Here is a 144,179-nt window from a genome sequence, read left to right on the forward strand (position 1 = left end):
TTCTTCTTAAATTTGTAGTCATCCTTTATATTTTTTTCTATTTTAAGAAAATAAAAAATATAGAAGATAATTGTTTAAGTAATAAATAAAAAGTAATACAATGCATTGAAGGTGTAGTGCGTTATAATTATATATATATATATATATATTTATATTTATCAACTAATGAAATGTGTGGATTGTAGGAAATGTCAAAAGTTTATAATAAACTGTATGCAAATAAAAATTAAATACATAAATAGTTGACTTAATATTAACTAAAAAGTTCAATTGACTAAAGGCTAACTAAAAGATTAAAAAATATGTGGGATCTGTGCCACAAAGGTGAATGTGAATGCATAAGTGGATATTTGAAATTTAGCTATACAATACTTTGGTAAGCAATTAAATGACATAGACAAAAAAAGGTTTAAAATTTGATTTTTCATCTAATACAAAAGATGATCTTTTAGTCATTCAAGATTGATCAACTTGTCTCTCTATTCAAATTAAGTTAACCACGTTATTCGTGAAAATGTAGAAGACATTCATAAAAGGAATAGTATATTATTAAGTTATATAATCCAAAAAATTATACTAAGAGAAAAAAAATAGTAATCTTATTTAAAAAAACTATTCACCTAAATTATCAAACTCTTTTTAATCCTTGTATATTCACTACAAGAAAATCATGAAATAAAAACTAAATTTTAGAGACCAAAATAATTAGTTACAATAGTAACTAAATTAGATATCATTTTATAAAAAATTAGTTTATATTATTGTTAAATAGTTTCTAAATTGGTATCTAATTAGCAACCAAAGTTTTAATTACAAATTATTTAGTTTCTAAATTTGATAACAAAAACCTTGGTTGCTAATTAAATATCAATTTAGAAACTATTTAACAATAATATAAATTAATTTAGAAACCATTTTTTTTTTCTAAAATGGTCTATAGTTTAGTTATTATTGCAACTAATTATTTTAATTTTTAAAAATTAGTTTATATTTCATAATTTTATTGTAGTTATTATCAACAAAATTTAGACTATAAAAAATGTGTTCAATCACTCACTCACTCTCATGCTCTGATGGATTTGAATAATAACTAAATTTATTTCTTTTCACTCAAATTGAAAAACATTAATTTGTCCGAGTGATTAAAACAACATCGTACATAATATGCGGAAAAAAAAATATATATATTATTTTCACATAATTCATATTAAAAATTAGTGTTTAATTATTACTTATCAAGTTTTTAAGTTACTAATTACTTTATATTTTAAATTAGTATTTATTAATTTTTTAGAAATTAATTTTAAATTTAAAATATTAGTAATTAAAATTTTGGTAACTAATTTAAATACCAATTTGAAAACCATTTTATAAATTTTTATTAATAATAAAAACCATTTTAAATATCAATAATTTTATAATTTTTAAATTAATATCTACTTTAATAAATGTAATAATTAATTATTATTAATATCTAAATTTAATTTTTATTTAATAATTTTTTTATAATTATAATAAATTTTTCGCACAAATCTATTCTAATACATTTTAATTCAAATAACTTCATTTTAATTCAAATAACTTAACTTTAGTTACACTTTATCTTAAATTACTCAAATTTACTTCCTCAAATCAAATTCTTCATCATTCTCTTTTCAATCCAAAGAGAACGATGTAGTTTGAACATGAAAATATAAATACAGAACACATAGTAAGAGCAGTTATCAATTCTTTTTGGAAGGAATTATAAGTATTCTTTTTGGTGGCTACTTAATAATTACAGGATGCTGACTATAACTTTATTAAGCATTTTGTTTTTGCCATTTTCTACAACTTTATTAAGTTATGCAACAACTCCATATCATTATGGCAGATGATATCTGTTGGTGTAAATCTTATAAGATTTTATAATATTAGACTAATTAATAAAAAATAGACTAATTAATAAAATACAATTTTTAAAATATTTCAGTATAGTAAGATTTGTAAAACAAGAGATTATATATATATATATATATATAAAATTGTCTTGTTACTTGCTGGATGTTTATATAATTTTTATATATGATATATAATTATTTTTTATTATTGATAAGTAGATAATTAAGATATTTGAAGTAGAATATATACATTTCAATATCTGTGGTACAATTTGATTGAGGAGAAGAGTTGGATTAATATTGGTGAGTGAAGTGAAGTGTTGGAGCATTGTGGTTGGAGAGTGGAAGACAGTGGAAGAGATGGGCGCGTGGATAAGATTGGAAAGAGTTGATAGAGAGATGGTGAAGAGAAGAGGTTATATGTCGCGTTCTGAACCCGGCAATCCAAAATTAAAAGCCGCTTTCTTGTCCCCCAAAACATCATTTCACTTTATACTCTTTTTCTCTTTCTCTGTCTCCAAACACACTCTTTCTTTTTTTAATCTTCTATCCCTTCACCTCTCCACACGTTTCAATTCTCACCATCCAACACACTTCACTTTTCTTTCTCACTAATTTATGCATGCTCCACACCAATATTTTATTACACACACATGTAAATATCACTCAACTCATCCAATATCATAATTATATCTACTCATCATTTATGTTTTCATCATTTTTAATACTTTTCCTCTTATTTACTTAGGACTCAAAATAACTCAAATATCACATTTTTAATAAATTTCAATTTTTAATTAAAACAACACCTTTTGCAAAAGTTGTTTATATTAATAAGTAGAAAGTTATAAGTAATGAAATGAATTTGTCCCATTCTTGTAAAATCTCAGAAAACAACTCATATTTGTTTAGGAGAAAGTAGTATACCAAAAACAATCTCATGAGTGTGGGACATGATGTCAATAACATTAAAAGGTTATTCACCAACATAGAGTGAAATGATTTTTTAGTATATTAATCAGTACAAATAAGATGGGAGTTAAACACAATTCTAAGTATACTCTGTACAAACTTTAAAAAGATTTAATTCAATTAATTCAAATAAGATCTATCTTAATTCAATTTTAACTTTAAGTGTTCAATAAAATCATCCTAAATTACTGTTGATTTAATTGATATTATATTTTTATTTGTTGTTGTTATTAAATTCATATAATTGACAGTTTTAAAATATGAGACATTTTTATTGTTTCAAATGATGTGGTCTTCTGACCAATCCACTCTACATTTCTAAACGAGTTAAAAGCAAGTTCAATTATGTCACTTTATATTTAAGTAACTCATTCACATTTTACTTTATTAAAAATCTACTCCTATTCAATTATTTAACATATTTTTTTAATCTATTTTTAAGAGTATTTTATAGTGAATTAACAATTTCTTGTGCAAGCAAGTTGCCGAAGTTCTTCCTAAGTAAAGTTTTCTATATTTCATTGAAATTTTGTAAACCATAGACAAGACTCAGATAAAATTAAGATTTGATTTTTTATTTAAAAAGTGTTATTTAATATATTAATATCATTTATCTAGTTTTGAATGTTGATTGAAATTTATTAAGATTAAATATAAGATCTTCAAAAACTTGTTAATAAATATACTGAGATAAATACTTGACAAACTACATTGTTAACATCTTTGTTTTTTTCAATAGAAACAAGTATTTTGACTGGATAAAAAGCTACTAAAATGTAGTAGACAAATTTTGGTGTTGTATTTTATGTTTCCTATTTTGGATAAAATTGTGTTGGACCACAATGCATTGAAAATTTAATATGGTGGCCTACTGCATGTTTTCAGGTTTACTGTATTCCTAAAACACTCTGAAGAGGGCAACAGTTTGAACCATAAAGGAATGTAGAATTAACATATTTAATTCATTGTTTCCTTATTTGCCCTTTTGTGTCAATTGAAGAGCCTTACAACCATGACCCACAACATGGATGAGAGTAATGAGTGGAATCCATATAGTGGTCATGCTTGTGGCTTTGTGTGGGCATATTTGGCAATGCAATTAACTTACCATACTCTGTATAATACCTTAGAGAGTATCAAAACAAAATTTAATCAAATTAATACTTCTGCTCTCTTACTTCCGAATGTAGAAAACTTTTATGTGTTGAAATCGAAACGATAACTTAACTAGTTTAAACATTTTAGATGCATGGTTAGGAATGAAACAAATTCTAAGAAATTTAGAATGAAAAAATAATAAAGGGGTTCTTAAAATCATGTTTTGGCATGTAGCTCTTAATTTCAATAGATGAATTCATAGAAGAAGAATAAATCAACGGTGTGCGCTCTCAATCATCAGAAATGCAGGGCCACTGAGGACTGAAGGTGCGTTCCATCGTATATGTTCGGCGGAATATTATTAAAAAGGTGACAGAACCTTGCACAAATATAAATAAATTTTTAAAGTAGAAGGAAGTGATAGTGCAAACAAACTTTGTTTTGGACAAAAGAGAAAAATTAGAAATTATAGAAAGCGCAGTTTTTTTTTTTCACAAGAGGTTTTTCCTTTTATTAAAGTCATATATTTTAATGCATGGAGTTTCACATCAGACAGCAAAAGCTTTAGTTACTTTATGCCCAATGGAGGGTCCTTAGTTCTCTCTCTCTCTCTCTTCTCTCTTCATCTCAAAGTTTCAATCACTCTTGTTCTTGTTCTTCTTCTTCATCCTTTCTGATCTTCTGTGTTTTTTCAGGTAAAATGTTTTAATATTGCAGCTTGTGTGCTTTGCTTCCACGTTTTGTTTTCTTATGTTGGTTGAGCCAAGCAATTGGACCCTGAATTTCTGGAGCCTTTCTGCAACCAACCCTCTGTCTGTGTGTCTTTGTTTTTGCCCCTTTTGCTTTCATGCCTCTTACTTTGCCATGCGTCTTTGTCTTTCCCATTATTAATGGCTGAAGATAGTTTTCTATCTTTCTTAATACTTTCCCAAATTCCTTTCAGGGCATTCAGACAAGTATGATCTTTTCTTTCTTTCTCTTCTTTCTTGAGAGACTTTTTTTCTTCTCTTTTTTTACTGAATAGTTTGTGATTTTTCTCCCATTGATCTCTCCTCATGGTCTGCGCTTAAAGAACTGTTTTTTTTTGTGCTGAAATTTGCTTATAGAAGATGCTAAATGATTGATTGAAGAGTATGGTTCATAAATTCAGATTTCTCCCTTAGCCGTCAATTTCTCTATATTTTTATATTTTTTGTTGTCAAGATTTATCCCTTTTCAGTTATTTTGGGGAACTTTTTAACCTTTTTTTTCCACCGATAAAGTAATAATTACCCTGTGTGCACACCATAGCAGATTGTTATATTTTCTACGATTTTCTGTTTATTTAATTATTATTATTTTGTGTGTTTCCTCTAACACTCAAATCCTTAATGTCAAATTTGTAATTTGATTATTAAAACTTTAAAAAAGATATATAGTTTGATTATTGTTACTAATTTCATGCTTTTGGGGGACAAAGTAAAGAAATTTTGGAAAGATAGGTATACTTCAGTTGAATGCATTATGGATGTTCTGAGATGAATTGTTTGTTGGGCTTGTTTACAAATCAAGTGTAGCAAGCTGTTTTTCTGTGTAGCTTTTATGTTTGTTTGCTTGCTGATCTTGAAGGTTGTGCCATGTAAAGTTAGATAGTTGAGATTACTGAGTTTGCTTTATAACAATGTCAAATGGTGTTATTGCTTGATAGGGCATACAAAATTGGGTGCTTTGGGTTAAAGTGTGATGTCTCCACCATTACTGGGCATAGGGGAGGAGGGTAAAAGCAATGTCACTTTGTTGGTTTCCTCATCAACCACCATGGAAAGTGTGTGCCTCAAGACCTTAGAATTAAAAGAACGCAACTACATGGGCTTATCTGATTGTTCTTCTGTGGACAGCTCAGTTCCGTCCGTCTCAGAAGAGACTAAAAGTAATCTGAACCTGAAAGCCACTGAGCTCACGCTTGGGCTTCCGGGATCACAGTCCTCTGAAAGAGATTCCGATCTTTGCTTAAGAAGCTCAACTCAATTTGATGAAAAAGCCTTGTTTCCTTTGTGTCCTTTGGCTGATGATCACCATTCTTCAACCAAGACTGCTGTTTTGGGAAACAAGAGAGGATTTTCAGATGCCATGAATGGCTTCTCAGAGGTAAACACCAATTTACTCATAGGACATGTACTTTTCTAATGCTTGTCTGAGCAGACACTAAAAATCCCCAATCTATCATGCAGGGGAAGTTCCTAGTTGATTCGGAGGCCAATCCGATACTATCTCCCAGGCCGGCTTCGAACTTGGGACTAAATCCTGGTTCTACACTTGAGAAGGCTGGGGCTCTGCAAAACAAAATGAAAGAAACAGCAACAACAAAGATGGGGCTCGATAGGCCTCATTCTGCCAATGAAACTAGACCAAGTATTCATTGTTCTGCTAATAATAACAACAGTGCACCGGCTACCAAGTAAGTGGAAAATTAAAATCTACCACATTAAGTCTGGGAAGTTGGTTTTAACTGTGGGAATCATCTCTAACCATATCATTCTTGTGTGCCAGGGCTCAGGTTGTGGGGTGGCCTCCTATAAGATCATTCAGGAAGAATTCATTGGCAACTAATTCAAAGAACAATGAAGAAGTTGATGGAAAAGTGGGGGTTGGTGCACTGTTCATCAAAGTCAGTATGGATGGGGCTCCCTATTTAAGGAAAGTAGACTTGAATAATTACTCTACATATCCAGAATTATCTTCTGCTCTAGAGAAGATGTTCAGCTGTTTTACTATAAGTAAGACAAAATTAGTTTTTTGTGAAGAAACTTAGCCTTTCAATTATTTACGTGGACAGTCTACCTGGATCCAGTTACTGCTTGTTTTGGTACGATTTCAGGTCAATGTGGATCTCATGGAATTCTGGGCAGGGAAATGCTGAATGAAACCAAGCTGAAGGACCTTCTTCATGGATCAGAATATGTTCTTACATATGAGGACAAAGATGGCGATTGGATGCTTGTGGGTGATGTTCCCTGGGAGTAAGTTCTAAGTCATATATTCTTTCTTTTCCACTGCCTTTTGTTTAAAAGAATAAATTCCTCAATGATAGCAACTTTATATTCTTAAAATGTGTTTTCTCATGACAGTTTTTATTCATGTTAACTTGTCTTGGGAAGGAAGCTAGGAAGCACTAAAACATCAAAATGATTGCATACTTATATTAATATAGTATTTTACCGTGTCTACGTATTTGTTTCTTCATATTAATTTAGGATTTCTGCTTTAATGTTAATTATATTACCTTATATGTTGAATCTTAGCTGCATCGTGTTTTATAATTTTAAAATTTATCTTATCAATATATCAGTGTTTAGTTCTTCTTTTCCATGCCTTGAATCTCTGTGTTTGCTGGGAAGGAACTTTGATAAATTGTAGAAAAATGATCTGGCATGAAAGGTTGGTTCACGAACATATTTGAGTAACTTGTAGCTTATTTTCATAAGAAACTTCAACTAACTTATGGAACAAACTACTAGTTACAACCTATGGGTGTGGATGTGTGGAATGCATTTTCTGTTTTATAGCGGACATCGTGGATTACATTAGTTTCATTACTAGGAGTATTAGTCCCATCCAATATAGTTGGTAGATACTTCTTGGGATATTTTTAATTCAAAGTAAAAACATTTTAAAAAAATAGATAGAATAAGGTGAAACTAGGAAGTGATAGAGGAAAAAACAGTATGATTGTATCACCGATTAAAAAATCCATTCCTGGGAATAAATAATGTTGGGGAATGTTTTTGTATACTTTTTATCGAACATGGGAATGTTACTTTTCAAAACTGCAGTATATAGACTTAAAATAAGCACACATAACTGATTAAATAATGCTAGTTTGGTGAAAATGAAAAAGAAAAAGAATTAACGTGTGTATTCTTTAACATTGTTTAGTACTTAGAAAAGAAATTCTGCTGTTGTCCGTGCCATATGAACCTCCATATTCTTACATGCTCAGTAACTGTCCTCCCTGTGTTATTATCTGTTTATGAATTTCAAAGGAATTTTTTGAAAGCATAATAAGGTTAATCAATTTAATATCAAATTATTAATACTGGAGAATAAATTTCAGTCTTGATAAACATGACAGTATTTTTTTAGCATAGTGATAGAATTATATATTTTATGAGATCATGATTTACTTTTGACTGTGGTAATGGGATTTTGTAGCAATAGCAACTTGTTGGAGTAAAATTGATTTTTTCACTATTTTGATATGTAAAGTCATAATGTAATTTAGGTTTTCTTTTAAAGAACATTACATACTGTATTTTTTGGGCAACTAGGCTAGCTGTATTTATTTACATTTAAGTTTGGTTTAATGGCAATTTGCAAATTGTACTCTATCTATGAATTATATGGTGTAATGGTGCGATGGGTATAAAGACATTTAAAAACTTTTGCTGCAAGTGAAATATTGTGGTTATTCCAATAATGTGGTATCTCCTCCTTTCCTAATAAGAATAATGTATACTTTTCCATTGATAAAAACCACTTTCGTGTATATAGGTCTAGCTTTTTGCATGTCTAATTTAATCTTTCATGAAATGAAGTTGCATAATGTTTGTTTCTCTGCAAACGTCCTCAACTCTTCGCAGGATGTTTACTGAAACTTGCAAGAGGCTAAGGATCATGAAGAGTTCTGATGCCATTGGTCTAGGTATTTTTTTATGGAACCCATCTATCTTACAAGTCTAACTTTAAACATGTCAGAAAATCGTGTAAGGACGTAAGGAAAAGCAATGAAGGTACAAAGCCTTGAGTTCTTCAACTGAATGCACATAACATGGTTAAGTAGTTTAACAATCAATAGGCATACAAAAATTTCGAATTTCCTGGTAGTTATTTTAATTGTGCAGTGGTGGTGGCAAGAGGAACAAGTTATATCTATAATATTAATCAACAAATAGTCTTATGGCTACACCACAGTACTAAGAGTTCTAGTTCCCATTAAAGTTTGAAAATATATAGCTTCTGCCCACTGACTTTATTTTGCATTCTAAATATATGATGTAAAAATGCTAAAGACAATTTTGTTCAGAATCCAGATAATGATTAGAAGTGAACAATTTTTCAAATTTTACAAAAATGCTTTATAAATTATGAATGTGAACTAAAATTGTGGCAGAAATCAGAAGATAATCATATAAACCCAAGTTAAAATTATTTTACTCTTTGAAATCTACTTTCAACTTAGTTTAGTCTATTCATATCTTGTTTGAATTTAATTTTTTGTGTCTACTTGCAGCTCCTAGGACTGTTGAAAAAAGTAAGAGCAGGACCTAGTAAGTGTGTTCCTTTCTATCCATCAAACTGTCTACAAGCTTCTGGGCTATCGTGGCCAACAAATCATCAAGGACTGTCTTGGAAGCTAGAACTGAAGGCATTTTGAAGTGGATAGAATGTCATACTAAGCTGCATCAATCTTTGTATTGTTTATTATGTCTGCCTTATGTTATCACGCCGTTTATGCTTAATCAACTTCTTTAAAGATTGTTATGTTAAAACTTACAAAACCTCCAAAGATTTGACTGTGAGAGTACCTATATTTTATGTACGTGAGTTCATGATGTTCTTGAAGGATATGTGATGTGTAAATTTTGCAGCATACCTTCAACAGGTTTGTTTGAAGAAAAAACAAGTTGTATGTCAGTATGTCCATTGCCATGTACTACTGTTTACCACTTATCAAAGCCATACCAAAAAAACATACGGTTGTCAGGATCTAACAAAAAAACAGACACTAAAAGGCTAGAAGAACTCCCCAGCTAGATAGATGTTTCTGGTAATGATTTTTTTACCTATTTTCTGAAACAAATATTCAAATATTGTGCTTGGTGAAGCTGAGATTTGAGCCTCGACCATGAACTATTTAGATTTTGTCAAGACATTTCGGATATTGTTGTCGGGGAGGTGTACGAGCCAAGCATGTGAATCTCTGACCATTGGTTGCAGTGCATGGATCTTCCTGTTCAATCAAACCAACACACAACAGTGCCATGACATTATGGGGAATTTTTTAGCCATTTGTGGCTCTAATTCTATGTTAGCGTACAAAGTCGTGTCTTGCATGCCTCAACTAACAGGGTATTAAACTAAGTCAACTAACATGTGAATCTCCAACTTAATGCTCCATGAAGGGAAGAGGATTCTGATTTGACGTTTTCGGATTTAGTTGATAGTTACCATGATTTACTAAGTGCAAAAATGACACATGCAAGCACCTAAACAGAAGAGGGTTGTTTTAGAAACCCACTTTGATGCAAACATAATAAGGTTATGCAGTGTTTTATATCTTTTCTTCTGAAATATCTTGCAAAAAGTGTGGATTGAGTTCAGTAATGCATTCTTCCTATGCATGTGATTCTTTGTCCGCTGTGGTTATGGAAACACAGCTGAGAGAGCATGTGCCCTCTACTCTAATCGGTTTGGTTCATAGAAAATGCAGCAAATCTTATACCCAAGGTTTTCTCTGTGCAGTTTTAACTTGTGATGAAAATCCAAGAGGATAAGTACGAAAAGAATGTGAAGTAGGGATAAAAAACTAAAGTTTGAATAGGAAAAAAAGAATCTTGGTGAAGTGGTTGATTTGGCATAGGAAGATTTGTTTTCCGGCAAAATAATCTTAATCTATCTTATCTGGTATCTCATATCCACTAACAATAAGAATAATAAAGAATAAGAATATGCAGAGGTTTAATTTACAAATGTATCACTGCGAATATGTACTTTGTACGGACTTAAGAGGCTTTTATGGGAAGACAACGAAAAGAATGTAATTTTGAATTCCGGCAATCATAACGTTTTTAACTAGCCTATAATATTGTACGAGAATATTTTTAATGCATGTCAATATTTGTATATTTCTTTCTCTAATTTATATTTGAAAATTATTCATTTTAATAATCGCTTACATATTATTTACTTTTTTTTAACCTTACTGTAGTATGTTTTATTTTTTTCAAATATTTATAGACTAAAAAAAGAAAATAGTACAGATAAAAAATGATAATGATTTTTTTAGTATAAACTAAAATAAAAAACTTGTTGATTTGTAAATCCAAATACTTTTAAAATACTAAAAATATAGGGTTTAGAATAATAAAACACAAAATTAGATAAAATTATTATTTTGATGACATTTCACAAACTTATTTTGTAGTGCAAATTTTTTACAACCAAGCATGTTAATTGATTTTTAAAAACTAAAAATAGCATATTATTTTTCAAGTAAATTATAGTAATCCCTCAGTTGAAATATTATTTAATATGAAATTCTAAAAATAGCGCAATATTTTCTTTCATGTAAATTATAATAATCCATCTCTGAAATATTGATTTAATATAAATGAAATTTAATTTAATACTATTATAAATTAATAGCATAAGGTATATTATTATTATGTATCTATTTAAATTCACATTAGGGAATTAAATCTTGTCACGGGCTAAATTTTTCTGGGATTTTTCTCTCTTTAAAAAATAATTAAAGTAAACAAAATTTACGGAAAATCTAAAAAATAAATAAGCTCCTTAATTTTTTTATGAGGAAAAGGAAACAACCAATTCACAAAATCATGTAAAAAAGAACTTAATAAACAAAATTAACTCCTTTCCTTTTCCCTTTTCTCATGGGTCATCCACTTTTAGCAAAAGATTGAGAAATATATCATAACATTTTTAGTTTTAAAACTTTTATTTTAGTTTTTAATTTTAAAACTTATTCCTGCATTATATATTTTAATCTTCATCTTAAACAAGAATGTTCGTTTGAGCATTTATTTTAACAAGGGCATTTTAAATAATTTCATAACTTTTAAATAATTTAATCAATGAGTGATTTTAAAAATTATTATCACTACAATTTAAAATAATATTTTATCCTAATTTTCATCAAATTGTTTTACCAATAATAAAAATTAATCTTGTATCGTAATATAAGTTATTTATTAATATCAATTATATATTCACAAATACTTTTTATTAAACATTTTTCTTGTCCACCATTCAAACTAAAATACCAGTAACTTTTAAATGAACATAATTAAAATCCAGAGGAAATGGCCCACATTCTCGTACGGGTGGATTTTGGTCAATAAAGACGAAATGCAAAGTAGGTTTAGTTTGGGTTTGTTTGATTGGTTGCATTTGCACCTTTTGGGTCCATCATCTTTGTATTGATATTGGTGGGCCTGATGGCACTGGGCTCGATCTTCTGGGCCTACTACTACTGTCTAAATGTCAATAATTATTACTCAAACATACATAATACTTTGTAATGTCTTGATCGTGTATTAAATTGGTACAAGGGTTGCTATGAATCATGTATGGACTCTCGAATAATTTTCAAGTTCATCATAATAATTCGATTTTTTTAGGGTTAATTTTGTATAGTAGATATGATCTTAAAAGTCGTACTACTAAGTATGTTTTTTATTCGTTAATTTGGTACAAATTTTTTCACTAACCATATAAAACTATTAAAATCTTAGTTTTAATTATTAATTATCGTGGAGTGAAATCCTTCAAACGGATATATTATTATTAATTAATTAATTAATTACTTCTGGTTCAACAAAAATAGTCTTGAGAGTAATTATAATTATGATGAGAGTATAAGGTAAGTTTTTTTTTTTTGTGTAATAGGAGAAAGACAAAAATAATAGTAGTTTCTGAAAATTATAAAACTAAAAGATTCGCATTGAATCAAAGTAGAACATGATTTGTGACAGGTGCGATATGCACTTAGTATTATTAGGCAATTATCTAATTTTCTATCTTGTGGGAACCAATCAGATTATATTGTTTTGACAAACATCCCATGTGGTTTCAAGACAGATGCAAAATGTGGTCTTCCAGACTCACACAAGTCAACTTCCTAATGCATGCACCATCATTACATCCATTCACATTGCTCAATATATTACTAATTATATAAAAATATCACAATATTCACAACAAAACTATAGCTATATATAAATTAACTTAGTGTAGCAGATTTGTCTCATTCCATAGAAAAAGCAACCTAATCAGTTTTGGCCATATCCAACTGCTTTATTTTTTGCAGTTTTTACAAGCATCATAAATATTTCTAACATTTGTTGTGCTTATTTTATGTAAAAGTTAGAGGCTTTCAATGTGCAGGATCATTAACAGGGGTTCTAGCTGAACATCATTTCATCATTATTACTCATTTGGAACTATTTTGCTTTATTTGCTCACTCATTCATTGGGAAGGCATGTATACTTCTGTCTAGAGTTTAATTTTATTTTTTTGTCTATTTTTTCAGCTTTTCAAATATATATTTCTCTTCTCTTATAAACATTTTTTTGAATGACTTCAAACACTAAAAATGATACATTCTAAAGTCAAACAAAATTTTTAGAAACACCCAAATTATTACTCCAATTAAGTTCTATAACCTGAAATATTGGAATAATATAAATGTGTTTTTATTAATTGATAATTATGCTTCTTAAAATATATTACTAGTAAATTGATTTTCACCAACAAAATATATATACAAATTTTTATTTATTTCATCTACAAAAGTTTCACATGTTGAAAAGTTGGTACCAAAATATATGTTGTTGAAACACATTGATAATAACATTTCATGGTATGGATGAGTGCAAACCTTACCTTATAAGCCAATTTTACAAGGTTGAGTTAAATTTAAAGTTCACTTCTTAATATGATATTAGAGTAATTTAAATCTATCATAAGCAGAATGTATTGGATTTATATGACCACCCGTTATTGAATCGTTGTCAGACCAACCATAATATATAGTCTCACGCATAAGTTGATGTTGATAGGTTTCAGTGTGAGAAGGTGAAAAACCTACATCGACTAGAAATAAAACATTTTATAAATGAATGTAAATCTCACTTTATAAACCGATTTTATAATATTGAGATAAACTTAAAAAGTATATTTCTTAATATATACCAAAATCTGTAAAATAAAATCATAACGATATATTAAATTTAAAAGTAAACATCAAAATATGGTGGAACATATACTTATTACTTATGGTAGAGATTTTAGTATTAAAAAAAATCTATCACATTTGATATTCAATATTTGGCCATATAATTCATTTGGTGAATATCTCTTTTACAATTTATATGGTACAGCAATAGGCAAGATCTATGCCCATCCCTTCAATCATTCAGATGGAAGAGGTATTGTGATAGAATCTTGTAGGACAGTGCAATTCAGCAGCAGCAGGGGATGGCAAAGATTAACAAACACCCATACTTTGCTGGATTTGAAGTAGTACTGTTACCAGACCAAAGTAAATTATCTCCCAAAAGTTGGTGGTGTGAAAACTGCAGTCATAAACAAGTCCAGAGGGAGAGATATTTCATTCTGTTGATTACAAGGCCTATTCAAATCACATAAATAAATTAAATATATTTGGAAAGTAGTTTAGAATATCCTTGAATTTCAACACCAAAAGGGACCCCACCTCATCTCGATCTCTTTCTTTGAAAACTTAATTGAAACAGAAGCTTATTAAAAAATGAACAGGAGAAGGAATTATGTGAAAGGTGCAAAACATGGCCTAAGATGGTAGCCAACTATAGTTCTCTTGGACTTGCTCTACCTGCCTTGTACATTGCATGATTGAAGGAAGTTGGAGTGGTTAGAAATGGTTGTTGCAATTAAAAGTCATGAACCATTGAGATCACACAAATAATTAATTAAATCCCTACCCTCATCACTTCCACTACAATCTAAAAAGTGGTTACTTTTGACAAACTATGGCTACCCACAAGTGATCTTAATGTAAAAATTACTGCCAAAGGGTGTGTGCTTTTTTCTTGACAGCAAATAAAATGAAAAAAAAGCTATTTTTGTACCTACTAACAATATGATATGATATCACCCTAAAATCTCACAAAGTTTTTGTTAGAAAGAGACTCTAGTTGTGCACTTTACCAGACCTTGAAACTTCAAATCAGCGTTTCTAATCAGATAGTGATAGAGGAAACACAACCATGCTGGGTCATTGCTAATTTTGTGCAGTGTGTCTTGAAATCTAACCTGGTGGCAAAGCAATCCACATGACCGACCACTAATTGAAACATTGTAATGTCTTTGTGTAGTAGTGTCCTACTCCTAATGATTAGATTATGCAACACAACGTTTGAACCCCCGTTTTAAAGTTAAAGTTTAAGTGTGAAGAATGAATTAATGAAAGGGTTTGCATGAGTCTTAACAAACTTGAGTTGATAAAAGTGTGTCCTACTACGTGTGGCCTTGTCTTTGACCGAAACTTAAGAAAGGAGGAAGATAAAGTTGCATGTGTCTATCAGTGCCATGTTCATCACTCTTAAGCCAATACATATATATACTATTCTCTGAAATTAATGTCACTTTGAGAACTGCCCAAACTCTTGAGCGTGCGGCCTTCAAAACTCTTTTATCTGTGCAATTCACAAGGGACAACTTTCACATGAATTGACACATGATAACAGAGCACGTGGTATTACCATCACCAATGTAAACGCTTCTTCTTCTTCTTCTTCTTTTATTTTCTGGCTTCTTGCATCAAGCTACATGTCATTACAACAATCAACTTGGTTAGCGCAAAAAAGAAAAGCTTCTACAACGAAAATAAACTATACGTCAATGCTATAAATTGATAAAAACAAAAATAATATACACACTAATATTATATTTAATAACATTACATAATTATATTTTAGATTTCATCAGTCAATAGTCAATGTAATTGCGTATATAAAAAATAAACATATTTTAAGAAGAGAAAAAAGAATTTGTGTGAATTTAGATTACATCCACAAATAAATTTTAATGAAATATTGTCGATTTAACCGATGTATGAATTACTTAGGTGTTAGTCTCAGTTTGATTAAGGCTTATTGACATGATGTAAGAAATACTAAAAATGACTTATAATTTAATAAAAGGTTAATATTTTAGAATTTATTGCACTAAAAATACTATTTGTTAAGACACAATCTTATTAAATAAGTACTTGTTCTCAATTAATTTGGTTGGTTAAACATGATTTTCATCCGATATTACATAATGAATTTTGGACTTACAACTTACTAGTTTGAGAGGTTGTAATTGTTCGCTTTAAGTTCAATGTATCATTAATATTTTCCAAACATTTCATTTCCTTTTACAAGTTTTATATATTATAGTGAATTAGTACTTTATTTTCTAACAATTTGGCATTTCTATAATGGGATTAATGTGGGAATTTGCACTATACTATTTTCTTGGTTTTTAATTAGGTCATGTTTATATTTTGTTTTGTTTGAATATTTATTCTTCCTATATATTCTATTTTTACCTTTTTAATTAGGTCTTTTAATTTATTATATGATTTACATTAGTGTATAATGTGTCGTTTATGTTAAGTTAATAAAAAAAATAAAAAAATTAAAGATGTCTTTCATTATTGATATATATATATATATATTTATTTATTTTATTTATTTATTTATTTATTTTAGTTGGATAATGTCGGTTTAGTGTTGAGAGAGACTAATTTCATCTTAAATAATTATATAATCATATTATTTCTTTAGTGTGAGTCAAACATAACTATCATAATTAAATAATTTAATTTAAAGTTAAACACACTAGTTATCATTATTTATTTTTTAACACAAAAAGTATCACATTAATGTTGATTAGGACTACACTACTTGTTATAGCTAAAAAAAAATATGATCTCAATTAGAACATTGAGTTTAACTAAAAAAATATATGAATTTCTAATGGAACTTATGTTCTATTTTTTTAAGCATTCCTTTTATGTTTTTCTCTCCTTGTGATATTGTCTTCAGTTTTTTATTTTAATATTAAATATTTTGACTACCCATTCAAATTGAATCTCCAATATTTAAATTATTTTAGTATTAAAAAATAATAAATTTTTGTATTTAATATTTATTCTTAGTTATAAAAAAATTAACTTTTATTTCATCGTGTAATATTTCAAGTAATATGAGAAGATCTTACTCTATTTCAATATTATATTATTGAGGAATTATATTTTGACACCTCACTCTAATTTATATCTACACTAAAATATTAATATTTATAAAAAAAAATTTAAAAAATAAGAAAATGTCTTTTAGACAAAATATAAAATATTAAAATAATTTTTAAAATTAAAAAAATTAAAAGTAATTAAAATATTAATATTTAGTGGGATGTAAAGTGGAGCCATGAGTGGCAAACCATATTTACCTATATTTTTTTTCAACTTATTATTGCTTTAGCGTCTACTAGTTGCCTCTTCCTAAAAAAAATAAATGCTATGAATTTAGCTTCTAATTTGACGGTCTCCACCTTGTTTGACGCAAATATAACGGTAATGTATCTATAAGCTTTTATTATTTAGTATCAGCTTTTGGTCCACTCTAACATGCATTTTTCAAGTAAGTAGAGTGTGTGGATTTTTTTTGGTGGATTAAATTCTGGATAATGCTACTATTAATGCAAGCTAAATACAAAAGTGACGTGTAGCTAGTTTACGTATTCAAAATCTATCAGAATCACCCTATATGGTTACAAAAATTGAACTCTGATGCTCTTAAAAGGAGAAAAATACAAATGACGAATAATAGGAGTTGAATGGTTAAAAAAGATAGAAATGATTAGATATGAAGAAAAGGTTTTGAAAAGAAGAATTTGGTAATATAATTTGAATGTTATATGAAGTGGTGATGTAGCCTAATAAATAGGGGAGGGAGGCGAATATTTGAAACAGAAATGCATGTTGATGAGTTTGAAGCGGTTATTGTACTTAATGAGATGCATAATGTCACATTTTACAAACATCCTTAGATAATTTGATAGGTTGTGTTGTGTCAGTACGTGTGTTTGTATGAACCTTGCAAAATTGAGGACCCAATCCATCACATCCTCATCCATGAATATCCCACCATTCTTGTTCTTGTTCAGTGGGTAAAATACAAAAATCACTTTCATCTCCATGCTTCTGTACTACACAATCTCAACCGTTCATTTTAGGTCAATAGCTCCAATGCACTGTCTAATCATACATGTTGCTCCCATCTCTACCATCCTCATCAAAATATAAGGGGGCCCTTTGCTTCTTATTTAAACTACCAAACAAAATTTGTGAGAGAAGGAGCTATCAACAAACAAAGCTTCAATTACTACGCAAATTCGAATTTTAGCCATGAAACAAACTAACTATTGTTAGAGTTTTTCTACTTTCTATTTCTTTTATGGCTTGCAAAATTACTTTTCGAATCTTTTACTAAACTTTCCTTTTATCAAAAGTGTTTAGCAATCAAATAATTTATCTTTCAACACTTATATTAACTTTTTTTTTACTTAAAGAGAAGTTTAAAGGAAAAAGACTCCTCATTTTAAGAATAGGACAAATTACTATTTTTAAGGAAAAACTCCTCCATTCCATTCCGTCAACAAATTGGTTGAGAAATTAAGCTAAATTAAGATTTTTTTTTATAAAAATTATCACGTTAATTAATTTTCTAAAGAAATGTTATATTTATAATTTATTTCCTCGTTTACTTACTTGGTGTTTTTATACATTTGCATAAACACACAAAAATATCGACCATATAACAATAATATTGTATTGATTTCAATCTAAACACGAGAAAGTGTGTAAAAAAAAGTAACACCTAACACACTTTGTAATATGACTTGGTTTTTAAATTCTTTCAATTTGATTCATTTTAGCCCTCGATAAATCATAGCAAAACAATCGTATTCAAGAATTAATTCACACAATTTACTATCAATGACTAAATTAGGTACGTCTTCAAGGAGCATTATAGCATTTTAGTCGATGGATTTAATTCATTTAATTGATACATGTCTTTGTATTTTTTAAATAAAGATTCAAAATATTATTGTAAAATATCACCTTCCCCTTTTTGGGCAGATGGGCTTAATTAATTTTACTCTTTTTCTTTGTTCACACAAGAAAATGGGGGTGTAGAAGCATGATGTACAGACCCAACGATTAAGACATTTTTTTGACATGAAGTACTCTTTTTAGGCAAATGACAAGTTCACATAACCCAATAACATGCTGATTTAAAAAAAAAAATACTTCATGGTAAAATCATACTTTTATGTAACTTATTCTTAAATAAAAAAAAAAGTGATTTTAGACGAAGGACATTGATATTGAGTGTCTTCAAGATACTCAGACAAAAATTAAAAATAATAATTCTTTTAATAAAAATCATAGAAAAAAAATATTGATCACATATTTCTGTGCATCACAGTAAGAGATCTTCTTCTTTTTAACACCAAACATAAAATACTTAGTACAAGTATAGAAAGAGGTTATAGTCTATTTACATATAAAACAAATTAATAATAATATAGAGGTTCTTCACGAAAACAATTTTCTACATTTTGTGAATATGCTTCCTTCAATGGAGACCTCCAACATCTTCAACTGTTCCCATCCTATTGACTGAAAAGGCAATGATTTCGGGCTATAATCTGAATATCATAGAGTTGCAAGGATTCAACCTGTTATTTTAAGCCCAACAAAGAAACTTTACATACTGAATTTTTTGCCATATTTTTTATATTGAAACACACATTGATTCTGCTTATACTAAACACTCCAAATACTTGTGAAAAACAAATCTGATTTATGTTGCCAGAAGTGTTCCTTAGCATTGCAAACCAATGTTCAAGTAAAACATATAACCTTTGGTGGAGTTCTGCATATCAAACTTAGGTTTTGGATTTTTGTGTTGAGATGAAGGGAAATGGTACTGCAGAGCACATGGGTTGGCAGTGTGCATTTCACACGACCTTCATCTTATTCAACAAATATTCATCTAAATTTCTTTTTCAAGTTTTTTTTTTTTTTGTGATGAGTGTAAAAACCTATGACTTGTGTCACTTCGATATAGATATTCACGACATAAAAAAAATGATTTAGATTCATGGTATGATATATTTTCTTTCTTCCGTAGATATTTTGTACGATTGTTCAATAAATCAAGATATTGGATTGTAGGAGTTATAAATATTCCTTCCATGGGTGTATGCTTAACTTTTTCCATTTTGTATCTATCAAAACTCACAATCCTAGGCTTTTATTGGAAACAAATGTAGAGTTAGTTATTTGATCTCATAAGCTAAGCAAATTTTATTCCCTTTATTGATTTGTGGAAATAATTAAGTTCTTAAGATATACACAACAACATTTATGTACTATTCAATTTCAAAGTCTCCTTGCACATGACAGTTTGCGTAAAGCTTAATAAAATAATAACTAATTGTGCTACTTGATTGGTGGTTCTATTATACACTTACTTAATTCTTATACTTGCAACCTAAAACTTCGTGGTTGTTATGGATTCTGTGTAAATTAACAAGTTCATGGCATGTGACCCAATATTGACAACATCTCAACAACCACCCAGAAACAAATCTTTTCATTTCAAAACCCTTCATAACATAATATATATATTACCACTTTTTGGTTTTTATTATCAATATCTCTTTTCTCTCCAAAAACTTATTTTCCACTTCTTTGTTCTCAACTTATCATGAAGGCCACTCCACCAACCAATTAGCGTCATTGAAACCAAAGCCACTAATAATAGATATTAATACGTATCATCGGTTTTAGTACATCTTTGTCTTGGTTTTTTATTAATCGCCAATTTGACTATCTAGCTACCAAAGCTTAATAAATAAAAAGTTGGCAACAACAAAATTTGAACACAATTTAATGACAATGTTGAACGAAAATTCAATGATACTAATTAGTTTTCTTTTTTATGGTAGGGGCAAGCATTTCAGTGCTTATCGACTAATTAATTCGTAGGGGACAAACAAGCAAATCCAATTCATTTGCATTCACAAACAACCAAAATAAAGTTTTTTAAGCTTGTTTTTATTTTTAATAGATAGATATATACACAAATAAAAAAGAGGTAAGATTTTTTTGTTATCAGCAACAATAAGCAATATATACATAAGAATCACAACTCGTATAAAAAAAATGGATACATCCTTACATCACACACATTCCTACCAACAATTCAAAACTAGCTCTACCAAAAACTACAATCACACAACAACTAAAAGCGAAACAAGACAATTAAGAGGAATAAGACACCAATCAGGATAAAAAAGACAAACAGAGAGAAATTTAGAAGTAATCTAAGACAAAATCTTCAACTGAGTCAAAGAAAAGATCTCAGAATAGTTCAACACTCCACCTCAAAAGAGGTAAGATAGTACTCTATTTTATCATTCTTATACAAATTTTTAAAATATAAAATAAAAGTATAATTTAGCTTAATGTCCTGTTGAGCTTCCCATTCTTCTAAACTATGACAAGAGATTTTGAAAAAAATATTAAAAAATACACTTTAAACCTTTCTTAATCTTATTATTAAATAAACTTATAAAATAAAGTTTTACCTACTTATATATTATTATATATTACAAATTTTCAGTATGATAAATTTTAAATAATTCTTATCATATTAAAAAATATACTTTAAATCAAACTCAACTAACTTAAAAAAAATATTTACACTAATTTATATATTATAAAAAAATTATTATCTTTAATGGATATAACATCTTAAAAAAAATACAAAAATTTCCAGTGTCTTATAATTTTTACATTTATTCACATTGTAAAATGTAAGTTACTCTAACAATTCTTAGGTATTCTTTACTCTTTTAGTCCGTGTGTGTCAGAGGATTATTTTGTTTGAAAGATTCACACACTAGTCAAATCATTGATACGCGATGCATAGTGAATTTTATATTACAAAGGTGTGAAGTGGGTTTGATTAATGAAAGAATATAAGACATCTAAAGAAACAGTTTGAATCTGCAATTTGCAGGTAGATTATTCAATAACCAACTGTGGAAAAAATGTGACAAACTTGGAGTATGCAAAATGATGGGATCTCTTTCATAAGAGTTTGTCAAATTTGGGTCATGTGCATCAAGAACTCCAAATTCACTTCTTTAAAAAAACCTAAAACCTTTGACAAACTTGCATCATGTGCATCGAGAACTCTAAAAATTCAGTTCTTTAAGAGTACCATATCCTTCAACGATCTCATTAATTATATCCATTAATTCTCCAAGTAGAGACTATTAGATGCACCTTTCTTTTTTTCATGAACATCTGTAAGTGGGTCCAAATTTCACAATGCAACCTTAATATTATTTTCAAATTATTAGCATTAATTCATGTTTACCACTTAATTATAACTATTTTAAAAATTTTGATATCCCCATTTTGTTCGTATATTTATTTTACTATATTAAAATTTTGAGATTTTAAATATTTTATCAACTTGGTAAATTTCTTACTCATCCACTGTGAATAACGAGAATTTTTTAAAAACAACTTAGAACATATATATCATCATTTCGTTAATTAGACCTAATAAACTTCAATGCTTTTGAATGTTTAAAAGTAATTATAGAAGACTCCGTTAACGATAGTAATTAAGTTTTGTGTTTTTTAATGGGTTAAATATTTTTTTTTTCATATAATATGAAAATGATTTTTTTTTTCTAATCTAAAATCTAGACTTTTTGACTGTTTAGTAAGTTAAATTATTAAAATGAGTATTTATTAGTTTTTTTATTTTTTTATACGTACAAATCAAAACGAAAGTTGACTATATTATAATATTATAATATTCAAGTTAATAATGAATGAATATTAAATATTTTATATTTTATTCAATAATAAAAATTTGTTTAACATTAAAAGAAAATTGTCAATGAGTGATTCCAATAATTTTTTTAAGCATAAATATTAAGCAGGTTTACAATTTTAATTAGGAAAAAAAAATTATGATAAAAGTATAAGACGAAAAATATTTTTGATTTTTTCTTTAATTTAGTGTTTAATCTGCCAATCTTGACTAACGTGCCACATGTCAATCATTAGAACGAATAATGGGCTATTAATTACAGTTGCATCTCTTATTTATGATTTTTTTGGTTGAAATAAAAAAAGTGATAATACAGAAGGTGTGTTTAGGATCCTCTGATATACAAATTTTTTAAACAGCTTGCTATTAGTCAAAAAGGGTTCATGGAGTTTGGTCATGTTACTCTATCATTTAGTATTAGTTATTCTCGTTAAGATGATTAACAAATACCACAGAATTAAAATATTACATTAATCAATGATTGGGGATTATGGTATACGTAAATTAGTGCAAGACGAAATATTTGATATTTCAAAAGCATCGGTATTCACGTAACCATGTTCGTAAAAGATACGATACAATTTTAGTAAATAATGGGATATACTATTGATTTTAGAAGCAACAAACTAATAAACTTTAATAAAGTGAGTGCTTTTATTTTTCCATACTTTTCTCCTATTTTTTTTCTTCTAAATACTTAAATTCTACCGAGTAAGAAGCATTAATAACATTCAAAACTATTAAGTATTATAGTCATTAATAAGTTGTTTAAAAGGTATTAGTGACAATTCCTACAAAGTCATGAGGCTGAGGACGGGGTGTTAGAAAGGAGGTTAGGGAAGAGAATTTTGTGGTGAATTTCAAAGAGTAGGAAAAAGGAAATTCTCGAAGGACCAAGAGATCCCACGTATCAAGTTGAAATAAAGAGAATAGCCTCAACAAGATCCTAAGAATGTTAGAGAGATTATGAATACCATATTTGAAGCATTTGTTGAGGGAGACAGATCGAGTTTTATGAGAAAAAAAAATCTCTGAAGTATCAACTTGATAATTAGGCTCTCATATCGTTCTCTTACATTATGCTTATTAATGACTTCTACATCAAGAATCCTACATAAGATTATTAAGTTGTTATCACCACTACACTAGCTAATTGGTGGGTTAAGAAGATCCTTATTGACCAATTGTTTATATACGCTCAATACATTCACATTGCGTAAAAAAACAATTTAAATATGATGTCTTTTAAAGAAAAATTATGGAACTAGTATACTTTCTTATGATTTGTGTGTATATTATTAAAACTCGAAATTGAGGAACATAGAACTTTTTTCTTTTCTGCAAGATTTTATATGTGGTTAAATAAATGTGAACTCGTACTTATTAGAAGTGATTTTCTTTTTTTTTGGTGTGGATTTATTTACATGTGCCTCTTAATTATCGGTTCATGTGTTAGAAAAAATATTTCAAGTATATATAATAAAAATGAAATGGTAGATATCATGCTTTTCAGGGTATTATATTTATATATATTAAAGTCTATAGCTATAGCTATAGACATAGATAATAGCAGAAACAAACATGAAAGTGTGGGAGCATGAAGAATGTAGCATTTCTTCCCCCTAAAATTGGAGGTATCTCTAAGATTATTATGAAAGGAACAATGATAGAAGAACTAGCATACTAAGAGAAAGCTTAGACTACTAAGAGAAAGCTTAGACGTACATGAAGGGAACAAGAAGTCACAAGATTTGACATTAAAAGATGCAAATATGGACAATAAATCTCAATATCTCAAAGGATTCACCAAATTATTGAGTGAGAGATTTCCACCAACACAACAACCTCCTCTCAAGTTAATTATATTATTTTCACTTGTGTAAATAAAAATATGATTAAGTATTGTCAAGTCAGATTATATTTAATCTTCTTTAAATCATCGCAATGACATTTTCACTAGCAGTAGAGTAATTTCAGGAAAAAAAAAATCTTTTGAAATTATTCTATAAAACATCTTAAACTAATGTGATCAGAGAAAGTCTAATTCTTTTATATGGGAAGTCTTCAAATGAGATTAAAATATTTCAATTTTTTCAAACTTATCAATCTTCCATTGTGTAATAAGTTTTAGAATCTTTGACTTTTATTTTGAAAATATTATAAAACATCATGAAAAAAAGGCAGTAAAATTAACTAAGTACACAGTAGTATACATAACTTTTTATGAAGAAGTTATCTAATATTATTATTATAAAATATTTATTGTGATCTCCGCACATGTATTAAGTCAATTATAGTATTATAGTATAAATGCAACAAGTAGTGGTATCTAAGTGAATTTGAGATATTTTATAATTTTTATTACCTTTAATTAAAATTTTATAACAATAATTTAAAAATTATATTCAATTTTATTAAAATAGAAATTACAAGGTCAAATAATAATAAAATAAAATTGAATTGTAAGCAGTGATAATGAACACTAAAATTCAATTTCACCTATTTTCAGATTTAATAAGAACATAATCTCTTAATAATATCATTTTTATTTTAATAGTTAATTCCTTAATTATTAAATTATACTCTTTCTATTAAAAACGTCAACTTAACCAACTAATAATCTTAATTTTACTATAGCATATTAATTTTACTACACCATATACGATTTTAGGTAAGTTAATTCGAATTCGATTTATACCATATTTTCAAAAACATAAGATGAGTGATCAAGTCATATGAAATTAAGCCTAAATTCAATCTACTAGCTTGAATAGTAAAACACACAGAATATATATATATATATATATATATATATATATATATATAAAGAAATAGAAAGAAGTTTGATAAACTATATTCAATTATTTAGTTGTTTTTTTAAAATAATTTTATTTTATATTTCAAAATTCACTTAATTATAACTTTTTTTATTAGAAAAATAAATAAATAATTAGAAGAATTATGAGTACTCTTAACCTTGATAAAAAATTTGCTACAAGAAAAAGGCTATGTGAATGGAAAGTCTTTTAACTCTTAATAAGATATAAAATTTACATACTCTTAATAAAAGTGAAATGTCTATTAAAATTTCACTTCGTGCAAAATTTTGATAATTTTTTTTTTCAGTGTTCACAATTAAGAAAAGTTAATCTCTTCTAGGTTCTAAAAAAGAGGTTATGGATTGAGTTATAATTAACTACGATTCTAGTTTTTAAAAGAAGAAAAAAATCATTTAAGAACTTATTTGCTTATAAAAAAACATTTCAATTATGTTCATAAACTTAAGATTTGAATCTTATGACATGAATGATGATGTTCTAGAATTTTAGATAAGATTTTAAATAAAATTTTAGATCATAAAATTGAATTTTTTTTTTAAAATTACAGTATACATAACGATTCTACACTATTTTATGGTGTTAAAAAAAATAGAGACTCAAAGAAAACAAGAGTTGTTCTTCAATCTTTACCCATATGTAGTGATGGGAGCAGAAAAATTAAAGAGTATAAGATATGGTTTGGTGAAGATGCCTAATTATTTTATTTGGAACACTTGCTTGTTTAGACAGATAGTAGTATTGTCTCGGAATCCCGTTATCAGTAAAATTAATTATTTTTATACTGATTAAAAATAAGAGTTAAATTTATTTAATATTTTTCTAAATTATATTTATTGAAAAAAGGATAGTTAGGTTTAAAAGTAAGAATACTGGATAAAATAAAAAAATGGAAATTTATGTATATGAATTATTTATTATATGGTAGCAGCATTGATGTAGCATTAATTGGAAACAAAAGATATGCATATCATGAAAGATCCGGTGGTGGGCACTTACGCATGATATCATATGTTCAACAAATTTAATGCATGCACATCACTACATCATTGTGAGTACCGAGGTAGTTATGTGTTCTTTCACACCCATTTCTTCCTCTGTCATTTCCCCTTTCATATCAAAATATTACCTCCTTCCAAACACACCATTTCTAACCCTTATTCATACATAATCAATCAAAAAGTCAACAAAGTTAACCTAATTAACAATAATTAACTTTATTTGTTTAAAGATAAAAGTGAAAAACAATTTATATATACATTTTTAATCCATCAATAATTTGATTTCAAGTTTATTTTTTCTAATTAAGAACTAAAAAAAGTTTTATTTATTTATTTTTTCTCATTTCTCCAACCACATAACATACAATAAAAAGGAAAAACCCATAAATAAAGGTAGGTTTTAAATTTTTACAGAGGAGTTTGAGTGTTGTCTCCCAAGACATGGGCAAAGACCATACCAAAATATGGTTTAAACTAGAGCTATAACCTAGCAAACTTTATAGGTGCAGCCTCGTAGCCATCCATAAAAAGCCCATCACAACACAAACTCAAATTCTCATTCTCCACGGAATCCTTCATCACTTTTTTTAAAGCTTATCTTTATTCTTTCTATTTTTTATATTCATTTACCCTTTCTAGTGTATAGTCCTTATAACATTTCCATTTTTCATGACTTTATATATATAATTATGACTATAGTACGATGTGCCTCTGAAAAATCATTCACTTCAGAAGTCTTCGTAAACCCTTCATATTCAAATCCACTGCTAGTCTCTAATCATTATTTTGTTTTCCTCTTGATTACATTTCAATATCTCAAAAGAAATAGATCGATTACTTCCTTATTTAACAATGAAAGAAAACTGATAAAAATATAAAGTGAAAAAGATATAGTATATACTCAGTATTATTAGTGCTATAATTCAAATTCTCATCCTGTTTTAGTAATTTATGTACAATTATTGAACTGTAATATCGATTTAAACAGGCTGGAAGTAGTTTTTTTATGATCATGCATAGATTTTGAATTCATTTTCTTTGCAAATGCTATGTAATGGTTCCTTTAATTTATTTATTAAATTAAAAACTGAAAAACAAAATAATAGTTAACTTTCAGTACTGTAAGTAATATTAACATTTCCTGAAAATAAATGCAAAATAATAATAATAATAATAATAATAATAATAAAATATAAAAAAGCATAGTAGTAAATAGTTAATCTGTGGGATATATAGTTTGATTTCTGGAAAGTTGAGGATTGAGATTTGACGCACGCAGTTATAGGAGTGGATTTGTTTTGTTTTTGTTTGCTATGCATTGCACGAAGGAACACACGCAGGTACTGCTAGTAGTATACGAAAACGTCATCAGCTTAGGGTTTTAGATGCGAAACGGTGTTGAAAGTCGCACCGTAACCTAATCTTGCGACATGCGTGTCGAAATTATTGACTCTTTGATGATACTTGCAGTCAAATCTCTCTCTCTGTTATGTTCTTTTGGGAAGGCACCAACCTACCTCTGCGAGGCTGTGAATTCTCCGCCTAGGTTTCCTAGCCTTAAGAAATCTACCCCTACTGGTTCGTTTTGGTGGCTCTGCATTTGTCAACAACGACTCTACCTAGCTCTTTATTCTTCATTTCCATTACTTAATAAATAATCAACACCCTTTCCGAAGCCATTAACAAACCATTCTGCTCCATTTTCAACAACACTTTTAATACTGCTACTCTATAAACTGGTTTTTTTTCATTTCCTTTTATTTGTTTTCCTTTAGACACTTTTTTAAACAATTTTGAATTATAATAAGTGTAAGTAAAGTTAAAATGTGGTAGATAGGTGAATAATATATGATTGAAAAGGAGAAGAGTAGGGAAGTGAATTATTGAATGTGAAAATAATAGAGAAAAAGTAAGTGGGTAAATGTAAATGAGTGACATTGTAGGGCAAGCCCCATGCAGAGAGAAGGGGGAGGGTATGGCCTGATGAATGTAGGGTCTGTGTGGGAGGGGGGGGGGGGGGGGCTTTCTGCGTAGGTCTCCAAACTACTGACACACCAAGAAAGGACGGGTCATGTGGATGTCTGAAGAGTGAGGGTTTTATTATGTATTGTAGTAGTAATAGTAATTCTGACTTTTTCATGCCAATTAATGTTTTCACCTTTCTGTACTCTATTCTACGTTCCCCTACCTCCTGCATGGAGTAGAATTAGTAGCAGTAGTGGTGTACTTCAAAACTTAGGGTGACATCTAGGTTTTACTGTTTATCATAATTACCACACTGTAATCCGAGGTTAATGTCAGGGTAAATTTGGACTCCACCAATAATTCAAACCCACTGATATATATGCATATAGTGACAGTGTGTAGTAAAAATTGGAATTGAATCTTCCTCAGTGGTCCCACTTTGATGCCATTGCGTGTTGTTGACGGTGGATGGAGGAGGTGGTGATGCATCAAACGGCCAACGTTGTGTTTTTGAGTTGAAGGGTTGAGATGAATGTTAAGAGAGTTGAGGAGTGTGTGTGTGGCACGTGTTGGTATGCGTGGAGGTGTCACAGCACTACACAGCTAACAAGGTGGTGTGCATGGGAACTGCGTCATCTGTTCGCTTATTCACTTCCCCTCTCACCTATCTCAACAACACACTACTTAATCACAAATTATTCTTCATTTTCGTATTAATTATTTTCTTTAAAACTATTATTTCATAAAAACTCTTATTTATTTTCTATGATTATTATATATTGTAAAAGGAATATTCTAAATAATTAGCGCACCAGCAAACTTCACTTCAAACTCAAATCCCCTAGATTCAAACGTGATTTAAAAGTTACACTGACAAAACTGATTTTGAAGTCTTGTCGATAATTTATACTATCCAAAACTCCTGAAACGATTTCAAAATTGAAAATAATCAAATTTGGAGACTTTAGAAGGAGTGTGAAGCATACAAATCTTAGATTGGTGTTTATTTGATTTCAAAATAGGAAGAACCCAATTACTAGACAAAATTGTACACAGTTGAAATTAAGATAATGAAAAGTGCAAATAAGACGGAGATTTGAGTTAGTGAAAGATTTTTAGCATTGAAATGGAATAATTATTAAAAGTTTTGAAAGTGCAATATTTAATTCCCCGAAGTTGTGATGCAGGAATCACGTTTGTTCTTTAGTGGTTGATCTTTAGTAGGTTTGACAACAGTGTGGGGGATATGTTAAAGAAGAATAGAAATGATTAATGGTTAAAATATATGAAATGATTAATGATTAGTTAGATAGTTAGATAGTTAGGGAGAGGGGGGTGGTAAAAAGCTTATAGTTATGGTGAAGTAGTAAACGATGGGTTTAGGTTTGATTTGTTTAATTATTGGTTGTAGATGTAGATGTAGATGTAGACGGTAATTGGCGTCACTATTCTCCTTCCAAAAGCACTACACCATATATAAATATGCAGAGGAAGCAGGCCTTCCTTTTTTGTACAAATTACACATATACAGACACATAGAAAGAGAAAGAGGGACAGATCTCTCTCAAGGCGTTTAATTGCAGACATCTTTTGGGTTTCTCGATATAAGGGAGAGAGAGATACAGAGAAGAGAAGAGAAGATCCAAAGAACCATATCCCTCAACATCTCCTTTTACCTCAATCCATCCCTTGAGTTTCTTTGTCTCTTAGCCTTATTTTCGTTTCATCCCATGCCCCTCTACCAAAATTCGTTTGTCTTCTGTGCCACCTTCAGATTCATCAAAACAAACAAAACTTGTTTTTTCCCTATCTTTCTCTCCTTTTCACAAAACCGATAGAAAGGGATCGATTCTCTGTATATTCATTCATATATATTCCTCAGCTCAACCTCTCGCTGTAAACATGGGTACTGGTTGGAGGAGAGCCTTCTGCACCCGAGACCCCGCTTCTACCATATCGGATAAACACCCCGCAAGCCCAGGCCCAGGCCCCAGCCCAAGAAGCTGCGCTCGCTTGGGTTTTCTCTCCGGAGGAAGCAACCCTTCCACCCCACGCTTGCGGTGCACTACAATACCAGAATCTGCTTCTCAAACAGTTAGCGTAAACGAGAGCCCCAGGGTTGAAAGCAAGAACACCCCCAGAGCAACCAAGTCTCCGAAAACGGTGTCGCTCTCAAATCCATCTTCACCGCGTTCTCCTCTCAAGCTCTCCCTCTTCAAGAACAGTTTCAAATTCAGGGTATGTTACGTTGTATGTATATGCAGTAATAAATTATAAGAAATTGGTTGAGTGAATGGTTGTGATTTGTTGTGGTTGAACAGAGTAGCTGTGGAATTTGCTTGAACAGCGTGAAGACGGGACAGGGTACGGCTATTTACACTGCGGAATGCGGTCACGCGTTTCATTTCCCGTGTATTGCAGCGCATGTACGCAAACATGGTAGCCTGGTGTGCCCCGTCTGCAACGCCACGTGGAAAGACGTCCCACTCCTCGCGGCGCACAAGAACCTCGCTGCAATATCCGCCACGCAAAACGACGTCGCCCAGAGGATCACCCAAAACCCCAATGCCAACGTCAAAAAGACAACAGAACCCACATCCCCCGTTTTCAAGACCTACAACCACGTGGAGCCCCCACCCAAGCATTCAGATTCGATTCGGTCCTACGACGACGACGAGCCACTCCACTCTCCCACCTCAGGCGGAAGGATCATTCCTATTCCCGAAGCCGACGAGAATGCGGAAGAAGACGACGAAGAAGACGCCGGCGAGTTCCAAGGCTTTTTCGTCAATACCAAGAATTCCTCCTCAAAATCATACTCTGATTCCTTCCAAACAACTGAAGGAGATTCCAGAACTGTTCAGGTGAAACTCATGCCAGAGTGCGCCGTTATCTCGGCTTCCCGAACGCACGAGACCTACGCTTTGGTGTTGAAAATCAAGGCTCCACCGCCGCCGCCTGCACCACGGAGCAGTGCCGCGTTTTCTCAGCGTGCGCCGATAGATCTCGTCACCGTCCTGGACGTTGGTGGAAGCATGACCGGCGCGAAGCTGCATATGCTAAAGCGCGCGATGCGTTTGGTTATCTCATCGCTTGGCCCCTCTGACAGGCTCTCGATCGTTGCTTTCTCAGGAACATCGAAACGGCTCTTACCGCTGCGCATAATGACGGCCCAAGGTCAGCGCGTGGCTAGACGCATAGTTGACCGGCTCGTGGTCGGTCAAGGCTCGAGCGTAGGCGACGCATTGAGAAAAGCGACGAGAGTGTTAGAGGATCGCAGAGAGAGAAATCCGGTGGCGAGCGTTATGCTGTTATCGGACGGTCAAGAAGAGAGAGTTCAGAATCAAAGGGGTAACAGTAGTGGCAGTCAGAGGAAGTCGTCCACCCACATGTCGTCGACGCGGTTCGCGCATATCGAGATTCCGGTTCACGCTTTCGGGTTCGGGGCGAAAAGTGGTTACAGCCAGGAACCGGGGGAGGAGGCGTTTGCGAAGTGCGTGGGTGGGCTTCTGAGCGTGGTGGTGCAGGACTTGAGGATTCAAGTGGGGTTTGAATCAGAGGCAGTGGAGATGAGCGCGATTTACTCGTGCAGTGGAAGGCCCAGTCTGCTGAGCTCAGGGGCGGTGCGGCTGGGGGACTTGTACGCCGAGGAAGAGAGAGAGCTGTTGGTGGAATTGAGAGTTCCCGCGTCGTCAGGACCTGGGACCCACCACGTGATGGCTGTACGGTGCCTCTACAAGGACCCTGCTAGCCAGGAGATCGTATACGGTAGGGAGCAGGGTCTTCTGGTCCCGCCGCCTCAGAGCCTGCGTTGTTCCGGTACAAGGATCCAGAAGCTCAGGAATCTCTTCATAACCACCCGAGCCATTGCAGAGTCCAAGAGGCTTCTTGAGCACAACGCTGACTTCACCAGCGCGCATCATTTGCTTGCCTCCGCCCGTGCACTTCTCATGCACTCTAACGCCGCTTCGGCTGAAGACTACGTGCGCGCCTTGGAGACTGAGCTGGCAGAGCTTCACTGGAGAAGGCAGCACGAGCAAGTTCAGCAGCAGCAGCAGATTGTGCAACAGCAGCAGCGGAGAAGAGGGAGTGAGAGAGAGATGACTTTGGTGGACGAGAATGGCGAGCCGCTTACCCCCACGTCGGCTTGGAGAGCCGCCGAGAAGCTGGCTAAGATGGCGATGATGAAGAAGTCTTTGAACAGAGTCAGCGACTTGCACGGCTTCGAAAACGCTAGGTTTTAATTTTCATTTTTAAATTATGTTTTCTTTTTATTATTTTAAAATGTAGAGACATATGAGAGAGAGAGAGAGAGAAGGTAAGAAAAGGGGATGGGGCCCTTTCTGCATTGGAAGATGACCACAGAGAAAAGGATATGGCCCACTCTTAAAATGGCAGAAATTCATTGGATGCATCCTCCATCATGTCTTTCTGTCATGTGCCTTTTATATACACTCTTGTTTTCCCATTTTAATCATTTGCTTTTCAACCACACAACCCAGAACAAATCTAAACTCCGCTGCTGCCACCTTCATAAGGGTAGTAGACACTAGAAAGAAAGTTGTAAATGCCATTCTAGTAGTAATCTATAAAGTCTCTCTCTTTATGCTTGCCTTTTCCGAAGTCGATATTGTCATGTTTTAAGTTTTGTGTTGTCGTTTTAATGTAGTGGGTTTGTGCGGCTAATAATTAAGTAGCGGACTAGGAACGAGGCTAAAATCATCTTTTGGGTGAAAAACATGGCAGAAGACAGAACTTAATGATGAACAAATGATTACATTCCATGGCAACATGATGCTTTTTCAGTTTTTTTCATCTTTCATCCAACTACCCTTACCTTGGCAATTCAGAAATGAAATTCGAAGGGGCCCAAAGTTAAATGCAATCATAAGCGTTACACTGAGCTACGTGACAAAATAAAATAAACGGAGATAGGTCTGTGGGTTTCATTTCAAGGTGGTAAATAAGTAGTAGGTCCTTCTACAGTTGGAGATGAGATGTCCAAAGCAAACACACTAGGTACATGAGATAAACCTAATGAGCGAGTGACGGAGAATTTATGTATGCAATACATGCTATAATCTCCTGCGCTCATGGGTAGTGAATTTTATACCTGGAAAAAGTGATGGTCGGGGAGTCCAAAAATAAAGATGATAGATAGAGGTAAAGTGTTTGAATGGAGAAGAAATTTCCAGGTAGTTGGTGGGCTCAGAAGTAGATATTGAGATTATTTGATAGGTAGGGATGGATGAGTGATGATAAATGGAGAGATGAGGGGCCATTTTAGTTAGTTAGCATCAAAGGAGGATCTGGAACAGAGATGTCAGGTGTGGAGCCCAAATAGGAGTCTCAGTTGTCGAATCCATCACCATCTGGCCGTCTTGTTCTTGGTCCAGTGGTGTTATGGTTTATTCTTGGTAGTGTTACTGGGAGTATAGGAGGAGGAAGAGGAGGAGGTGCCTCACTCACCAAGCTACCACAAACAACAACAACAAGGCTAATGCTGTTTTAACTTTGATCTGGTCCAGGCCTACGCTACGGAGGAGCGTGCTTTTTATGTCAGTTTGTGTTGCGCTATAAATAACCCATGGGCTGCTACACCCTAGGGATCAAGACTTTATCTTATATATATCAACTAATCCAATTATACCACTACGTTTCTTTGCCGCTGTTTTTAGATCAGAGAGGAGACTGAAAATGAAAGAAAATAAAGGAGAAGAGACTGTCTTTAGATTACCAAGATTAGGGAGTGAAAAAAAAATAAGAAAATAAATATTAGTCGGTGGATCTGACTAGTCGAGAAGGAATGAAAAAAAAAACAATTAAGATAAAGTGAAAAGAATAGATAAAATGATATATCTAATAAAATGATCAAATTGTCTTTATTGTTATAAATTAATTTTAATTAAATATTAAAAAAATATTATTATTATTACTATTTTAAATATTTTTATTATTTTTATTTTTATTAGTATTTTTTATTTAATGTATAAAGCATTGTAAACATTATTATTTTTAATTATTTTTAATTTATTATTATTACTTTCTTAATACCTTATTAGTATTATTTTAATATTATTATTTATTATGTTATCTAATATAGTAAAAGTCATAACTGCAGTGCAGACACATCATTACAGTACCATTGTAACACCATCACCACCACACCACTATTATATACTATTACAACATATGAAACACAATAAATAACAAGGCATAATTGATTATATAATGCATAATCAATTATATAATTGATTATTCATATTCTTACACTTATAATTGATTGTATAGAGTCTAAATTTGATATTGTCTATTATCAAAGTATTTCTCAATATTTATATTTAAAGATATTAATATTGAATAAGTGAGAATAAAAAAATGTCAGAGAATCACTTTTTGAAAGGATATAATATTTATTAGTAAATTAGGTTAATAATAAGACCAGATATAGAAGAGATAGAGGAGAGATCTTAGTATATATCGGAAAATGTACAAAAGAAAAAGATAAATTATACACTAGTTAAGAGTTCACATATTTTTGGCTATATTGAATGTTTTAGGTCTGAGATCACCAAGACTTTTATATGGAACATTTTGGCGTCCATTTTGGAGCAGGTAAAATCAATCATGTACTGCATAATCTTAAAGTTTTGATCATCATGAGGGCAACACCATGAACTACACCGGAGGAGGAGGCAAACGGAGCACCACTACCTAATGCAACTCAGGTTGTAATAAAGATGGTGGAGACAATTAGAAAGCAAAACAAAGAACAAGAGGAATTCAAAAGGGTCCATGAGGACTTAAAAAGGAAAAGTGTAAAAGCAAGTGAAATGATGGAAGAATTAATAAGGGTATAAGAGCAACTTCAAAGAAGGAAGGAAGAACTTCAAAGGCAGATCAACAACTAGAACATGGATGGTCGGCCAGAGGAGGACGTAGAACTAGATTTTCAACCATTTTCAAAGCAAATTTTGAGTGAACCAATTCATCGGAACTATGTCTTTCTGAAAATCAGACTGTTTATTAGGAAGCAAGAACCGAATGCCCATATAAAAAATTTGAGGGCCCAAATATTGATTTGCGGAGGATCGGATGCGGTGCGATGTAAGACGTTGGTTGGGACAACATTGGATTGGTTCATTAATTTGCCAAGAGGATCCATCACATCTTTGGAAATATTTACCAAGTTGTTTGTTGCCCATTTGCGACAAACAAGGCGAAGCTTGTAGAAATAGTGGATTTGTTTGAAGTCAAGCAATCAAAGGAGGAAATAAAGCAGTTTTTATGTCGCTTTAATGAGGTTGTAGTGCAAATTCTCCAAGTGAATGAAGGCATGTTTGTAGAAGCCTTTATTCGAGGACTTCGGACGAGAACGTTCGGTGATACAAAGAAGACCACAAGACATGGTGGCTATCAACCTTAGGGCGACATCTCATATCAAAGCAGAAGAAATTACCATTAAGAAGAGGGAGGAAGAAAGCATGAGCGAAGGATAGAGAAGGAACTTTGAAGGGAAGGAGAGACGTCGATCCCTATGAGGTTTTAAGCCATTAAATGAAAGAAGAGGACGAAGGTTTGAATGATCCCCATTATCAGATTGTTTGTTAATACTTATATTTAAGGACATTATTATCAAATCAGCATAAATAAAAAATTTCCATATAATCAATCTTTAAAAAGGATACAACATTTATTAGTGAATTAGGTCAATAATAAGGCCAGATAAAAAAGAGATAGGGGAGAGATCTTAGTATATATCAAAGAATGTATAAGAGAAAATGACAAATTACACACTAGGTAAGAATTCACATATTCTTAACTATACTAAATGTTCTAGGTTTAAGATCGTCAAGACTTTTGTCTGAAACAGATTGTGATAGTTACAATGCTCGAATATAACAAATATTATTGTGTGCTTCTAAGAGTAAACATCTCAATTGCTAACATTTTATCTATATTTCTTCTTCTTTCTTCACACTTCACACCAAAATAAAACATTTTGTCTTTCTCTCTTTGCATTTCTCCTCATTTCACAAGAAACAAACACACAACATTGTCACATTTTCATCTATGTGAAGAGTGGATCACGGAAAACAAACACATCATAAATAAATGTTGCCCCTCTGCCAAATGGTCCTTAAATAAAATAATTACATCAATATTTCCTCAACTTTAACTTTTGATATTTGTTTCGGTCTTTAGATATTAATAGAATATATTAACTTAGGGATATTAATAAAATATATTAACTTAGGGATTAAATAGTTAAATATTCAATATTTGAAGGTTACATCAAGTAGTTTTATTATCTTAGAAACTACTCTGGAGATATATTGATATGGTTTATTCAATAATTTATTTCTTTTTACAACAATTTATTAATTTTCCTTTTAATTAGTGATAATCTAATGTAAAAAATAATAATTTGTGTAGTAAAAAAAATGGTGAAATGCAGCTATAGAAACCCTAAACAAGTAAGTGTTTTGTTGGCTCATATTCACGTGGGGGGAGACCACCGTTCTCTTTGTACAGGACTGGATGGAGATGGCATTGCTTTTCAATTATTCTTGTCAATTATTCTTGTGGGGATTTTAAGGCCACGTTTAACAATTCAAACTGTTTTTTTTTTTTCCAGCTATGGACCCAAAATGAAAACAACAATAGCAGTTACATTTCACAATCCTGCTGTGATGTCCGTGACCATCCTCCGAATATTTAATGATTTCATTTCAAATATCACTAAACATAAATGGGATCAAATTTAACATCGAATGTCATAATCTTTTACCAATATCAAATACTTATATAAAAGTGTAAGATTGCCATAAAACAATATATTAAGTCTAATCATGTTTGATAACGATCAAGTCACCGTAAATTTTTCCAACTACGGAGTTTTTCCAGTTCAGTAGCAGATACTCTAATATTATTTTTGTAAAATAAATTTCAATCTAAAAGCATTTAAGTGCATTAATTTATTAATTTTGTTGCATTTCTTCCATCTTAATGATAATTGATGTTAATGAGCATTACAAATGTTGTTGAGAGTACTACTATTCATTTTCCATTTTAGTTAGGATACAATGGTTTCAATTTTTCTCTACTTCAAAATCAACATGGGAAAATGTTACTTGATTATTTGGTCACAAGAATACAAACTAAACATGTTGAGAATCAAGTTCATTTAATAGATCTTTTACTTGTCCCTATTGTTGTGAGGCCAATTGCCAAGGCAACGTTCCTTTCTCTCACACTTGCATGTGGTGATCTAATAGTTGAGTTGAGTCACAAGAATTTAAGAAGATTGGGTCTGAAATGGTGTGGGATGTTAGGGTGGTAGTGACACGTCAAGGTTTCTGTCCAAAGCATTCTAACAACACTGCAATTTTAGTAGTTTTGAGCAAGTGTACTTTATATAACTTGTAATCTTATGTTCTCAACTGTAACTGTAGCTTTATTGTGTTGCTCTGTTTTGAGTAAAAGATCTTCTTTCAATGTATGTGTGTTGCCCTACCTTGTGGACTCATCAAGCTCCTTCCACCCAAACCACGGGAGGTGGGGTTGGGGAGATTTTGCTGTCACTTTTTAGATATTTGTCTCATTTTTAAAACTAATTTTTGCCTTATTTTATCTCTTATCTACTGTTTCAGAGGTAATAAATATGAATTGTTTTATTTTAAATTTATGAGTTACATTGTCTTTTTCACTCAATAAAATCAAAGTTTTAACAAACCAACAATACTTTAAATATTCAATAGGTAATTTAGTAAAAGGTGTAATTGAAGTTATATAATAAATTTATCAATTCTTATAAATTATTTCAAACAATAGACATTATACAACAGTAGAGCACCGTGTTGTTCTTTTTCTGCAGATTTCTAGGAAAATAACGCAAAACTAAAAAATAATCTCTTTTATTAATCTCTCTCTGATTAATTATAGCCTTTCCTCTTATTTCACTTTCATGCAAGATATGTGTATGTATAAAGTATTTAAAAAAATATACAATATTTGAGAATATGATAATATTAAGTATATACAAATAAAGTAAAAAAATGTCTCTTTCAAATAGGCAAACAAAAAGGAAAGGGATATTAGTAAAGAGGAAATATTACTGACATCTTTTAATATAGCTTTGCTATTCATCACAATTGGATTTCTGCAGTGAGCTACCTGATATGCTGAATTGCTGATGGACCGGTGGAGTAATTTGTTTTCCTAGCTTTTTTACTCGTGTTTCTGTTTTTAAACAGATCTCCTCTCCCTTTAATCAAGTTTCCTAATTTCACTGCTTTAACTGGCCAATGGACAGCCTTCAATGTAGAGGTAAAATAACCCCAGAGCTCAGTTTCATAATCCCTCGTCCTAGTCGAGATTGCTAGTCAAAGCCTGTTACAACACATATAAGAAACACTCCAATAACAATGCTTGTAGATCAACTAGTGATTGGTTGCTAATATATTGTTTACAAAATCTACAAAACTAACAAAAAGTGTGAATAAACCTGAACCAAGAAAGACAAGGGTAGTGCAAAACCAATCCTCTCTAGAATAGAAGCTCGACACTTACAATTAACATTCCCGATACTGGGACACATTTTAGAAAAATATTATTCGAGGTAAATACAAAGCTCAACAAAACACTTCATTTTGTATAATACAAAGCCAAATGGCCGCGGAAGAACAGGGTGAAAACACATGACTAAGAAACACAAAGGCTTTGATGTTAGGCCAAGCAGACGAAGGACCCCGTGGACACTTTAGGTGTTTCAGCTCTGCAACTAAATTCCTAACAGGTGAGGATGTTTCCTCTTATTCTAATGGAGAGAATAAATCATTATGATCAATGAAATTGGTGTTGGATTTCATTTCTGGTTTTGTTCTACCTTCGCTCGAATCTTTTGCTCCAAAACAGATATCTCAGTTTCAAGGTTGAACATTCTATTCAAAGCATGCATGTTCTCCAGTGTCTCACTAAGAGTCCGATTGTCATTCCCATCGCACCTTAAATGTTGCATTGGACCATGAAGCAACTTATTCACTATACCCCGACTAAGATCATCCACAGCCCTCCGAGTTTTTTTAGGTATATCATCACCCATCTTAGATAAGCATCTCTCAAGCTCAGCGAGCCGGATTCTTTCCGCATAAGCCCGCAATTTTTTAATAGTAGGGACAGTTTCCAGCGAGTCCCTCCAAGCTTCGAATTGCTTAGATTCTTCAGCAATGATTGTCTGTGCTTCCATTGCTTTTCTTAGGCGATCCTCTTTATTGGCAGCCACAACCTCTTTAAGGTCATCAACATTGTAAACTCGCACACACTCAAGGTCTGAGACACATGAACCCACATTCCGGGGAACAGAGATATCAATGAAAAAGCGATGGCCTCCAACATCTTGACTTGCAGGAGGAAGATCTTTGACATGACCTTTCAAGAATAATGGGGTTTCTGATGCAGTACTGGTGAAAACTACATCAGCTTCACCGGCACAGGTGAGCATTTCTGAAAGGGGCTTGTAGATGATTTCAATATCCTTCAGTTCTTCGCGTATTGCAGCAACTCTCTCCTCAGTTCTGTTGACAACAACCATCTTTTTGCAACCTTTTGCCACCAAATGTTTGATCACAAGCTTTCCCATCTTTCCAGCTCCAATAACCAACATCCTGGCATTATCAAGTGAGGCTTCAGGTAGTTTCATAAAGGCCAACTCAACAGCAGCTGAGCTCACAGAAACTGCCCCGGAAGCAATGTTAGTCTCAGTTCTAACCCTTTTACCAACAGTAATTGCATGCTTGAATAGCCCACTGATGTTTCTCCCAAAGCCGTTAACTCCTTGTCCAACTTTAACAACTTGCTTAACCTGAGCAAGGATTTGACCTTCTCCCAAAACAAGAGAATCAAGACCAGCTGATACTTCAAAAAGATGTTGTGTGACATCATTGTTGTAAAGTAAAAACTGGTGCTGGCTTAGCTCTGAAACAGGGACAGAACTTGTCTGCAAAAAAGAACAGGCATGTAAATATTTAATAATGCGCTACAGATAGCATCTGGGTAATAACTTGACACTTACTTTTGACATCCATTCCATGACTTCTTTGATACCACGATGTTGGGACACTGCAAGAACATATATCTCCATTCGGTTGCAGGTGCTCAGAACAGCTGCTTCTTCAATATGATTAAGACTACACAGCTCTGCAATAGCTCTAGGCCATTCTGCTTCTGGAATGGCAAGTTTTTCACGCATTTCCACAGGTGCAGTGTGCACACTGAGCCCAATGACAATAATGCTGTTCCTTTCCTTTGTATACCCTGTTAAAGTTAATTACAAATTATTTAGAAGCTGGAACTAGAAAACTTAAGATAATTAACCAGTACAAATCAACCAATAAAAGCCTTTGGTGTAAACATCCCTCTGGACCTTTACCTCAAGTCCCAATTCCCGAAAGCTACAAGTCTACATAGAATATAGTTTAGGCGTACAATTCCAGTCATGAAGCACAAAAGCCCAATCACTTGGAACATTCCAATTCCATTTCGTTTTTTCCCTTTTTAACATTAACAGAAAGAACCAGTAATCAAATTGAACACACCAATGAAAAAATAAAAAAAAAGGGAAAATGCTACGGTGCAAAACTCAATCCTTGAATACTAATCGAATAGCGAGGATATGGTTCCAGGTAACGCTGCAATTTTTGTAATATTTCAAACAGCACAATCGCCCAGCAAAGATAATTTCAGAGAAGAGTATGTGAAGAAATTCTCTGCAGTCCTACGACTAATGCCCGGGCTTAACATGACCTTAAATACAAGACCAAGTTTAAAAAACGCGAGAATGTTTTCATAAAACAAAGAAAAAAGACAAACTTGGGCGGAATTACGGGGAAAAGGATCGAAATGATGGGGAGAAAAGGGAATACCGAATTAACGAGATTACGGAGGCAATAAATAAAATGTAACGTTAACTGGACTTACTATCAGCAGCAGAAGTCTTGAGCTGCTCAAGAGGGGAGAGAGAGGTAGCATTATTGGGAGCAACCGATGCATCAGAGGGCTGAGCGTCGCAGCGAACAACCCCTCTCCGAAGGAAGGTTCTTCTGTTATGGGGAAGAAAAGCGGTGTGTAACGTCCTTGAAGGAAATTGCGAGGAAGAGGAAGAAGAGGATTTGAGGAAGATGGGCTCAAATTTTGCAGCGGAGAATGTGGATGGAAGTGCCATTGTGGCGTGAGAACCCTAACCCTAAAAAAGAACGGAAGGGGAATTGAGGTGGAAGATGTTGAAGGGGTAATTGTGAGAGAGGAGGGACACAGGGTGAAGGGAAATGGAAATCGGAAGAGGGCTGCAATGTTGACCCTCCTCTCTCTGTCTCTCTCTGTCTCTCTCTGTCTCTCTGATTTGGTCTTAGGCGTGTGGCTTTGATACGAAAAGAGAATGCGTTTGTGGGTTTGACTCATATAAGAGATTTCTCTGACTTCTCATTGGCGAGCGCTGCGCATGCTTTATCCACACTCCTTTCTCTTCTCACTTTTCTTCAACCAATTCTTTCATCAGATCAGATCAAAACACTCTTTCTTTCTTTTAATTACTGCAACACTTCAATTTATCAAACTCCTTTCTATACTTCATTAATTTGTTTTTTTTGTTTCATTTTCGTTAAGACAATGCAACCGTTTTAAACAGAGGATTCATTTCTTTTGGAGTAAAAAGAAAACTTCTTCCCTCAAATGCCTTCAATTTGGGCGGCAGAGTTTGTTTCTTTTTCTGTTTTTTTTTTACCTTTTTATATATTTTAAATACTTGCATAATGTAAATAATGACAACTATTATTGTACTACTCGAAGGTCTAATGTAATCTCGGAGGTCAAATACATGTAATTACAAATGGATCCATTTGTTAAAAATGGATCTTATTAACTTAATTACAAATGTGTCCAATTGAACTTCTCTTTTGGAAAGAAAACAAAAGAGAGAAAAATGAAAATAATAAATTGCAATGGAATACTTTTTTACATTATTTCGGTTATTATTAATAATTTTATTTATTAATAGGACTATTATTCTATTTATTTATTTATTGTTATTATTTAAAAAATAATTATAATTGATTATGCTGTTATCAGTGAAGTTTTTCTGTAAATTTCTTCAATCATTTGGGGACTTCTAAATTTTATCATATTTTGTAAAATATTTTTACATATTGCTATTATAAATAATTAATTTTTCTCAGTCTTTTTCTTACGTAGCAGCACGTCACTGAGAAATCGAGAAACATGATTCCTATAAACATAAAAGGGTCGAAGATGTACTTTGAAGACAAAATAGTAGATTTGTTCCTCAAAATTTTCTAAATACTCCTTTATAGAATAGTCACTTTTCTTGTTTCCTTTTACCACCTTCATTATTAGTGTCACCATCTTACTGTCATCACTAAACCTTTATAACTGACATCATCACTAATTCCACCATCATTTGCATGCCATTTGTTACTGTAAAAGAAATTCATTTTAATATTTGACATTATTGTTCTTCCATCTCTGCAAAGTTATACACTTTTTTATATAAGTAATTCTGAAAAAAAAAACATTTTAGCCCATGTTATTGTTTAGAAAAACATGTGGTTGGTCTTCCCTGTCAGTTCCATTATCACCAAATCGGGACAAACAAAATGAAGCCAAAAAATACATCGGGAAGGTAACAAAAGGAAAATAATCTCTTATATAAACTAAATTGTATAGAATTTTATGAAGACGGTGACCATATTAAATTATGACGTGAACCAAAAATTAGAGTAATAAAATATAGATTGGAGCAAATAAATAAAGTATTGAAATACATATTATTTAACAGATGTGTAAAATGTCCCATCCTTGAATTTATGATTTGAAGGCACCTAAAATGTTTGGTAAGAAGTAATTAAGAATATATTGGTTGGAGTGATGATGTTGAATTGAATCTGCAAGAACAGCAATGAGTTTCCATTTATAGGAAAAATAGGAGATAGATAGAAAATATTAAATGGGAAAATAGGGAAGATGAAGTAGCAGACCCCAGCAAGTTGATTCAGAAATATGAGTCCAACTACTACCCCAGGCTATGAAAACCCAACATCTGTATATGAACTAACTTTCTTTATGTCTTAAGCATTTTTCTCTGCCTTCATCAGATATGCTTCTACACATGTCTTTCTTAGCTCTGTTCTTCTCAACTTTGTGTCAAATTATGATTATGAGATGCTTTAGCTTGACATTACCTTCATTCCATTTATGTGCATACTCTGGGGTGCATCCCAAGATAAATTCTTCACCTTTCAGTTTACTTCTCTTGCTGTCTGCAACAGATCTTGCTCCTCTCCTCGCCACTTGCTTCCAACTATCAACTATGCACGACCTACACTTTCGTACGGGAATTCTATTATAATACTCACTTTCTTCGGATTAATATTCTCACTGTTGCCCTGTTCTATCCTTTCATTTCTCTTCTGCTACTATCTTAATTCAATTAATTATCGTTAATCATAACAATTCATTACTGTTAAATGTACAAAGGTGTTTAAGAGTTAGTGCCAAGGCTAGTCCAAACAAATACAAATTATTTTTTTGGTCATTTTTTTACTAGCTGATTTTCTTATTGCAACTTACAAAAAAATTACATTTGTATAATTACTAATAAATACAACCATTTTAAATTTAATTACTATATTTATTATTTTATCCTGTTTGGATAAGTTATATTAATTATAAAGCAGAATTAAATTGTGAGAATATGGGAAAGATCTTTAAATAGGAGAAGAAAAAAAAAGCAAAAGTGATTTTTGTGTCCAAAGATTTATGGAATATAATTGATGTTATTGTATAGAAATAAAAACATTTCATGATACAAATTTTATCTTATAAATTTATATAAAAAACTTTATTTTATAAATCAATTTTATAAAATTGAATTAAATTTAAAGTTATTTTTTAATACTTTATTATAAAATCAATCTTCGGATTAATACTTGCTAGTTTTCAGTTGTCCCAGCCTCTGCCAAAAATAAATCACTCTCATTTTAAGAATTGACCCTTCTACCTGTTATGAACTAATTGCGTTTTAAGGCAAACTTAAAATTGTTAAAACTAAAGCACAAGAGAACAGAAATAACACACACACAATCAATTAAGAAAAGGAAAGACAAAGATGGACAAAAGAATTCGACTTTCTTCTTATTACGGACGAATAATAAAATAAAATTTGAATAAATTGATTTACTACATTGAATTGGATTATTTAATTTTTTATATTTTTGTTGAACAATTCAAACCAAACTAATCATATTAAAATTTAGTTTCATTCGTTCGAATGAACTAAGTTCAATGTGATGCATTAACACAAAACTCTATTCCAAGAGAAAATGTGATTTTATTGTAATTAACTTACCTCATCTAAAAAATTAAAAAATTAAAAATATACATGTTAGCATATCATAAAATTCCAAAAAGTAATAACAAAAAGAGGAATATCATTATTTTGGTTCGAATTTATTAAATGTAATTTGTTTGCTTTGAGTTAAATATAATTAAACTAATTCAAACATTGGTTTGGATAATCCAAGTCAGTTTACATTCTTCTTCTAATTTATCAAAATTGTACTCTTTTAAGGGCTGAAATGATTAGAATATTAGATACCTGTTTCATCGGCAATGAAAACTACGTAGTAACTTGTCTGTTTCATATGCCATTCACCACAAAGGGAGAAAGTTAAAGTTTTCCTGGTTTTTTCATTCTACATCCAAAAACAAAATTATTTATAACAACTAAACCAACTCCAAAACCAACCAGTCACACGAGTATGGGTCTACAAGTTTCTAGTAAAACTAGTTGTAGAGTTGGTGAATGCAAAGGCAACACAGGTTTATGTATTATTCTCGTAAATGATTTTCCTAGGGAAAAGGGTTTGTTTACATATTAACAGCTCATGATGGATGTTCGGATCGCATACAATTTATCAGAACAATATGGAGTTTACCGATAAGCTGTGTCGCCGATATCAGAAAATGAGAACACTGGCATTGTAGTAATAATGGTGAACAAGGGATAGCTTGAATTGAAACCACAAAATAAGTCTTGTAACAAGGAATTGCAGTTATAACAAAGAATTAGAAGATACAAGGGAAGAGGGCTGCAAAAACAGGAATGAAGTCAAACGCGGCCGGTCTATATATTAATCAGGTAGCCAAGGCCAATCTCATGCTGTATCATATTTTTTGCCAACAAATCAGAAGAACACTGAGACACCTCTCTAGACTCTACATTGCAGAATAAAATATGGTTATAGAAAAAGGCAGCAATAAAGACAGAAAATTGCTGAATTATACAAATAACAAACTTAAGTGCGTTGAATATTTCTTGGTAAGCAATAGAGAGAGAGCGAGAGAATCAAACAAAGGCAGAAGCGAGAAGAGAAATCCAAGTGAATAAAATTTAGAAAGAATACTAGTCACAAAAGTGATCAACAAAAAACTTGGTCCAAGTTGACCCAAGCTTCATTTTCAGATAAGTTTCAAATATACCTTCATTTAGCCCATAAATTAATCATCAACACAAAGGAGAAACCCTTTTCAACCGAAAACTTGACTGAAAATCAAGTTCAGATAAAAAGCACTCATGTTGCATATGCAATATATTTTAATTTGCCAGACTACGTCAATATCTGCGGTTTACATAAGGAAAATCCTGTGGTCATACAGCTCTTCTTATTTCCCTTGACCAATCAGGCAAAAAAAAACCTGAGTTCTACTTTTACAGTTTCAGCAAGACATGTGATTAACTAAGATTCAGTTGATGTGGTTGCGTCATCTTTGTGCTTAACCATACCAGAATCCACAAGAATGGGAACCTCAGCTGCAAGCCACGGTGCAAGACCTAAGCAAAGTGCATGAGCAATACCAAATCTGGGGCTGTAAGGAAAACCAAGAGCATAAACATATCATTATGTAAATTCAGAAAACATTAAGAGGATGCTCACTAAAATCTCTTATAAAAAAATTAATCACTTAACCCCAAAAAGTAGGCTATTTATCTACAAAAAAGATTCTACAGCTTTAAATCATTGTTAGGTCACAATCATAACGAAAATATCATAAAACTAAATAATCTCAAATCACTATTGGAACACAAGTCCTGAAACAGAAACATTAAGCCCCACAACAATATTCTGCTAAAGTAAAATCAAGTGTCATATTAAGCTATCTTGATATACACTTGCATTAAAACTCAAGATGTTCAGTAACGTGAATGAAGCAGAACGAATACCTTATAGATGCCTTATCCAGCTTTAGATATTGATTAATCAACAAAAACATTTGACCAAGGATCCTGATTGATTATTGTTGGAATCTTAACAATCCTAATTATTGCAATCACAATAGTTCCTAGTCTTCAAATTTGGGTTAGACTCAAATTCAACCGCAAAGCTAGCTCGTATTGTGAGGGTTGCCTCTCACATGCATTATTTAGGCCATATCTTCACTCGACATGAAAATTAGGTTTTTTTTCAATACACTCCCTGCCACTTAACGCTATTGTGTTTGGTGCATGGATATCATACACAAAAATCAGGTGTTTTTCAATACACTCCCTCCCACTTAACACTATTGTGTCTGGTGCATGGATACAATGGAAGGTGGCGCAATAACAAATCTATAACAGACTTTAATATGGAATTTGAATGGGACCTTACTAAACCCCAAAAACCAACTCAGGATGAGAATTGTCCCCAACTAATATACACTATTCAGGTACTTCAGTCAATGTGAAACTTAGGTTTTCCCAATACTCAATTCTTGTTGGTTCATTCCACACAACTTCCACATTGAGAGCAGGTACTATTATCACTTTGTCAAATTCTAATAAAAACACTTAAATTATATATGTGAGAAATGGCACAACAATCCCTAATAAACTAACATCTAGTTTAGTGTAAAATCCCTTCGCCATTTTTCATTGGCAACTCTGTAGGTTAGTCACCACGAACATAATCATAATCACAATCACCAACAGGATGAGGTTAATTTCATATGGTTAGTTGAGAAGAAAAACGTACCAATTTTTGGCCCAGAGTGGCTTGAAGTGCACAGTCAAGCAAATCTTTCCACCCCTGTACATCTATAAAATAAAAAAGGAGGGAGCAATTAAAATTTTGTTGTCGGAGACAGAAAAAGGAGGAAAGGGAAAAGAAGGAACCTTTTGGGTTTTTCCATCCAATTGAGGGAGTTCGAGTTCGGGGGCGGTGGAAGGGTAAGTGACGGGGATATCGAATTGGAGGTCGAATTCGTACTTGAGGAGGTTGTAGACGTACCAGCATTTACCGGTCCAACGAGTGCCTTCGGGATTGGCGGCGGAGATGCGGAACCAATCGTTGTCGTTGGACTTGTTCATCTGCGTGTAGGCTATGAGAGACTTGTACTCCTCCTTCAACCTCTGCGTCCATGCCGCGCCGTCACGAGGACCCGCCTTTGTCGCTAGCAAGGGGATCTGTGTCAGAGTCGACTTCGTGTTCGGGTCCCAACCTTCCATCTTTCTCTCTCTCTCTGCTTCAAACGTACGCTGAATTGCCTTCAAATGACGATGCTGCTCCTTCGCTCTTTTGTTCAGGTAAACCAGGCTATAAATGTAATTTGATTTTAGTTTAATGTTTTTTTAACTTAATTTAAATTTGTCATTATATACAGTTGTTACAAATTATATTTAATAATATATATATATATATATTTACCATAAATAAACCAATAAAAATATTATTCCAAATTTATTATTTATTAAATTTGACTTTATACTTGTAAGCCAAGAGGCGTGTCTTTGTCAGATATACTTGTAATTTATGTAGCGTTGATACGAATATGAGCACCGACACGACACGGATACGGACACAGAGATACGTATCATAAATGTAGGATATGAGACACAAATCTATAAATTATATAATTTTTTAATTATATAAATTGAAAATAAATATATTTATGTGTTAAAGTATGTTTGAGATTCTTTCGGGAACATGAAGATATTTTTCATGATGGGTTCAAAAGAATTTTTTTTATTTTTTAATCATAATAAAAATTTATACAATAAATTTGAGTTTTTAGAAAATTATTGTATTTATACCTTTTAAAATTGTGTTAGAATCGTACTAAAATTTTCAAAAATCCAACAATTGAACACTTCAATGATAAGTGTCATATGAGTATCATACGAGTGTCGACACCGATACGTGTGTCCGACACGGATACGCCATTTAAGAGAAATGTCTGAGCCTCATAGCTTGTAATACATTCGTAAGACACCTACCCGTGAAGTGTCTAATTCAAAAATATTTGTTAGATTTGTGACAATGGTTTTAACACAATCTTAAAAGGGATAAATACATAATTTTCCAAAATCTCAAATTTATTGTATAAATTTTTATTATAATTATAAAAATAATAAACAAATAATTTTAAATTAGTCATGAAAAACATCTTTCTACTAAAAAAACTGAAACATAATTGTGTACATAAATCTTTATTAACAATTTATATAATTCATAATTAATATATATATATATACTCGTGTCCCCGTGTTCTACATTTAAAAATTATATGTATCTCCATATCTGTGTCGTATTAGTGTATGTGCTACATAGCTTGTGACTTTAGGAGTTATTATTTTTATTGTAAATTAAAATAATTCTTTTAAATAAAAATAAATTAAGATGTCATTTTTCTGTAGTAGTATTTTCTTATGATTGTTTTTAGATATCTTGTACATTAAATTGAATTTAAGATTTTTAAAATATTTATCAATAATTAAATATGAATGTATCATTATATAAATTGTTTATTGTAAAAAAATATAATTTATTATTTATTTATTGTTGATTATATTTATAACATAATTTACGAAATCAAAAACATGTATATTCCAAAAACATGCATAACATTTAATTACGCAAGCTGAACCGTTATTCCAAAAAGTTCAAATAAGATCTAAATTGTCATGCAGTCATAATTTTATGTATTTGTCTTGTGGGGGAATTTTTATTCTTGTGTTATTGGTTTCGATTGATAGCTTACTTTATGTCACTTTATTTTTAAAAAATTTCCCTGTTTTTATATTTAGGTTAAATTATCTTCATATTGTGATTATATTTAGGTTGTTTATCATTTATTTATTATTATTCATTCTCTTATCAATTGTTATTAAGTATATGTTTATTTTCTGTTTTTATTTCAAAAATCTTAAATATCACGATTAGTATCTACCAATAAATTTTAATGATTTTTTTATCAGAAATTTTTTTAATAAGGTAATAAGAACATGGGAAAACGGATTATAAAATTACTTGAGCATAATTAATTATACAATTTTTTTAGTATGATAAATCATGTGATTCTTTCAATATATATTCAATTATATGAATTACTTAATATATTATGATATATAAATTACTTAATATATTATGATAAGAACTTCAATTATCTTGTCAATGAGAGAAGATAACAAAAGGATGGAAACATACTATTAAGTCTCAAATAATCTAACTTCTCCAATTACATTGCATTATAATATCAAAATCAACCAAAGAACAAAAAATACCATAATTATCAATGAAAGAGTTTAAAAGTAATGCTTACTTGCAATGGATTTGGCAAGGTTATAAGGTTTGTTGTGTTCATGTTTCTTACCATTTGAACATTGGTGCAAGATGATAATGTCGAGTACTCAACTATATATATGGTATTGAGTTAAAGCTTTCATTGGTTATTCACAACTATAGTCACTGCTTAGCTTATTTTGTGTCATGGAAAAAACAAGACGACAAGTATGACATTGTTGAACTTCATGTTGCATGTGGACTTAACAAGGAAATTATGGGATTTAATCAATGTCAAATTAACTTCTACCTCAAATTTTCACATTTGATAACAAAAATAAACAAAACACTCTAACTCATGAACAACTTTTCATGCAAATCAATCATCATCTATTAAAGGAAGTAATGCACCTAAAATCCATTATTGTGTCTTTATATCTCCACCTATAGTAAATTGTGATACAAACAAAAGCTAAGAGATGCATCACAAGTTATGAAAGGGAATATGATCTATAATAAGTGTCTTACAAAACAAGTAAAATACGTGAAATACCGTTGAATTGTATTTTTAGAAACTTTGAATACTTTAAAAAAAAAAACATGTTTCAACATTTGTTGTTTTCATAATGAGAAGACAAATTATTAGACTAAGAGTTTCACAAACGATATGTTGAATGATGATGCTGAAAAAATATACATTTAAACACCACAAAACAATATTTACTTTAGATGTGTATGTATAAAAAAATCACAATGAAATGGATATAAACAAACAAATACATAATTTTTGTATTTTTTTCATCTCAACATGAATTTATGTGTAGTCTTTCACACATAATGAAGCTTTACTTACCACCATAAGTTTCAACACTCATGGTTTACACACTCGTATTCCTCAATTTCCCTTGGCTAGTATCGACACATGTATTCTTTTACAAGTTTTTCAAGCTTACAAAACATGTGTATTTAACAAATTATCACCCATGTGTTTACGTAGTAATTGTTTATAAAGATTTAGACATATAAGTCCACTATTAAGCGTGCTAGAGTGATGTACATTTCAAAGATAAGCTTGATTGTGTTGTTCTCCTTAAGTTTGGTTTAATTCTCACATATATGATATGGGAGAGCTTTTGCAAAAGGCTTTCAAGATTATACAAAAGTTGTACAGGAAGCAAACTTTAATGCAAAAAAATATATTACTTGAAAGTTTGCTTTAGTTTTTCTTTTATATGAGAAGAAACATACTAGCTTTAAAAGGAAGTTAAATAAATATTAAAAACACTTTAAAAAAAATCGCAAAATAATTGTCAATAGACAAGTTGTGGGTGATTGCCTACTAGTTGACAAATTCTTAAGACGATTTTTGTAAACGAGTTATGAAAAATAATAAAAGTTAGAACAATAGTAAAAGATAGAACAATATACACTTGAATTTTATATTGATTCACCTTAACACTAGATTATGTTTAACTTTCCTTTACAAATCACAAAGGATTCCAATCAGGTAACAATTATACTTATTTTTTATGTCAATTATGACTTTTAACTAATATACATGGACACTCTTCACCATCTCCTTTATTTTCCTCTAAGACAAACAACATACTATTTTTCATCAAGTCTCTTTTGACTTTCCTAATATTGTATTTGTCACTTTTGACTATAACAAATGAATTTATTTTAAATACAATAATAACTTTAAAAGATAAAATATGCAAATAAACACTCTTTATTAAGAGACAATTTCACAAAATGAATGTCTTACAAGGGTGGTGCACTCTTTATGTATTGTTTATAACATGATTTTTTGTTTAGTAGTAAATATCTAAAAGTAATGACACATGCATTATACGTTAATATTTTATAAGAATTTGTGAATTGGTTATGTATGATGACACTTTTATTTATATGTGTTTTGAATAACATGTATGCATATTTTTTATTATGTGCTCGAGTTGTTGCAAGAGAGAGATTAATATATTTTTAGCTAATATAATTTTTATTATACTCGTCTTATTATGTTTTAATGTAAATTTAATAATGGACATCATTTTATTATACTAACAACATTAACTTTAGAAATACAACTTCAAAAATTGGTTCGTTCCACTAAAGATTTGAACTAGATGTCTAAGTTAATATATTGAGTTTGTCGTGTTTTGTTATTATGTTTCATATAGAATTTTTCTTTTTTTTTTCACCAGTATTAATGAGCATAATTTAGAAATTCTACAAAGAAATATACTTAGAATGTTCTCTTTGAAATTCTAATCATATTTATTGAATTTCTTTTTAATAAACATACTAAAAATTAGTTTATTAAATTTAAATATTATTTATTATGATAAAAAGTTATAAATTTTCTAAATTATCTTTGTTTACTTATGTACTAAAGTGTTTTTATTTATAAAGTTTATGTTGTCTTTAATATATTAAATTATTGAGATAAATATATATATATATATATTAAATTGTCTCGATCTAATAAGATGATTTTTTCTCATCTAATCTACTAACTATTACTTGCTTTTATACTTAAAAAATTAATTGGTGCTTGTAAACTTCTTTAATTTTTTTACAATTATGTTTCCTTTACTCCACTGTGTCCACTTAAACATTGTCAATCATCACTTAGAAGCTATAATTAATATTTCATGTAAGACTAGTTTCACTTCAAGACCAAAAATGTTATTAAGGTTTTTAAATAAAAGGAGGTGCAACCAAAATTAGAGGAATGAGTTTTAAAGTTTATTTTTGGACACAAACACTCTTATAATTTTGTAGGCATAATTTGTTTAACCAAATATGTATTAAATTATCATCATGCCCAAACAATAAATAATAGGAATAATCAAGTTTTAAATAATTAAAGAATAAACTTTGATGGAAATGATATGTACAGTATTAATATTTAAATTAATCTTTATTTTTACCAAATGAATATATATATATATATAAATATATATATATATATATATATATATATATATATATATGGTTTGATTGGTTTAAACTTACATTTTTAAGGAAAATCCACTTAATTTACTCACAAGATTTATTAGGTATTTTTTATATGGATGCCTAAATGCTTATTTAATATATATTTTTAATTTGTAATAAAATATTAATGCTTATAAATATTTTAGGTGCCTTAAAGCACAATAATTTTAGTGTCTGTGTAGCTAGATGAAGATGAGTTTTAAAATAAGATGATGTATAGTATGAATAAAAAATAACTGTTATTTTCAGCTATAAATGTACTGTTTGTTAGATTGAAAAAGCAATTATGAGATATTTTATACTTAGTTAATTGATCTATTTATTTTGAACTTATCATAAGTTTTCATTATAGACAGATAAATCTTGTTTAAGTTAGAATCTTAGGAGTTCTAAACATATATTTTGAATGATATTTTTAAGTATGCATAAAAATATGTTTAGTTATTTATTTATTTTTGGTAAAAATTAACCTTGATCATTCTTTTAGAATATTTTTTAAATTTGAAAATAGTGAAAACAGAAAAAGTGAAAGTTATCCTAGAGTTAGAAAATAAGTTATTTCATTTATAAAATCAAGTTAAAGCCCACGTGCTTATAAGTATATTTTGCTTATGATAATAAAAAATAAAAATATAACTGATTTTCTTTTTAATTAACATATGTATACAAGATAGTTATAAAAAAAAAGTTATTTAAAATTTATAATTATAATTATATAATAAAAACACTTTCAATTTCTACTAGTAACGTTTTAGATATTGAAAAATAAAATATTTTTTAATAAATACAAGCATACAAAGGGTAGGCATGTACCCAATAAAGAATTACAAAATCCAATTTCGCTATTAATTGGAATATACTAATAAATATTTTTATGGCCTTTTAATAATGTAAGGATAATAATTTTTGTTTTTAGGATTTTGAAAAAAAAAAGATTATGCGAAAGAAAGTAATTCTACAAATTGATTCCTAATTTTTTTAAAGTAATATTAATTTAAACATCTTTAAACAATAAATTTGAGATATTTGATAACTATTTAATTAAATTGACCTTCATTAGGATCATTATTTTTTTATGATGTTATTACTATGAAGCACATGTTTTTTTTTATAAGTTTGAATTTCACTCAATTTTGGAGGAAGTTGATATTCTCTCAAGTTTGTTTTATCTGAAACACTCACTAAAATAATATTGATAGTGACTATCAATTATTTATGCAAATATTATATTTTTAAAATAAATAACAAATTAATCCTATGTCTCTAAAGGAAGAAAAAAAATATCTGCATGAGAAATAAAAAAAAATCTATTATTACTAACATCTATTTCTTAACACACAAATTATCAGTCACAATAATAGTATTTTCTTTAAAATTTGGGTGTCTTAAAGAAAATAATGTTTGAAGTATTGTTTTTTTTTTTTCAATTTCTTCCATTACTTAAGTTTTTTAAATAATAAATGTTATTTCTTATAATTTAATTTGTTTGTTTAATAACTTACTAAATGAAAAAAATAAAGGAAATGAGAGATGGCGAGATCATTTTCTATTTTTTATTTATTTAAGGAATGAATAAAATTAGAGTAAATAGATGACTTCACTTGGATTTTTTTAATTAAAACTTATATGTAAATAAATTAAAAAAAAAATCACGTATGTACATATATAAATTCAAATATTTTTTATATTTGATAAGTGACACAAATTTTTATTTATATTTCATACATAATATCTATATTCTAATACATAATTTTTTAATGATCTATTTAATATATATATATATATATATATTATATGAAAATTTAAGATGGAACCTATTAATCCTTATTCACATTTTCAAAAACTCAATAAAACTAACCAACAAGTCAACCAAACATAATTGGTAGACATTTTTGTATTAACCATGTTGTGACAAGTCTCTTCTCATGTATGAAATTTGTTGATTAATTTTTATGATTTTTTTTATTGGTTACACGGAAGAAAAATGTGAGAAAAAGATCAACAAAAGGAAGAGATATTGAATTGTTATAAAAAAGTGAAAAAATTAGTTGAGAGTTTTTTTCTTTTTATATATATTATTTATTTGGTTTATTTTTGTTCTAATTTAATATATTTTATTATTTACAGAAAAAAAGGCCAAATTTGAGTTGATAATAATATTCTGTATAGAACACAATGGGTGGATAAATTTGTTACTGAGCATCCCAATGAGCAATTCCTCATCGTTGCAATCAGGGAGTGACTGTGATTTAGATTCAGCCCGCCGAGTTTTTGCTTCAATCCAATTCGAATTCCAATCCTTTCAATTCTTCTTCATTCATAGTGTTGTTCTCAACATTACATAAACCTTCTTCGCCCATTTTTTCGCCTCTTCAAAACCCTAAAACACACAAACATCCATGGCCGCTCCTACCAGGGACCAAGCCCTCTCTCTTCTCGCTGCTGCCAACAACCACGGCGACCTCACCGTTAAAACCTCATCGCTCAAACAAGCAAAGGACCTTCTTCTCTCCATCGACCACTCTCTCGCCGCGGACCTCTTCCCTTACTTGCTTGAGCTTCAGTCTTCTCCCGAGAGCCTCGTTCGCAAATTGCTCATTCAGTTAGTTCCTCACTCTATTTTTATTTTTAATTTTGTTCTTCCTTTGTTTGATCTCTAACTTCGTGTTGTTGGGACTTTTTAGTTGTTTATGCCTTTTGGTGAATCGACAATTCGGTTTGTCGTGTTTTCTTGATGAATTTGGCGTTTTAGGGTAATGCAGCAGGACTAAATTTATGCTTTTTAACTAAACAAATTTCTCATGTGCATTTTTTAATTATTTATCTGAAGTGATATCCTCTGTTTATTGAATTATGATGCGAGAGTGTGTTGGTTTGGTGCAATTTCTCTATCTGGAGTTTAGTAGCTTGCTTGTTTCCATCCATCATTTGTGCTACCTTTGTCTTCCGCTCTCCACATGTAGCAGCTTCTTGCGTGTGTGTTTTTATGTGGGACTGATAGATATATATGTAGCACCTTCTTGTGTGTGTGTTTTTATGTGTGACTGATAGATATATATTTATTTTTAATTTGATTCCTTCACTGCATTTCAGGATAATCGAGGAGATTGGTTTTAAAGCAGTTGAACACTCTCCTACGCTGATATCTGTACTATTAACATTTCTACGTGACAGTGATATAACTGTTGTAAAGCAGTCTATTGTTAGTGGCACAAATATCTTTGGTAGTGTTTTTGAGGAGTTGATTTTGCAGGTACTTCTTTTGTCCCATTGCCTACTTAATAATGGTGGCTATCTCCCTTTTCAATCTTTAACTTTCTCTGGTCTTGTATGAATTAGCATGATACATGCACATTAACTCTCTAGATATAGTTATTTCCAGTGGTTCATCTAATTATTGGTCATTGTTAGATGGATTTTTCACCTCTTTTAATGCCTGCAGCCCATATGTTTATTAAATAAAAGAATGCATTTCTCTCCCATTTCATTAAGTGATCGTAGTAGATTTTATGTATTATGAGCAAATGGTAGTGATATAAATCTGGAAAACCAGTTTAGTTAAGATGAAGAGCTCAACCATTATTTTTAAGAATGAAATTCATTAATATGAAGAGCCTCTGTCCATTTCAACCTCTCTAGTTTACATACTTTGGTACATAGTATGATACTGACCAAGTGATAGTAAATTGGAAAACAAACAGTTTCAACAAAATGGTAAAGTTGAGAGGTGGCTAGAAGATACTTGGATGTCAATGCTTAAGTTCAAGGATGCTGTTTTTGGGATTGCTCTGGAGGTAATTTAGCTTCTAGTTTTTAATCCGTTGTTGTTGCCATAATTGCTTGGGGGACCATTGCAAATGTATGTTACTGTTAAATTTTACTATCTTCTGCTATTGTTACTTTCTTGAAGGTGGTATATTGCTGTGGAATATACTAATAAGCTATATTCAACATATTGAACCATGCAATCATTTAATATTTGAAATACAATTGAATTTTAGCAAAGAGGTCTCTGTTTTAAAAGCTTTGTTAGACTTTTGTCCAATCATAGGCAACCATCAAGGGGAATCACCATTCTTAGGGTTTTGATCACTGAAAGCATGTTGTCAGGTCTGTTTGGTTTATGATTTTGAGTATTCAGTTTTCTGTGGTGCTTTTTCTTATATGGGGCCTATAAATAGCTAACACTCCAGCAGACTGGCTTGTCCATCATGAAAACATTTCCGACTCTGACACCTCTCGGACATGCCTTGGACATGTGTCAGACACACCTTTGCAAGTGTCTATAGTAAAAAACGGGCTTAGATATATATAATTAGTCAAAGTAGTGAGTTTTGATTTTGTTCTGTATAAATTCGTTTTCTTTGTTTTTCATCCTGTAAAATTTGAAGTCTTCTGTTTTTAGTTCTTATAAGATGAACGAAATTTGGTTTTAGTCCCTTGTTTCAATAATTTTCATCCCTCTAAACTCTATTTTTGTTACCTAGCATTCATTTTAAGACAAATAATAAACATTTATTTTATGGATGATACTCTTGTTAAAGATGTCGTCACACTGGATCTCTCGTTCAGCTCATAAGCTATTAACAAGTTTCACATAATACTAGAGATCAAAAGCTATGATTTCAATTTTAGAGGGACTAAAATTTAAAGAATTCTTTTAATAGGAACCAATATCAAAACATGTAAACCTTGTTTGGAATCTTATGTCATTCTTTTAAACTTGAACTTGTGGTGACTACAACAGTGGGCTTTGTTTTATTTCTGATTTCTGACTGAGAAATTAATTTGCTTGGTATTGTAGCCTGGTTCTGTCGGAATAAAGTTGCTGGCACTGAAATTCCTTGAAATGTTTGTGTTACTATTTACATCTGACGTCAGTGATTCTGAGAAATTAGCCACAAAAGGTACCGCTGTTCATATTTTAACAAGTTTAATGTATGCATGAGTTTAATGGCTTGAGTTCTTAAAAAACACAATTTCTACTTAAGGTTCCAGTTTAGGATAGGGAATTGATACGTTGATAATCATTTAGTCATACATTATTGCTAAAACCAATCCAAATGCAGGAGTTAGACAAGCTGTTAATGTCTTGTGGTTGGTTGGTGGTCATCCTCACCCTGTTCTTGATCCAGTGGTGCTCATGTCAGAAGCAAATAGGACTCTTGGCATTCTATTAAATTTATTGCAGTCCGTTGGCAGTCCTCCTGGTTGCTTGACTATTACTGTTGTAAATTGGTGAGTTTTAATGTGGCAGCAGCCAATGGCCTGTGTTTAAATATCATTAACATTTTTGTGTATTCTTTTTTTCCTGGCAATAGATCCTATGGAAATTGTGTGATAGGTAACTCTTTGAATGTATAAGTGGTTGCATATTAAGGCTTTTATCCTTTGTTGGCTGATTAACATTTTTTTTCATTTATTTGCATGTTGATTTTTGTACCCCCATTAAATCATTTTCTTTTCTCTCTGTACTAAGATTGCTGTTCTAATGGCATACTCTTCTAATAAAGGCAACAGGAATGTGAGAAACATTCAATACTCACTTGTTTTTTAAACTAGCTAGGAGCATTTAACAATGTGTATTTAATGTTCCTTGACCGATACCCTCAACACACTAGTCACCAAGACCCTTTATTAAACATGTGGGAATGCGAGAAAGTTACAAAAACAGTAAGGGCGAGAGAGATTTGATCTGAAAACAGAAGCTAAATCTTGTATTGAATTGAATGAATGTCCAGAACACAATAACCAACCAAAACCGATGGCTAGTTTTTGTCAACTGAAACAGAATTCGAACAGACTAGTGGACTCAGTTGCATGTGCATGATAAAACGATATTAGTTATTATGAAATTTGGTTGTTTTCTGACGATTTTTTTTCATTGCCTTGTAAAAAAACAGAAATGCCTATCCTAGCTCCTACAAGGCCTGTTTTTAAAACTCTCTGCTTAGGAATTTAGTAGTCTAATAAATATTTGTTTCTATACTTTCTAATGGTACACACTTTGAATTTATGTGTTGTCTGCTTAACTTTTCATTACGTCACTGTGTTGAATTTCAATGACTGTAGATGAATTTTGAAATTTTTGTTATTCTTTTACTGCTTTTTATATATAAATAAATGAATCACACGCCATTAAGTTCATATGTCTATGTGAAATTATATTTCCAGTGATCATTGATCTTACAGATGGTATCACTGCAGTAAGTTTATAATTTTTGTCCTGAGCCATTTTTTCTTTTGTCTGGTAAAATTCCTTTTAGTAAATTATCTATTGTCCATGGCATGGTTTAAGTTTAGGAAAGTTTTCCTCTTCAAACTAGGAACTGATTTATGTGCATTCTGTTTGATGTCTACAATCTCCCATGGGAGTAATTCATATTTTTGTCTGTTCTGTTTGTCATTTTTTGCCCTTTGCTCAGCAAAGAAATCATTTGTAACACTCAGCGGTGCTACTTGCATGCTTTCAAAGCTCCAATTTTTGTGTGTAGAGTGCTTCTGATTCTGTTTGTTTCTTGAAACATGCAAGAAAGAGTTGATGGTATTGATTCTTTTATGAATTAAAGACCAGCTTTTCATTTCCTCACTGGTACTTATAGATTGCTTTCATACAATGCACGTGGAGGGGTTCATTTTTCATGTTTCGAGAAAGGGCTGTAAAAATAATACAAAATATGGATTATAAGTGGGGGTTCCCAAGAATAACAGTAAAAATGAAAATAAGATCAGAGGATGTTTGTTATTGCTTGTGCATTTTTTTAGGAGTAAAAGAATAAATTAAGACAAGATGGCTACATGGATAATACTACAGAGGTGCTAGGGACAGGAAAGTACATAAGGTCAAATCCAATTGGCACAAAGTATATGCCCATGCCTTTCTGGTCAACTATTTTTTCTCTCTTATCCCCCTTTTATTTGATTTATCTCTATTTATTTGTATTTACCGTGCATGTAAATGAGTTCGGCAACTTGTCAAATTGTAAGTAAGGATGCCTTGTTTCCAAACACGATGGTCCTAACGTTTAAAAGTTTAAAATTGTATGCACATTTCTTGGAAACCATTGTTGCAGTTGCAATATTATTCAATATAATATGTTTATTTTACAGAGTTCGAAGTATTGTAGTGTTTCTGTTCTGCCTTACTCATTTCTATGCAGGAAGGTGTCAAGTTTATTTCTTAAGACTATAGTCTATCTTTTGCATTGGGATTTCACGTCAATATTATTACATGATACACTCAGTCTTTAATCATTACTGATTTCATTCTTAAATCAATGAAATTCTTTAAAAAATGAGCATATTACTGCATTTTGCCCGTGGTTTTACTATGTTGAAAATGGAGTGATCACTGAAGCAGGGACTCATCGATCAAATAAGTTCAACTACTTGTTATTTTAGTAACATTGCAGCATGCTGACCAGTTCTTTATGGGAGTTGTTGGCCTTGGATACTTCTGCATTGGTGGTTCATAAGTTGGAAGTTACCTTGATAAGACTGTGTAAGATGGTTCATTATTTATACCATGGAGTGCCAGTTGGCTGGGTGGTAGAATTCGAAAGTGATGCATTATAATGGACATCTTGTGAACCGAGGGAACATGGTCATCAAGTGATGCAGTTTATTATTGTAAACTGTTTAAGAGACCATTTACTATTTAAAATTTCATGCTGTAACACAGTTAATGTATTTATTATTTTATAACAGCTGATACACAGTTAATGCTTCAATAATTCAATTTATATATTGGTGTTTTTGTGTTATATATTTGTTTTGGCATTTTTATGGATTTTGCACTCCATTTGTTAGCATATCAATAATGCTAGAACCATTACATAGTAAACCCATTAAACTTCTGTTCAGCTGATCCTTAGATTGTTCTGGCAAAACCAGGTTAAAGTGCAAGTGTTTTGTTTATCCCTTTTCATTTCTGCAGCTGGTTTGCAGTTTAAACCTGCTTTTGAAATTAATCTCACGACATGGACATTCAATTTAGAGTTTCATCCAAGCTAACAATTCCTCATCCCTTCAAAAATATCAGCAAGCAAGAAATGTGATAAATGGTGGAATGAATACTAACTATTTGTCAATGTTACATTATAAAAATTACACTACTTCTAGCCTTTTGTTTTGAAAACTAGATTCTTAAAAACTCCGCAATAAATATTAAATAATATAATTAATTTTCATTGAACTCTATCCAGTTTTTAAGCTGGCTGAGGGTGTTCATTTTCACATATGCCACCCTCTTTATGACAATGCACAGTGCTTCTAAGTGACTAGGATTAATGTATAAACATTAAAGGAGAATGACAATCGATATGAATAATTTCTCTTTGCTCTGTAGTTGCATGCATATTGTTATTTAAAAACTGTGACAACATAAGGCTGTACTTCTAAAGTTTTAAAAAATCTTTTAGCATTTCTACATGAGTTGGCTAGGTTTATTTGATTTTGTCTAGCAGTTGTCTTATTGAGGTTCTAGTGGTAGCAGCAATTTCAGAGGAGTATGTATGTGCTGTTCCCTTGTGATTGTTTCAATCATTTGTAAGCTATATAGGCTTATTTCATTATTTTACCTTCTTTCATTTAGTTATCCTGAAACTAGGGATGATTTTATTCTTCATAACAAGGCGGGACTCATGTTATGCCCTATGTTGAACTGTTTAGTTGCCTGTGGTGTGGCTGTTAGCCTATGTGTGAAAATAATATGAATCTTGCAGAAACAAGATGAGCACATGTTATTGGATTTTAGTTATGCTTGTTTTATTATTTTAATTTCTCCTGGCGATAGAAATGTATTTGTTATCTGCAGCTTGTTTATCTATAAAACACAATTACTTGTCACTGTATTTTCTTCTTGTTCTTTGTTTTGGGTTGTTGGTACCTGTTTGTCTGTTTTTTTGAAACCTTATGCCTCTAATATTAATATGAAAAATTACAATTCACTGCCTTGAAGAAAAGTACAGCTATTTGATTTAATTATACTTCCATATTTTACAAATATGCTTGAATGAAATGTCCAACTGAAACTGCTTTAGTAATCTTTATTTTTTCCATTATGTTCACCCGTTGTGTTTTTCTCTGCATAATGGCATGCCTCTGTTTGTTAACATGGAACAATATTCTAAAGATAATATGTTGTGTACTTATTTATTAGTTTGCATCTTATAAGAAGTTCATACTGGATTATTCTTCATCACTGCTTTAGTTTTGGTAGTATTGTGCTGTAGTGAAACACTGACAAAGGTTTGGCATATGTTTTTTTAATTTTGGACATTTCTTATGTTCTTAAAGTTTCTGCATGCAAACATTTTTTAAAGGATACACGAATTCGAGTATACAAACAATTGAGTTTTTGATTATGATTTTAAATTTTAAATCATAAGCCACTGGGGTTCTTTCCTTGTGCAATGCCATGTTTATCCGACTGTCCTTTCATATTAATTTATTCGTTGTCACCTGAGAACAATAATAAAGTTTCATTTTAAAAGTTGGCTACCAACTTTTGCCCCCAAAATTGACTAAAGAAATAGAAGAAAAATATAGTGTACTCAGATATCATTTCATGACATTGTGTATAATTTTATGGCAATGTATCTCTGATATCCATTTTATTTCTGTCTGCTTTTATTTTTAGTAATGGTTTTGTATTCTTATATTCTGACCTGCCACAGAAGCTTCTTAAAATCTTTAGTTCTTTCTCCTTTAGTTGTCTTGTTCATATTATTTTACTGAGGATACAAGTATGCATATTTTAACCCTGGTTTGAGATGAAAATGGAGGTTTGACAAACTGAGTTTTAAGTTTCTTAAATGACATTGGTTCAGTTTAGTATTGAAACCTACTTTTCTCGAGCTTCTTGCATTGTGTTTCAGTTTAGCTGTGTTACATGACCCATAACACTGTTCCTTTAGCTTGGTTTATATGGAATGAATAGAAGATGGAGTTGCAGTAAGCACTGGGTTGCCTTATTTTGAATGACTTTATCAGATGAGCAAATAAGATTGCTAGGGATTCCAAAAAGATTTAGTGTTGCTCTCAGTTTGTGGTTTTCTGGTGTATTTGGTCTGAAAGAAAAGATAGATTTTTATCTGTTCTGCAGGCTTCTTTCAAGCTAATTTGGGATCTAAGTAGTTTATCTAGGTCCTTTGTGAAGCTCTGCCAATGGTCATTTAGGGGATTTTGGTTTGATAAGAGAGATTGGCATGCTCTGTTGCATGGTTCTTGATTTTTATTTCCTTTTATTTTTTTTTGTTTTTTTTTCTCTTTGGGATATCTTGTACTCTATATTTGCATCTTTCTTTTCCTTGATAAATTCTTAGAAAAATCCTCAGATTTGGTAAAAGTTACGTATGGAATATATGAATAAAGCTGATAGTCCAGCACTCATACTATATTTTTTTCTTCAAAATACGTTGGTCTAAAAGTGCTCTGGCAATGTGGAAACAGGAAGAAAGGAATATCCCTGCATCACCTATCGCTTGAGTCTGATTCCAATTGCTACTACAATTTTTATGTTTTCCAACAAGTATTTGTTAAATAACTAATTTATTTTAAACAACAGTGATAACCAAAATTTTATTAGGAGCTTTTGAACACCTGGCAGGCAGTTCAGTCAGGTTGCTTCTAACATTCTTTGAAAGTAGTTGTCCGTCACTTAAGCAGGCAAACATCCGCTAGGTTGTTAAATATGAATTTGAAATAAAATGTTCGTTAAAATCAATTAAATGGAATTCTTTAACTATTGTGCATAGGATGCTGTTTGTTATATGCACTAAAAAAATACCCTGTTAATGGTTGGTTTGCTTGTTTGTAGCTCGAATTATGAATGAATAAGCCTACAGTGACATGTTTTTTCCCTAAGTTCTTGGTTTTAAATTTTCTTGGTTTTTGCTTAAACTATTTTATTGCTCCATAGCATTATTTGTAGTTGCTGTTGTTTAGATAATGTTTCGCTTCTCTTGCCTCCATTGATTGTCATGTCAAACCTAACTGTTTGAAGTATTTGTTTTGACAGTTTAGCAGCCATTGCAAGAAAAAGGCCACAACACTATGATACTATTCTTTTAGCACTGCTTGAATTTGATCCAAATGCTCTAACAGCTAAGGGATGTCATGTTGCTAGTATTCAGTACTCCTTAAGAACAGCTTTGTTGGGATTTCTTAGGTGCACTTATTCACCAATACTAGAGGTAAATGTGCTTTTGTATTTTATATTTGAGCCTCTAACTTAAACTATCTGGCATACTTTTAGGATAAATGCACTGTAAGAATTATTTGGCCTAGTATTTTGTATCCATGAAATGTTGGTCAAAAGGAATCATGATATATTGTATATTTTTATTATTAATTACTTTTTCATATTTATCATTACACACCAAATTACATATATCTGTACTAAGCATGGAATCTGTGCTCCTTTTCTCAGATATTTCTCAATCTCTCATTTTACTTTTGAGAAACTATACCTCGATAATGGTTAGTGCTTTATTTTCATGTTCACTTGCTGATGGCCTAGAATGTTTCATGTAGAAATTGGCTATAATTTTTCTTGCATGCCGTTACTGTTTTCCTATGTTTCAAGAATTGTGCCATTTGCTTCACAAATTTTTGGAATTAAGCATTTTATGATTAAGAACAAATTGCTACTGACAAGGGCAGGTAGAAAGAATATTCTGATGAAATTTTTTGTTAGGATCTCTTGCTTTTTGGTTTAAAAGACATGGACTGGCATTCTGTGGCTAACCATGATTAGACTCATTGTTTTAAATAAATATTTTATTCACATTTTGCAGTCAAGAGAAAGACTAATAAGGAGCCTACGAGCTATGAATGCAGGGGATGCTGCAGATCAAGTGATTCGGCAAGTCGACAAAATGGTTAAAAATGGTGATCGTTCTACTCGTGATGCACGAATTAGCAAGGTATGTAGCAACTTGCTATCTTTTGCTGTCAAAGTAAGCTGCTGATATTGAGCATAAGTTTTTATTTTTCCCTTCATTTATATCACATTAAATTTGATTTTTAACTTTCAGGATGATCAACCATCAACTCAGTCATCTGTTTCAGGGGAATTATCTAGAAAAAGACCTGTTCCTCTAGATAATGAACAAATGACCAATGGTCACGAAACCATCTCTAAACGGATTCGTTCTGGTCCTGACTCTCACTCTACTTTACCAGCTAAAATAAATGATTCTGGGCAAGATCCTAACTCTGTTAATGGAGTATCACCTAATGTTCCTTTGCTGGATAGCGAAATGACTGCTGTAGAGCAAATGATTGCTGTGATTGGTGCTTTACTTGCTGAAGGAGAGAGAGGTGCCGAATCTCTTGAAATCCTGATTTCAAAGATTCATCCTGATCTATTGGCTGATATTGTCATAACTAATATGAAGCACTTGCCTAAGACTCCCCCACCACTAGCGAGGATTGGGAATTTACCAGTAACACGTCAATTAAGCTCCCAAGTCAGTCAATCACAGGTTATAGCAACTTCCGTTCCAACAAATTCTGTCCAATCATTGTCTGGTACTGGCCAAGCTTTGTTGCCTTCAACTACAGCTGCTGTTATTGGCGCTAGTTCATTGCTGTCTGACACGTCTAACTTCAGTAACCTGCCTGCTGATTCTAAACGTGATCCACGGAGGGTAAATCTTCTTTTTTTTTGTAGAAATTGGAATTTGGTAGTCTATATTTCCATATAGATAATTTTTTAGAATACAACATGTGTTACCTTGAACCATCTGGTTCAAATTTTCAGGATCCCCGTCGCCTCGATCCCCGGCGTGTTGTGGTAGCTCCTGGAGGAGCAACTGTATCAATTACAGATGATACTGGGGCCACAAAATTAGAGTTTGATGAACCTGTTTCCTCCATTAAGCCTGTTTCACTTCCTGTCGTTACTGCTGATGACAACACTCCATCAGATTTAACAGTCAAACTAAAAAATGATGATATGATCTCTGAAGGTACCTCAGTTTCAGGACCTGATCAGGTAATCCCTAAAACAGAGATTCAGGAAAGGCCTGGAGATATTCATCGGATTGCTGAAGCAGATACTTCCTTTGGTCCCTCAGTCTCATCAAGAGAGGAGGATCCGAGTATGGTGAATCTGTCAGATGACATTGAAACAATTGGTACAGATTCATCATCTATTTCAGAGTTTGATCAGTTTTCTCTTGATGTTCAAGTTGAATCCACATTAGAAGATACCTGTCTGGAGTTACCACAGCTTCCACCTTATGTTGAACTATCCAAAGAACAGCAAAGTATGGTGAAAAACATGGCTGTTAGGCATATAATCAATTCTTACAAACATTTACATGGGACATATTGTCAGCAGTTTTGGATGCCACTACTTGCTCGACTAGTTGCTCAGGTAGAAAACTGTTTCTTTTACTGTTTCAAGGTTTTATTTTTATATCAACGTACCGTCTTTTATTTTTTTATATCTTTCACATCATATTTCAACGATTCTTTTTTTAGTATTTAGTTAATAATCATTTATACACCACTATAGAAATCCAATAACCAACCTTCACCATTAGAAATTCAAAAGTACAACTAATAAATTTATATTGTAAGTTTGTAGAAGAAGAAAGATTTATATAAATGTGTTTGTTTATTTCTTAAACTTCTTTTGCAAAAGTTTTCAAAAGAAAAACATACACAGTTTCATTTTTGTGTTTTGATAAGGAAAAACGGGAGGAATGTATGATGTATTTACTTATATGAAAAACTAAACTTTGGCTGTATTCCAACCCCTATGAGCAAATTGCATTCAACATAAGGAAGAACGGAGCATTTATTCACTTTAATTATTTCTTGCCTGTCAATTGCAGATTGATGATGACGATGAGTTTATTATGATGCTTCAAAAACACATCCTGGAAGACCACTGGCTAAAGGTGTGTCTACATTTTAAAATCTGTTGTAAATTGTTAACTAAATTTATTTCTAACTTTTTTACCTGTGTCATGGATGGAGTAACAGAAATTTATTGAATATTTTTCAATTACTGTTGTTGCTGCCATTTGTCTGATGGGTTGTTTTTCATTTTAGTTTCTTAAAATGGTACTTTGCAATTGCAAACATTCATCATCATTCTTGCATCAGGAGTCAGGATTGCATATTGTTTTCCATTATGAAATGAACTAGACATACACACATTCATAGTAGGAGGTGTAAAATGCATATGATGGTATTTTACAAGTAATGAATGATATTATATTAGTGTACCGATTTATGTGTAGGAAATCATTAAGGTGCTGGTAATTTCCACTACATATGTGAAGTAGGTTGCCTTGTCAAGTTTGACTTTTGTGAATCTTGACATTAGTAAGATATATCAGATTGTAAAGTAAACATGGGTGACCCACAGTGCACAAGGCTCCCACCTAGTTGGGTTTAGGGAGAGTAGATGTCTGCATTAACCCTGTGAGTGGAGAGACTGTTTATTTGAAAGTATTAACCATACAATTCTGTGAAGGCTCAACCTCATACCTTAGATTAACCATGAAATAATTGTTAGTACTTGTGCCAGTGCCACTCAAGGTTTATACTGCCAAGCAAAATTATATGATACTGTTGTATTTGATTATCATGAATAGGTTTTATTTGGTGTAAAGTGAGCTGTAAAGTAGGTTTGGGAACATGATAAACAGATATAGGACCATCTGGATGATAAGGGCGTGGTAAAATAATTTTAGCTTGAAGGATTAAATAAGGGTGTGGAATTCTAATATTGTTCCAAAAATTGAGGAATTTAAAAAGGGAAATTAGTTGGTAAAGTAGTGTCCTGTTTTATCACCTCGAATGTTTTTATAAGTATTGCTTAGATACAAAACTTGTCTTAATTCTTGACTCTCTTTTTTGTAAGTACTTTTCTTAACAATTTTACAGATGTGTCTCTAAAATATATGTTTCTCTTTATTAATTTCTTTTATAGGTTAACTGATCACTTACTGGTGGATTTTCAGGGACATGAACTCGTACTGCATGTTTTGTACCATCTGCACTCCCTTATGATATTGGATTCAGTTGAAAATGCTTCATCTTCTGCTGTTTTATATGAAAAATTTCTCTTGGGAGTGGTATGCTCAAAATTAGTTGTTTGATCTTAATGAACAACACTTTTCTATCTTTTTCTTATAAATGTGGGACATACTACTTCTTTGTAGGCCAAAACTTTGTTAGACTCTTTTCCAGCTTCAGACAAGTCTTTTAGTAGACTTCTTGGTGAAGTTCCACTTTTGCCTGAATCGTCCTTGAAGATTTTAAATGATCTCTGCTATTCTGATGTTATTGGTCATGATGGAAAAGTTATCCGTGACATTGAACGTGTGACTCAAGGCCTTGGTGCTATCTGGAGTTTAATTTTGGGGCGTCCACAAAATCGCCAAGCCTGCTTGGGAATAGCATTGAAGGTAAGCTGTCATTCCTGAGACTCTAAATGCAGAATATGTATCATTTGGACAGTGTATATTATCTTAGCTATTTATTTATATGCATCTGTGGCATATTGGATGCTGGCACTTTGTCTCATGGACTTCAATAGTAATATTTGGAAATGAAAAGGCTTGAAGGACTAAATAATTTGGAATGAAAACAATCTGCCAAACGTATGATAATAGTTTTAGTGGTTAAAGAATTTAAAGTGGTAGTATTCACTATACTGCTTCCATGCAACCATCTAAGACAACATTTCAGGTAGCTTCATTAATTTTGCGTACCATGTGTACACTGTATATATGTTACTAGGAAAAAGAAACATTGAGTTGACACAATAGGTTAAACAAATCTCGTTCAAATAGGTTTTGATACCATATTAAGAAGGGAACTTTAAGTCTAACTTAACCTCAGAAAACCGACTTGTAACGTTAGGATTGCCTCGACTTATATACTGTAAATTGACCTTATTTCTAGTCGATGTGTGATCTCCAATGATTTATGTAGGATCAATTCCTTGTTTCTATAATTAATAACACTCTCACAAGTTGCAGCATATAAGTCATATGTGCCCATCTTTTTTCAGTATAATATAATTAATCCTTGGTCCTTGTATAGACTTGGTGAATATGTCAATCTACTGTTCATTACAGTTTATAGATGTAGTGATGATATCGCCTGACTCTAGCTTTTCTTGTGAAATGACAATCCATCTCATGGTAGGGTTTATTGATAATCCCAAAAGTTTGATCAAGGCATGGGTATGAAAATTAAGTTTGAGTGAGGTGTGCATAGTGGATTTAATAACACTACGAAGTTGAGCATCAATCTTTATCCATTGTTCTTGATTTTCTGTATGAATGAATTCACTAGTGGTAGTGAAGTGGATTTGTAGCACAACCCACGTAACCATAACCCAATATCGGAAGTCGAAGTGGATTAGTTAAACCTGTCTATTGTCTCAATACTAACAATATGGTTAGGAAATATAGAAAATCTGTTCTAGAGGTTGATGTGGTGCTGGAAGACATTATAAATAAAGTAATAAAATAACCTAAGGAGAGTGAATGCGAACGTGGGGGGAAAAGTCTTTTGGAAATAGTGGCTCTCTATACCATGTAAATTGTCATGAAAGAGAGAAACATTAAATAACATTAAGTTGAAATTGTATGTTTCTGAGCAGCACGAGTGCTTTATTTATATTAAGAAAAATGAATCAATATTAAAAGTAGAGGGGATTTGATATCATCTAATAAGAAACATATGATACATGAATAAATAAATTTGTGTGTAATAATACATATATAATTGGGATATTTTTTATTATATATGATTGGTTTTTTATTTCTGTAATTTTAACAATATCTAGCTTAGAAATGATTGAGATATATATTGTAAAATCACTGTTGAACAAAGTCTCTAACAGTGAAGGTTTGGGTCTTAGTAATTATTCCTTGTATTCTTGCATCACCACTGTTAATTTGCTCTTTGTTTATTCCATGGGCATGCCGATAGTTTGGAGTGGGTCCTTCAACGCATGTTTCTCACAATGCACATAGTTCTTAGCATATTTCTACCTGTTATTCCAATCCTTGGCATTTCATATAAGGTAGAAAAGTAAGTTAAATGTATGGAATCTTCTTGGAATGTTCTTTGGGCGTACTTTACTACTCATTAAGATTCCTATTTGTATGTCAGTACCTGTTAGCGGCAGTGTTACATTTTAGTTTACTACTCCGAGAAAGAACACAAACTGTAATAGTCTTATTTCACACCTACTGGGTACTCTTCAAACAGGTGCTTCAAGTGGTCTCCTTTGTGTGTCCAGATCCCATTTACTAATTTTCTTATTTCTTTATCAATTAGTGATATACCAATATCTCATCAATTTTGACCCAAGAAAACAAAAAGCAACAATAATCCAAACGCATTCAGTACGTTTTTGGTTTGACAATTTAAATTTTGATCCACATTCTGGGTGTACAAAAATGGATCATGGATGGCTTGACTTGATCTGGTGAGAAACCAACATGCACTCAATCCAAAGTCCAGAAATTGTCACAGTTGTTTCACTGGTGCAATTGCTGCATTGTAGCCTTTTAAAGATAGTCTAGTGAAAGTTGAGGTTGCTAGTTACTTGTTAGCTTGGTGAGAACCTCTCGAGGATTGTTTTAGTAATTAATGATTAATTCTCTTGTAGCCATCAAATATTTTTTTTCTTTTTTAGTTTGCATGTTTTGTGAGCTTGGTTTAACATTTCCCGTTAATATTCCCAATAAAATGGGTGATTGTGCGTGAGAATTCCACCAGGTGGGGTATGAAGAAGAAGAAGACATGCAGTCTTCTGCTTGCAAGTAGAAGCAGTTTCCAGGTTGAGACCTGGTGAAAAGGAACCAGCTTTACTGTTATGTCAAGGCTTGCTCAGCACTCACCATTACTTTTTTTTTTTCAATACATTTTTTAAAGTTTATTGCTCTCAATGTATTTGAGTACCAAGTCCCCCTATGTCTCGTAAAATGGCCAATATTTCAAGCTGCTATTTGTTTGCCTGTTTTCTTAACCTTGACTTTCCTTTTCCTCTGATTTAATCTTTTTATGGTATCATTTTTCCAATGTCTAATTTACTGTTTCACTATGGCAGTGTGCTCTCCACCCACAGGATGAGATTCGAGCTAAAGCTATTCGGCTGGTATATGTTGTGAAAGATTTCATGGAGTCTGCCGGACTGTTAATTGATAATGTAACTGAATGCTCTTGCTTATGTTGGACAGGTTACAAACAAGCTCTTTCAGCTTAGTTACATATCAGGAGATGTTGAAAAATTTGCAACAAACATGCTGCTTTCTGCTGTAGAACATGAAGTTTCAGATACAGGTCTTTTGCAATCTGGACCTGGAGCTACTGAACATAGAGCCGAGGCAGAGGTGCTTTGATATTTTCCTTGTGATGAAACTGATGATGCTTTGAAGAATTCTATAATATATCTGTTTATATTTTAATTCTGATTTTGTTGCTACCTTGTCATAAAACAATCTTGTTTATTATATATATTTTGCTTGGCCTTTGTCAGATTCATTATTATACATAAAACATTTGGAAATTAATTTTTTATTTTTTCTGCGTACATGAGTAATGGAACTTCATGTAATATTGCTTCAAATCAGGCTTAAGTATCCTTTTTCCTAATTATTTATCTTTTCTTTTGTGTTTTTTTCTGTGCATAAATTGCTTTCCCACATAATGGCTCGAGGCTTGGTCATTTTTGTTCCTGATAAACTGATTATTGGTTGTGTATACTTAATTTTTAAGGTTGAAGGCCAGGAAATAAGTACTTCCCAGGTTTCAGAGTCTACAATTTCTGAAGATGACTCTACTAGGGTGGCTAAACCATTGATTCAAAATGTTCCATCTATATCATTTTCTGAAGCTCAACGCCTCATTTCTCTGTTTTTTGCTTTGTGTACAAAGGTTAGTTTATGAATACTTCTTTCAATCTTGACAATGACTACAATGGCAATTACTCTTCATCTGGTTTTGTAACATTGATATAGTTGTTTTATATCTTTGCAGAAACCCAGTCTTCTTCAGATTGTATTTAATGTGTATGGGCAAGCCCCGAAAACTGTTAAACAGGTCTTATTTTGTTCATTATCTTAGTTTACTAGTTTTATTTTTGTAGTATTCAGTGAGTTAGGGTAACCCACCAGTTTCTTTGGTCTATATGCATGTAACTCTCAGTGTAGTTGATAAAAGATGTGATTGATAGAGTTTGCTCCCATTTCATCTTTGTAGCTTAGTAAATAGACTTTTATAAAAAAAGTTGTGGTATCGGATTGAGAGTACGTGCCTGAATTGACATTTCTCTGAATCAATTGCTCATGTGATTGTGGAACAGTATACACTTGTAACTATTTTCTTTATAATGAAAACATGAATTTTCCACATAAGGTTGACTACGAATCATGTATCGGTGCTGCCAAGAAGTTCACCATTTTATCTTTGGCATTCTGATTTTTCCTTTAGCTATTATTGGCAATAGCAGTTCTCTGTTTAACATTTCTGACTTTTTCTACTCATGCTTTTGCAGGCTTTTCACCGCCACATTCCTATTGTTGTGAGGGCACTGGGGCAATCTTATTCTGAATTGCTCCGCATCATATCTGATCCACCCCAAGGAAGTGAAAATCTTCTGACACTGGTAGCCTACTGTTCTCATTGCTTACTATGGCTTATTTTGTTCCATCATTGAAGGATTATCACTTGAATATGAAAAAAGACATTAATGTTGATCTTGTATTCTTGAAGGTACTGCAAATATTGACTCAGGACTCTACACCATCTTCTGATTTAATATCTACTGTTAAACGTTTATATGAAACAAAATTTAGGGTATGTATAGCAGTAAAAATAATTGTAAACTTTTCACCAATGATTAGATTATTTGTTTCTTTTTCTTATTTGTGTTGGTTCTCCATTGCAGGATGTTACAATTCTTGTTCCATTATTGTCTTCGCTTTCCAAACAGGAGGTTATAATGATATCTTTGTTTTATTACCTTTCAATTTATATTCTTGCTTAGTTTCCTTTAAAATGAAATTGTTTTGTCATTTGTATGTGGTCTATTGTTCAGGCTTATAAAATATATTTGAGGAAATTTTATACTTGACCCCAGACCATTCTAAGTGCAAGGAGCGCAAAACCCATTTATATTTATTAAGAATAAAGGAAATAAATATAGGATTAATACCCCTTGTATAAAATACACACATAGGGTTGTTTATTTATAAATGGAAATAATAACAGAATAATAGAAACTATCGGCAAGCCCAAACATTCAACAATATTATTGTTTAGGGTGTTCTGTTTTGCATCTTGTTTTGGTTATTTCTCAGTATAGACAATATTCCACTCCCTTTTATCGTAGATCTGTGAATTTTGGATCGGTAAATTTAATAATGCTGGTAATCACCATCACAAAGTAGGTGTTGCTGAAAAAATTAGAAAGAAATATGTAATGATTCAGGATCTTATCCAGAGCATTTGTTGTTAATTATCAGATGAAATATATTTGGTGTTCTTATCCATAATACTTGCCAGATGATAAGATTGTCATCAATATGCTTCCTTTCATTTGTTGTTTAATTTATTTAAAGTATCTTTCCATAGTTAAATCTAGATTCAGTTGTAAATATTATTCTAGAACCAGAATTTAAATCAGTATCTTTGTGACTAGGAAATTAAGTTGATTTTGGCTTTGTTTAAAGATGCCATTTCCATCTGTTTCCGCAATTTTGCCATAAATAGTATCAATAATTTTTAGCACTTGATGCTCTTGTCGTATTAGTAGTAGATATTTTTCTTAATCAGCTTGATTTCAAATTTTGATGGTAACAGGTTTTACCAATATTCCCAAGGCTTGTTGATCTTCCATTGGAAAAGTTTCAAAGAGCACTTGCTCACATACTACAGGTACATGTGAATTCTCATTCTGGATTTCATAATTTTTTGTCTCTTGTGCTTTTTATTCTTGGATGCCTTGGGCTTGGCATATTGACTGCGCTTTCATTCACTCCATGTTTCCATATTCCTGTTCCTTTTGGGTAGATGGGGAATTATGTTTAAGTTGGCCTCAATATTTCTAACTTAAAGTTATTTCTTTATCTTTTTCTTCCTTTCTAGATAGGCTAAGCATTTAATGCTGTTCATGGCAGGGTTCAGCTCATACAGGTCCAGCTTTAACTCCTGTAGAAGTGTTGGTTGCAATGCATGGAATTGTTCCAGAGAAGGATGGCCTTGCACTTAAGAAGGCATGTCTTCTATACTCTTTCTAATTTAATGTTATTTGTGAAAGTTTTTCTTTATGGTTGATTATTGATGATCTATGGACATTTGATGTATTAATGTTAGTGGAACTAGTCATATTGTGTTGTATCAACTATAGAAAAACCTAAAAAACTTCAGTGGGGAATTCTGAATTATTGTTTTGCACCATCAGATAACAGATGCTTGCTCGGCTTGTTTTGAGCAACGTACTGTGTTCACACAACAGGTTCTGGCGAAGGCATTGAACCAGATGGTAAGGAGATTCAGTGTATTGGCCAATTATACTGGAATTACTTCAAATCTTCATGGCTCTATTATTTAAATTTTCAGGTTGATCAAACTCCGTTGCCTCTACTTTTCATGAGAACAGTTATTCAGGCAATTGATGCTTTTCCTGCACTGGTAATTTTCTTTTCAGCTTTTGTTCATGCATAGCTATTTTTTCTAATGCATTTTTGTTTGTTATGATATTATGTTGATGTGGAATTCTTTAGATGATATGTGGTATACTGGTATTATTGGTAATGGGATTATGAATATGTCTCTTTAAGAAATTTTGGTGACAGAACTGTATATTCAATTTCTGCTTTTTTTATTTTGAAAAAATTGGTTTAACCGAAGTTTCAAACATATTGGTCAGATCAATTTCTTAAAATTGGCTTAATTCCTTTTCAAGTAATTCATGTAATAAAAAAGTCTGAAGTAGATAATATATCAGTAATAACAATGGCATATGTGTGGTGCTTCAATGTGTTGTTATAAGGATTCTGCTCAATTTCAATCTTTATTTTCAAAGGAAATCCTGCCATGTAGAAAACGTAAACTTATACTTTTAATGTCAATATTCTGTTTTTAGGTTGATTTTGTTATGGAGATACTCTCAAAACTCGTGACAAGACAGGTATGCTTCTCTGGAACGCAGATTATTCTGGTATGTGGACTTTGGACTGCTGATGTTTAACTTTAAATTACTAAGTGCAGGTGTGGCGTATGCCTAAACTTTGGGTTGGTTTCTTAAAATGTGTATATCAGACACAGCCACGTTCTTTTCACGTGCTATTGCAGGTACTGCATCCTCAACTTGCCTTAAATCATAACTGTTGTGGAGAAATGAGGAAATCTGTGCTTCTAAACTAGACAGCAAAGCTGAATTATAGACAAATCACAGTTATCCTAATTACTGTAGTTGTTATGATTTGATTAGCCTATACAATGTACTTAGACACTATTTTACATACTTTCTAATAAACACTATCAAACTGGGGCATATAAGTCGTAAGGACCAGGCTTTATTATGTATCTAAATACTTATGGGAAAAGGAACCTGAGATTTGTGAAATTCATGTCTAAACTACATAACAGTGATAAACAATATGGACCAAAAGTAATAAATGCACATGAAATCTGTCCCATTTTCCGCAGTGATCTGATGAAATTGTTAGCTTTTATATTTGTTTCTAATAGTTTCTAACATTAACTTTTTTTGCGTCCTCCTCGCAGTTGCCACCTCAACAACTTGAAAGTGCACTCAACAGGCATTCTAATCTCAGAGGTCCCCTTGCTTCATATGCCAGTCAACCAACTATAAAATCAACACTTAGTAGGTATGTTTTTCTAGATATGAGTATTTGAAAGGCTCTATTGCATATTTTATTCTGTCTCTGTGATGTTGGTCTCTGAATACTCCTTTGCTCTAATAATGGCCCCCTTACTTTTCTAATTAAAGAAATTCTGGCCTGCTGTCAATCTGCCATCCAATTACTAGGGAAATAACTGACATAACAATAGCCTCATCGCAAGACGCATGATTGTCAGATGTTACAGCATAACAACATGCTTCTGAGTTCAATAGGACATACTGTGACATGTTTGATTAAACGAAAAATTAATGTATCATTACCGTGCGTTGTAATTTATTTTAATTCTACAAGTCATAGTGGGTCCTATTAAGCGATTAATTCTACAATAAAATGCCTCATCCAAAAGTTGTGTTCTATGTCAGTTATTTCAATTAGCAATTGGATGGCAAAATTAATCTTACACCAGTTAACAACATTTTATGATTATTTAAAAATCCTAGCAATTGGAAAAGGATATACGAGCGTTCTATATTTTCTAGTTTCAGTTTCTCCTTCGCATTTTTCTAGTTTCAGTTTCTCCTTCGCATTCTGGTATAGAGAAGCGAGGTCTAAATTTCGTTGTAGTCAACTAAATTGATGTATCCATGTGCAGATCAATTTTAGCAGTTCTTGGTCTTGCAAATGAAACTCATGTGCAGCAACATTTGTCAACTACGTTACACTCTTCTGACACAAGTTCTTCAGTTCATGGAGCAACTCTTACGTGATGGTAAAGTGACTGACAAGAAATTAGGAACTGGGCCAATTGATAATTGTTGTCGACAAGATTGATCGACTTCTGGATTTCTTGGCATCCAAAGGTACAGAAAAACAAATTTATACGGTGACTTGGAGCCCCGAATGCAACCTTTTCAGAGTCTGTGACCATCCACATTGGGGCATGCATCCAATCGTATCATAGTTTTTCATGAAATCCACCGCGCCTACTAGAAAATGTATCATAGTTTTCTTTTTGTGGTTATTTTATTTTTTTCATTGTAATATTATTCATTCAATTTTGATGTTATATTCTTGCCTTTTCTGGGGTAAGAAGTATGATTATCCTCGTGTATTGGTTGCATAGTCATCACCATAGTCCTCTCTCCAGACGGTATGATAATGCTAAAAATGAAATCATGTCTCTAAAAGCCCCCTTTTCTAATGTCCTTTCCTAGCTTCTGGAATAAATTGCTAACAGAAAATTCAAACACTAAACATGGAGTGTTTTATAAAAGTATGAAAACTAAATTTAAACCTGCCAAATATAATTAACACATTTAACTACGTTTTCAACTCAGATCATAAACTATTGATGTCTTGATTATATAAAGGGTGTTGAGTTTATATTTTTTAAATGGTATATCAGATATGCAATGACCATTCAATTGTTATGACTATACCGGTGTAGCATAACTGCTACACGTTATCAACTAATTTTTAATATTTTTTTGGATCAGATATATGTAGTCGTTTCTCTTGCTTAAATCAGAAAAATGTTTAAAATTTATTCTGAGTACTTGATCATTTAGAGTCAATGATGTATATTAAAGTTATTAAACTCTAATTTTAAATATATTTATGAAAGGTTTCAAGTGAGAGAAAAGGAAGGGAGCACAAACTATAGAATAATATCTTTTTTCATTTATTTTGGTTCACGTTAACGTAGAAAGCTATAACAGAAATTTTAATAACATTTATTGAATGTTTCATTTGATGGCTTGGAAGAAAAAAAAATACAATTGTCATTTTGATGTCCCTTGACTTGAAAGAAAAAATAATATATTTCATTTTCTCTAAGATGAATATCACCTGGTGGACATCAAAGACATAGGCTAACTTGACCGTGAAACACGAATTTATTAATCATTTTATAATTTATTCTTTCAAATAATAACTTCCTATCACTTCACTTTTAAAACGAACAATGGTTCACTTAAATATTTGATCTCATCCATTGGTTGCTCTCCAATAATCAAATTTATCAATGTGAATTAAAATTGATTAAAAATTAAAAGAGCAATCGAAATTTACGATTTTGTTACATAATTTAGTTTTTGCTCTTAAGCAAGGAGTTTTATCAAATTAAACTTTTTTATGTAGCTTTTTTGTATTAAGCATGTCATCCTTTAATTATATTTCTATACTTTATAAATACTATCTTAAATTTAGTTAATCTAATTTTAAATTTACATTTTGAAGATTGAATTTTTAAAATATTTATAATCTGACCACTCTAATATAAAATTTATTTTTAATATCTGAAATTAATGTATTTTTAATATCTGAAATTAATGTATTTTTAATATCTGAAATTAATGCACCCATATCAAATTGTTAGACATTGAAATGAATTATCTTTCTTCGAACAACTTATGTATAGTTTCTTCCTCAATTTTAAAATTTTATTTCCTTTTTTTTTATCCTTTTTGGGAGCATTTAATTTTATCTAACGAACTTTTTATTTTATTAGTGATACATCTGATGTTATAATTCGTTATTTATATATATATATATATATATATATATATATATATAATTTATGTGTTATTTAGTAATTTGAGTACACATTTCTTGCGGTCTTTAAAGTGGTGAAACATTGTCATAGTGATCCTTAATAGTTGAAAAAGTTAAATAAATATTCAAAATTGAAATATATCATTCAAGTTACTGTAGATTACTATTGAATCTCTAATTGCATTAGTAACTTTATTTTAATCAGTTTAGAAACTAACAGTACATGTGGTGGCGCATAACATCCTAGCCATACATATATCATTTTATAAATGATTCCCAATGTAGTTCAATGACTAATTCGCTGTGTGATTAATCACAAAGATTAACTTCATTGCAGAATTCAATTTTAGATATTTATTTATCATTTTATAATTTCAAACACTGTTATGATAATATCCCACAATCAAGACCGAGATAAGAGTTTACTCTAAATAGTTTATATATATATATATGTGTGTTATTTTTTTAATTTTACTTTACTTCATTTACCCGTAGTGCTGTAAATGGTAATGACTTGAGTAAGTTTTTTTTATATGATCTACCTTTTTGTTTTCTTTTTCTGTATACAATAGTGCTTTCTTATTTTCCTTAAAAAAAAAAAATAACAATTTTGTCGTCTTCTTTATTGCCACTCTTCTTTCCCTTCTTTTTTTCTAAGTTCAAAAATACCTTTTGAACAATACAATTCACTGTACAAAATCATATTATAAATTATAAAGTTCAGAAAATATCTTAAGTTTAAAAACACAATCTGAACTCTTAAATTCAGAAATATTCTAAATTCTAAAGTTAAAAATGTATTTTCAAACCTAAAAAATATCTTACAAAATCTAGAATTTTGAAAAATAAAATTGTATTACAAATTTTAGAATTTAAAATATATTTTCTAAGTTCAAAAATACCTTCCAAATACACTCTAGAAATCAGAATACAAAATTGTATTTAAAATACAATTCGGAAATGAAAAAAAAAACTGCACCTTTTGCCTAAGGGTAGTTCAGAAATTAAAAGATTTATAGAGGTGGAGGAAGAATTTACCTAAAAATGCCTGCGTGTATTATGGTACACAGAAGTTCATCGCAATTAAGTACCGAGAAGAATAGCATGAATTGAAAGAATAAAACGAAAAGAGAGTACATTTGAGACATTACCCTCTGCAGATTTTGATGTACGGAAGGCCATCAAATTGGCTCCCAGATCATATAACCTCCTATACATAGCTGTGTATAATATTGAAAATCCAACAATCGATTACAACAGTCTTTTGTTCTTCTCCAAGAATCTATTTCTCTCAAAGAAATAAGGTACATACTTTACAACAGCAAAACTTTTCCCTTGCAAATATTTTTCTGCAAGAGACTTCGGGAACAAAGTCAATAACCTGTTCCTGTTTGGCCCGGCGACACAATGCATTAGTGCCAATGGTGGCTAACTCATGCATCCATCTATTCTGTGATGAACCAATACCAAATATGGGCAAACTGTCATGAACAAAAGCCAAGTTAATTTTGTCTCGCATGAGACTAAAGCTATTATTAAACCATTTAAGGATTTCTCAAACTAAATGAATTTCAAGTTGATGTGAGGCCTGAGAGGAGCAAAATTTCTCAAGTTAACATCCAATTTTCTTCAGTATCACTTTAAAATAAGAATTTATACGTGAACAGCATCCTGCATTTGCTTTAAGAATTACAGATAATATTCTATGCACATTACCAATCAGATCATACCTATCACACACTCACAATAGAATTGGTGGAGGATTACTTGACAGGTATGACAGCATCTAGGTTTTTCTGAAGCACCCAACCTTTTGGGTAAACTATATTATGAGCACCCAAATGGAGATGCCAATTCATTATTTTTGAACAACCATGAGGTGAACCTTCCATTTGAGCTTCATCTTCCACCAATTGTTCTATAAAGGTGGTCTCCTGTCAAACCAAAAGTCACATGAGTTTAACAATTATAAGAATTGCTGATGATATTAAATGGCTAAAACAATATTAATTAGTAAGACCAAATGACTGTCGGAATAAAGAGATAGAATAGAAGTCATACTTGAAAACCTTCCTTCACTGTATCTAACTGTCTAATGGGATTTGAAGAAGGGCGCCGCCATAGTTTTGGATCCCACAAGATTGTGCTGTTGAATGCAAATCCAGACATATCAACATGAAATCTACGAAGTCTCTTACTTTTTTCATTTGTATGCCATCCGATCACTTGGCTTGCATTGCATACAGGACCCTCCAAAATGGCCTTGTTCTTGCTTGGCGCAAGCATGGCAACAGGCCAAGTACCAAAGCGGCTATAAAACCAGTTCAACATTAGAATGTAGGATACAAATTTACAAGAGAGAGGAAACAATTCATTATTACATGTTGCACAAGTATAAAGCCAAAAGATATGACTCAAACAAAGCTTAACATTATTAACAATTCCAAATACTTGACTTCATTCAGGTAATAGGTAGCTTTTGACCTGGCTTTTTTTATTTGGCGACTAAAATGTAGAATGGGTAGGCATCCCCAATACTAGTGGGCAGGGCACCTATGACATTTTGGGACTACCGGAAGATCTTACCTAAGAGATTACGACACAAACCCAAACCACAAACAGTTTGACCTAGTTGCAACTACTCAACTAGTTCCTAGACACCACCAAGGGATCTCTCTTAAAAGGAGGTTATTCACCAAGTAGGAAAAGTGGCTACAAATGAAGTTTAAGTAATCTCTTTTTCTAATCTTAAAGTTACTTTGTAGTTGAAGTTAAAAAGGATCTGCATAAAAGATAAAGATGCGTGGGAATTCTTTATATTTACACAAAAACTATTTTTAAACCATAAGGATGACAATAGCACCAACAAAGCTCTTTTTTGGGACAGAAGCTCGTTTATTAGTATAATTGAGGCTTTTAATTTGCTCTAACCTTGGAATGGAACTTCCACTCCCCTAAACTTTAAGTCAACAAAAAAATGAAAATGTAAAGGTAGATTTGGTTAGTTTTGGGTTTTCATTCAGTAGACATGTTTTCTCGAATGATTGCATAAACGTCACCTTACTTAGTTTCCTGTTTTCAAGACTTAGCACGCAAAAAATGGTGAAAACAAGGTTTTTGTTGTTTTCACCCTTTCCCTTATAAATTCTCGAAGACAAAAAAACAAAGACAATATAACACTACTGCTATTACGAGTAAAAGTACTCTAATAGTCTTAACACAAGAAGAAAACGACCTTAGAAATACTAGTTAAAATAATCAAATGTATAGCTCGTGCCTTCAAGAAACCACAAACCAAAAACCATTGTTTTCCATTCTACAGAAAAATTGGGACATAGCAGATTTTGGTGCAAGAATAAAATAAAGAAAAACTCAAAAAGTATATTCAAAGTTTTGTTAAGTCTATAAAAAGACAAATTGTACATTAAAAAATGTCCATTGCGGGCTTGATTAAACTTCTCACTTGTAAAAGAAAATAAGTAAAATAAATCAAATTCACAAGTTAAAATCGACTTATGCACTTTAGCTATTTTAGATACTCTCTCATCTAATTCAAAGGTTGAATCACTTGCCTTCCTAGTTCTTCCCTTATATACTGCTTATTGTGAAGTTGATATGAATTGGGCCTATATATTTTTAAAAGTAAAAGAAAGTATGAATCAACGCTACAAAAAAGGACAGTTGGATCAACTTTATTGCCAAGAGAAGCCAAATATCCTAAAACTAAATATACAAATATAGTAGTGTAATTATTTAAATCCAACCTAGACAAAATAAGAGTAATTTCTCAAATGTGTTCCCCAAAACACAGTAGACCCCAAGAATGGAACCCCAAAGTCCGTTCCCTCGGTTAACCACCAAAGTCAATCATATTTCAATTATCTAAATTGATGTTTTACATTAAGCGAAACCTAAAAGCAAATGCTACCAAAAAGCAGGCGTGCCAACCGCTAAGAGCCAGTGATAAGTAACTTGACGCAACTAACATACAAGAGGTAAAAACTCAGTTTCAAACTAGCAACAACTAACACTCAAATGCAAGTTAACACGGATCAGATGCAAATTGCAAAATGCAAACCCATCACTACGAGACCAACTAATTAGAGTGCCGAAGGAAATTAAAAAAAAAAAAAAAACAGTAGTCCAATCAACTAGAAGAAAGTAAGCACCTGATGTCTCTCAAGGAGTCAAACAACTCAAGAGAATACACATTATCATCGTCCGCAAAGTAAACAATCCCATCGAGCCTATGACGCTCAATGTGTTCCAACGCTGTGTTTCTCTGATGAACCCCCCTGTCCTTCACATCCGTCAAATTCTTATTGCACACTAAATGTCTATACATAACGCCCGTCTTCCTCAGTACCTCCGCCGTCTCCATCGATGCCGCCTTCATCTCCACCACAATCCACACCACTGGCGGCGGCACCAGCCGCAGCACCTGTCCCAACCGGTTCAGGAAATACGCCTGAAAGGCGCGGTCGTACGTCGGTGTCACCAAAATCAGCGGCTTCCTCGGCACAAAATCGAACCTAACGCTCTGTCTCTCCCTCTCCGCGCTTAGGCTTACCGGATCGATCACGAAACCCTCCTCGACACGATTCCGCAGAACGCGATCTTCCTGGAGCAGCTGCTGCGCGTTGTTCGCCTGCGGCAGCGGCGGCTTCATTTCGTTCGACCGAATGTCCTCCGCCATGTGGCCAAACGGGAACATGCCTAGCAAGAACCCTACGAAGAAGCACAGCACGCACCTGAACGCCGCCCGTCTCCACTTCCCTTTCCGACCGTGCCGGCGAGTGAACACGCCGCCGACGAGTTGCTGGAACGCCGCTGCAAGCGCCGGCAGCGGCGACGAGTACTTGGCGTTCGCGGAGGAGAGCTTATGCGTCGGAGAGGACACCGGAAACGAACCATTTAGGTACTGGCGATCGGGATACGCCGGCGAAAGAGTCCGCCGAAACGAAGCCATTAATTTAATGTCGACGCGTAAAAATTGAAAAAAAGAAAAGCAAAAAGAATTTATGGCGGTAACTGAAATTGAAAAAGCACTACATGACGGAGGGAAAGGTAAGGATTAGAGGTTGAAAAGAATGGGAGAAAGATCCAGAAGTCTATGAGATTAGGAACTGAATTAGATAAAGTGTTTGAAGAGAGAATTTGGTGAAGCCAGAAAGAGCGAGACCAGAGATCTATCATTATTAATTTAAGAGCCCCCATATGTTGACACTGGCTATGCACTAACACATATTTGACAAACATCCACGTGGTATGATCCACCTGGCATGAGCTGGCAGAGTCAGAATGAAGTAGATGACATGGCATGTGATTTGGCAATTTTTTACCTCTTTTTCCATTTTCGTGCGCTCATTTTTATGTCACTGTGACCTCTCTTTATGTTTTCATTTTTGTTGTCATTATTCCTTTTGTGGAGTTTGTAGTGGTTCTCCTGGTATTGTTGCATTTTTTTGTGTGTTGTGTTTTGTTCTTTTTTATTGGTGTGCTTCTGGTTTGGTTTTTGTGTTGGTGTTGTCTTTGTGAGTATTTGTGCTTGTGTTTTCTTTCGGTCAGTGTGTGTTGAGTGGTTATGATAGGGTTCTTAAGTTAGTTAAGAACTAACTAAGGATGAAATGAGTTGTATAATTATTTTTGTTTTCTTTTCCTTGCTTGTTTTGCCCCTTTTAGGTTTTATATATGTTACTTAATTATGTCAAGATAAACATACTTCTTTCTTTATTATGGAATTAATGTTTCTTTAATTAAGTGATTCCTGTGAAGGGATCTTTGCTCCCTTTGATCTATGTCAGATCTTAGTTCCTATATATGCTTAATTAATTTCTTGTTTATTTGTCTAAAATATAAGGATTTGGGACATAGGAGAGAAAGATTAACCTAAGAACCATATTTTGTTGGTTGCCACAAAAAATATATCATCATATGCGCTTGCTCCATAACCTGCTTCTCGTTTTGAAAAGTTTCGTATGGTTAGTGTGATCTTAATCAGTTTAGCTAGCATTTTTCGCAAATAATGATCAGAATACATAAGGTAGTATCTGTAACGAAAAGATTGCCAAAGTTTTCTTCATAAACAAAGTTCTTTGGCAATTAAATAAGTCACTATTTGTATTGTGTAAAAAGGTAGAAGCTAGAATGTGAAGTGTAGTATTGAAGTTGAACAGAAGATGCTAAAAATTTATAAGTTGAACTATTGTGCATCTCTGAAAGTAATTTTGAATGTATGAGTTAATTTTATGCAAATGGAGTTAATTAAAATGTACATCAAACAAAAATTGAAGAGGGGACATTCCTCTATGTGACTTAACCATAGTGTTTTGCTACAGGACGTAAGATTATATATATATATATATATAGAGAGAGAGAGAGAGAGAGAGTCTATATAGGATAGCGAAAATATTTTCTCAACACTGCCTTGGCCTTACACACTCTTGAATTTGCTGACTTTGTGTTTTGTGTATGACAGGTTTGTTTTTAAAACAAAAGATGGAAAAACAATATGTTGTGAATGTTAACGAAGTGAATATATGTTGGTCTGAATAGGTATATATTTTTTTGTATGATTTTGTATACAAAGTAATTAGTTTATTGTTTATAATTGCAGATTTGGGTGAGGCACAAAGTACATACAAAACATATCATTGAGATTAATAGTATGTTATCTTCCTCCCAACGTAACAGAATTGAAAGTACACCATTTAAATGGATGTTTGGATTAGAACAACCATTAATTATTTAAAGTACTATTTTAAGGAAATTGGTTAGTTGGTGGTCAATTGAGGACAAATGTTTTAAGATAAGGCAACATCTAGTGTCATTTAGTCCTTTTGATGTTTGTATTTTTTTGGGATTGAGAATTATTGGTAAAAATGTTAAGTTAGAAGACATTGAGGGGGGCTTGGTTAAAAAATTATTTGCTGGGGAGGAGATCACAATAGTTGTCATTGTACAAGAAGTTGAAGGAAAGTAAAATAAGAAAAAAAACATGTTAATGTATTTTGTATACGGTATATATTGCTTGGGTTTGCTATTTTTTATTTTCCCCAAACATCTAGGTGTTCTAGTAGTTTTATGTTGAGATTTAGATAATTTAGATGAATTGAATTTGTATAATTGGAATGAAGCCGTGCACGAGTGAGTTGTTAGGAGTTTACAACGGACTTATGAAATTTTCAACCTCCAAAAGAATTCAGTCGAACTACATTTGGTTGGTTGTGTTACTGTGTTACAGATTAGTTTAAGTACTTTTTGAATATTTCAATTTGGACAAGTGTTGTATTTTTTAAACTGAAGAAGTAATTGATAATTGATTTGAGATAGTTCATCCTTTCACCATTGGTTGGCCCCATCAACCTAACAAAAGTAACCACTTATAATGACACGGGTAACCAATTATGCTTGTCCTAGTGGATGTGTACATATTTTGGTATGCCCTAAGCAGGTTAGCAGGATTTTTTGTGCATGTTCTTGAATTCACACCATACACAATATGTAAGGACGTGGATGTAAGGTTGGTGAAGTTGGAACTGCATTCCTTTGGCCAAGAGGTAGCAATGTGCAAAAACCTGTGCCTAGGTAACGACTTTTGGTAGGGTGGGTATCCAATTTTGGCATGGTTCATTGTGGTTACCTGAAAACGATTGTCATTACCAAATTCGATGTAATTGAGGAGTTAGAGTGACTTTGTTCATGTTGTGGGGGTCATGCAAAAGTAATTTTTAAGTCATTTCAGATAGTACATCTTATCACCGCTAGTTGTCCAAAAACTTAATAGAAGTGACCACTTATAGTGACACGGGTAACCAATTTTTCTTGTCCCAGTGGATGTGTTCACATTTTGGTATGCCTTAAGCAAGTTAGCATGAATTTTTTACATGTTCTTGAATTCACATTATACACAGTATGTAAGGACGTGAGCGTAAGGTTGGAGAAGTTGAAACTGCATTCCTTTGTCTAAGAGGTAGTAGTGTGCAAAAACTTGTACCTGAGTTACTTTTGGTAGGATGGATATCCAATTTTGGCATGGTTCATTGTGCTTACCTGAAAACGGTTGTCATTACTAAATTCTATGTAATTGAGCAGTTAGGGTGACCTTGTTCATGTTGTGGGGGTCACACAAAAGTAATTGTTAAGTTATTTGAGATCATACTTCCTGCCACCACTGGTTGGCCAAAAACCTAATAGAAATGACGACTTACAATCACATAGGTAACTAGTTCTGGTTGTTAGTGGTTTCTCTCTAAACATACATTTTGCTCTGTTAGAAATTGTTGCATTTTTCTCAAGAGTGATCTTGTTTAGACCAAACACTTTTCGCTTTGACGAAACTTCTTCCCTTAAAATCATGAGTGTTTTTGCTTAAACCAAATTTTTGTCCTTGAAGCGAAAAATTGACTTTTTCAATGTACTTCATTTCGGCCATTTTTTCGTTGGAATGGATGAACAATTCCACTGCAGTGAAAATATTCCTTTTTAAGTCAATGATTTCACTATAACCACACATATTTCGCTCCGTTGTAAATTGATGCATTTTGCCCATGAGTGATTTCGCTCAGACTAGAACTCATATTGTGAAACATTCTTTGGGTTATCGGTTCCAAATGGTTTGTGGGGTGTCCATGTCAGTGGTGATAAAGGGAAGGGAAACATATATCTTCAGTAGAGACAAGTGAAATGAAATAAGGTAAGAGTTGTGTTCAATTAGGAACTTGAATATCTTAAATTATTCAAAATATATTTAATTATTATATAAATAAATTATGAATTATATCATTTTAATTTAAAAAAATTAAAAGCTCTAAAAAATGTGTTACAAAAATATAAAAAATTGCTAAATATACTATCAAAGGTTGACTTCACTAAAAATTGAAAAAAAAAATCACAAATACACCATTTGGGTGAGAGAAAAAAATTATGTTTTAAACTAGTTGTTTTTACAAAATAATTTACCGAATAACATGTATTTTTTTTTAAATTTATTCATTTGTGTAATTTTCAATCAAAATTACATCAGTTTTATAAAAAAAACCTCATATTAAGTAGATGTGAAAACTCGGGAGCTATTTAAGACAGAAAAAAATTGGTTGAAAATCAGTTAATAGGCGTTCAACAATATAAAACAAAATTATCATTTTAGGTTTCTTACTTGAAATTAAAAAATAAAGTATTTGACATCCTTTTTCAATAAATTTATTATTTAAAAAAAATATTACTATGTATTCTTACTCCTTAAATCTAATTATTGTAAAAAATTTAACATTTATGAGTATTTTAAATGTTAAAAACTTATAAAATATATTATATTATTCTATTAAACCACATTTTAATACAATCGTTAGTATAGAATCAAAATGACTATAATAACATATTACGAAGTGAACTTTAATCAATCCCATAAACCGGTTCATGAGGTGAGGTTTGCACCCACTTATATATAATGAATTGTCCTCATCTCTAATCTATATGGGATTTCTATCAATTTACCCAATGATCTTGAATTTTATGTTTTCACTACTGTACCATGATTTTTAAAAAAGATAACTTCAAACATTGTGTTTGATACAATAATAATTAGAAAAATATCACATAATAAAAAAATTAATTTTATTCTTAGACAATAAAAAGACATTCACCATAAATGATAAGAAACCAAATTATATTTATAACAAAGTAAGAAACTTTTTTTAGAAGAAAAGACTTAATTAATTATGAACATTATGATTCTGATAATAGATAATTATTACCAAAAATATTTATACAGTTTAAAAAATAAGAATAATTTGTTGTTCTCTTTGACATTTTTATTTAATCATACTGAATGATTTAATAAATATAATATATATTTTTTGATGTAATCAAGATATTATATAAAGATGAAATATTATTTGATAAATATTTCTATATCATTTTTTAATTAAATAATTTTATATAAATTTATTTTTTTAATAAAATAAATAATTGAATAATTTGTAATTTTGAAATAATTAAATATTATTTCTTTTAAAAGATATGAATATTATTTGGTAATTTTCTTTAGTGTTATCTTTTAATTAGACAATTTTATTTTTTAAGAAATAAAAAATAACTAAATAAAAAAAAATATTTATTTTTTAAAGTAAAAGAAATAATTAAATATTTTTCTTATATTTTAAAATAACAGAATAATTTATCTTCTTAAAAATAATAACTATTAAATTTTTCTAATACTATTTTTACAATATTATATACATATGTATATTAAAATTAAAAACCTATAAAAATAATAAATTAATAAAACTTAAAAATAATAACTATTTAATTTTCTAATACTATTTTTTACAATAGTATATATATTTTTACAATAGTATATATATTTTTACAATATTAAAGTAATAAAATTATATATATATGATATTTCAATGTAACAAAAATGTGAATAAGTAATAATAATATTATTAATATTAAAGGTTTTATAGATTAGGAAGAGGGAATAGCCAACCATACTCGTCCTTGTTTTCCAGTTTTTTTATCTATCCACGTACAGAGAGTAGAAAACCCCAAAACCCTAGAATTTGAGAATCGCCGGAGAAGAAGGAGTCATGGACTTTGACGAGTACGAGTACTTGGAGAAGACAGTGGAGGAACAAGAGGACCGTGACTCAAGCAGGAAGAAGAAAGAGACTGAAAGGAGCTACAGGAAGCGCGATGGGATCGACGACGGCTCCGAGGAGAGGAAGAACAAGAGGTCAAGGGGAGACGACGAGAATGGCTCTAAGAAGGATAGAGATCGCGAAGAGCGCGACAGAAGTAGCAGGGATAGAGATAGAGATAGAGATAGAGACAGAGATGGCGAGAGAAGTAGCAGGGACAGGAACAGAGACAGAGATAGAGATAGGGAAAAGGAGGGAGACAAGGAGAGGGATCGGAGGGACAGAGACAAAGAGAGGGAGAAGAGGGAGAAAGAGAGGGAAAGGGACAGAGATAGGGAAGGAGAAAGAGACAGAGATAGAGACCGAAGGGACAAAGAACGGGAAGAGAGAGAGAGGTCTCGGAGGAGCAGGAGTCGTTCTGAGCGAGATAGAGAAAGAGATACGAGGGAACGGGATTTCGACACCAGAGATACGAGGGAACGGGATTTCGACACCAGAGATACGAGGGAACGGGATTTCGACACCAGAGATACCAGGGAACGGGCTTTCGACACCAGAGATACCAGGTAATGCTCCTAATTTTCCTTCTTTTTTGCCAATTCTGATTTTAATTTATAGCTCTGGTATGAATTAAATAGACAAGAAAGTAATTAAATCACAAGATAATATAGTTGCTTGTGATTAACTTCATACCTCCTGTTGACGGTCTACCATCCAAGCCATTTTACTTTAAAAGAATGGATGGGACAGGGAAATTAAGAGTACTATTTGGTTTCAGGAAGTACAAAAACTTTTATGTGGAGTCAAGTTGAGTTTTGTCAATTTTTTAGCACTAATTTAATTTATTTTTTATTGTTCTTTGTATCATTCGTGAGGGAGGTCTTTTTGTAGTCAGATGTCTTCCATCCGGGATGTAGATTTAAATTTTCTACATCATCGCTAATGTTGATATTGGGTTTTTCTTAAGGGATAAACTCAACAGTGTGCTATAGTGGGGAAGTTTTAGTCTGATATGGGATTTAAATAGCGGTGTGATTTTAAATAGCAACCATTTTCATGTGTTATATTGGTGCTACCATGATATAGACTTTTTACCCCAGAAACAATGCTGTTTAGGATTTTTGGGGTGAAATTGTGATTTCTGCCCATTTTGTAATGCTTTTCTTGCTTCATATACATAGTAAGATTTTAAACCCGTCTTCCTTTACTACTCCACAAAAAGCTTACCTTTGTTTTAACCCATGTTTCTTCACAGTTTACAGGACTATCTTTCCCCCTTGTCCATGCTTTCTGTTTCTTTATACTTCCTAGTTCACATTCTGCTAGTTTTATCTAATTTGTTGTGAGTTTTTTTAATATCAATTCCACTGTTATCTCCCATTTTTCACTTTAGATGGTTAATGGTGACTGTGTGGTAGACGGTGACTTATTATTTGTCATTGATTTCTTTAATTTTGTATTGTTTTGGTTTTTGAATACGAGGAGTATAATTTATGTAGTTTGTATTATAGTATTTAAAATAGAAACCTTCCTGCTACAGTGCCCTGCTACTTTAAATTGAAAAATATGGGGATAAATATTGAGGTACACATAGAACCCCCCTGGAAATGTCTTTGACAAATTTATGAGGGAAAATAAAATCCAGAACAGGAGGCACTGGTATATACGAATTTTATAGGATTGAATGCTACTTTGGACTGTTATATTAACATTATACTTTGGAATAATGGCTACAGTTAAGAGATTGAGACATTACTCCCTCTCAAGATTAGGTGCTGTTTGGGACTCTAATATTAGCAATGTACGTTTGGATTTGTGCCACAAATTATTCAATCTGAATATTAGGTTTAAGTTTGATGTACTACTCTATACATATACAAAATTTTATTTTCAATTGCAGGAGATTTAGGGACAAGAAAGATGCGGCGGAGCCTGAGGCAGATCCAGAAAGGGACCAGAGGACTGTTTTTGCATACCAGGTTGATTGATTGACCCATTTTTGTTATAAATATTAAAAGACCTGATTTGCTTGGGATTTGATATTCCTTTCTAATTAATGGCTATTTGGTATATGATGATTACAGATGCCCTTAAAGGCGACAGAGAGGGATGTTTATGAATTCTTCTCAAAAGCTGGCAAGGTCAGTAAGCGTTAATTTTTGCACACACATATGTACTTTCTGTGCATGTGTGGTGAGTGAAATTGTGGTTATGGCATTATTTTTAACAACTAGATGCAGTTTTTTGATGCTCTGAGTTTAATGTCTTACATCTATGTGATAGTTCCTCTATTTACCTCGAGTATTCCTTATTTTCAGGTAAGGGATGTCCGTCTAATCATGGATAGGAACTCAAGACGATCTAAAGGAGTTGGGTATGCACTCTCTCATAGAATAGTTTATTCTTCATGTGCATGCACAATTGTGGTATTAGGATATCAACTTTCAAGAATCATGTTTAACTGTATTCTTAAATGGACTAGCAATGCGATAATGATGAGGGATGATGGGAATACCTTGCACTCATGTTTAATCAATTCATGCTGCGTACTCAAGGTAGATGACATAATCCCGGTTTTCTTTTTGGTCCTTTTCCCAATTTTCTTCCTCTGCATTTCTGATATGCATGCAGTGAGGATTTCTTTCGTTTGTTGTTGAGCCTTTTCAGTTTATATCTCTTGAACTGGTTATTTCATATTTCTCGACGATGTTGGACATTTCTTCTATGTTCATTTTATTCCTTTTTTGGGGATAGGTGATGGCAGTGGGTGTCAAAATGATTTCTTCTCCAGGCCAGCTTTAATTTAGCTCCCTTTCATAGCATTTGATTTGCTTGAATGCACATATATAAGTAAAGAAGAGTTGCTGCTTGCTGGTTACTATCCTCCCCTTCTTAGTGGTTCCCCACGGTTTTTTGTTTCTGACATGTGTCTTGTTCTCTCTTGATTGAAATATATGCTTTAGTTTTGTATTTTTATTACAGCAGGCTAACATTTTCTTCACATGAGTCAGATGCATCGAAAGATACCCCCAGTTTGAGTCGTGTGAACTAGAGTTTTTGTTTCCCTACATCTTTACTGTATGCTTTTAAGTTTTGTTTGAACTCTTTGTATTTTGTAGTTCTGAAAACATGATGTAAGTTCTTAATGAGGCTGCAGGTACATTGAATTTTATGATGCAATGTCAGTGCCAATGGCAATTGCTCTCTCAGGCCAACTTCTTCTGGGACAACCTGTAATGGTCAAACCTTCTGAGGCTGAAAAGAACCTTGTCCAATCTAATGCTACCAGTGGAGCTGCTGGGATAGTAGGACCATATGGAGCTGTGGACAGGAAACTGTATGTGGGGAACCTTCACTTCAATATGTCAGAGAGTCAATTGAGAGAGGTATTTGGCTTTGACTATGTTGTGAATATGACATGAATTTTCATTACTGCCAGTCATGATTGGGAATATGATAGTGGAGATCCAAACACTGATTTTATTTAAATAAAACCTAAAGAACAAGTGAACTAAGAACTGCTAAACTTGCTTAGTGCAATGTAGTCTGCTGTCAGACATTAATCAAAATAATTTGATAATTTGTCATTTATAAGCTTTTGACATATTTTTTCTATAGATTTTTGAGCCATTTGGTCCAGTGGAGCTTGTGCAACTGCCTCTTGACTTGGAGACGGGACATTGCAAGGGCTTTGGGTTTGTTCAAGTTCGTTACTAACGCTTAACTTCAAGAATTGTTGTTTCCAATAATAATGACGTTACTTATCTCTTTTGTATATTTATTCTTGAACAGTTTGCCCATCTTGAGCATGCCAAGGCTGCTCAGAGTTTAAATGGAAAGCTGGAAATTGCTGGCAGGACTATAAAGGTACACATGTTTTTGTGCGGATCTATTTGTTTTTCTCCCATTGCTTGTCCTTGAGTTTGTAATTAATGTTGTTTGTGGAACACAGGTTTCATCTGTAACAGATCATGTTGGAAACCAAGATACAACTGCAAAATCTGCAGACTTTGATGATGATGAAGGTGGATTGGTGAGTGTTCAGTTGAAAAAAAACAAAAATGGGTTCTACAGAAAATTTGTAATTACATTTCTCATTGTATTTGTATGGATTATTTCGGGTTTTTTCCAGTTTGTTTGTCTCGATTGACCAGAACTTCTGTTTGTTTCAGTAACACTTTAGCAACTAATAATTCTAGCTTTAAATATTTTCACAGATAGATAACTGGATTGTTGCTATTTGATAGATAGCTGCATTGGAGCTTTATTTCAATTGAGTGTCCATTTTTATTGTTTTACTGAGTGAATGGCGTTTAGGAGTGAGAAGGCATTACAAATTGTTGATGTCAAACAAATTAAATACCGATTGATGTGTTACTAGTTGTGCCTGGTTTTGCATATTCACTAGGCGTATAAATTAGGTGCTTCCATGTCCCTACCATTTCCCTGATCTGGATCAAAATCTGAAGTTTCAAAATTTTATTTTGTGCTTTCACCTATTCTGCACCAAGAAACTGCATTTTTGTTTCTTTTCTTTGTTGGATTCTCGGACATGGTTTGGTGGTTAAGAAAACTGGGTGAAAAATGCCTACTTTAATGTGTTTTTTGTAATGAGTTTGTCGCTGATTTATTATGCATTTTTTGATATACAGGCTTTAAATGCCCAATCAAGAGCATTGCTTATGCAGAAACTGGACCGCTCTGGCATTGCAGCAAGGTTTGTTTAAATATTTTCTTCTACCATATTCTGTAAACTTATTCATTTTCTTAACATATTCCAAACACTGCAGCATTGGTCTTCCTGTTGGGAATGGGTCAGCTCCTGCTCAACAGGCTATGATGCCTATTGGTAATCCAGGCGTAATACCAGCATCAACTGTCCCGATGCAAGTTGTGCCTACCCCAGTGATTGAACCTGTTGGAAACCCCAGTGAGTGTCTACTGTTGAAGAATATGTTTGATCCAAACACTGAGGTGAGAATTAACTGATTGATTACAATTAGCCTCTGCTATTTTCATTTAAAAAGTACTAATATCAAATATTTCAAGATGCAGACAGAGCCAGATTTTGATCTAGACATTAAAGAGGATGTGGAAGAAGAGTGTTCCAAATATGGACGGGTGAAGCATATTTATGTTGACAAGTATGTTTATGAACGCGTAGAACTTGTCCATAAATGATCCATTGTTTCTTTTATTTTATTTTTCCCACACATATGCTTTGTGTGTAGTTACTATTTTATAATTGATTAATCTTTTATGCAGAAGAAGTACAGGTTTTGTGTATTTGCAGTTTGAAACAGTCGAAGCAGCTAGTGCTGCCCAACGTGCAATGCACACAAGGTGGTTTGCAGGAAGAATGATTTCTGCTATCTATATGGTATTCATCTATTCACTTTGTCTTGAATTACCTGCTGAATTTGTTTCTTCAGATTTATAATTTTAAAACAATACTGTGAGGATTGTGCTGATTTTAACTGTCTTGTATGGAGGGTTTGTGTCTGTAAACTGGTCATTTGTCTGATGAATTTTTTTAACTGGGGAGATTAATATGAATGTATTTACAAAACAAGGGGTACTAGTGTTACTTAAATCACATGGGGTGGGATGGCTGGTAATCTGCTTTGTAATAGATTAACGCTTGATTGACTTAATAGGTGCCTTCACCTGAAGGGTCGGGGAATGTTTTGATCTGATAAGTAGTGGGAGTTGAACGAACCCTTCTGACAATACTTTTACTGATTGATGGTGCATATTTGTGCATTCCTTATTACTACACTCATCAATGGGAAAGAATTATTTCCAGGTACATTTTTCCTGTCTTAGAAAGTGAACTTCAAGTCTAACTCAACATCACAAAACTAACTCCAACTTCACTAAACTACCTTTTAAGATAAAGTTTGTATTTATTTATATATTATAACTTGATCATAGCTTTAGTTGATGTAGGATTTTTAACACATCCCATAGTGTTGAGGACTGGACTTATCAAGTGAGAGACTAAATATTTGTAGATAGTTTGATCACAGGTGACATGATATGCCTGATACACTTTGTTAGGATATTTTCTAATGCCATTTTAAAAGTGAACTTGACCTTGCAAAATGGGTTTGAAAGGTGAAATTTAGGTATTATACTTTTATATATTATAATGTAACACTGAAAGAGATCTAGAACCTTAAATTTTGTTGATAAAATATATTTTTATATATAATAATGTTTTTTAATGAGAGGATCCTTATCCTGTCTCAATCTCGTTAATGTATATTTTTCTCCCTCTGTTTTTTGTATGGCAGCTGAGCCAACAAGATGGGGTTTATGTAGGAAACTTTGAAGTGAATTGTGTGAAGATTGAGATATGTATTTCATTGACATTGCCTTGCATGTGAGATATTATTGGGTGGAGTTTTCTAGGAGATGGGCGCTTAATACACTGTGCCTTACTGAACATTTGTGCAGAATGATTTACGTAGTGGGTTAAATTAACTTCAAATGCCATTATATGTGCAAAGTGTGTGTAATATCGGTGTGCATAAATTGATTATCCAATAGCAAGCTTGTGGTTTTGCTGCATCACTTTTCTTTTTAGTGGATCTTAAGAATACTTGTTTTTGTTTTGCAGCAACCTCAGATTTACGATGCCAAGTTTAAAGGGGACGACGCTTGAAGAAGTGCTTATACACACACCTTTTAGTTCTCGAACAGTTTGCATATTTTTCTCACAGTAGTTCCTAGAAATTGAGTTTAGTTTATAAATTTTGATTCATGACTTGTACTATTAGATGTATGGTTACAGAAATTCTACTGTCCAGGTGGTGTGATATTCATGACCAGTTATTTGATCTCAATGTATTCAATTTTAACCGCAGGTCCCTTCTGTGTTTATTTCTTGGTTACTACTAGTGCTTTTGCCGAACTCCAAAGTAGTGAATTTGTAAGATACTGAGGGTGGTAACATGGATTCAGCTTTTAACTGTTACCATAGTTTTAAAATCCTTAACGGTTTCAATGATCCGTTGACTATAAAAACTGGCTCATCTTATAACTGGTATATAGGTATATTGTCATACTTTTTTTTAAACCATTTACATTTACATTTACATTTTTTATTTCTCTTTTACAATTTTTATTTATTTTATTATATAAGTATTTAAAGATGTGCTCCAAGTAGGACATGGTTTTAAAAATGGTATAAGGGCTTCTCCATTCCATAACTACAACTATAAGGTGTAAGTTTTATAAGATCTTATTAAAGTACACTAACATGACATAAGATTTTAAAAGTCAGGGCACAATAAAGTTTACAAAAAGTAAATTAAAATATCATATAATAATTCTTATAATGGAAATTATCTAAGAAATCAAATTTGACCTAACATTCATCAATAAAGTATTATTGTTCATCTACAAAAAGAATAAGAAAATTGACTTTTGAATCGTTCAAAATGTTGAATCTGGTATTAAATATTTTTAAAATGACTCAATGTGGTATCTTCTATTAGATTGTCCTTAACGACATTAACTGGATGATGAGTTGGCACATAAAGTGGTACACATGACAATTATTTTTTGAACATTTGTACAATAGGGTGAGATTTGCCCCACAACGAGAATAACAGGTTCACCAAACCTTGAGGACCCACAAGAGAAATCAACGAGTTTAACAAGGGTTCTTTTCCTCACCTCTTTCTCCAACGTGTTCTTACCAAATCAAACAACGCACAACACATGCTCAACTAAGTCATGCAAAGGTTCATCTTTTCCAAGCCCAAAACATCCTTGAATAGCACCAAAGGTTTTATTACTGACACCATGCTCGCTGAAAAATTACGGACGAGAATGTCCATTTTGTAGCTTTCAAAGCGACGAAAAATTTCACATCACCAGGGCGACATGGAAGGTGAAAGTGGTAAACTTTGAAGCTTTAGACGAAACCCATTTAAATAAGGCAAATCAATGGGTTTTTCTCAAAGATAAGAATGAAGGATGAACATAGGGTGAAACCCTAAATCTCGGTCATGAAAAGTTGGGGAAATTACAAGCAATGGGAGAGGGGCGACATGAAATTGGGATGAAAAATTCAAAAGTGTTAAGAAAAAAATTATGATTTAGTCGAATGCATTGATGAGAAATCAAATCTTAAAGATTGTGAAAGAGAGAAATGTTAAGAAATGCAAATGGTAACTACATAAAAGTGGAAAATCTCACCCTACTATACATGTGTTTCAAATTAACTACCATGTGTACCACTCTATATGTCAACTCATCACTCATTTAACGTTACTAAGGACAATCTAACAACAAAAGGGATAACATTGAGTCATTTTAAAAATAGTTGGAACCATGATGACTTATTACGAAAAATGCACCGTGTTGTTTGCAAAAAGGGGGATTAGGTTTTATCTGTTTCACTCTCATGTATTTTGATTAACATGTTAACATTATGTTCTTTGATTGAGATTGATACCCGTATAAAAGTCATTTATATCGATTCCTCGCATTTAAAATTCGTAAGAATGTTTCCTAAATATCGATCCCTCACATAATTATAAGAACAACTTAGAACGAAACTCTGACGTTAATAACAATTAACATTTTAAGTCTATTCCTAGCACTTAAATATACTAAGTATTGTTAGAACCCTTAAATATACTACAAGTAAGATTTAAGATTCTCAACTTGTCACAAAAATTTAGAAATAAAACAACAATACCAATAATCAATCAAGAACAAAATATTATGTCATATTAAATATTACCTCAATACATAAGAGTTTGAGCAAATTACTCCCAATCCCAAAGGGTAGAATTAGCCATGCATACTTCTAACACCTTCCATTCTCCCAATTGATTACAAATCACTCAATAATGTTTTTCTCTCAATCCCGCACACTAGAGTTGATCCTCTAGCCCCCATATTTAACCTAATTTTCTAGGGTTAGGTCGCTTCCTGTGTCGCGTTGATGGGCTAAGTGATAAAACATAAAAATGCCCAATCTGTCTAACTCATTCTCGCTTAAGCGAGGAAAGCGTCGATTTTTGAAAACTATCCTGGAGCATTTTTGCTCAAGCGAGAACATCTCGCTTGAGCGAGATACTCCTGTTGCAACATTAGTTTTTTCGACGTTTTTCTCTATTTTGAGACCATCCAACTTTCTCTTTTTAGCTCAAATCATTACTCTTTAATCCAAATTTCCAATCTTCCCTAAAAACTTGCAAACCAAATTTGGGAATAAATAAAATACTCTTATTCAAATAAAGATCATAAAAAATGTAAAAAGGTATAAATTTATAAATTAGGGATTATTTTATATGTAAATTAGCAATAAATTCTCATAAGTGCCTATATTTTAATATGATATATTATTGAAATTAGACACTTATCAGACCATATTGAACATTTTAAAAACCGAGGGATGAAATTAATTTTTGTTACTTAATTAAAGACTAAAAGGGCAATTAAGCTAATGTTAAAGCTATTTATGTATCAACTCTCCTTCTATGACAAATGCAAATGATAATAACATGCAATGTAAAAGATATAAGGAGAAGGAAAAACGTACACAAAATTTTATATTGGTCTGTCTATCTCACATACTACATTCAGTTCTCGACCAACCAGTCAAGTTCAACTAGGCAGACTAAAGTTGCGAAGTACATGTAGAGTTTCTTTGGGCTCGTAGTTACTCTTGGTTAACCCCTTCAATATTCTTTCCTTAAGCCACTCTTGGATGACACAAAGTATTCTTTACTCAAGTCATTCCTGACTGACCCTGAGTATTCTTTACACTTGGCCACCTGGCTAATCGAATATTCTTTTGAATTGTAGCCATTCCTAGATGACCCATCGAAGAGTATTCTTTACTCAAGTCACTCTTGTCTGCACCAAGTGTTCTTTGCCAAATAGCCACACTTGGCTAAGATATGAAGGTTTATATTTCAATGATCCACTAATCATTTTGTCTGATAACTAGGGAGGATTGCGTCTGATGACAAATACAATATTTAAGCTTTCTTTCCTAGTTCAGATCATCTTACTCTCTAAGGAGGGTAGGATTTTTGGATGTATATAACGATTGGGTTCACTAGCCTAGGTAGTTGGATAAGAAATATAAATGTTTTCGAAAAATTTACTCTGGATCACAATAATTTAATCTTTATTTAGCTTGATGATCCTTCTACCAAGCTGAGGTGTGTTCTATTATCTGATCAACATTTTTGTATAGTGCAACCTCTACACTTTTGGCTTAGACGAATGCTCTTAGCTTGAGCAACATTTGTCATTAACTATCCTTTTTATAGACTCTTAAAGAAGGTAGCCTTTAGATGATCCTTTATAGTTGTTGAGCATCTTTAGCTTCTATGCATGTCCTGATACAATTCTAGCTTGATTTGCATTGTTTCTTTTGGTTTAGTTATTTGTTGTGGAAGGTGGAGCAGATTTGTGGCTTTTGTGGATGAATTTAAACTGTGGATGAAGGTGAAATAAAGTAGGGAAAATATGCTTAGAAGATGTGAGATAAACTTCTAAGAGGATCCTAGCTAAAACAGTCACAAAATTGCTAACTAGGAGGGAACTAAGAGACAAATTGAGGTTGAATTTGTGCAACAATTCATTAGTCAATCAAAGCTATGACTCCCAAATGATGCAATCCTAGCTTGCATCTTCATTTTTAGATATTTTTCTTCATTTGTTTGATTTGAACATCTTCTACAGATGATGAACACTATTGAGGAAGCATGAAGAATTGTAGAAATTTGGAAGAGATGAAAATTATGACGGTGAATCTAAGTGAGGTTAGGCCAACACTTAGTTTCTAGAGTGAGGATGAACCAACACTATTAGAAGGAGTCTAGAAAATTGTCTAGTAAGAAGACAACTCGATAAAGAACTTTGAATAAGTAAAAATGTCTCAAATTGGACAACATTTCATTACTCAAATCAAAGTTAATTTATAAGGGAGCTAGAACTTGTATTTATAGTGCTATGGACAGCCACAGTACAACCTTTAACCTTAAAAATTTTCCACTCATAGAAGGACAAGTGACTCTCTCTAATTGGAACAAATCCTCCCAAATTAGAGGTTAACAAGTGTCCTCCTCTAATTGGAGAGAATCATCTCCATTCCCATGAAGACAAATGACCGTTTGGCATTGATGGGAATCCTTTCCATTGAGGGGATGACATGTGGACCTTCATACATTTCTTTCCACTCCATGCTTTCTATTTGCACTATAGTAATTTATTTGTGCACCCTAGATGGTCTAGAGTTGCATTGGGTCCAAGGAGGCACAATTGTAACTCTAGCTAGATTATTTCTTTTTTCTATTTACACTATACTTTAATTGGCCCAATACATGGTCCATGAAAATTGGTCCAAGAAAATGACCCAAATAAAAGCCTACACTATTCGTTACAATTTTATTAGACTAGGAAATTTGGAAGAAAAGTTAAAAATTAATTCTCCATATAAATAGTTTTCTGAACTCCTTCTTCTTCTTCTTCCATTATTTTATCCATGACCCTAGTTAAAGGCCTAATATGTGTTCTTTTGGATGGTCTTCCATCATGTCCATTTTGTGTTAGATGAGCTTTAACATGATTGTTGCATTTAGTGAAACTTTGATCTTTACTTCGTTCTCTTCACGACATCCTTGATAATTGACAACATTTATCTCCCTAGGTAGTATAATCTTTTGCAGAAATTCATGATTGACATGCATTTCATACGGGGCATACAGCTGGGTCAGAGTTAAAATCTCTTTGTGTCAGGAAGTTAATGAAGGAAACAATTTTAGCTCGTGTATGGAGAGATCTTTGATATCTGATTTTGAACGGGTCTCTTTGGCAGATAGATATTCCCTACAAACATAGAGTAAGCATATGAATATTTATTTTAAGTACTAGTTTTCTTAGTCTATGTGTATCGTCTCATGTTCAATGCACATTCCATTTTGTTCTTATGTGCATCTTATCAAACTTTGAGAAAATACTGCATAGTGTTATCGTCTCCCAGACGAAACACTTGTGTCTTATATGATATATTGTTTGTATATAACTATCGTCTTACAGACGAAAAGTGTGACCATGCTTTATACTTAGTTACTGAAATACATCACCCCAAAATCAATGAAAAACATGAGACTAGAGAAGAAGAGTTTGAGTATGTTGGGTCTTTCGAAGGGGATACACTAGAAAGATTCAATACATATGAACTATGAACCAACCAACCAAAAATCTTAAGACAATGAGTTTGTGATTCGTTTTCCTTGTATATTTCTCAACTTTCTCCTTTATGCTCAATGTGGAACTTAAACTCGCACTTGGATTCTTAACAATCTCTCCATCAAGTGTGGGTCTCTTTATCATTGGTACACTTTCCCTCGATTATGCCTTTATTTGTACCTATTTTAATAGAACACACTTGTCTGAAACACCTACCAGGAAGACTTTCAATACAAGGAACCCATAAACCTAGAATTCTTCATTCACTTTCGAAGTTGGTCGCAATAATGAACCATTGACTTTGATACCACTATTGAGTCTTTCAAGGGGTGATTCACCAGAAAGATTCAATAACAATGAGACATGAGCCAAATCCATACAAAAGATTGACACCTCCTTTAACTAAAAACCATAAAACATTAGGCTTATGGGTCCTTCTCCTTATATATTTCTCGTCTTACTCATCTCCACTCAATGTAGGACTCCCGACTCAGTACTTTAATTCCTCACAATCTCCGTCTCAAGTATGAGTCTCCTTCACATATTGCAAACTTCCCTTCCACCTAAAAAATGTTCTACCCACGAGTTCTCTACTTGTATAACACTCCCCATAGAATGTGCCAATTGTTGGATTCCTTGAATGGACATACTGGGGAGAATCAATATGTAACCTAGGAGATTTGGATCCTAATGAGTCTTGAAGCGTGACCCAACAATGGTATCAAAGTCGATATTTTGTCTTAATGACCAACTAAGAAAATTACATGGGTGAAGAGTTCCCAGTATCGAAAGTTTTCTTGACAGAGGCTTCATGCAAGACTATCTTGTTATAATAAACAAGGGTACAAGTAGGGGTCACTACTAAGGTACTCATGGTAAAAAAATGCTTATGCTTGAAAGGGAGTGTACCAATGTGAAAGTGACTCACACTTGAGGGGGAGATTGTTAGAAATTCAAGTGTTAGTTCGAGTCCCACACTAAGTAGAATTGATAAATTTGAACAACATATAAGGAATAAGACCTACAATCCATTGTTTGAAAGTTTTGGGTTAGAGGTGGTGTGTAAGATATAATCAACATGACTCGCAAAGGCAAAAACATTTAATTTCAAAATACTAGGTGTTAATGTCTTAATTGGACATGAAACACGAGTGGAGATGTTATAATCAATCCCAAGAAGAGTACTTCTGTTCAATTTGGTACCATGAGAAATCCAATTGTCTTCTAATCATGAAGGAAACAAAATTTGTAGTAAAAGAAATGATACAATAAAAGGCATTACTATACACCAAGCATGCTAATCAGATTGGAAAAAGTTTGTTATGGCATGGAAATCACATATAATTTTTTTCCTTGACGAGTCTATAGTGGATACCTCCCCACCATTAATGTCTTTCTTGTTTGTCATCACTATTGATAACTTTTACATCAGGTACGTAAAACAATAGAAAGATATCTAACATCTTATATTTTACTAATCTTCAACTTAAAGGATCTAGCATGTTCAATCTAAATACCAATGCACACTCCTAATGACAACATCAAAAGTTGGATGCAGGACAACACAACTGCGGAACATGGTGCTATTGATGGTAACAACATGATTAGGATTCCTAATGTGAGTTTCGTACTACATTGGGTAAGTATGATATTGAAGAATAATATATAAAAAAGAAGACATACATATTCATTGTGTTAAGATTTTGAGATATTCATGTCTCATTGGTACCAAACCGATCTTCCAACAAAGGGAAGTGATTGACATACACTGCACTATTTTTTACATTAAGAAACACTAGACTAGGACATACTTATATAAATGTTACCTAAATATGAAAAAGGTAACCATTTTATAGGTGTGATTTAAAGACTACCAAAAACCACATTTAATAAAGGTTTAATTACCTTTTTCGTCCTTATATTTATAGCCAATAGTCAATTTGGTACAGTGGTTTTTAAAAAATTCAATTTGGTCCCTAAGTTTTTTAAAATGCATTCAAAATGGTCATTTCTGTTAAATATCACCAAACAGCGTTAATTGGTGCTTATGTGGCAGACACATGTAAGTTACGTGGATTGTGCTTACATTACTTTGGTGAATACTGAATTAGGGTTTAGGTTATTCAAATTGGGGATTTCGAATTTCTGATTTAGGGTTTCTGATACGAGGATTGCTCCCTTGGTTGGATTCTGTGGTGCGCTTCCCTGCTTCGATTCCATTCGGAGGTGTGCTCCCCTCATTCGATTTTGTGGTGCGATCGTGAGTTACGATGGTGAGCTGCGTTCCCATGGTCGATTTGGAGGAGCGATTATGTGGTGCGGTCCAGAGGTGGTGAAGGGTCCGGAGGTGGTGAAGTCCATCAGAGGCCGCTTTTGGAAGCCATGAATGCTTTTGGAACTCACTCATTTATAAACATATGTATTTTGAAAAACAATTATTATAGGACCAAACTGTGGTAGCTCTTATGGATTCATTAGTGAAGAAAATCTGCTTGTGCCTTTATCTTCTAATGTATTACATATCTTTTGTATTACTTTTACATACTTTACCTTTATTATTATAACATCACAATTTTCCTTCATTTATTTAGTCTTTGATGAGATTGGCCTCTGCTTGCTCTGAATTTTCTTGATACTAATCTATTTGATTCTTAATTGTTCATGATACTAATCTGTTTGATTCTTAATTTCAATTGTATAATACCTTTCAATCTCAAGCCCTTAGAGAAAAAACTTATATAGCGGTTGCACATTTTTAAATGTTGTTTAAATTTTTCTGAGAATATCACTGCTTATCTTTTCTATAAATATATTCTAAACAACCAACGTCTTTGATGTACCCTCACATCACTTTTGTGAAATCTTCAATCAGGTTTCATTTACATATAATAAACTTGAGTTTACAATGCAACCTTGGCCCTGGGAATTGCTAATCAGTTAACCAACATAGTTTCAATTATGAAGTTTACTTTGCTTGGAATTGTCCATTAGACCATTATGAGATGCATATCACCTTATTCAGACACAGGATAGCTGAGCTTTATTGTCTCATAAAAAAGTAAAAGCTTAAGATGTATACTAGATGCAGTATTTAACATTAATGTTCAAGCTAAGAAAGTCTAACCCATGTTAGTTTATTATGATACTGATTTCAAGAATGAATCTGCATCTTAATTTGGTTACACCATTCTTATTTTCCACAATGTCAACTTATTCAACCCCAAAATTATGCAGCACCACAAAACAAGAAAATAGTGCATAACTTTTATGCCAACCACTTGCAAAAATTCATTTTTCATTGATACAGATCTCAGAATACATATTACATACTAGACATAATCAACTCAACACACTAGTACATATTACATTAATTCTTTCAATCATAATCCCAACCAAAACATCCATTCAGACGTCACTCAAGGGAATTTTAAGAAAATAATCAACATAGCAAGGTTTATTACAACAACACACAACCCTACTAACAACATCTTTATCCACTTTCTTGACATCTTCAAACACTTTTCCAAGCTACAAATCTTGTTTCTTTGTCTAGCAATAGTTCCATCTTTGTCATCCCCAGTGTCTTCAATGCACTTGCACCATCTAAAAAAATTGCATCCCATGCTTACGCCACTCCTACTCTGTATTAGACAAAACCATAAGCAAAAAATCAATACCAATGCATTTTTTTTTCATAAGCCATAGTTTAATACATCTCACCTTATACTTTGGACACCCCCAAAATTGTCTCCCACAATTTTTGACCGTTGTTGCAGTTCTCAAAACCGCAAATTCCCCACAATCGGAAATGGGAGCAACAAAAGTCGTCCTACTCCCACCACCATGGCTAGAATTCGATCGTTGTTGTTGCACTTCCATTCGGTTACAACTACATGATGATACAGATGCAGATCTATATGCACACATTTCCACCACAAACAGAACTACACCCACGAACGAATCACAAACCACAAGATCGCACCTCCGAATTCACTCGCACCACAAAATCGAATGAGGGGAGCACACCTCCGAATGGAATCGAAGCAGGGAAGCGCACCACAGAATCCAACCAGAGGAGCAATCCTTAGAAACCCTAAATCAGAAATTCGAAATCCCCAATTTGAATAACCTAAACCCTAATTCAGTATTCACTAAAGTAATGTAAGCACCATCCACGTAACTTACACGTGTCTGCCACATAAGCACCACTTAACACCGTTTGGTGATATTTAACAGAAAGGACCATTTTGAATACATTTTAAAAAACTTAGGGACCAAATTGAATTTTTTAAAAACCATGTACCAAATTGACTATTGGCTATAAATATAGGAAAAAAAAAGTAATTAAACCTTTAATAAAATATTGTTTATTTATACCACATTTTTTTAAGTGTTGACTTTATAATGTATGAGCTAAGCAATACATCTGGTCTCATATAAACTAAAATAATCCAATTTTTTTAGACACAAAATTATTTTCTTAAACAATTGATAGAAACAAATTTATTCCCTACCTCGTACACATTATCAACTTCTCAAAACCAACTACCTTGAACAATTTCTTCATTGTGCAGTTCTACCATGCGACTCCTCTCAACATTGTCTACCTTCTCACTTCCAATCACCTCACTCTCGTGCTCTTTTTTTAAAATGTTGTGTTGTTTCATTATTATTTTTTTTTCAGTTGAAAAGAAGTGTATATTTTGATGTGATTAATTTGTTTGAATTTAGTTTTATTATTTGACTTTATTACTTTTCCTTGTGTCTATAATTTAAGGTTTATTATAAAGGTATAATATTGGAGCAGATCGCCCTCACGTGATGGTGTAGTTTTCACAAACTACCATTATAACAATGGTGTTTTTTTAGTCAAATATTTGTTTATCATTTTGTTGCATTTCTTGATTTGAAAACATAATTTAAAACCCCTCTTCATTTATTATTTAACAAAAGATTCATCTTATTTCAACTTCATTCCTTCATATTTTACTATTCTTTTAACATTTGGTTCATTCCTCTTTCTTTAGTTGGTTAAAATTATGTCAATTCTATCTAATATTTGACAAAAGGTTCATCTTATTTCAACTTCATTCCTTCATAATTACTAGGATGATTTTTTCTTCCAACATTTGGTTCATTCCTCTCTTTAATTGGTTAAAATTATGTTAATTTCTATCTAATTAGTTATGTTTCTTTCAAATGATCTAACCATAATTTTTTCTTTTTTTTTTCTTCGCCATTACAATGAGTTTAGTTCCTGGTGGAAATCATGATCAAACTTAATTTTATAAAAAGGTTATAAGTTTTGCTATTATTAAGTAAAATTGATTTAACCTCACAACCTTGTTTGTCTAGAAATAATAAGTAATTTTTGCTTTGAGTTGAAAAATTTATATTCAGAGTGTCTCTAAAAGATATCAAATAATGGTGCACCATTCTGTACTTTTAAAATGTATTAATAATTTGAAAAGGCAAACATGTTTAATATATTAAAAATATATAAAAGTTGATATTATTATAATATATTAAAAATATATAAAAGTTAGATATTATTATAATATATTAAAAATATATAAAAGTTAGATATGATTATTGTAAATAATATGGATAAGGAAGGTGGGCCGAAGAAGGGCCGAGAAGGAGAAAAGCCCATAATGTGATGGGAAAGAAAGAAGAAGGTTTAATTTGGCGGTCTCTTCGGCGATAAGACCGCAACGTCATAGCCCTACTCACCAGCCTTTTTCCTCTGCTTGGTTGGTACACTATACTTTTCTTTCCATACACACACTGCAGACACACCTCACCAGGTACGCACGCTTTCTCTTTCTCTCTATCTCTCTCTCTCTGTTTCACTTCCAAGCCTAAATCTAAAATTCAAATCACAGAACAAACAAACAAACCCATATTCCCAAAACCTACCTGTCAACTCAATCAGAGTGTGAGTGAGCGAGTGAGTGATATATCATATCTTATCCCTCTTCTTGCACGCACAACATAACTAACTGTATGTCAGATGTGATCATTCTCTAAACCCTAGCATACCACCCTTCAGTTTCATTTCATTTCATTTTTCTCTGTTTCTGAAATTTCCTTTTGCGTTGCGTTCTAGATGGATAGGTATCAGAGGGTAGAGAAGCCCAAGGCTGAGACTCCTATAAACGAGAATGAGATACGCGTTACTACTCAAGGAAGAATGAGGAATTACATCACCTACGCCACCACACTTCTTCAGGTTTCTTTCTATTTATACCATCACTTTCTTCCCCTTCTACTTATTGCATTTTTTATTTGCTCTTCTTTTTTCAAATTAATTTGCCTCAACTCACCGTTTATTTAAACTCTCTGTCCATATTTTTGGTTCGGTTGATTAATGTTGCGCGTGTTGAGGGTGTTCTTACACTCTTTGTTCTGTATCACCTTAAATTGATGTTAATGAATTGAAATTTGTTTGAATTTTTAAGATTGAAGTTTCAGTAAACCCTTGGTTCACATATGTCACAGAATGGAGTGGTTGGATCACTCAAATGTGTTTCTGAAATCAGGTAATTGAAAATATGATCATAGGAAAAATATGAGAAAATCATAAGCCAACACGGGAGTAAATTGACAAGGAGTGGCAATTAACAGTTAAAGAATCTGATAACTGAAAAATGTTGAGGGGTGGGTTGAACTTTTGGCAGTTGACAATCAAATAAACTTAGAAAACTTTTAGTAAAGCAGGAAACCTTATGCTATGCGAATCAGACAGGGATAGGAATTAAAGGATGGATTTTCTTACAATTCTCTGTAGAAATATGATTCATGAAAATTTCCCCCTTTTTTAATCATGCGCCAAACTTATCCTCTGGTTGGATATTTCTTTACTTCTTTGTTTGTGAACTTGATGACTCTTCCTTTCACATTCTGAAAAAACGAAAAATACTCTGTAAATTATCTAATTGTTAGCGTCGTCTTCTTGCTTAGTAGCGCTTTACTGTTGTGTGGGCATATCTCTCTCTGTTGTGTGGGCATACCTCTCTCTGTTTTTGTTTATTTTTTTTACTTCATCATTTTCATCGATTTTTCTTCTGGCGATAGGGTCTCTCCAATTTTTGTTTTTGGTGTAATCCATGCATCAAAGTATCATTTTATCTCGAATAAACTGGTATTTTTCTATTTCTTTTTAACAATTCATCTTGCTCCATATGTATTTTCTACAGGAGAAAGGATCCGATGAAATTGTTCTCAAAGCAATGGGACGCGCAATAAATAAGACTGTAATGATTGCTGAACTGATCAAGGTGGGAGGATCAATATCTGTATGGAATATGTTGGTCTGCATTTGTTCATATTACTTTTTGAATTGTAACGGTTCTCTACTTGTTTCAGAGAAGGATTATTGGCCTGCATCAAAACACCGTAATTGGATCAACTGATATTACTGACACATGGGAACCACTTGAAGAAGGCCTTCTTCCGTATGTATTGTTGTTTCTTCTATACTACCTTGTCAAATCCTAAACTTGTATTTGGGAGTGATTGTTTTGGTTGTGTTATATACTTGAACAGTTTGGAGACTACTCGCCATGTTTCAATGATCACAATTACCTTGTCAAAAAAGGAACTGGATACGTCCTCCACAGGGTAAGAACTTCTGTGATGTATGTCATCTGTATCTCTAAATGTAGGTGATTGATGCCTTGTATTCTAACAGATCTAGTTATTTATGAGACAAGGTGCTAGATCACTGGTTATGATTGGTTTCATTATTCTCTTTGATGAATCACAATCATTTATGATTTCAAATTTTATATTTTAACTTCCTTTATTTGAAACATAATTTTCTTAAATTTTTTTAAAAGATGATTGTCTTAAAAGTTTTCACATGAAGTCATAAACCCCCTTGATTTCTTCTAAAATTTAAACTAAGGGTTGTTATATTATTTTTGAAACATGTCCGGATGGAGAGTTACACATGTGAATTTACTTAATCTGTTTCCTTGTTTGCCTGACTTCTGACTTCTACAATTAAATTTATAAATAAGGTAATGAGGATGAGGGAACATCTTAGATACTTGATTTCAAGTAAAGACCCTTTCTATTATGCTGATTTGCTTAATCTATTTGACTTTCATGTGGACTGATAGAAATATTCAACTCCACTTCTTTTATTGTAATAGATTCGGATGATTATAAATTTGCAGTTTTCATTTTTTTGCTATCTAAAATTTGGCTTTTTAGTTATATTCACTGTTGGCATGAATTTTAAATTTTCTTTTCCCATGCAGATACCAGACTCCTCTTCCAGTTGATCAAGTAAAACCTTTAAATGAATATGAAGAGGAAGGAGGTGAATTGTTTAGTTTTTTCTTTTAATATTTCAAAGATGAATATCTTGTGTGTGTTTTCTGGCATGTTGACTGTAATTGATCTGATATAGAACCCTCACCAAGTATGCGAGGAAGAGGGCGTGGTCGAGGAAGGGGCCGGGGTAGAGGTATTGCCAAGTACTTTGTTTCACTAATTCACTAAAATGCCCTCTATAACATTTTTTGTGGTTTCTTTAAAATGTAAAAGCTGCTTATTTGGACAAAATATGGTATGGTTAGGATTTTACAACGGAGGTATGGAATATGGTGATGGTTGGGATGGTGGTCGTGGCTATGGTGGAAGAGGTCGTGGCCGTGCAAGAGGACGAGCTTTTCGGGGACGAGGACGAGGCTATGGTGCCCAGCCAGTTGGGTACTATGACTATGGTGAATATGATGCTCCACCTGCTCCACGTGGTAAGTATGCAAGTCCAAAAAATTTAAATATCGTGCTGATCAAAGCTATCGCTTAAATTACAACATAATGTAATATCACATTTTGATTTCTACAAGTTATTGGGAGCATAGTGAATGAATGTAAATTTTAACTCTTTATTTTACTATGCTGTTTGCATTACAAGGTGCCTCTTATTAAGTCAGGCTACAAAAGAAACTGAAGAAAATTAATTAATTTGATTTCATTTAGTTTTCGTTGATGTCTTTTTAATTTCCTCCGTTCTCTTTCATTCCTTCTTCTTTCAGCCTTTTGGAGTTCTCATCCTAGTTAGTGGCTACCTGAGTAAATCTTCTAATATAATTTTTATTTGATGGTTTTGCAGGCCGTGGACGTGGAAGGGGAAGAGGCCGTGGTCGTGGAAGGGATCGGGAACCAACCGCTTGATCAAGTGGTTGTTGCTTATCATGTATATGTTAAGTTAGAAGGTGTTGCATCTCCGTTTAGTTCTTGTGAGATTTACTTTAATTTCGGTATTATTTGAAGCTTTCAATGTTGCAGCTGTGTTACTGCAGTTTTGATTATGATGTAGTTTCCCATCCCCGCTGTAACCACTATAATTTTGCATAGTTGGGTAGGTTAAGTTAGATATATTTTTCGTTGTTTAAATCACAATTGTAAAATTTCTTAATAGGAATTATTGCAGCAAGTTTTTTCGAAGTTTGATTTACTGTGATTCGTTTAGTATATTTTGTCAATTTTACAAAAGTAATTGGTGGACATTTGATTTCTTGTGTATACTGAAATTTTTGGACATTTGATTTCTGGCACCTAGAAAGTAGAGTCTAGATGAAAAATTGAATTCTGCATCAACTTTAGTGCACCTTCCTACCAGAATTTTCATATAATTTCATGTCGTCTGAAAGGGATATCATATTTTGCTTTACACATTTTTCAAATATCTTTGTCTGACCTGTTTTTTTTCTTCCATATCTTTAACAAAATGCTGAAACTTATTTCACCTGATTCTCTTTACTCATTGAAATGAGTAACTTATACTAGCGATTATTCATATAAAGTGTCATAAGAAAATTTGTACTATATTTTATGTAGACATTAATTTTTATCACACTATTCGGGATGCCAATTTAGTGTATAAATAACAATTATATAGCGGTGGAAGCACAATATAATATATTATTAGTTATCAATACCAATATAATGAAATATTTCTATTTGCTATATATATTTATCCTGTGTGTCTAAATACTCTCTACTCAGAGAGAAAGAAGACCGAAACTGAGGAGATTGAAAAAAATCACGAAAAACAATACAAAACGTGAGAACAATCACAAAAAACAATACAACCTTTTTCTTATAAACTGAACGAAAGTGAAAAATACTAATAAAATATTGATAGAAGATCGAAAAAAATACACAAAAATCACGAAAAACAATATAATTTATCTCATAATCGATTATATTAAAATATAATCAGATAGTTTTAAAATATTTTATTACTTTTACGTTTAATAACATCATATAATTAATATTTTTAATAACTATATTATTAATATATAATAAAATGAATAATAAAATTATAAATAAATTAAATAAATTTTTATTTAAAAATAATAATAATTAAAATAATAAATTATTTTATTTTATAACATTAATTAAATCATTTATAAATTTTCATACTACATTCAACTCAAATCTTACTATTTTTCTCTACATCAAAAACCTCAATTTCTATTTATTTTTTTTCTTTTTATTTCCTTTCAAATCTAACTCTCATCTAAATAAAGCCTTAGAATGCGTTTTACCTTTCAATAAATATTAATATTATAAATATTATTCATTCCACTAAAAAAAACAGTAATATCCACAAAACTTGCAGAATTCAATTATCTCCATCTTCTACAAACTAACCCCAGTAACATTCACTTTCACTTTCAATCCTTATGTAATTCAAATAGGGGATACACAAAGGTGCCAGCCTAAGTGTTTCTGCTGGTTACAAATAATAATGTTATTATGATTATTATTGAATGGAGGGAAGAAAAAATGTAATTAAAAATGAAATCCTTGACTGCTCATATGACAACTAAAAATAATAATATTTTATTTTAAAATTTCATTTATATTTATTATTATCATATAAATATAATACTTTATTATTAAAATAAGTTGTTACATAATGATGGTTGTTAAATGATAATTTCTATTTTATTATTATTATCTGGCTTATTGTTTGAAAAAATTTCTAATATTCATTTTTCCATCACAAGGTTGAGTCTTTTATAGTGCTTGGAAGAGAGAGAAAAATAAGGTAAAAATAATTTTAAAAATTAATAAATTTATTGTATCACTTTTCTTTATTTTCTTCTGATAAATAAACACCTATTTTCTCTTTCGTATACCAAAAGTGGTGTTAAGATTTAGCAATTCAACACAACAGGTAAAAAAAAGAAAATTCCATTCATACGATGTTTTAGAAAATAAAATTAAATAAGATGAGCGACGTGTTGAGAAAAAAAAAGTACTATAGAAACAGAATAATTTAAAAAAAATTGTAAGGGCTCGCATTGTATTTTAAATATCTTTAAATTAAAATATTTCTAAATAACATAGTAATTAACTATGTAAGTTTATGAGATACAATTAAAAATGTTTAAATAGTTTTATTATTGACGCGTTCTTAAACATACTTGTTTAAAAATGTATAACTTTAAGAAGTAACTGTAAATCTTGAATGTACATCATAACCTTATGAATTCCTTCTTGAAGAGATCCTTCATTGTACTCTCTCAAAAACCAAAAAACAAATATTATCACTTAATTATGACTTACTCTATAAAAAACAAAATTATAGAGAAATTTCAAATTTTGTTTGGCATAAAAAACCTTTCATTCTGCTACTTAACAGGTTCTCTAAACTAAAATGACATTATCATGAGACAAGGATAATGGAATGGAATAAGAGTAAGAGCAGCATATTATAGTTAGTTATATAGTTATTGACAATGATATTCATGCAATATTCTCTTCCCTTTTTATTCCTTTTTAACTGAAAATATGTGCGAACAAGCTTGACATTGAGAATTCTGACCCCATGCTGAACTTTGTGGGTAGTTTTTCCCAATTATAAAGTTAAACCAGTTACTGTCATCATATATAGTATCAGAAAAAAAAAAAAAACTGCTACAAAAAAGCTTGATTTGTGGTTTCTTGACATCTTGTACTAGACGTGGAAAATTGGTTGAAATGTATGAAGTTTTACCACAGAAGTTGGTTCAAAGTCTTGATTGTGAGAACCAAAATCAAAAACACATGTACAATGAAATCATAAACCAACAAGACAATGAAAAGTTCAGTCCATTATGGATTCTTTTCACAGCAAAATCTGGGGGTGACACAATAGCATAATTAAGATTAGCCTACCTTAGCCTCTTATATATATCACCACGGTTGACCCTATTAGTAGAATAATTAAATTAAGCAGAACTTCTAGGATGAACAGTGATGGGTGTTGTCACCTTATATATACTTGCAAGAGACCGATATTTCTTCATCCTCTTTGGGCGAGCAATCACTTCAACATCACTCCCAAGTGTCTCGTTGTTTGGTAGTCTTTGATCAACTACTTCTTCATCTGAGAATGAAACTCTCTTCCTCTTCCCTTTAACATCATCATCATTGTTGCTGCTTTCATCTTCATTGCTGAGTTGCATAAGCGCCTCTACAAGAACGTCATCGTTAGACTTGGCCAAAGAGTCATGCTTTTGAGTTTTTCTTGTGTGTAAAGAGGGTGCTTCATCTGCCATTACACTATTATATGGCTTTTTGAGATATGGGTCGTTATTGTTTCTTATAGTATCTTCTTTCCAATGACCGCGTTTTTATTTAGGGTAACCACTGTTATGGCCATTTCAGAGAGACAGAAAACAAAGATAAGCAAGGTTTCTCTTTTAACAGGTTACTGTTTTTTAAGATGTTCTTTTTTTTTTTAATAAATTAAAATTTTAATTTTATATATTTCAATAAAATAATGAACACATGGTAGTAAATCTTACATTATACATAATGGTATTCTTATCTTATTAAATTTAATTCCTTTCATAAAATATAGTTGAGTTAGGTCACGTATCTTTTTCTACTTCTCGTCACTTCACAACAACAATAAAAAATAAGATAAAAGTATAATTTGTTTATACTAAATAAGAAAATCCTCATAAAATACTTATTGTAATATATATATATATAATATTTTTTAAATATACATGAAATTAGTTATTTTATAAACTAAAATTATATTGTATTTGAATTAATCTATAAAATTATTATTTAAATTTTTAATTTTTTTTTATTTCTGAATAAAGTAATTTTAATTTATAAAAAAGATCATTTTTTTCTGGAAAAGTTGGTCAACATTTATTCGTATTACTATTATTATTTTGCATCGCTTTCAACATTTTTTAAAATCCTTTTTTAGCACACTAGCTACGTATGCTGACCATTTTGATTTGTCTTACAAATTAGAATCATCTACATTTATGTCTGTCATTATTTTGGTTGAGAACTCTAATCTTTTATACAATTATATTATAATATTTAATATTATTATTTTAACATTTATATCATTTAATTACAAATTTATTTTTTTATTATATATATTTATTTCTATTTTTATTTTATATATATATATATATATATATTTCTTTTTAAATCCATTACATAAAAATTATATATAATTTTTAAGGTTGTAAAAGTATCATTTCGCAATGTTTAATTATAAAGCATCAAATTTTGAATTTAATTAGAACATTAATAATGCAATGTTTTTATACAGATATTTGACTATTAACTATATAAGGTTATTAGGTTTTTAATAATTATTTAGTAGTTTTTAAAATTCCAAAAGAATAATACTTGTGTTGTTTAATTATTATAATTGTATATATATATATATATATATATATATATATATATATATATCCCTCTCACACATCTCATATTTCCTTTTGTCTGTGCTTCATTTGGACAAATGCTAAAAACAGTTCCAGAACTCAATATTTGGCTTTGTGATATGGTGTGGTATTATACGCTGTCTAACAAAGTTGACCAAAGTTATCAAAGAATCAACCATGATTTCATGCATTATCAGGAATGGAATAAATATGTATTTGAGAACTATATATATATTAATTAGAATTTAGAAAATGGATGATACCTTTTTTGGACTCATTGCACCCATCTTCATCTTTTTCTTTTCATTTTTTTCGTTTTAATTGTTTATGGGTGGTGGGATCAAGTGTCACTTCAGTCCACTTTGAACCTCATGGAAAATGTCAAAATTCTTCATTTGTTCTCACCAATAATCTCTTGTGTTTTTGGTTGCTATTCACCTCCATCAATAGGAATTATTTTTAGAAATTGGACCAAGAAAAACAAAGGAAAAAAAAACTGTATACACCAATCACCAGTAATAAAAAATGATAAATGTCTTTTCAATATAAGCAAATCTAGCCTTGACCGGACCGAGTTCTAGACTGAAGAAAATCCCTAAAAAGTGGTGGACCCCATGATGATATAACCTAATGGAAGGCTAAAGGGAGTGCAAAAATTAATTAACCATGAAAAAAATAAAAGAACATTAAAGGTATTGAATGGTTAGATAGCACAACATAACAACTCAGAATTAAGTAATCAAGATCATAAATCTCAAATAGTAACAAAACTTGTAATAGTTGATAATATAATTTTATTAACAAAATTAAAATTAATGACAACTTATCATGAGAGATACAATTCACTCCTTATAATAAATTTGAGGTAACAATATAGTAAATAAATCAAAATTTGTTACGTGAGTTATTAATTATTATATCTTATATAAGATATATGAGTGATTAATTATACAAGATTGAAGTACGTTTTAAATGTCAATGAATTAATAATAATGTCAATTTGAGTTTTTTCTAATAATGGTAACGTTAAGATTGTTAATTTGAGTTGTTTTTTCGGTTCATCTAGATAAGGTCTATGGTTTTTCATGGAAGAATCACACATGGTACTCATGAGAATTCAACACTTGATATCAATTAGTCTTCATCTTCCTTAACAAATATGGCAAATTGGATATTGATAATAAAGTAAATGTCCATGCCACATAATATTGTAACAATTTACTTATGTTTATCTTTTTATAATGTAATATTTTTAGTAGATTTAATTTACATTTTAATATTTGTTTGAAGAGCGATATGACTAATCTATATATTACACTCCTTTCCTTACTTGATCAGGTGTTTATTTTGCTATTTGTGAGGAAATCGTTTTTGTTTTGTTGAGCTAGTTGTTAAGTGTTTAGGATGTATAAGGGTTTGATCACTCCTGAAATGGCTCATATTTATTTATTTTTTTCTTGTTGATAAAAAAAACACAATTTTTCTCACAAGGTTTGGACCATAGTCAACCACCTACCCAGAAAAATGTTATTTAAAAACTAATTTATAATTTTTTATTAATAATAGAAACTACTTTAGATACTAATAATTTTTTACTCTATAAAATACTATCTAATTTAGTCAACATATTAATTAATTATTTTTTGTCTCAAAAATAATTTATATTTAATAAATTTCTTGTCATGAATATTCCCATTTTTGTCTTGTTAAATTTACATCCTTAAAATATTGTTTATTAGTTCCAAATCCTTTATGTTAAACTTCCTAGTGAATTGTGTCTCTAAGTTTTAGACTCAAATTTACAATAACAAAATTATAAAATCATTCTTATCAAACCTATTATTATAATAAGTCCAATGCTCAAAATTCAGTAGTTTGTTTTAACCAAAGTTAACGATGAAGGAATCAAACTTGTAGTACCAGAACACGACACACCTCCTTTAAATAGTATGAAGATTTCACTTGGAAACCAAAAATTTTCTTGTTTTTAAAACCTTGTTCTTTTTTTTAAAATCTTCACTACAAGAAAATAGCCAATTTTCTAAAAAATATTTATAAACAAATTTATATTCGTTAAAAAATTATGAATTACTTACTAATTCTAATTAGTTACTGATTATTATTTGTACTTAATTTCATACTACCTACTTATTTATTTGTATTTCATACGACCTACTTATTTATTTGTACGTAAGTGTAACTATACGAATTTCTTTTATTATTGATAGAAAATTATCTACAAATAAATTTCCTACTTAATTTTACTTCATTGACAAATGCATCCGTTAAAAGTGAAGTTCTTTTTACGAAAAAAATAAATAATACATTAATCACAAATAAGTATGTCAAAAAACAGTAGAAAGTTTTTGTTGATTTTGTTAGTTAATTAAATATTAATTTAAAAACTATTTATTAATAATAAAATTATTTTAGATAATAATTTTTTTTTCTAAAATAGTATTTAATTTAGTTAATATAGTGATTAATAATTTTTTTAAAATTAATTTTTTATTTAATAATTTTTTTAACACTAATTAGAAAACAGATAAAAAAAGAAAAGAAATAATAATAAAAACTGGACAATACTTTAGAGCCATATTTTTTTATCGGACATATTAATTTAAATTGATTTTGCTATCTTGTAGTTTTAGGGTCCAGTTCATGAATATAATAAAATAAGATAGCTTTATTGTTATTTGTTACCTCAATATAATGTTATTTTGTTATTTATTTTATCTTATTATTATAATATTTAAATCATAATATTTATTTTGTAAAAAAATATATAATTTTATGTATAATTTTAAGAAAAATACTTAAATAAGTACGTAATTGTGTAATATTAATTTATATTATATATCGTAATTTTTTATGTAGCTATTATATATGTATAATTATTTTGTGGCACATAAAATTAAATTAAATTATTTATAAAAAAAAGTAATTATTGTAACACATAACTTTAAATATACATAAAGTATAATTTTATACAATTTATTTAAAATTAGTCTTTTTATAATTTCCATGATTTGTAAAGAAAACATAAATTAAAAAAAAATCTTATAAAATTATATATAATTTTAATATTGTTCTAAATTTAAGCCTGTTAATATTGTTAGAATTATTGCATGATGTAATGTTCTTATAATAATTGAATGATTCCTTGTAGTTTTATCTTAAAAAATCTAGATAACACAAGGAAGGAAAATGTTTTGATCTTGATTTTTTACTTTTATATGAATTGGAATAGTTGTGTTCTTTTAAATATATGGAATTTCTTTGATGATAATATGAAAAAGTTTCTTTTGGTAAATTTTACTTTGATTATGTTTATACGTTAAAAGATATTAGTTATTATAGGTTGTACTACATCTTTAGTGTAGAAAAATTAACTATTTCTCTTTTTTTAGAAAGCTTGTTTAACTAATTACTATTAATAATAAGAGTTAAATAAAGTACTTGAATTCTACCACTAAATTAACCTATGGATTCCCTTGTCAATTTTCCAAATGTGTTGACACACACACACACATATATATATATATATATATATATATAGAAAGACGGTCTACAAGAACAAAAATACTTGTATACCTCTTTTTTATATATAGATATTCAACAATCTCTCTCAACATATAGTGTTGACACCAAATTAAATTGATTCTGCACTTCACAGAAAAAAAACTTCCTGTAACATGTTTCATTATTGGCAATAGTGTGCAATCGATGAAAATATTTGTATTTGAGAAGATAAAGAAAGCTAAAAGCCCCTAGGAAAGCTATAGCTGATTTATCAGGTGGTAACTAGAGCAACACAATGAGGAGCAACTTCAAAGATCTGCTATCAATCTGCTGTATCAAGATTACGAATAACAAATAGTGGGAGCTAAATTCAATATATATTTCCTCTCTTCTTTTGCTTTATAATAATGAGCATTTCTAAAGCTTACAGTAATAGAAGTTAGTACTTAGAAATGTGCATGCAACTAATCGTTTATTTATCAACTCGTCAATAGCAGACACCGACATATATATATATATATAGGCCAGGAGGGGAGTCAGATGATGCCTAGTTACCTCAACTTCTCTTCCATTTTTCTTCTTATTTTATCATTCTGATCTTCTCTTTACTAATGCTGAGAATCCATACACTCTTGAAATTAAGAATAGCATGCTATATTATATGTCATCTAACAATTCTTTAATTGTATTCTAGATACTAGTTAATCCTCCACAGCTGGGTTAGTGTGAAATTCCCTCTTAGTCTTCATTGTTTTTCTTCTTTTTTTCTACCCCTATCTTCTCTCCTCCCTTTCATTTTCTGATACACTGATATATAGCATAAGACTTAGCTCACATATACGAAGTCGAAGTAACTCTACATACTACAAACCTTTCATGTTTTTTGCCATGCAAATGCCAAACCAAACTGGTGAAGCTCAGCACTTGACAATGTCTCTTGATAAAGACAGCTTTGAACATTCAATCTTTGTCTTCTTCCCAGATGAACATCGTAGTCTCCTATTCATGTAGTGAGACTTGGTAAAAATACCCCCTCTAAAAGATTTGAACTTAAGAACTTACATAAACTACAAATTCTCCATTAGATTCCTCCATCGTAAATTAGCGGATTGACACACACTTTACACACGCCTGCACCATGAAATGCAGGAAATAGATAGTAACTCCTACAAGGTATACAAAATGATGAAACAAAAGCACTTCACCCCACCTTAAAAATAGTGAGAAGTGAAAGGGTGATCATCCCCAACACCATTGAATATAAACCTATCATGCAACTTAAGATGAGAAATCCTACTTATATAACGCTTGTGTATAACTTCTTTTACATTTAAAAAAAAAGATAGAAAAGCAAACAGATCATAAAAAAGTTCTTACAGATTAGCAACTGAATTACGATAACCATGCACATGCACTTTGTATCATCGATCATGAGATTAAGAATGAACAAGGTAACTAATAATTCACACAACAGTGTCGAGTGGAGTTGAGATCCCTGACTTCATTCTCAATACTGCAAGCTAGAAGAAAATCATTCTCGTTTATACAAAGAAAAATATTATCCAGTTAAGAAATTCAGATCATCTACCTTCCTACATCCTATCTAATTGTTCCTATTCCTAATCCTACTCAGCTTAGGGTTTTCTCTTTAACCCTTAGCGATGCAGGTTGTCTCTCACCTTTGAAACAATGATATGGGGGTAGTGGCCATGTATATGCTCACAAGAGATCGATACCTCTTCTGCTTCTTCGGCTGAGAAACCTCGTCATCCCCAAAAATCTCCAGAATCTCCTTCTTTGCGGTTTGATGAACCTCTTCTCCATCACAGCTTCTGTTCCTCTTGTTCCCAGCAATGTTGTCGCTGCTGCTATCTTCGCTGAGTTGAATAAGATGCTGCGCAGCTTCCATATCTGACTCCGTGATTAGAGGTTTGGTTCCACTGGGAGGAGACGGTTCTGCCATTGAATCGGAGAAGTAAAAAAGCAGTCCTGAATTGATCTTCCTTTTCCCTTCCTTTGACGCGTGAGTTTGGCGTGAGTTTGTTTGATTTAAGAACAACGAGAAACTGCTAGGTTGGTTCTATGAAGATACGCAGCACGCATATGTCCCTATTTAAGGCACAAATCTCAATATTGCTTTGTTTTGTTGTTTTACTTAATTTGGGGTTTTATGTAATGAATTGTTAATAGTTGATTAATTGTAAAGTTATTCTGTTGACTCAAGGGCTGCTTTTAATAAGTCTTCAATCTAACGGGTCATACTAAAGCCTATATAAATGCAATCGCATTTATGTGATTTTTGATCGTGTTGTTGAATCTGTATTCCGTAGTGGTTGGCAGACATGTATATCGTGTTGACCATAGTCACGGAATCGATGATTTTGAGTCTTTGATACAACTTGGAAATTTCGAACCTATATTGGTAAAATCCTCTCATCCAAAAACATATTGCACAATTTTTTTATTTTTTACACCTATCAACCCATCCAGAGTCATATTGGACAGTTTCAGTTATGCCCAAGGGAGTTTCTTCCTGCACCTTTAGGTTTTTCTTCTTGCACTCCCTCAATGTTATATCAATGTTATATAAAGATAAAATTATCCTTATTATTTTCTAAAAGCATCAACTTCAATTCGGATTAGTAGATCTTGAATGTATTTAAATTCGGATAACTTCCAGACACACTCATCCAGAAATTTTTTTGATTACTCAATTCACACTATGTTGCGGAATCGCAATTCAGAAAAACAAAAATAATAAGGATGAGGAGACACCACCGAATCATCACCAGACCCCACAATTCCTGTTCGATGAGATAGAGCCATCATGTACAGATAAAGATAAAGAAATGTAGGTGGTGTGCATAAGGAAGAAGAAGAAAGAGTGTAGGAAGAAAAAACGTAGTGGTGCGGGAAGGAAGAAACCCTCCCAAGCTTTATAGGCAATTTCTCCCTCCACCATATCAATTTCAGCATGTACCCAATCAGCTCTAGAAAATGACAAAAATACCCCTCTTTAAATGACGAAAATAATCTTATACAAAAATGGAAAAAAATATTTTTGAAACTTTTATCTGAAATATTTTGGATTTCAATTTTCGGAACATATTTTTGAATTCTGAAATTTTTTATCCAGAATGTATTTTTAGTTTTGTGTTCAGAATTTTTTTTCATAATGTATTTTTTATTTTTCAATTATAATTATTATTTTGGATTTTTAAATTTGGAATAAGGGTAGTTTTTGAAATTTAAAAAATTGATATGATGGAGGTTAAAATTGATATGGTGCAGGAGGGTAGTTTTGGAAATTTAAAAAATTGATATGGTGGAGGTTAAAATTGATATGGTGCAGGAAGAATTTGCCAGCTTTATATTGTGACTGTGGTATTGGGCCCAATTGCCCAAAAATTTTCTTTAAGTTAATAAATGAATAATTTAAAAATTATGCATTAAAAAATAAATAAAGATTATTTAGAGTATGATTATAATTTTTTTACAAACTAATACCTTATTTAAAACTTATTCCGAAACTAACAAAAACAAATTTGCGTCAAATATGGAGAGCGTAATTTGCAGAAAGATTTAGTGTATCGAATTTATTTAGAATTTAAATTTGGGTTAAATATATTATTTGTTTCATGTTTTCACACAAAAATTAATTTCTGTCCCTAATACAAATTTTAGATCTTTTAAACATATGTAGTAATGAAACTATTAAAATGAATTATTGTCAGTTTTTTACGTGACAAACGGATTTTCAGTATGGATTAAAATGTTCAAATATTTAATGTTGACTCATCTTTGAAGTGAATGTTATAATATTATAAGATAATTCACGCTGAAAATTTGTTTGTTACATTAAGAAAATAGATGATAAATACTCATTTCAACAGTTTTCTTACTATAAGTACCCATAAAATCTAAAGTTTGGACTAAAAATAAAAAATCAATTTCACTTTGAGACAAAAAATTATATTTAACCCTTAAAATTTTACTCTAACTTAGTTCTAAAATATAACTCAAAAGCTATAAGAGTTAATTTAAAAGTAATATATAAGTCAAAGGTAATGGGTGGCGCTATTGGTGGCTTTACATTGGAAGTGTTGTATTTCTGTTCCCAAAGGTAATGGGGCCCTTACATTTTCTCTTTATTGGTTATTTTTTGAAAGATTGATGTCTTTTGATGGTTAATGAATGGTGAGCCTAAATGGGGTGTTCCACTCATATGCTTTATAATACTCAAATCAAAACATATATTTGACTACTTTTATAGAGGGGCTATTCATTCCACCAAAATTCTCAAGAATTTCGTAGAGATTGTCAACTTGCATTGCCTACAACATACAATATAAGAACATCACAAAACAAATACCAACAATATGTTAAGTGTGCACTTTGTGTCTTACTCAAATCTACAAAATAACCATGGAATGTAAATGTTTGTATTGAATATAATTTTTCAATTTCAAAATTAACTATTAGCAACCGATGTGCTTTGACTTGAGTGGTGTAAAACATATGAGTGGAGCGACCCATTCAGACTCACCATTTATCACCCAACAAAAATCAAACAACATTAATCTTTAAAAAATAAACCAATTAAGAGAAAATATATTTTGTAAATGTGTGTGTGCAAGAAATTGACTTTGGGTCACCACATAATGTTACAAGAGTCACCACATGACAAATAACAGAAACAAACAATTTAAACTATTCATCACCCAATAAAAATTAACTGACTTTCTCCCCACCTCATGGCTCACCTCAACCAACAAGAACACTAACTTCAAATTTTCAAGAACTGTTGCCAATGACCATTAACCATCGTCAACACCACCACGACAACAACCACCGCCACCACAACCACTTTCTTCACTTATCAACCATATGTAAAACATTGTGCCTTTTATTTTTAACCTTTTACTGAAGGACAATTTTGGAATTTTAAATTTATGGGGTGGTTGAAGAAGTTATGGAAGTGCAGGAAGAAACTTCCTTCTTTTCTTCTAAATAACTGCCCAAGGAATTGAAATGGGCCGAATCAATGACTCTTGGCTCTCTTTTTAGGCTTCTTCTTCCTGCACCCCTACGTTTTTCTTCCTGCACCCCACAATTTTGTAAATCCCAAAACGGACCTTCACCTTTTATTTTAAAAAACTAGAGTTTTTTAGATTACCGGATATTGGGATCCGGGAGTGTGCTATGGATTCATCAATCTGCGAGTGTGCTACGGATTCATCAATCCGGAAGTGATTCGTGTTCTTTTTCAAATAAAGAGGTGTTTCGAAAGTAACTTGTTAATTTCCGGATTGCTGAATCCGGAAGTCTAATTTTTATTACGGATTGATGGATCTGGAAGATTACCGGATTCACCAATCCGGAAGATTACCAGATTCACCAATCTGGAAGATTTATGAATTTCGCAATCCGAAATGCAAAAAAATAAATGCGGATTTCCTATTCTGTAAATTTACAGAATTGCATTGTCCGGAAGAAGAAAGAGTAGTGTGAAACTTATGTGTATTTTGGAATTTTTAAAAAATAATAGGGATAGTTTTGTCTTTGCATTTCATTGTGGGGGTGCAGGAAGAAAAACGTAGGGGTGCAGGAAGAAACTGCCCTCTTTTTACTACAAGAAACTAATCTTTCCCAAAATAAAATCATAATATTTATCTTCTTTTTTTGTCAAAGATTTTTCTAGTTTTTTTAATGTAGTGTAATCATTTTTATGTTATTTACTTGTCTGATCAAGTCTTACACAATAATGGTATATTATTCTCTTGTACAAAGATTATTCCCAAAACATGTGAAAAGGAAAAAAAAAATTGTATTTGAAGCCATTTCCTTAACTTTCAATCGGGAAGTCGTTATGTGTGGAACAATGACCATAATAAGTAAATCCACATTCATGAATATCCTAACCTGATTTTATTGGATTTGGTGTTCCTCCAGCTTCAATTCTGGGGATCTAATTCCCTGCCACCTTGTTGCATATTTTAAAAACATATTTGTAATTATGTTTTGGAAACTGGATAACCATTTAATTTAAATAAAATAGAAAATTAACTTTACAAAAACAGATCAAAAATTTAATCAAAACCCAGAAAAGAAAATAAAAAAATAGCAAAAAAGTTAACAAAGAGTCAACAAAACAAAAATGTTTGATACAACACTATTTTTTAAATTTTAAAATATTTATTATTTTTTATATTCTTTTAATTATTATTACTAGTCAATATTAATGTTTATTGTGAAAACTTAGTAGAAGTAATGTTATTAGAATGAATGATATCGGAAAGAAAATATATTTAAATTATCATTATTTCAACTTTTAATTAATTAATGTGAAACTACTAAGTATACTAAATATCTATAAATTTATGTTTTATTTTTAATACTATAAATTTGTAATATTATATTTTTTATTATTATTTAATTATTGATAATAATCATTATTTAATACAAGAAAATTATTAAATAAAAATTAATTTTAGAGATAAAAATATTTAGTTACTATATTAACTAATTTGAATATTATTTTATAGACTAAAACATTATTGGTGTTTAAATTACTTTCTATTATTAATAAAAAAAATTGTATATTAATTTTTAAATACCAATTTTATAATCTTAATTATTAATTGGGGTAGTTAATTAGATATCAATTTAAAAATTAGTTTGTAAATTTATTAATAATAAAAATTATTTTAAATTACAATAATTTTTAGTCTATAAAATAATATCTAATTTAATCAATATAACAACTAATTATTTTCAGTCTCTACAACTAGTGTTTATTTAATGATTTTCTTATAATACTAGTGTTAGACTAATACAACCATTCTTACTAATCCGAGTTCATCCATGTTAAGATCCAACATAGTATAAATTGATTGATAAGGATGAGATAAATGTATGTTTTTAATAGCATTTATTACTTTTAACTATTCAAGAGAAGTAACTTGAGTGCACATTTTGCAAGTTCACATAAAAAAAATTATTCAATAAAAATTAATTATAAAGACAAAAAATAATTAGTTAATATAATAATTTTATAAATTAATTATAAAAACTAATAATTTATAAATTTTATTAATAATAGATTTACTTTAAATACCAATAATTCTCTTAATTTTAAAAATATTATTTAATTTAATTAATATAATAACTAATTATTTTTTATTTTTAAAATTAATTTATATTTAATAATTTTATTGTAGTATATCATCATCCCATAGCCATAGTGAACGAGACGAGAACATCTTAAAATAATCTTGAAAAAACACATAAACTACTAAATAAAAACAAGTGAGATACATTTTTTATTTTTCTGTAGTAATGATAGTAATATTTATTCGTATATTAATTTTAATAATATTTAGTTTTGGAAAGTGGAAATGTTTATAGAGAAAGTTTTGAATGACTATTCAAGCACACACTTTTCAGCAACAAAACGACATCAGACACAATACAAGATTAACTGCCAACAAAGATCGTAACCAATCACTGGCTAGAGTGGTAACCTAGGATAAGGAAATGGATTTCTAGACACTGCTTATCCCAGTCCAAGTAAATTATTCAGGGTTATATAGGTAATTAAACAAGCTCTTTTGCTTGCCTTATTATAGAACTTGGAACTGAAACAAAAGCTCTCTCAATCTTTAGTATTTTCTAAAAATCTTGATATCCCTCCATCGAGATTCCATGTAGTTGGAAGCACCATTCTGTGCGTAAACCCCACACTTGAAGTAGTGATTGCCGGCTCCACGGCCATTTCCATCAAATTTCTTCACCCCGTTGATAAAAATCTTCACGTTGTTGGCACCCACATCATGGATCACGTTGAAACGATACCACTTATTGTAGATGTTTTGTTCCAGAGTAGCTGATTGGTAATGAGTGAGAGATCCACCATACACCCTGCTCTGAGAGGTTGTGGCAGAGGAGACTCCACCGAACACTTGCTGGATGCACGTCCCGCTTGTGCCACTGGGCACGGAGAAATGCCCTTCAAATTGCCACACACCAGATGAATAATCGTACCCCTGCAAACTCAAATCTGATTAGGATTTTTATTACGAAGTGGACTTTTAAGTTTATCGTACCCCTGCAAACTCAAATCTGATTAGGATTTTTATTACGAAGTGGACTTTTAAGTTTAAATAGGATGGAAATGACTTTGATACTATATTACAAAGTAAACTTTAAGTCTAATTAAACTCCATAAAACCGGCTCATGATGTGAGGTTTGCATCCACTTATATACAATAAAATGTCTTAATCTCTAGTCGATGTAAGATTTTTAACACACTTCCTCACGTCGAGAGTTACCGCTCGTGCGTGGGATAACATATTATGGGTGATCCGATAGCGGGTGGCCTCATAAGCCCAACAAACACTCGTTAGGATAGATTCGAGATGACTTTAATACCATATTACGTAAGTGGACTTTAAGCATAACTCAACCTCATAAAACCGACTCATGGAGATCCCAACAGTTTTCTTTTTAACCTAAATGAATATAAATGAAGACTCATCTTCAAGACATTTTCTAAATAAGTATCGAGTGTTAATTATTGCAGCGTATACTTCACTGCAAGAGACTATCAGAGTCAATCTTCATGAACAGCTTTGTCGCCTTCTGTAGACATATCTCCTACACTTTGTTTGATAGAGAAAAAGAATAGAAAAAATGGAAATTGATAGTTGAAGAAGGAAAAAGGAAAAAAAAGTGTATGAAATATAATAAGTATTTCTTCAAAATGAATGATTAATAAAGGTGGAAGTTGGGTCTTACTGTGATACGCATCTCACTTCGTGGTGCTGTTTGGCTGCTAGACGTGTGAGGCTTGTCCGTGGAGTATACCCAAAATCTGTGCACTCCATTTGAATAGCTGTAACGCTGGTTTTGTGGAACATCGTAAGGCGTTTGGATCTGGATGTTGGAGTTAGAAAATGAAAGAGGGGTGAAGCCATCTGTGGGATCGGAAGCAACCAAGGAAAGAGTTGTGATAGTGATGAGTAATGGCAGAAGGGTTTGATGGAAAATGGGTAGGGACACCATTGCTGCAGATGAAGATGAATAGTTATTTTTCCTCAATATAAGTTAAGTGGATAAGGAAGGTTTGATGGACACAAGTATTTATAGAAGGTTCAGACTCAAATGGTTGACATGAACACGGTGACATTGCAGATTTATTGATTTCTCCTTCTTAATTGCATCTCTTATTTTATCCTGTACTATTAGAAAACAAAGAAAACGGCACTTGGGTTCAAGGAGGGTTTATAAGACAATAAAATAGAGGTAAAATAAATTATTTTTATAAGTTAATATTAACTTTTTTTTTCATTGGTATCATAGTTAAATCATATATTAACTAATCTTATATTATGAATACCAAAATCTTATCTCATATTATGAATTTACGACGTTTCAATTTTTATCTAAAAGTTAGGCACCATAGGACCACCATTGTTTTGCAGTTTCAAAACAAACAGCACGGTATGCCACGTGAAGTTACAACTCTAATCATTATAATTGATCAAATATAATTTTAAATACTAATTTATTATTTAATAAAATAAATGGAATTTATGCAATTTCACTTACAATCGAAGAAAGATAAAAGTTACAAATAATGTAAAACAATTCTATACCGTTATTTATACGACTTCATTCTACAACATTTTGGTTGTATTTCGACTAGGGAAAGAACATGTGGAGATTTCAGTGAGTATCAAGATTTGAGAGAAAAATGTGAAGAAAGTAAGTATGTTTGAATTCGGGTATGTTAGAATAGATTTGAAGAAAAATTTATTGAAATTTGTAAGTGATATGATGCTTGTGAGGTTTTTTTAATTCTTTTTAAAAGTGTAAAATTTAAGTTTACAAAATTATCCTTATATTTAAAAATAATTAAATAATGAAATGTGATGTATTTTTGTGTAGATTTGAGTTAATTGAAATATTTTAAATTATTTTCGGTACAATTGAATAATTTATTTCGATATCGTTAAATAATTATTTTTGGAAAAAATACAAGTTACTTAATATTATCGAAACATGACAATAATCATAAAAATAATATTATCTAAGCATATTCAAATTTATTGTTATATTTATTTATACATTTTGAAATTTTTTATATTCATTGATTTAAATTGTATGTAGATACATAACCAAGTAGATATTTTAGATGTCATTTTATAATAAAAAAATATTATATATAGAATGAATTATACAACAAATTTATTTATAAAGAAGAGAAAATATATAGAATAAAGTATGAAATATCATAATATGATAATTATGATGGAAAAATAATAAAAATAAAATATATTTTTTTATATATATTATTCATGAATGACAAAGCAAAAAAGAAGGTCAAAAAGGGGAAACACCACCATACTAGGTGACTTTCCCCTCAGATCTTTGCATATGAGGAGGATGAGAGAAATCATTGTTCATGCATATCCATTCTCCCCATTCCCTGCACATCCCTTATCCAAACCATGGATATTCATTTACATCCTTCCTCTTGAGCAGTACAACCCTTAAAGCAAATAGAACCTTAGGGTCCGGTTGCTTCAAGGGAAGTACTATTTACGTAGATGGAAGTGTAATGATATCCTCATTTGGATCCATTGATGTGTGTGGAAGAGGAAGGAAATATCAACATGAACAATATTTTTCATACTTCCGCGCTAAGATTGTAAAACCCTTACTAAAAACCACGTTTTTCCCATTTTAGTCTCATTTTTGTCTTTGCATGAAAGTGGTTGATTACTTTTATTTTTTCATTGTATAGTTAATATTTATAACATAATATAATACAAATAAAATAATATTAAATACAATTAAAATTATATAATTATAAATATTAATTATTACATAAATTTAACTAACACAAATATTTAATGATATTATTAATAAAATAATTTTTTAAAATAATGATAATAAATATAAATAAAATAAAATCATTAAATAATAATAATATTATTAATAGTTAATTCTATTTTATTCTATTTATATAAAAAAAATTCATAATATTATTAATAATAATTATTATTAATAATAAAAATAAATTATAATATAACAAAAAAAAATATAGTTTTTATATAAAAAAAATATAAATTAATTAATTATTTTTTAAAATATAAAAAGTAAATTTGTAATCTTAATCTTTTATTAATTAAATAAATTAAAATTTCAATCATAGTCATCACATCACGTTACTCACAAATTTATTATTTTTATGAAAAAAATTCACATTTAACAATAAGAAACTCCTGTTTTAAAAAAAATATTTAATGATTGGAAATAATTACAAAATTTTAATTAACTCAAATTTACACAAAAATACTTCATATTTCATTATTCAAATATTTTTAAAGACAATGGTAAAATTGTAAGCTTACATTTTACATCTTTAAACAAAAATCAAAATTTTCTCACTACCATCACATCACTCACAAATTTCAATAAGTTTTTCTCACACATTTACTCTAACATACCATAATCCAAACACATTCATTTTGTTCCTCTCAAATCCTCACACATCCACTCCGTCAAATCCTCACACATCTCCTCTCCAATCCAAACACACCCTTAGAAATTATTATGGGAAAAATGATATGTTAACAACTTGTAAAATTATACCACCATCCTATAATCATTTTTATTATTTTTTTATTTTCAATATTTTAATTAAATAATTTAATCTAATATTTTTTCATAGCATGAAAAATAACATAAAAAAAGAAGAAGAAGAGGGGACTAGACCAAACCCACAAGAAAAGAAATAAAAAACAATAAAACTCCCAAGAGTAGCTAAGTAACTATATTGGGAGTTTAAACTAAAAATTGAAAAAAATAAAATAAAACAAGAAGACAAACAAAAGAACATTAATAAAGAGGAAAATTGACCATAGTTTGCATTCACCAAGAGTAATAAAAATCCTATGATATTGATATTATCCTTACTTTTTTCTTTGGTTGAACTGTTTTGGGTTATCTTATTGACTTTCACTCTAGGAAGACCTCACGGTCTCCTGTAGGTTTGGACTATTTCATTGTCTTCACTTAATGATTCATCCTTATTCACTTACCAAAAGACCAAATTGACTTCCTCTAAAAAAATATCAGTCGAAATAGATTAAACTAGATCACCTAAAAGAGATTCAAAAAAATTGTGCAAGACTAAATCTTGATAAACGAATTTAGAAGAAACCCATTTGAAAACAATTAATTTAAGACCTGTTTCATTAAAGGCAGATTTGAGATGAAAAGACCATAATTTTCAGGAGGCAATGAGTTTTTTTTTTTTTTTTGTAGCAAATCATTTGATTCATGGACATCCTCCAAACAGGGCATATCAACAAAAAAATATCATGAGATCCTGAATCAACTCCTATATTTTCAGCAGATTTCTTAAACTTTTGACCAACAAGAGATCCACCCTCCACATGGGTAACAACTTCAATAAGGGTATCAAGATCAATAACAATTTCCTTTAACTTCTACCACCACCACATTACGAATAGGTACATCATATATGTACCTCTACCACAAAATTTTATTTCTCTGTGACACCAACAACTTCTTGTGAGAAGTATCATTAGTTTCTTTAGTCTGCACAATCATGAGTTTATAATGTACAACAACAAGTTTGGACAAAAAAATAAGCGATTTGGTTGTGTTATTGAAGTTATCATGATGTATTTGCATTAGAAATACCATGCCCTATTATTTTGCATGAAGAGAAAAATGGAGGCAACTTGTCAAATTCAATATTTGCAATAAAAGCAAAATCAAGTATTTTCATCAAAATTTGATTAGACAAAGCAAATAATATATCAATACCAACTCTAGCAAAAAAAATTTTCTTTAACTTTATCCGTAAAGAGGAGTATCAATCTCTCTCGCTATAGAGAAAAATATTTTTGGTTGTTAATATTCCATAGAAACTCTTAACCCAACATTGAACTTTGGTGAGCGTCATGGAAGATGGCACAAAGTATGATATTTCCATTATTTTTTTCTTGGTTTATCGCATGTGTTGGTTTCCGTTGATGAGACGATGATGAATTCTTTTAATTTTTAAATAATTTGATTAACAATTATAATGTGAAGATGACTGTTCTCAAAATATATAGCTTTATGAGTTTGTGTTTGGAAATTGTGATTTTATGATTGCAAAGTTTTTCAAATATCATATTTAAATTTTCAAAGTTTTAATTACAATTTTACTTTGTATTTGGATTAAAAAATTCAATATATATTTTTTAGCTTTTAAATATTTTATTTGAATGAGATAATTCAATTTTATTGAATTCAAATGTTCATATTTGGATAGAATATTTTAATTATTATTAGGTATGAAAATTATTATCAAACTACACTAATATCAATGTATAAACAATATCATACATACATCAACAAAATATCATTAATTGAGAAAACTTTCATAAAGATTAATAAAAACATACTTCTAGTATGCATGTATAAATAAGTCATCCGATAATATCATACAATTTCTACCAATAAAAAATAGTATTTTAATGATAAAAAAAACTTAGTTAAAAAATAACCATGTCAATGTTATTAACGAAAATATTATTTAATATTAATTGAGAAATAACTTTAATATAGACCATAACCGAAAAATAATCTCAATTTACTTTAATTAAAAGTAGTTTTAGTTAATATAAAAAAATGGTTATATTTGAGGTCAACTAAAAAATTCTTGATAGTTAATAAAGATAAATAACAATGATCATAATTAACTTTAATATATGGAAAAAAATCAATTCAAAAGCTAATATTTGAGTTGATGACCCACCAAAGTTGACAATATACTAATTAAAGTTGAGTATACAACATTTCTATTAATATTAAGATTAGGTCAAAGAGAATTTACATAAATTTGATAGGGAAAAAAAATAGTAAGATGCATTTTAAATTATATTTTTTTAATTAAAATTTTAAATAATTTAATTTTAAGTGATTAAAATTTTCAAGTTTTTTTATATTTTTAATTCTCTATCTAAACATTATATTTTATTATAAAACATTTTAAATTTTCTATAAAAATAAATTATTATCTGTAAATTCTGACGAGGATAATTTCCATGTCTATGAATAATCAAATGTTGACAACATATGTAAAAAAAATAAAATTACACTGCACTAAGGCACACGGCAGTTTTTCAATTGAATTACACCAATATTAAAGAGTCAATCTTGGCACCTATTCAGCTACAATGGCACACTTATCATAAGCTTAAGTAGTTTATTTCAGTTATTTGATTCTCCTATACTATAATTAATCCTTCCATAAAATGGAGGCACTATTAGAAATAGTACTTTATTTTTAAGCAAACCAATTCAGTAACTAAAAACTGACTAAAAATAGAATTAAAAAAACTGACTAATCTTTATCATTTATCATCATATCCTTATTTAAGTCTCTTCAAGCATGAAACACAAATGGTGGTAAAAAAATAGATGAGACGTTTTTGTCATCTAGGTTTTCAATAATGCAGGCTGCTACTCACTTTACACATTGTTAGAAAATATCATCATCTCAACTTGCCTTCTCTATTAACAATATTGTTCTTAACGTTGATTCTTAACATTCAATGTTCAACTAATTAATCTGTGCCTTCTACCAAAGGAAATCTACATGACTGTGCTAATTACCTCAAGAGGAGGAAGGAGTCTTTTTCAATCATGCATATAATTTCATTTCTATTTTCCTTTGTGTTAACATTTCCATGCAATGCAATGTTTTGATCTTAGTTGTGGTTACACGTAACAGATTGGAACTTAGGGTACTGAATGAGACTTTTTGTTTTATTTTGTCTTAGTGTTTTTATTAAAGGTAGAGTCAGAAAGAGACAACACCCTTCCCAAATTTGTAATTGCATTCAAAAGCCATCAACTAGATATTTTATTGACTAAATATTAATTACAAGAGAGATGTCTCATTGCATAACAGATTTTTTCTTCTTCTTTTGGATGAATGGTATCTTTCAATCAAGAGGCACTGATTAATTTTCACTAAATACCAAAATCTATTTATTTTGACTCCATATCAACATATTAAGAGAATGAGTGATAAAACGGATCACGTATGATACATGCTAAAATTAATAGTCTCTCAGGATATGTTTAAGGTTTAGGGTTTATGATTTATGGTTTACGGTTAAGATTAAGGGTTTAGGGTTTAGGAATAATAAAAATACGAAGAAGAGTAATAAAATTTAATCAAACTTTTAATATTTTAATCAAATAAGGTTTAATGGCTAACAAAATAAAGTAAATATCAATAATACTTTAATTAGTCAAATTATTTATAAAGAAATTAATATAAATAAAGTTGTATATAAAACATTGACCACCACTAATTTTAATTTAAAAAACATGAGATTCTTTTTTAAAAGTGTCAAAAATAAAGAAGGGTGGACAGACGGATTAGCCTATTAGCCTACCCCACCCCGCCGGGTTGGGCCAATACGTGTTGGTGGGTTCAAAAAGTTAACATACTCTATTTAAATGAGAGCAGTCTAGTGACCCAACCTGCTTTACCATCCCTAATTAAGAGAGATGTCCCAGGATTGAAGAAATGATAAAAATATATATATTGCAAATTATAAAACGACACTTTAAAAAAATATATTGAATTATTGTACTTTTACTTACAAGTTTTTTAATAATAAAAAATACTTATTAAGTTATACTAATTTATTTATTTAATATTTTTAACAAATAATAAGATTATTACTAAAATTAATTTTTACAAATTTCTTTATACTTTATTAGTTCCTAGGGTAGATGCGTGGCATGGGTCGTGTAAAGATGTAACATCCAAATTTTCAACACGTTTTCTTTTCATTTTCAAATTTTCGACGAGTATTCGTTGCATTCATAGTCAATCTGAAATTGAATCCCTCATTCCAAATTCAAAACTGAAATCCCTATAGTAGAGAGTTTTGCATACCCTAACATGGTTCGTGAGAATATCTCCATTAATGAATAGTTTTGTTATCGTGTTTCGAACTTTATTGATCATGTGAGTTATCTTCTTTCGAGACACATGTTCACCTCACCCTTTAGAGTCCAACACAAACTTGATCTATCAAGATGACCTCCATCTTGATTCTCCGCAATTCAAAGTCGTTCTACTCATAAAACTTCTCGATGTCAAACTTTGTGACCATGTCTTCAACTTATTGATTTTCTTTTTCTTGTTCTTACAGACGACACCAATTATTGGATTCTCAACCATAACAAGCAAGAACACAAGAAAAATATTGAAAAAAAAAACACTTTTATTAACAGTAGAAGGTTCAACATATAGAGTCCAATGAAAGATACAACCTATTGTTTATACTTATAACATTTTCTATATATACAACAAAGAGAATAACATAAAAAATTTAAGACATTAAGTCTAATAAATGTATGCACTAAACATTTTGTATATTGGAAGGTCTCTAGTAGACGTCTTCTACTCCATTCTATCGTTAGTCTAATCATCTGAATGAGTTCTTATCAAATTGTCTGTTGTACATTATTTGGAACCAAACATTACAATAAAAAAACCAAACATATTATCATTTAACGCATGCTAATATACTAATTAAGTAGCTTAAATGTATCAAATTTACATAAACAAAAATTAATTAAAATACAGTGAAAGTTATACTTTATTACATTGTTACATATTCTATATAATAATTACTTATGTATTGTTAGGGACAAAATGGTCCTAGAACCTACTGGTATTTTGACCGACCATCACAAGAAGAATATATTAAGGTAAAAGTGAATTAACGTAAGTTAAACCTAAGAAAATTAAGTAATACAGAAATTTATCGTGATACATGTCTTTATCTCAGCCCAACAATAAAAATGCACAACCCTATAAATATGTACAACAAAATAAATATACATTATTATTAAAACATTTATTGCCGTGTATCAAATACTTACTTGCATAATACTTACTTGCATAAGAATTTTTTTAAATAGATTCCCTAAAGACCAAAGACTGAATACCAAGCACGTAAAGTCAGAGTTGGAAAATGGGTCATTATGTCTTATAAGGAATTAATGTCTCAACCCTTTACAAGAATAACTTAAAAAATCACACCCATGGTTAAACAGTGTAAAAACATTACAAAAAGGTACTTACCTATGTAACTAAGATAAGTGATATGTTGAGGGATAAAACAAAGAGGTAGCATAGCGTGAAGATTGCACCCAGGATAGATTCTGGAATGATGCCCATCGCAATCTTAGCACCAATTATTTGGGAGAGTCCCACATACAACTAGTGCCTACCACTTAATTTATTGGACTCCTTTCAAATGCAACCATTCCACTTTACAATCTCCGGGCCCTTACTTTCAATGCAAGAATGTGATCCCTGCAAATCAACTTTTCATTCAAATTCAATACTATACTGTGTAAAGTGCAAATATATCCACTTTCAGATAACTTCAAAAATTATAAATTAAAAAAAATTAAGAAATATATCTATTTACTATTCTTTAACAATAATACACACACGTAAGTCTACACCAATATAACCATATCAAGAGGAATATTTTCCTTAGCCCTATACGACCGAAAGACAAAATATCCATCGTTGTTAATACCTTTTTTTTTCTTAAATGACTAAGATAATTAACAGTGATGTAAGTATCAGTTTGGTGTTAATTATTTTATTATAACCTAATATATTATTAATATCCTAAATTGTTTTAGTATAAAAGTGTACATTAAACATACAGAATATACATTGGATTTGAAACTAATATAGCATACACACGATCCGACTAGACTAAAATTCCAGCAAATTTCAATCCACAAAATTTGTTAAAACCAAAGATTCCATCACTTTAATTATTTTTAATAATTGAACACAATCTTTTTTACAATGAATTAACCAAACTTCACCAAAATCCAGTTTGGCATAAATATCACTTTAAGGTTAATTTCTAATCATATCCAACAATAAAAGATAATTTTGAGGCGATTTTTCAATAGAATTTCACATGTTTTAATGATTTCGTAAGAAGTTCATATTATTTTCCAATTTCTAAACTCACAAAAGAAATTTCATTATCTGAAATTGATTTTGGTCAAATAAAATATTAGTTAACTATAAGTAGTATCATTGGACTTGTGTGAATTCACAGTTATTTTAAATTAGAGCAATATTTTCATATGAAAAGAGTATCTTAAATTTAAATACTTAATATCTTTTACACAAGGAATTTTAATGAGATAAAAAGGAGGTGTTAATATTAATAAGCAACATTAAGTGAACAGTTCTGCCACTTATGCAATGTTTTTCCATTGGCTCAAAAATCTAACATATGAAGAAAGGAAGACATGAAAAAAATAAGAATATATTGGTACCCATATAAGTTATAATTACACTTTGATGATGATTGTACCTTGAAGATAATTGCATCTTGAAGATGATGATTTTTCTTTCAATTATCTTAGAGTGATTAAATATCAAGTACTAATCAATCTCTAAGATAATTTTAAGATAATTTTAAACAAATGTGTATGAAACTTATTTTTTTCCCCTTTCTAAACATATTATCTAATGAAAAATGGTTTTCATACATTTCAGATAATAATCCATTATATTAAGCAATTTTAGAAACTTTACATTCTAATCGATTATGTTTAAAACTAATTGATTACGTTCAATCAAAATGATTTTTTAGTTACATGAAGAACATAACAAAAAAACTATAATTAATGATAATCAATCATTTTCATTGGTAACTCTAATTTTTTTAAGAAATCATACAAGAAAATTATTAAATAAAAATAAATTTTAGATAAAAAAATAATATATTATATCGACTAAATTATATATTATTTTAGAAACTAAAAAAAATATTGATATCTAAATTAGTTTCTATTATTAGTAAAATTTATAAATTTTTCTAAATTGGTATATAATTAGCTACCAAGATTTTAGATACCAATAATTTTTTAGTCTATAAAATAATATCTAATTTAGTCGATATAGTATATTAATTTTTGTCTGTAAAATTGGTTTCTATTTAATGATTTTCTTGTAGTGAAAAATAAGTTTTTCATTACCTTATACATATATACTTTTTTGATAGTTTTTGAAAAAGAACTTTGCAACCTTATAGAGAGCGTTCTTGGAGTATTTTACACTAAAAAAGATTTGCTCAAGATCATTGAAGGTTTTTTAACACACTATAGATAGTGTTTCTTCTTGGAGGGTTTTTCAAGAAGGATTAAAAGTTGTATTGTTTTAGTTGCATAAGAGTTCTTATATCTAAATAATTCAAGAATTTAGTGGAACAATCTAGTCAAGGTTGCTTGGATTAGACTAGACGTAGATTCTGGTGAAACCGAACTACTATACAAATATTTATGTGCGTATATTTTCATCTTCATATATTTCTGCAACTTTCATTGATGCATTGAAACTATTGTCATTATGTAGTCTTGTTTTATGTCGGTTAAGCAATGTATTTGCTCAAACAATACATACATAGTCTTGAGTTAACATAATACTTTATGAATATTTGTATGTTTACTCTATGTTGCAGAGAATGTTTGTTTCTTTTATCTGCCAAAAGGATATGAACAAACATGTCATATCAACAATGTATTGGTAAATGAGCTAAAGTGTTTTTACTTTAACAACTCCCAAATGTTTGCCTTATTGACCCTAAAATGTTTATATACTTCATATGACTGTGTTTTACACATATTCAAGGAAATACACCTTGTCCAATGAGAAATAAGTACATCTAGTTATCAAGATGTTCACTACAAGAATATCAAAATATAACTTTCAAAAATTAGTGTCGATCTAGTAGGAGACATTACTAGAATGGGTTAAATCCTTCCTTATAGAAGGCAAAATAAAATAAAATAAAATATCGAATCCATTAAGCAAATGCTAATGTGACACTAAAAATAAAATAAAAATATATATAATAATTGTATTAATTAATTTAAGTTTAGTATGAGCCTAGTGGACATAACTATTAATTTAAAATTTAAAAAAATGATAAAAATTTGAGTGAATCATGCCTACGCAAAAATAATATTTTTTTAATAAATTATAAAGTTAAAATAAAAAAATATTTTTTTAATGAACTTATTTATGAAAAAATATTATTTTTTAAATATAGTAAAGTCGATATAATTGACATAATTATAAATTTAAAATAAAAATAATAGAAATTTGAGTAGGATGATGTCACAAAAACAAGAACTTTCTTTCCAATATAGTAATGTACGTCTAACCAACATTTAAATTGCTTACATTAAGTAGCTTAAATGAAAAAGTAAAATGGAAATTATAGATAACTTTTACTTGTCATTTTCATTACTTTTCCTTTTGCATTTTCTCCCTTTTAATTTCAGCTCTGCGTTTTCCTCCTCTCACTTTCAGCTCTACGTTTCCACCTCTTAGTTTCAACTTTGCTCTTTGCTTTTCTTCATAATCATAAGCTCATTCCTGCTAGGCACCTAAACCTGCAACTGCCTTGAATTCGTGGTGACGAAGAAGGAGTACTTGAAGGTAAGTATTTTTGGATGCCTAATTTTTTACATTTGTGAGTACGATACTAACAAACCTTAACCGTGACGTAGTGAGAGTTTGAAATCAAGCTTCGATTAAAAGCTCCGTTGTTGGTGGAAGATTGGACGTGGTGGTGAGAGAGAAGAATGTCACTTTATCAATTGTTGTAAAGATAAGGTGAGTTGTTGGTTGCGTTATAGACTTTGATTATATTGTGTAGGTTTGGTTGTTTGAGACTGTGTGGGTTTAGGGTTTAGAAAATTGGGATTAGTATTCTGTTTTCCGTTTACTTAAATAGAAGAATATTTAAAATATTCATTTTAGTCTAAGTTAAGTGAGTTTAAAATTGTTTATATTAGGAAAAAAATTTACAACATTTTTTTCTTTAATGTCTATGTAAAGTTATTTTTAAAGAGAAGACATTTGTAACATGACATTTGGAATTTAGAGCTAGTTTCAATAAATAAAAAAAGTTTCAACATAAAACTAGTTTCGTATTTAAGATTACTTCATAATTTAGTCCATTATTTTTCTTCAGAATATTTTAAATATAGTTAAGCTGACGAAATAATTGTACAAGTAAAAAGGTATTTATATTACAGTTAGAAAAGTTTTCAATTTACAGTTTTTTATTTTTTGGCTATTGAAATTCTCTACCGTATGTTCTCTCTTTCTGTTTGATTCTTCTTTCTTTATTCTTCTATGCTTTTTTATTTTTATTTTTGTGGTTTTCAATTCTTGATACCAAAAGCAATCGAGTAGAACGGTAATGGATATAATTAAATTCTTGAAGTGGAAAACATCAAAGTAAGAAAGTATGTCAACTAATTAGTTTATCCAAGTTTGTCTTCTATTATTGCTTCTTTCGCTCCCTTGGTCGGTCGGTCAGATTGTGCTTCAACTCTCTTTGCGAGCTCCTTCCTCTTCTTTACTCGTTCCACCTCTCGATCATCTCGTAACTCAGACTTGGATGAAAACTGCATAAGACACTCTAACACTCAAGTCAATTTAGTGTTCGATACTCGGTTATCTAAGTACTGTTAAATGACATATTGGTTATTAGAATATGTGTTATTTATATTATTTTAGTGGACATTTCTTATTGGGCCAGAATAGAAAGCTTGGGTCATGTTTAGAAGCGTATTACCTAGCTCTTGATTGATGATTAACTTTACTAAGTTTGCTTGAGTGTAATTGGATTTGTGGTGTCGGTCAGTCCATTGATGAAGGTTGAGACATGACATCGATCGTACGGCCATCACCGGTACATTTAAGATTTCAGTTTTTATTAAGAATTGTTGTATATGTGTATACAATTCAATTGAATTGTGTTTTCATAGTTAATCAAGGAATTCAAAATGATTATTTGAGTTTCTTGTATTCAAGATCGAGGGAAACTTAATTACAATTCTTTGAACATTTCTAGAGTGAAATTCATTTTCTCAGTAATATTTTTATTCATGCATCTCTTTTAATTTATTTATTTTATTGCAATCGGTTAATTCAATCCAATTCAAGTTCAATTTACATTAATTCCAATTTCAAATTCCTTTTATGCAATTTTTTCTTTTGTGTTCAGTTTATGTGGTTAATTTAGTTAATACTATTAGTTGTGTTTTTCAATACTATTAGTTCTGTTTTTCAATTCTTGAGTTCTGATTTAGTTTATTGTTTTGACTGTTTTCAATTTCTGTACATGTTAATTTTATTAATTCAATCTTGTTATACTATATTACCGGACAAAATCATTATTAGACTTAATTAGACTTAATTACAGGAATATAATCACTATTAATGAGTCTATAATTAGACTTAATTATAGGAATATAATCACTATTAATGGGTCTATAATTAGTCTTAATTACAGATGTTATGTGAGAAAAAGAATTTGTACGGTTCTAATGCTATGGTTATATATATGTATCATTGCTATAGATGAAAGACAGATTGAATAAAACAGAGAATATTCTTTCATGGTATCAGAGCACAAAACTCTGATACCCGACAAACACAAAGCAAAGGCAACGGTGCACAACCATGGCACATGCACCATAAAAGAATAATGCCAACAAAGCAGAGCACGAAGGAGGAGGTGCTAAGAAGACCTACTCGTCATATGATTTCAACGCGAGTGACAATCCCAGAAACATAATCACGCAAGTCCAATTGCGCGGAGAAAATTACGACGAATGGGCAAGAGCAGTAAAGATCTCGCTTCGTGCCCGGAGAAAATGGGGCTTCATTGATGAAACACATATCCAACCAGAGGATGAGGCACCCGACCTTGAAGATTGGTGGACCGTGCAGTCCATGATTGTATCTTGGATTCTAAACACCATTGAACCAAGCTTACGATCCACAGTAGCATATGCTGAGACTGCACATAACTTGTGGGAAGACATTAAAGAAAGATTCTCGGTCGTGAATGGACCTAGAATTCAACAACTAAGGTCGGACTTGTCAAGATGCAAGCAGGAGGGAATGGTGGTGGCAACTTACTTTGGAAAATTGAAGGTCCTTTGGGATGAGCTTGCTAACAGTGACAAAATTCCATCTTGTACGTGTGGTGGATGCAAGTGTGGGATTGGTGCTCAGTTGGAAAAACGAAGGGAGGAGGAGAAGGTTCATCAACTCCTTATGGGGTTGGATGACGCAAGCTACGGGACAGTAAGATCAAACATTCTGGCCTCAGATCCATTGCCGTCTCTGAACCGCGTATATGCTATGTTGGTACAAGAAGAAAGAGTGAGAATGATGGCCAAATCAACGGAAGAAAGGGGGTTGGTCGTGGGTCTCGCGATGCAAGCCAACTACAAAGAAAAAGGGCGTGGAGATATGGTAGAAAAATTAATGACGTGCAGTCATTGCGGTAAAAATGGTCATGACATGAAGGGATGCTTCCAATTGATCGGATATCCCGAATGGTGGGTGACAGACAAGAAACTTGAGATGGCAGGTCTGACCAATGAACAATGGAAGGTACTGGTTGATATGATCAGCAAACAAAAATCAAATGAATCAGAGAAAATGACTGGTAAGAGCATTTGGGATTTGTGGATTATTGACAGTGGGGCATCAAACCATATGACCGGGTCACTGGAAAATTTGAGTGAAAATGAAACCATACAAAGGTGCCCCGTAGGGTTACCCGATGGTGAACGTGTTCTAGCTTGCGAACAGGGAACAATGACTCTTGAAGAAGGACTTGAATTGAAAAATGTCATTTATGTTCCCAAATTAAAATGCAATTTACTTTCAGTACCTCAATTGACGGATGAAGAAAATTGTGTTGTAACATTCACTGATAAATTGTGTATTATACAGGACCGTACTTCGAGGACGCTGATTGGAGCAGGTGAACGGAAAGATGGGCTTTATTGGTATCGTGGGGTACGGAAGACTCAAGCATGTCATGTCAAGATGGAAAATCAACTAGCACTTTGGCACCAAAGATTAGGACATCCGTCATTTCAGATTGTGCAAATGCTTCCTGATATAAGTGGGAAATGTACTCGTGATGACTTGAATACAGTTTGTGAAGTTTGTGAAAAATCGAAACAAACGAGAGATAAGTTTTTCTTAAGTGCGCATCAAGCTTTGAATATTTTTGATTTAATTCATTGTGACTTATGGGGTCCTTATAAAACTCCTTCATCCTGTGGTGCTTCATATTTTTTGACAATTGTGGATGATTGTTCACGGGCAGTTTGGATCTATTTGTTAAAAGAAAAAACAGAGGTATCAGTGACTTTGAAAAAAAATTTCACACTCGTTGAGAGGCAATACAACAAATGTGTTAAAATGGTTCGCTCTGACAATGGAACCGAATTCATGTGTCTAAAACACTATTTTATTCAACAAGGTATCCTTCACCAAACTTCCTGTGTCGGGACCCCGCAACAAAATGGACGCGTCGAACGCAAGCATCGGCATATTCTGAATGTTGCTCGGTCATTACGGTTTCAAGGCAATCTTCCCATTAAATTTTGGGGGGAATGCGTTTTGACTGCAGGCTACTTAATCAATCTCACACCATCCTCCATTCTAAAAGGAAAAACCCCTTATGAAGTGATCCATGGATGTGTACCCAGCTACGCGCACTTACGAGTATTTGGTTCATTATGTTATGCTCATAATCAAAATAGACAGCGGGATAAATTTGATAGTCGTAGCCGAAAATGTGTGTTTGTCGGGTATCCATATGGCCAAAAAGGATTGAAATTATTTGATTTGGAAACAGAAACTTTCTTTGTCTCTCGTGATGTACATTTTTTCGAAAATAAATTTCCATATTTTGAAGCCAAAAAAATGGACACTGCACCACCATTGCAAAACCCAATTATTGCCAACTCTTTAGAAACTGGAACGGACCCACATTTTCTTCATGAAGTTGTCTCCTCAAACCTAGATGAATGCATCGTCAACCAACCCATTGCATCTCCCATCCCAGCCAAGGAGGATGCTACCCTCACAGATGACTTCGACCACACTATCAACGACTCCGATCCGTGTATAGAAGCCTCGACACTACCCGCGGATCCACCGCCGCGTCCGACGGAGACGGCGCCGTCGGTTTCTTCACCACCGCTGACGGCCGCGTTCCCCTTGGGCGAGGGCATCGCGCGAAGCTGCCTTCCGTACGGTTACGCGATTTTGTCGCAGCCACCACGATACCGTCAAGCCCCTCTGTTCCGTCACCTCCTTCAACAGAATCCTCAGGTGTTTCGTATCCTATACATAATTTTGTGAATTGTGATTCCTTTTCTAACCATCATCAAAGTTTTCTTGCCTCTTTACACACCGAGCAGGAACCCCTGTTCTTTTCTCAAGCGGTCCGAGAACCCCGGTGGCGTGATGCTATGGCACAGGAGATTCATGCTCTCGAACTCAATGACACCTGGAAACTCACCGCTCTCCCTCCTGGAAAGAAGGCACTTGGGTGTAAATGGATCTACAAAATCAAATA

General features: G+C 31.4%; 11 protein-coding genes and 1 long non-coding RNA gene across 18 annotated transcripts in view; 7 read left to right on the forward strand and 5 right to left on the reverse strand.

Moving 5' to 3' along the window:
- The first annotated feature begins 4,321 nt into the window (after window positions 1–4,321).
- On the forward strand, window positions 4,322–9,623 carry LOC137823176 (auxin-responsive protein IAA8-like). 3 transcript variants are annotated; one of them, XM_068628335.1, is made up of 7 exons: window positions 4,322–4,645; window positions 5,638–6,077; window positions 6,161–6,387; window positions 6,480–6,706; window positions 6,808–6,949; window positions 8,570–8,631; window positions 9,220–9,623. In XM_068628335.1, the coding sequence occupies exons 2-7, from the start codon at window positions 5,673–5,675 to the stop codon at window positions 9,255–9,257; spliced, it is 1,101 nt and encodes a 366-aa protein (XP_068484436.1). In that variant the 5' UTR covers window positions 4,322–4,645; window positions 5,638–5,672; the 3' UTR covers window positions 9,258–9,623. The 3 variants fall into 3 exon arrangements, with proteins under 3 accessions (XP_068484436.1, XP_068484437.1, XP_068484438.1); XM_068628336.1 differs by having other exon boundaries at window positions 4,644–4,906; XM_068628337.1 differs by lacking the exon at window positions 4,322–4,645 and adding an exon at window positions 4,893–5,081.
- A 20,249-nt stretch (window positions 9,624–29,872) lies between these two features.
- Window positions 29,873–33,114, forward strand: LOC137822753 (E3 ubiquitin-protein ligase WAV3). Its single transcript, XM_068627744.1, has 2 exons — window positions 29,873–30,729; window positions 30,813–33,114. The coding sequence occupies exons 1-2, from the start codon at window positions 30,394–30,396 to the stop codon at window positions 32,733–32,735; spliced, it is 2,259 nt and encodes a 752-aa protein (XP_068483845.1). The 5' UTR covers window positions 29,873–30,393; the 3' UTR covers window positions 32,736–33,114.
- A 5,905-nt stretch (window positions 33,115–39,019) lies between these two features.
- Window positions 39,020–42,191, reverse strand: LOC137822754 (glutamyl-tRNA reductase 1, chloroplastic-like). Its single transcript, XM_068627745.1, has 3 exons — window positions 41,470–42,191; window positions 40,565–40,806; window positions 39,020–40,489 (listed from the first exon to the last, which is right to left on the reverse strand). Exons 1-3 carry the CDS (start codon window positions 41,711–41,713, stop codon window positions 39,359–39,361), a joined length of 1,617 nt encoding a protein of 538 aa, XP_068483846.1. The 5' UTR covers window positions 41,714–42,191; the 3' UTR covers window positions 39,020–39,358.
- Window positions 42,192–46,120: 3,929 nt separating this feature from the next.
- LOC137820496 (ubiquitin-fold modifier-conjugating enzyme 1) lies at window positions 46,121–48,146 on the reverse strand. The gene is made up of 3 exons (XM_068624618.1): window positions 47,717–48,146; window positions 47,577–47,638; window positions 46,121–46,431 (listed from the first exon to the last, which is right to left on the reverse strand). Exons 1-3 carry the CDS (start codon window positions 48,047–48,049, stop codon window positions 46,302–46,304), a joined length of 525 nt encoding a protein of 174 aa, XP_068480719.1. The 5' UTR covers window positions 48,050–48,146; the 3' UTR covers window positions 46,121–46,301.
- A 7,097-nt stretch (window positions 48,147–55,243) lies between these two features.
- Window positions 55,244–77,148, forward strand: LOC137821614 (uncharacterized). 2 transcript variants are annotated; one of them, XM_068626295.1, is made up of 27 exons: window positions 55,244–55,707; window positions 56,199–56,358; window positions 56,807–56,899; window positions 57,910–58,012; window positions 58,175–58,343; window positions 64,126–64,300; window positions 64,904–65,032; window positions 65,144–65,758; window positions 65,872–66,489; window positions 66,953–67,018; window positions 68,090–68,203; window positions 68,291–68,536; window positions 71,200–71,247; window positions 71,330–71,482; window positions 71,868–72,026; window positions 72,129–72,191; window positions 72,646–72,756; window positions 72,864–72,947; window positions 73,039–73,086; window positions 73,953–74,027; window positions 74,270–74,365; window positions 74,554–74,634; window positions 74,712–74,783; window positions 75,238–75,282; window positions 75,363–75,446; window positions 75,882–75,985; window positions 76,614–77,148. In XM_068626295.1, the coding sequence occupies exons 1-27, from the start codon at window positions 55,505–55,507 to the stop codon at window positions 76,726–76,728; spliced, it is 4,029 nt and encodes a 1,342-aa protein (XP_068482396.1). In that variant the 5' UTR covers window positions 55,244–55,504; the 3' UTR covers window positions 76,729–77,148. The 2 variants fall into 2 exon arrangements, with proteins under 2 accessions (XP_068482396.1, XP_068482397.1); XM_068626296.1 differs by lacking the exons at window positions 64,126–64,300; window positions 64,904–65,032; window positions 65,144–65,758; ... (17 more) ...; window positions 75,882–75,985; window positions 76,614–77,148 and adding an exon at window positions 60,507–60,868 and having other exon boundaries at window positions 55,288–55,707.
- Window positions 77,149–79,632: 2,484 nt separating this feature from the next.
- Window positions 79,633–83,736, reverse strand: LOC137820945 (probable beta-1,4-xylosyltransferase IRX9H). Of its 2 annotated transcripts, none has more exons than XM_068625295.1 (4): window positions 82,684–83,736; window positions 80,576–80,825; window positions 80,245–80,448; window positions 79,633–79,995 (listed from the first exon to the last, which is right to left on the reverse strand). In XM_068625295.1, the coding sequence occupies exons 1-3, from the start codon at window positions 83,481–83,483 to the stop codon at window positions 80,278–80,280; spliced, it is 1,221 nt and encodes a 406-aa protein (XP_068481396.1). In that variant the 5' UTR covers window positions 83,484–83,736; the 3' UTR covers window positions 79,633–79,995; window positions 80,245–80,277. The 2 variants fall into 2 exon arrangements, with proteins under 2 accessions (XP_068481396.1, XP_068481397.1); XM_068625296.1 differs by having other exon boundaries at window positions 80,260–80,448; window positions 82,684–83,731.
- A 5,240-nt stretch (window positions 83,737–88,976) lies between these two features.
- Window positions 88,977–96,022, forward strand: LOC137821616 (uncharacterized). Of its 2 annotated transcripts, XR_011082851.1 has the most exons (14): window positions 88,985–89,720; window positions 91,055–91,133; window positions 91,239–91,295; window positions 91,473–91,528; window positions 92,312–92,540; window positions 92,773–92,859; window positions 92,947–93,021; window positions 93,107–93,187; window positions 93,807–93,871; window positions 93,945–94,128; window positions 94,210–94,298; window positions 94,420–94,534; window positions 94,812–94,960; window positions 95,777–96,022. XR_011082851.1 is itself a non-coding variant. In XM_068626297.1 (13 exons), the coding sequence occupies exons 1-13, from the start codon at window positions 89,104–89,106 to the stop codon at window positions 95,819–95,821; spliced, it is 1,779 nt and encodes a 592-aa protein (XP_068482398.1). In that variant the 5' UTR covers window positions 88,977–89,103; the 3' UTR covers window positions 95,822–96,022. The 2 variants fall into 2 exon arrangements, 1 of the variants encoding a protein (XP_068482398.1); XM_068626297.1 differs by lacking the exon at window positions 94,812–94,960 and having other exon boundaries at window positions 88,977–89,720.
- An 11,024-nt stretch (window positions 96,023–107,046) lies between these two features.
- On the forward strand, window positions 107,047–110,841 carry LOC137821432 (uncharacterized). 2 transcript variants are annotated; one of them, XM_068626023.1, is made up of 9 exons: window positions 107,047–107,186; window positions 107,489–107,611; window positions 108,579–108,659; window positions 108,748–108,836; window positions 108,928–109,002; window positions 109,647–109,708; window positions 109,799–109,855; window positions 109,968–110,144; window positions 110,507–110,841. In XM_068626023.1, the coding sequence occupies exons 2-9, from the start codon at window positions 107,489–107,491 to the stop codon at window positions 110,566–110,568; spliced, it is 726 nt and encodes a 241-aa protein (XP_068482124.1). In that variant the 5' UTR covers window positions 107,047–107,186; the 3' UTR covers window positions 110,569–110,841. The 2 variants fall into 2 exon arrangements, with proteins under 2 accessions (XP_068482124.1, XP_068482125.1); XM_068626024.1 differs by having other exon boundaries at window positions 107,157–107,383.
- Window positions 110,842–120,288: 9,447 nt separating this feature from the next.
- On the reverse strand, window positions 120,289–120,576 carry LOC137822302 (uncharacterized). The gene has a single exon (XM_068627187.1). The coding sequence runs from the start codon at window positions 120,574–120,576 to the stop codon at window positions 120,289–120,291; it is 288 nt and encodes a 95-aa protein (XP_068483288.1).
- A 5,437-nt stretch (window positions 120,577–126,013) lies between these two features.
- Window positions 126,014–127,745, reverse strand: LOC137821981 (citrate-binding protein-like). Its single transcript, XM_068626809.1, has 2 exons — window positions 127,411–127,745; window positions 126,014–126,658 (listed from the first exon to the last, which is right to left on the reverse strand). The coding sequence occupies exons 1-2, from the start codon at window positions 127,675–127,677 to the stop codon at window positions 126,275–126,277; spliced, it is 651 nt and encodes a 216-aa protein (XP_068482910.1). The 5' UTR covers window positions 127,678–127,745; the 3' UTR covers window positions 126,014–126,274.
- An 11,331-nt stretch (window positions 127,746–139,076) lies between these two features.
- On the forward strand, window positions 139,077–140,646 carry LOC137821239 (uncharacterized). Its single transcript, XR_011082755.1, has 2 exons — window positions 139,077–139,213; window positions 139,285–140,646. It is a non-coding gene; the product is annotated as an uncharacterized lncRNA (long non-coding RNA).
- Window positions 140,647–141,850: 1,204 nt separating this feature from the next.
- Window positions 141,851–144,179, forward strand: part of LOC137822303 (uncharacterized) — a 4,000-nt gene continuing 1,671 nt past the window's right edge. The window contains exons 1-2 of the mRNA XM_068627188.1: window positions 141,851–142,432; window positions 142,538–142,744. Of these exons, the coding sequence (XP_068483289.1) occupies window positions 141,851–142,432; window positions 142,538–142,744 (789 nt within the window). The remainder of the gene's footprint in view (window positions 142,433–142,537; window positions 142,745–144,179) is intronic.

Source organism: Phaseolus vulgaris, chromosome 9 (genome assembly GCF_000499845.2).
Source record: "Phaseolus vulgaris cultivar G19833 chromosome 9, P. vulgaris v2.0, whole genome shotgun sequence".
NCBI lineage: Eukaryota > Viridiplantae > Streptophyta > Magnoliopsida > Fabales > Fabaceae > Phaseolus > Phaseolus vulgaris.

What these genes read in the sequence shown, in the direction of transcription:
- LOC137823176 (XM_068628335.1), top strand. Translation starts at nt 5,673, where the DNA reads ATGTCTCCACCATTACTGGGCATAGGGGAGGAGGGTAAAAGCAATGTC. An exon ending in CCATGAATGGCTTCTCAGAG is followed by an intron (nt 6,078 to 6,160) that starts GTAAACACCAAT and finishes TCTATCATGCAG; the next exon opens with GGGAAGTTCCTAGTTGATTC. An exon ending in GTGGGTGATGTTCCCTGGGA is followed by an intron (nt 6,950 to 8,569) that starts GTAAGTTCTAAG and finishes AACTCTTCGCAG; the next exon opens with GATGTTTACTGAAACTTGCA.
- LOC137822753 (XM_068627744.1), top strand. Translation starts at nt 30,394, where the DNA reads ATGGGTACTGGTTGGAGGAGAGCCTTCTGCACCCGAGACCCCGCTTCT. An exon ending in AGAACAGTTTCAAATTCAGG is followed by an intron (nt 30,730 to 30,812) that starts GTATGTTACGTT and finishes GTGGTTGAACAG; the next exon opens with AGTAGCTGTGGAATTTGCTT.
- LOC137822754 (XM_068627745.1), bottom strand. Translation starts at nt 41,713, where the DNA reads ATGGCACTTCCATCCACATTCTCCGCTGCAAAATTTGAGCCCATCTTC. An exon ending in CAAGACTTCTGCTGCTGATA is followed by an intron (nt 40,807 to 41,469) that starts GTAAGTCCAGTT and finishes TAACTTTAACAG; the next exon opens with GGTATACAAAGGAAAGGAAC. An exon ending in TCATGGAATGGATGTCAAAA is followed by an intron (nt 40,490 to 40,564) that starts GTAAGTGTCAAG and finishes TCTTTTTTGCAG; the next exon opens with ACAAGTTCTGTCCCTGTTTC.
- LOC137820496 (XM_068624618.1), bottom strand. Translation starts at nt 48,049, where the DNA reads ATGGAAGGTTGGGACCCGAACACGAAGTCGACTCTGACACAGATCCCC. An exon ending in TGGATGGAAAAACCCAAAAG is followed by an intron (nt 47,639 to 47,716) that starts GTTCCTTCTTTT and finishes TTTATTTTATAG; the next exon opens with ATGTACAGGGGTGGAAAGAT. An exon ending in CCACTCTGGGCCAAAAATTG is followed by an intron (nt 46,432 to 47,576) that starts GTACGTTTTTCT and finishes TTTTCCTTACAG; the next exon opens with CCCCAGATTTGGTATTGCTC.
- LOC137821614 (XM_068626295.1), top strand. Translation starts at nt 55,505, where the DNA reads ATGGCCGCTCCTACCAGGGACCAAGCCCTCTCTCTTCTCGCTGCTGCC. An exon ending in TGGAAGACCACTGGCTAAAG is followed by an intron (nt 67,019 to 68,089) that starts GTGTGTCTACAT and finishes GTGGATTTTCAG; the next exon opens with GGACATGAACTCGTACTGCA. An exon ending in CAAAACTCGTGACAAGACAG is followed by an intron (nt 75,283 to 75,362) that starts GTATGCTTCTCT and finishes TACTAAGTGCAG; the next exon opens with GTGTGGCGTATGCCTAAACT.
- LOC137820945 (XM_068625295.1), bottom strand. Translation starts at nt 83,483, where the DNA reads ATGGCTTCGTTTCGGCGGACTCTTTCGCCGGCGTATCCCGATCGCCAG. An exon ending in GACTCCTTGAGAGACATCAG is followed by an intron (nt 80,826 to 82,683) that starts GTGCTTACTTTC and finishes CTGGTTTTATAG; the next exon opens with CCGCTTTGGTACTTGGCCTG. An exon ending in CAGTGAAGGAAGGTTTTCAA is followed by an intron (nt 80,449 to 80,575) that starts GTATGACTTCTA and finishes TTGGTTTGACAG; the next exon opens with GAGACCACCTTTATAGAACA.
- LOC137821616 (XM_068626297.1), top strand. Translation starts at nt 89,104, where the DNA reads ATGGACTTTGACGAGTACGAGTACTTGGAGAAGACAGTGGAGGAACAA. An exon ending in TTGCTGGCAGGACTATAAAG is followed by an intron (nt 93,022 to 93,106) that starts GTACACATGTTT and finishes TGTGGAACACAG; the next exon opens with GTTTCATCTGTAACAGATCA. An exon ending in CGCTCTGGCATTGCAGCAAG is followed by an intron (nt 93,872 to 93,944) that starts GTTTGTTTAAAT and finishes CAAACACTGCAG; the next exon opens with CATTGGTCTTCCTGTTGGGA.
- LOC137821432 (XM_068626023.1), top strand. Translation starts at nt 107,489, where the DNA reads ATGGATAGGTATCAGAGGGTAGAGAAGCCCAAGGCTGAGACTCCTATA. An exon ending in ACGCCACCACACTTCTTCAG is followed by an intron (nt 107,612 to 108,578) that starts GTTTCTTTCTAT and finishes TATTTTCTACAG; the next exon opens with GAGAAAGGATCCGATGAAAT. An exon ending in TGATTGCTGAACTGATCAAG is followed by an intron (nt 108,660 to 108,747) that starts GTGGGAGGATCA and finishes TACTTGTTTCAG; the next exon opens with AGAAGGATTATTGGCCTGCA.
- LOC137822302 (XM_068627187.1), bottom strand. Translation starts at nt 120,576, where the DNA reads ATGGCAGAACCGTCTCCTCCCAGTGGAACCAAACCTCTAATCACGGAG.
- LOC137821981 (XM_068626809.1), bottom strand. Translation starts at nt 127,677, where the DNA reads ATGGTGTCCCTACCCATTTTCCATCAAACCCTTCTGCCATTACTCATC. An exon ending in GAAGTGAGATGCGTATCACA is followed by an intron (nt 126,659 to 127,410) that starts GTAAGACCCAAC and finishes TTGAGTTTGCAG; the next exon opens with GGGTACGATTATTCATCTGG.